Source organism: Drosophila takahashii, chromosome 4 (assembly GCF_030179915.1).
Source record: "Drosophila takahashii strain IR98-3 E-12201 chromosome 4, DtakHiC1v2, whole genome shotgun sequence".
NCBI classification, from domain to species: Eukaryota; Metazoa; Arthropoda; class Insecta; order Diptera; family Drosophilidae; genus Drosophila; species Drosophila takahashii.
In genome coordinates, this window is record NC_091682.1 from 2628642 (window position 1) to 2750954 (window position 122313).

At 35.0% G+C, this 122313-nt stretch overlaps 4 protein-coding genes across 24 annotated transcripts; 2 read left to right on the top strand and 2 right to left on the bottom strand.

The window, feature by feature from the left end:
• The first annotated feature begins 23078 nt into the window (after positions 1–23078).
• On the top strand, positions 23079–58639 carry toy (twin of eyeless). 5 transcript variants are annotated; one of them, XM_017140810.3, is made up of 9 exons: positions 23114–23931; positions 32682–32862; positions 42912–43149; positions 51226–51402; positions 53339–53409; positions 55229–55483; positions 55542–55690; positions 56002–56201; positions 56264–58639. In XM_017140810.3, exons 1-9 carry the CDS (start codon positions 23681–23683, stop codon positions 56356–56358), a joined length of 1617 nt encoding a protein of 538 aa, XP_016996299.2. In that variant the 5' UTR covers positions 23114–23680; the 3' UTR covers positions 56359–58639. The 5 variants fall into 5 exon arrangements, with proteins under 5 accessions (XP_016996302.2, XP_016996299.2, XP_016996298.2 ...); XM_017140809.3 differs by having other exon boundaries at positions 53339–53421; positions 56264–58638; XM_070218012.1 differs by lacking the exon at positions 23114–23931 and having other exon boundaries at positions 42892–43149; positions 53339–53421; positions 56264–58638.
• Positions 58640–69604: 10965 nt separating this feature from the next.
• On the bottom strand, positions 69605–87237 carry PlexA (plexin A). 4 transcript variants are annotated; one of them, XM_070218010.1, is made up of 10 exons: positions 87112–87237; positions 82317–83797; positions 80350–81595; positions 77955–80288; positions 73794–73989; positions 73334–73669; positions 73140–73270; positions 72941–73086; positions 72666–72875; positions 69605–69747 (listed from the first exon to the last, which is right to left on the bottom strand). In XM_070218010.1, exons 2-9 carry the CDS (start codon positions 83544–83546, stop codon positions 72708–72710), a joined length of 5787 nt encoding a protein of 1928 aa, XP_070074111.1. In that variant the 5' UTR covers positions 83547–83797; positions 87112–87237; the 3' UTR covers positions 69605–69747; positions 72666–72707. The 4 variants fall into 4 exon arrangements, with proteins under 4 accessions (XP_070074111.1, XP_016996293.1, XP_016996294.1 ...); XM_017140804.3 differs by having other exon boundaries at positions 73334–73720; XM_017140805.2 differs by having other exon boundaries at positions 73334–73720; positions 87080–87230.
• Positions 87238–94554: 7317 nt separating this feature from the next.
• ATPsynbeta (ATP synthase, beta subunit) lies at positions 94555–96920 on the top strand. Its single transcript, XM_017140807.3, has 3 exons — positions 94555–94706; positions 95279–95590; positions 95643–96920. The coding sequence occupies exons 1-3, from the start codon at positions 94643–94645 to the stop codon at positions 96782–96784; spliced, it is 1518 nt and encodes a 505-aa protein (XP_016996296.1). The 5' UTR covers positions 94555–94642; the 3' UTR covers positions 96785–96920.
• Positions 96921–100886: 3966 nt separating this feature from the next.
• CaMKII (Calcium/calmodulin-dependent protein kinase II) lies at positions 100887–116416 on the bottom strand. 14 transcript variants are annotated; one of them, XM_017140794.3, is made up of 16 exons: positions 116152–116416; positions 113210–113364; positions 113053–113147; positions 112890–112949; positions 112118–112172; positions 111465–111790; positions 111278–111372; positions 111096–111218; positions 110909–111035; positions 110480–110572; positions 108531–108584; positions 105382–105447; positions 103675–103750; positions 103326–103420; positions 103152–103266; positions 100887–103089 (listed from the first exon to the last, which is right to left on the bottom strand). In XM_017140794.3, exons 2-16 carry the CDS (start codon positions 113272–113274, stop codon positions 102945–102947), a joined length of 1590 nt encoding a protein of 529 aa, XP_016996283.1. In that variant the 5' UTR covers positions 113275–113364; positions 116152–116416; the 3' UTR covers positions 100887–102944. The 14 variants fall into 14 exon arrangements, with proteins under 14 accessions (XP_016996283.1, XP_016996282.1, XP_016996281.1 ...); XM_017140793.3 differs by having other exon boundaries at positions 103675–103753; XM_017140792.3 differs by having other exon boundaries at positions 108531–108587; positions 116152–116415.
• Between the last annotated feature and the right edge of the window lie 5897 nt (positions 116417–122313).

Below are 122313 nucleotides of genomic sequence, written 5' to 3' on the forward strand. Positions count from 1 at the left end.
GGCGTGAAGTTTCATAAGTCAATGTCGAAATAGCTTTTATAGTTTCCGGGATCTCAGTGTTCATACGAAAACAAGGCTAGATCGATTCGGCTACTGACCCTAATCAAGAATATATCACTATGGACGGCAGTCCATGTAGTGACGAAGCGCACCAGGAGAGTGTGCGAAGGCGACTACTATTATATAGCCGCAAAATTGAAAATCTGCTGTGATAGTCCGATCGTAATGAGTAATACACCAATCGAAAGGTATTGCAAAAACTTAAAGGATTGCATACCAAGACCTCAAGAAAATCAATTGGTTTGGGAGAGAGAGAGGTGAAAGTGAAAAAGTGAAAATTTCGAATTTTTGAGCTGTTGGGGCCGGTGGGGATAAAAGCCCCCTCGCAATGTATTAGTTGTATTCCTATTGAAAATACTCTCCGACTCTCCGTTCAAAAGTTATAGCCAAAATAAGATTTTCTTCTTCTTCCCAAAATGAAAATTGAATTCTGTTTGTCAGTTTGTCCAAAATATGATTTTTAAGTTCTGAAAATTTGATATGACGTTCATCACATCGATATAAAAAACTTTTGTTCAACCACTTTTGGAAAAACCCGCTAGTTTAGCGGGAAAACAGCTATAAATAGCTAAAATTCGGAAAAAATACTACTAAAGCTACAGACTTGTGCTGCATCTCGTTTGAAAGGTTGTTTTAAATGCTATAAACGCCTTCTATATGCAATTTGTGTAAATGTAATAGTTAAAAAGATATGAACAAAAGAAAATTAGTTTAAACTTTTTTTTTTAGCTTTTTTTTTAATTTTTTTAAAAACGGCTCTAACGATTTTTCTTACAACTTTAAACTGTATAGCCCTTGAGATTCCTTAAATTTTGGTATATATCATGTTTATGTAAAAAATCGCGTTTAAAAGTTATTCAGAAACGAAAATAGCCACTTTTGCCAGCTCAGAACAACTAACGCTTCCTGAGTGTTTAATTTTGTGCGTGGGTATCCAAACTGTATTTTAGGCTCATAGAATCATTTCAATTGTTTTCAGGAGTTCCAAATAGGAAACTTTTGTTTTACGACTTTTGGAAAAAGCCGCTACTTTAGGGGGAAAAGGCTAAAAGTAACTACATTTCGTTAGTTTGTAAGTTCTACACTACTAAAGGTACAGACATGTGCTATACCTATTTTGAAATACTTCAACGCCTTTTTAACTTAATTCGTTAAAATACAATAGTTTAAAAATTATGATTTATGACCAATTTAAATTTAAATGTTTATATTAGCACCTATGAGACCAAAAGTAAACAAACAAAAACTTCTGATATCAAATAAAAACACCTCTTAACGAGGTAAAAAACTAGTGACGATCGCACCTTCAACATACAAAAGTTCTGATATCAACATTTGTGACGAAAAAATATTACACTCGTCATTAAATACACTTTCTAAAATTTTCTCATTCGGCACGCTGCAATAGAAAATGCCTATGAAGGTAAAAAGGCTAAAATAGTATGCTAGGGCGGGCCGAATGAGAAAATATTAGAAAGTGTATTTAATGACGAGTGTAATAATTTTTCGTCACAAATGTTGATATCAGAACTTTTGTATGTTGAAGTTCCGATCGTCACTAGTTTTTTACCTCGTTAAGAGGTGTTTTTATTTGATATAATTTATAGGGTCAAAAGCGCCTTGACTTACCTGTTACACACTTTCCAACAAATACAATATCAAATTGCTTGGTAAAATTGACCAACAAAGATAGTTACGTAACTATTAAAATAGTTACGTGTTTTTGCATTGGGTGTTTGCTAATTGTGTGTATTTTCTTGTTGTGGAATAACTATTTACTTAGTGGAATTGACAATTTTGCTGGTTGGGGCCTGTTTGACAATTTTTACAGTTGATTTTACCAAGTTTTTATACCCGTTACTCGTAGAGTAAAAGGGTATACTAGATTCGTGCAAAAGTATGTAACAGCTAGAAGGAAGCGTTTCCGACCCCATAAAGTATATATATTCTTGATCAGGGTCACTAGCCGAGTCGATCTAGCCATGTCCGTCTGTCCGTCTGTCTGTCTGTCTGTCTGTCTGTCTGTCTGTCTGTCTGTCTGTCTGTCTGTCTGTCTGTCCGTCTGTATGAACGCTGAGATCTCAGCAACTACAAAAGCTAGAAGGTTGAGATTTCCCACACATATTCTTTGGCTTCCTACGCAGCGCAAGTTTATTTTAGCCGAGCGCCACGCCCCCTCTAACGCCCACTAACGATTTTAAAATGGGTCCTGCGCCCACATCTTTAAAGATTTCCGAGAAGTATAAATGCAATTTTGTTGTGTATATTTATACCTATCGAAATGTAGAAAACATTTTTCAAATCGGACCATTCATTAAAAAGTTATACGCAATCAAAAATTATATATCTATCTCCCTCGCACTCCCTTTAGCTGAGTTACGATTATAAGTCGGGACACCAACCCGACACAGCGTTCGCACTCCCTTTAGCTGAGTGACGGGTATTAGATAGACGGGACAACAACCCGACTATAGCGTTCTCTCTTGTTTTTTGTGTGTATGGACGGCAGTCCATGTAGTGACGAAGCGCACAAGGAGAGAGTGCGAAGGCGACTACTATATATAGCCGCAGAATTGAAAATCTGCTGTGATGGTCCGATCATAATGAGTGATACACCAATCAAAAGGTATCGCAAAAACTAACAGAATTGCATACCAAGACTTTAAGAAAATCAATTGGCTTGGGAAAGAGAGCTGAGAAAGTAAACAAGTGAAAATCTCGAATTTTGAAGCTGTTGGGGCTGGTGGGAAGATATGATAAAATCCGATACAATCTGCTCCGTTCAAAAATTAAAGTTCTTCTTCTTCCCAAAATGAAAAGTTAATTCTGTTTGTGCGCTTGTCAGTCTGTCCCAAGACGTTGGTATAAAGTCTTGGAAATTATATGGTGTTAAACAGCTCGATATAAGAAACATTCTCCCACTTTTAGAAAAACTCGCTAGTTTAGCGGGAAAACAGCTATAAATAGCGAAATTTTGAAAGGCCGTAACTTCGGTACTACACTTTCTAAAATGTTCTCATTGGGCACGCTGCAATAAAAAAGCATGTGAAGAGTAAAGAAGAAAAAGGGTGGAATAGTTTGCTAAGGTGGGCCGAATCAGAAAATTTTAGAAAGTGTATTTATTGACGACTGTAATTTATTGTCACAAATGTTGATATCAGAACTTTTGTATGTTGAAGGTGCGATTGTCACTAGTTATACCCGTTATTCGTAGAGTGAATAGTATACTGTATTCGTGCAAAACTATGTAACAGCTAGAAGGAAGCGTTTCCGACCCCATAAAGTATATATACTCTCGATTAGGGTCACTAGCCGAGTTGATATAGCCATGTCCGTCTGTCTGTCCGTCTGTCCGCTTGTTTGTATGTCTGTCTGTTCGTCTGTCCGTATGAGCGCTGAGATCCCAGAAACTACAAAAGGTTGAGATTTTCCACACATATTCTTGGGCTTCCTACGCAGCGCAATTTTATTTTAGCCGAGTGCCACGCCCCTCTAACGCCCACAATCGCCCACTAACGATTTTAAAATGTGTCTGGCGCCCTCACCTTTAAAGTATAAATGCAATTTTGTTGTGTATATCTATACCTATCGAAATGTAGAAGTCATTTTTAAAATCGGACCATTCATTTAAAAGTTATACGCAATCGAAAAGATGTTACATATCCATCTCCCTCGCACTTCCTTTAGCCGAGGGACGGGTATTAGATAGTCGAGACACGAACCCGACTATAGCGTTCTCTCTTGTTTTTTACCTCGTTAAGAGGTGTTTTTATTTGATACCCTATAGGGCTAGTACTCAACCCAACAAAAAGTCGTCCAAAACAAAAACTTCATATGAAACAAAATTTTTTGACGTTGTTTTTCATATGAAGTTTTTTGTTTTGGACGACTTTTTGTTGGGTTGAGTACTAAGCCATAGTAAAGAAAGTTGGAAATTTCGTCGTAAGGTCGAATAGTCCCAGGATGGTCAGGCCTCTGAGGGCGGAGACCTTTAGAAGAAGCACGCGTTTCGTATTATTTGCCGGATACGGAAATATTATTTTAAATAACTGCGCACCATCACGAAGAAAACATGCTACCGTGGGTTCGTCAAGGGACTGAAAGTGTGTATACATCATCGTTCCTAACTGCTCTTGCGCTTATTAAGTGGTAACGGTAGGGGTGAAGTGTGCGTGTGCACGGGAAATTAACAAAGGAGCGTGCAGAATCTGATTCGTAATATTTGCTTATTCTTGCTTATTAATTTATTGCTTGGCTTATATATGTCTTCAAATGATGTTTATATAAAGTAACTTTGGTTTTGATTTGTAGAGTTATAAGCTAATATTAAACCATCTACAAAAAGAAAGAATGCTAACTTTGGCCAGACAAAGCTAACTCTATTTTTTTAAATTAATAATTAATTTCAAAAATTACAGATTGTTTATTAAAAAATATTACTTTTGGATGAAAAAAGAGCCATAACTGTGTTGTATTTTTTTGTATTTTTTTTTTATTTGTATTTGTATATTATTGTTTCCATTAATTATTATACCCGTTCGCACAAAAGTATGTCACAGGGAGAAGGAAGCGTTTCCGACCCCATAAAGTTATACCTATCGAAATGTAGAAGACATTTTTCAAATCGAACCATTCATTAAAAAGTTATACGCAATCAAGAAAATTGTATATATCCATCTCCTTCGCACTCCTTTTAGCCGAGTGACGGGTATTGGATAGTCGGGACTCCAACCCGACTATAGCGTTCTCTCTTGTTTTTAGTTATATTTGACTGTGCGCAAGCTTTTTATTATGGGTAGCGATAGACCGATAGAGCCATTGTCAATTCTTTTCGTTGCGTTGACAACACAGCAGAAAAGTGGCCTGCCGATAGCAATGCGAGCGTTTAAATCTCTATTTACTGCACCTCGTATCCAGCAGCGAATTGCGGGTGTGGAGGTTGCTTGAGTTGCTGTTTTTGAATAGGGCTGACGCTTTACATCATCATCATCATCGACACACGGCCCTCGTCCATCCTCATCCTCGTTTATAATCGATGCTCTTGCACTCGTTCAAGCACACTCAAAAAAACTTTAATTATTAGGTTCGAGAAAAGAAATAAATGAATTCGAGGCTTAAACCTGAAAACTTAAAAATGCTTAACGGATAAGTAGTTAAATCTGCAACATTCAATTAAAAACAAGAGAGAACGCTATAGTCGGGTTGTTGTCCCGACTATCTAATACCCGTCACTCAGCTAAAGGGAGTGCGAACGCTGTGTCGGGTTGGTGTCCCGACTAATAATCGTAACTCAGCTAAAGGGAGTGCGAGGGAGATAGATATATAATTTTTGATTGCGTATAACTTTTTAATGAATGGTCCGATTTGAAAAATGTCTTCTACATTTCGATAGGTATAAATATACACAACAAAATTGCATTTATACTTCTCGGAAATCTTTAAAGATGTGGGCGCAGGACCCATTTTCAAATCGTTAGTGGGCGATTGTGGGCGTTAGAGGGGGCGTGGCGCTCGGCTAAAATAAACTTGCGCTGCGTAGGAAGCCAAAGAATATGTGTGGGAAATCTCAACCTTCTAGCTTTTGTAGTTTCTGAGATCTCAGCGTTCATACAGACGGACAGACGGACAGACGGACATGGCTAGATCGACTCGGCTAGTGACCCTGATCAAGAATATATATACTTTATGGGGTCGGAAACGCTTCCTTCTAGCTGTTACATACTTTTGCACGAATCTAGTATACCCTTTTACTCTACGAGTAACGGGTATAAAAATTAATATAGTAAATATATTTTCTATATGTTGATACCCTTGCAGAGGGTTTTAAAATTTCAGTCTGAAGTTTTTAACGCAGTGAAGAAGGCGTTTCCGACCACATAATAAAAAAGTAAAGTTAGGCAAAGTAAAAAGGCTACAATTTTGTAAAATTACGAACATTTAAATATTTATACCCGTTACTCGTAGAGTAAAAGGTAGAAGGAAGCGTTTCCGACCCTATAAACTATATATATTCTTGATCAGGATCACTAGCCGAGTCGATCTAGCCATGTCCGTCTGTCTGTCTGTATGAACGCTGAGATCTCGGAAACTATAAAAGCTAGAAGATTGACATTTTGCATGCAGATTCTAGGAGTTCCTACGCAGCGCAAGTTTGTTTCAAAAGGGTGCCACGCCCCCTCTAACGCCCACAATCGCTTATATACGATTTTAAAAATTTCAATATTTTGGAAAAGTAAAAATGCAGTTTTACTGTGTTTATCAATACCTATCGAAATTTAGAAGAAATTTTTTTAAATCGGACCATTCGTTAAAAAGTTACGGCGGATCAAAGTTTTTCTCCATCTCCTTCGCACTCCCTTTAGCTGAGTAACGGGTATCTGATAGTCGAAGCACCCGACTATAGCGTTCTCTCTTGTTTTTACATATATTTTTTTCTGACTTTAGTAGAACATTGCATCATCAAGCCGGCAAGGGTTTTACTGCAAAGGCATAAAAGGGTTACCATAGAAAACAATTTATTACGAAATATTTTTCTGAGTGTGCCCTAGCAATGGCACCAGCCACCCACCAACCACCACCGCCTGCTGTTGCCAGCGAACTCGAAAGGCCGCCTGAAACTGAAACAGCCGTCTGCCACGTGGCGCTGACAAACTGCTTAAACACGCCATTGATGATTCAAATATAGTCTGGTTGGGTCTCTAGCCGCCGTCGTCAGCCGTTCTCCCTTTTGCGCTCGACAAATTACACACTTTGCGGCATTTTGCGCTTTTAACAATTTTATTGTTATCGATCGGTGGTCGCCAGGCTGCCAATTACCAAGTGCTGGAGCAGACAAATTCCAATTGTGCCAATGGAATTCAGGATCTATATTGTGATTCGGTGCAAACCGTTCGAATCCTGATGATGCATATGTATGTGTATGTGCCTATGTATGTGTACACGTGTACACCTACACGTGATTAATTATTTGGGCTACTAAGTACTGGCCTTGACTCTATGTCTGGCGATTGATTCATTTACTTCTTCGCTTGCACATAGACTTGAATACTTACATAAATCGATGTCAGCCGATACACGTGTTGAAAGGGATTAATGTGTAGTCATCGCAGGTAAGCGCAGTCGTAGTTGGACTTGGACTCAAAAAGGATTACACGAATTATTTTGCTGCTGCACTCGCTTTAATTATGCACTGACTACTCTTTATAGGCATTAATTTCAATATGTGGCATCTGACATAATTGTCATATTCTCAACTCCATTGCGTTAGTCCAAATTGCACTTTTTAAGTGCATTTTTAGCAGCGGTCGGCTACTTTTGTTTGTATACCTGAAATCAAGAGAAAAATATTGCAAATTTAATAAACTTTTCAATTTTATACTGAACAAGAAAGGAAGCTAGCTTCAGCCAGCCGAAGCTTATATACCCTTGCAGAAAGAGTAAATACCTATAGTTTAATGCTCAATCTATCGGTGCTTTTCCAGGGATTCCAGATTCTGCGTGCCGATTTAAAATTGTGTTTTTAGGTTGTCAAAAATCATAACGCCTACTTCCTACAAAGTTGCAATGAATAATCTTAATTCATTATTTTATAATTTCAGTCAGATGTTTGCAACGCAGTGAAGGAGACGTTTCCGACCACATAAAGTATATATATTCTTGATCAGCATCAATAGCCGAGTCGATCTAGCCATGTCCGTCTGTCCGTCTGTCCGTTTCTATGCGAACTATTCCCTCAGTTTTAAAGCTATCGCGATGAAACTTTACCAAAAAGTCTTCTTTCTATTGCAGGTAGTACATATGTCGGAACGAGCCGGATCGGACCACTATATCTTATGGCTCCCATAGGAATAATCAAAAAAATAATATAAATACTATTGTAACTTTGTAGAAAGTAGGCGTTTTGATTTTTGACAATGTAAAAACATCATTTTAAGTAGGCATACCTGCAAGGGTATATAAACTTCGGCTGGCCGAAGTTACCTTCCTTTCATGTTTTTTATTATTTTTTATGTATTTGAAGTAATTAAGTAGTTGTCCGATCCGACTGTCCCAATTTATATACTGTCTACAAGAAATAAGACTTTTTGGAAACTTTTATCCCGATAGCTTTATGACTGAGAGACTAGTTACTTTACTATTTATTAGTACTTTCAAAAAGTGGTTTCGATAAAAACATTGATAAAAAACACTAAAAAACGCAACTTCCTACGTCTTAATCTTTTAAAGAATAAGGAAGAATCGAATTTAAGTTTGGGCAGTGTATTCTACCCATATTAAACGGCAAAGAAAAAATAAAACAAAATGGTTTTTCAAAGGTGCAAAAATGTACGCCCACTTAGACGCAATTCCGGCCGAAATCAGAAATTAAACGAGAGAGAACGCTATAGTCGGGTGGGTGTCCCGACTTTCTAATACCCGTCACTCAGCTAAAGGGAGTGCGAGGGAGATGGATATATACAATTTTAATTACGCATAACTTTTTAATGAATGATCCGATTTGAAAAATGTATTCTACATTTCGACAGGTATAAATATACACAACAAAATTACATATATATCTTTAAATCTCAACCTAGCTTTTGTAGTTTCCGAAATCTCAGCGTTCATACGGACGGACAGACGGAAAAACGGACAGACAGACGGACAGACAGACATGGCTATATCGACTCGACTAGTGACCGTGATCAAGAATATATATACTTTACTTTTGCACGAATATAACTAATCTACAATGACTCGCTAGAAAAAAGTAAGTCTGCAACAGTATTTGTAAATATATATTTTATACGAATTCATTAATCAAATAAAAACACCTCTTAACGAGGTAAAAAACTAGTGACGATCGCACCTTCAACATACAAAAGTTCTGATATCAACATTTGTGACGAAAAATTATTACACTCGTCATTAAATAGACTTTCTAATATTTTCTCATTCGGCCCGCCCTAGTAAACTATTCCAGCCTTTTTCCCTTCACAGGCATTTTCTATTGCAGCGTTTTAAAGAAAATCGTTAGAGCCGTTTTTGAGAAAAATAAAAAAAGCTAAAAAAAAGCATTTAAAAATACCTTTCAAACGAGATGCAGCACAAGTCTGTAGTATAGTAGTTAGTAGTAGTAGTATAGTAGTATAGAAGTTACGGCTTTCCGAATTTTAGCTACTTATAGCTGTTTTCCCGCTAAACTAGCGAGTTTTTCCAAAAGTGGTAGAACAAAAGTTTTTTATATCGATGTGATGAACGTCATATCAAATTTTCAAAACTTAAAAAACATATTTTGGACAAACTGACAAACAGAATTCAATTTTCATTTTGGGAAGAAGAAGAAAATCTTATTTTGGCTATAACTTTTGAACGGAGCGTCGGATTTTGACAAATGACCCCTCATTCGACGGGTATTTTCAAAAGGAATACAACTAAAACATTGAGAGGGGGCATTTATCCCCACCGGCCCCAACAGCTCCAAATTTCGAAATATTCACTTTTTCACTTTCACCGCTCTCTCTCCCAAGCCAATTGATTTTCTTAGAGTCTTGGTATGCAATCCTGTTAGTTTTTGCAATACCTTTCGATAGGTGTATCATTCATTATGATCGGACCATCACAGTAGATTTTCATTTCTTCGTGTATATATAGTAGTCGCACACTCTCCTGGTGCGCTTCGTCACTACATGGACTGCCGTCCATAGTGATTGTATTTGCCCATTCCTGCCCGTTCTATCTTTCCCCTACAGCTAAAGACAAGGTTAAGTTCAGCTATAGCACGCTGCTCGAAATTTGGTATCGCAATATCCTGAGTAAAGAGCTATATTTAAGCAGTGGAACATTAAAAATGTAAATACGAAAAAATTGAATGATATCAGAACAATTTTTTGGTGCACACTTTTTGAATACCGAAATTCCTTTCATTTTTTACCCGAGTGGGGGATGAATACCCCCGTGGATCCACGCATGATCCTCTACAATGTAGGACCAAATTAAAAATGGAAAGTAACTGCTGCTTTTAAAAAAATAACAGAAGGACAGTGAAGGAGTACAACTTTTCTTCCCTTACAGTTGTTATGAATTACTTACTTGAGCGCGTTCTTATCGTCATAACTTAAAATAATCTTTATCGTTGGCGAGTCACATCGAAGGATAATTATTGATAAGAATCTTGTTTGATGGATTCACTTCTATGCACATGTCAGCTTCACACACAGTGATCTTATCGTCAACACCAAATCGATCAAAGTAGGTAAATGCACCTGCATCTCGAGATATTATGAGTTTCTTTTTAAAATAAGATTGTTTTAAGATCATTTCGCATTGAGTACATTTTACACTAATGTACACCAATCGTAAGAACTTCTAAGTTTGTATTGTCTTACATGATCCAAACCTACCATAAAATCTATTGTAATTTTGTATACATTTACAAATATGCAAAAATAATTTTATAAATTATAAAAACATGACCTTTGATGCAAACATTAAGATTAAGTTTAAGTTATTTGCTAGAAATAGCAATTAAAGGGAAAGCGAAGACGAGCATTTTTATACCCTTCCAGAGGCTATATTGATTTTATATATATCCCATAAATTATCCTTTGATCTATGAGCCTTTGACATAAGCATGACAGAAATGTAAAATGAACCAAGAGTACCTTGACTATCAAATACCCGTTACTCAGCCAAAGGAAGTGCGAAAGAGATACTTTTGTACGAATACAATATACCATTTTACTCAACGTGTAACGGGTACAAACAGTTTTAGAGATAATAAAAGGATCATATATCGTTGAACTATTGTATTGGTGTGGGGCACACACTGAAAAAATGAATGTTAACATAATTGTTTTTTATATTAAGAGTTGCAATTTTGGTTATAAAAAGTAGATTTTTGTGTAAAATAAACTACTCCCGGAGCTATACATACCCTGCAAAGGGTATTATAATTTAGGTCAGACGTTTGGAGACGTATCCGACCGCGTAAAGTATATATATTTTTGATCAACACCAATAACCGAGTCCTTCTAGCCATGTCCGTCTGTAGTCTCTCAGTTTTAAAGCGATCGTGATGAAACTTTCCCAAAAAACTTCTTTCTATTGCAGGCATGTCGGAACGAGCCGGATCGGACCACTATATCTTATACAGGGTTCGAAAAAAAACACACACACTCACTGATTAAACACTGTTGAAGTTAAAGATTCAAAGTACCATTTCCACCAAATTGTGGCTCTGGGCTACAAAGAGTTTAGTTTTTATTAGGCCACAAAAAGTGCCTATAAATCGAAAATTTGGAACTTTGACCACCGATTTCTCAGAACTGTGACGTGATGACATTTTAATTTTGTAGGAAGTAGCCGTCCTGATTTTTGACAATTTAAAATCCAAATTTTTTATGTATAGGCAATAATATATTTGGAATCCCATTAAATTTTTAGTTTCATAAAAATAAAAACAAACTAAGATAAAAAAAATTTTACCATTGCACCCACAAAAAAAAAATAATTTTTTTAATATATGTGCCATATTGTTAGTTTCAATCTGTTTTTGTAAAAAGTTGGAGCCATTTTTAGTTTTTTAAATATCGTTTATTTTTTTAACAAGGCCTCGGCTTTTTTTATGAAAAAACGTCGCATCGTGTAGGCCTACTCTATCACTCTTATTGGATCCATATGGAATTCATGTTTTCTCATCGTTTACTACTCCTTTAACAATTTTTTATGATCAAAAGTTAAGCTTTAAAGCCTTAGCTTGCCTTATTACTCCTAAAACTTCAGTTACTTCTGAAAGATTGGCCTCTACCATAAAGTGCGTGGTTTGCAATGTATGCAGTGGTATGACGGACCAGCATATACCCGAGTGAGTATTTTTAAAGTCTTATTTTCCTATCATTTTATTATAATTTACATAATATGCCTACTTTAAAAATGGTGATGTGTCCGAAAATTTGAAAATATATATATATATATATACTTTCTTGCCATAATCACGAATCTGGCCAGGTAAACGGCCTCCAAGAGAAGCATTTCGAATATTTATTCTTGAAACTCGAAAAATTGTGTTTTAGTTTGTTTTAAACCCTTATAAATTTCTCCTTGAGAGTCAAAAAATTTAATTTTTTTGATTCTCAAAAGGACATTTTTTTAAATCCCTTTCTTGTAGACCGTTTTCCTGACCAAATGCGTAATTATTACATCAACATATATAGATAACGTAACCTTTCTTTTCGCTCATTCCACGTGAAACGTGACAGACCAATTTGGGTCAAATCTCAGAATCAATCGAAATTTTTTTTTTCGTTAGAGGATCGAAATATAAGGATCGGTTTATATTTTTTTTTTAACTCCTACCGTTTATTTTTAAAAAATCTTTTTGTAAATTAGCTCCGATTTTTCATTTTTAAAATAAGTGTTTTTTTAAGGGAATTTAAAATTGTAAAAAATTCTGTACGCCGAAATACACGCGATTTCCGAAAAAAATTATTTTCCTCATGTTGCTTCATCAATTCTTCATGAAGTGGTAAAATAAAATTTTTGTATTTGCAAGCACGGTTGCTCAAAAGAGCAACGCTGGCTCTTTGGCCCATTTTTGTTGAATTTGGCTATTTTTTGCTAATAGCTAGACAAGTCGATCTAGCCATGTCCGTCTGTCCGTTTCTATGCGAACTAGTCTCTTAGTTTTAAAGCTATCGCGATGAAACTTTCCCGAAAGTCTTCTTTCCATTGCAGGTAGTACATATGTCGGAGCGAGCCGCATCGGACAACTATATCTTAAGGCTCCCATAGGAATATTCAAACAAATATAAGAAAATTCATTGTTTTTTGACAACTTAAAAACAAAATTTGATAATGGGCACGATGAATCTGGAATCCCTGGAACTGCACCGAGTGAGCATTAAACTATAGGTGTTTGCTTTATCTGCAAGGGTATATAAGCTTCGGCTGGCCGAAGCTAGCTTCCTTTCTAGTTTTTAATCTTTTTTTGGGTCAAACAAAATTTTTGAAGTGGCAACCGTGTTTGCAAGACCTACTAGTAAAGACAAAAATTTTAGTTTAGCAACTTTGCATCAAGCAACAACAGCGCTACTTGTAAGAAAGGGAAAGCACTATTCCTGCTCTCCCGTGTTCGTATTGGTGTTCCCTTTTTACACGTTTTTTTTTTAATTTAAAATTCCCTTAAAAAATACTTAATTAAAAAATTAAAAATTTTTAAAAATATTTCTGTGAAAGATATGAAGATGTTCCACAAAGTTGCATACCAAATATTTAAATATCTCAAACGAGTCTCAAGTGCTGCATAACTCAACAAGAAAGGAAGCTAGCTTCGGCCAGCCGAAGCTTATATACCCTTGCAGATCATTCCTATTAATTAACAAATCGCAAAAATTTTCAATTTTCTAATATTTTTCTTATTAATTTTCCGATCGTTCCTATGGCAGCTATATGATATAGTCGTCCGATTTTGATCAAATTAAAATTGAAATTCGGAAATATTTAAAAAGAGTCATATCCTAGAGTAGAAGATAATACAATAAAAATCAAAGAAGCTAGAATTTATTTCCTATTACTTTTCCATTAATTTTCCGATCGTTCCTATGGCAGCTATATGATATAGTAGTCCGATTTTTTAAATAATTAATTCGAAATTCAGAAATATTTAAAAAATAACATCCCCAAAGTAGAAGGTAATATTTTAAAAAACACCGAAGCTAGAATTTTTTAAAGTTTTTTTTTTTCCGATCCTTCCTATGGGAGCTATAAGATATAGTTGTCCGATCCGGTCGGCTCCGACATATATACTACCTGCAATAGAAAGAAGACTTTTGCGAAAGTTTCGTCCCGATAGCTCAAGAACTGAGAGACTAGTTTGCGTAGAAACAGACAGACGGACAGACGGACATGGCTAGGTCGACTCGTCTTGTGATGCTGATCAAGAATATATATACTTTATGGGGTCGGAAACGTCTCCTTCACTGCGTTGCAAACTTCTGACTGAAATCATAATACCCTCTGCAAGGGTATAAAAATCGGAGCTTAATTAGAAAAATATTTTTTAAAAATAAACGGTAAGTGTTGAAAAAATAAAAAAAAACCGATACTTATTTTTCGATCCTCTATCGCAAAAAAGTTTCGATTGATTCTGAGATTTGACCCAAATTGGCCTGTCACGTTTCACGTGGAATGAGCCTTTTAGCATTCTTGTATTTAATTGTAATGTGAAATTGATTTGATAAAATTTTTCGATTTCTTGAATTTTTTCATACCTGGTATGTTAAAGCTGTGCGCTGTCAATTTTAAATGAGCAGCCTGTGATGTCTTCTGCCATTAAAATCGATATTTTAAAATATCATCGATACGATATTTTTTAAAAATAGGACAACCCTATATCCTAGACACATCACCATTCACAATAAGTCAACTTCATTTTCTAGTTATACCCGTTACTCGTAGAGTAAAAGGGTATATTGTATTCGTGCAAAAGTATGTAACAGGGAGAAGGAAGCGTTTCCGACCCTATAAAGTATATATATTCTTGATCAGGGTCACTAGCCGAGTCGATATAGCCATGTCCGTCTGTCTGTCTGTCCGTATGAACGCTGAGATCTCGGAAACTACAAAAGCTAGAAGGTTAAGATTTCCCACACACATTCTTGGGCTTCCTACGCAGCGCAAGTTTATTTCACGCCCCCTCTAACGCCCACAATCGCCCACTAACGATTTTAAAATGTGTCTGGCGCCCACACCTTTAAAGATTTTCGATAAGTATAAATGCAATTTTGTAGTGTATATTTATACCTATCGAGATGTAGAAGACATTTTTCAAATCGGACCATTCATCAAAAAGTTATGCGCGATCAAAAAAATTTTATGTATCCATCTTCCGCACTCCCTTTAGCTGAGTGACGGGTATTAGATAGTCGGGACACCAACCCGACTCGTTCCCGAGCGTTCCCTATTGTTTTTAAGTTATTTTACATGTACCTTAATTGGTTTTGACTTTAAAAAAAATGCATGTAATTGTAAATAATATTTTTCATTAAAAACATTAAATAATTTTTATGTAACTTTTTGAACCTACACAAACACTTACTAACTAGTAAATGAAATTTAACTTTAAATTGTTTATTCTTTTTTTTTGGTAAATTTTAAGTACCTACACAATGTGGTACATAACAAATTAATAGATTACGTTTTATATATTGGCCTAGTAAGAACGCATTTGATACACAAGCACTTACTAACTAGTCAAGTCGCAGAGAAGTTACAACAGCCGGCAGTATAATTTAAATCTTATCTATAACTCGCATAGGCAGCAAATTAAATTATTGTATAACAAATGTTTCGGCAATTTTCATGAATTCAAAACCATTGAGATGAAATAATGAAAATCCCAAAAAACAATCAAAGGGATACCCATACCCAATTCTCAACCCTGCAGCATCAATCCCTGTCCTGCTCCTTTTCTTCCACCAGAAATACATCCCTAGCCCTACAAATATATTTTGGACCTGACCCTTTTTGTATGTTTGACTTGGGTTTGGGGTGTCGTCTGTGGAACGCGTGCGTGATTGTTGGTGAGCCACACACATTTGCGTCACTTGAACATCAATATGAAAAGTAGGCGTATCTCTACTGATGAAGTTAAATTAGCGCACTCAGTTGATCCAGCTCTTATTTTATCTGAATTTCTGATTTCTGTTCCTGGCAGTTCCGATATAAGTTCTATGTTCCTTTTGGTAACTTTGATTCCGCAGATGATATTAGGCTCAACCACACAAGAATCCGATGAGAAGTATGGGAGTTTTCAATCTGAAAACTTAGTAGGCAGTTATAAGTAAGGAACTTTAAACTTTTAAGTGATTTCAATAAGTTTTAGCCTTATACCGGTTATAGATCTCTGGTCTCATAGGGAAGGTTCAAGCTTTATAATTACGCACGCTGGCTGTCGACCGTGTTGAAATGAACAAATGCATTGTTTCATTATTTCAACAACGAATGCAATAATAAACAACACAGAAATAATTTAAGCAACAATGCGATGCCCTAGGATGAAGACGATGACAATTACAATGAGGATTTAGCCGTAGCTGCGGTGGATGGTCGTCCTCATCAGGGACACAGACTGAAGCACAAATCGCTTGGTTGTAGCCGGAGCTGCCACTTCACTGGGCAATTAGTCATTCGACCGGAAAAGAAAAAGGGGAGCTTCAGCAGCAGCAGCAGCGAGCCAAAATGATCAAACTAAATTTTGTGAGCTCTGAACCCTAGCTTTAGCAATTGGATTTAGTATTAACGCAAGAAATTGCCAGTCCGTTTACGGTAACTCATCAAGGCCGCCGGCAAGTTGAGATTTTGTTTTGTTGAACGCGAAGTTTTGTTCAACCAAAACGGTCATAAGAATAGCATGCATTATAATAGTAACACTCTCTCAAGTACAATGCAAATAAGAAATAGCCGACTAAAGTTATAGTTATAAAAAAAAACCATTCTACTTAGATTAAAAAACGACGATCGGATCTTCAACACACAAAATAAATAAAGCAGCTCCAACAACAATTTCTGTACTAAATAGATGGCTAGGCTTATGGTGAGGTTCACCCAAAAGCAAATTGAAGCTCAGAAATTCGCATATAGATTTTGTGGCTTTACTTTCGGCTATAAAAGTTTTAACTCTTGGCCAATGCTATGCGTTCATATGCCAAAGAAATCGAGGCTATATTTTCAGGTTCTTAGATTTTCATTGAGGGCTTAGGTGTCTTGCATTGAGAAAGTGCCATTCATGACCAAGAAGTTGGCCACCTGATCAGGTGTACAATTCGAAGATTAACCATAAAAAAACAAGGAATCAACTTTAAAGTCCACCCTCAGCCAGTTAACACTTAAGAATTGGCGGTTACTTCTCATATAAAGTATAAAGTGGTATATACATTTTAATTTAGACAACGTCTCCTTTGTAAGAATAAAATAAAAAGTTGGTCTTTTCTTGAACGTCAATTTCTTGCAACGATTTAAATATAAATCGTCGTTCAAAATGTAAACCCTTGCAGAGGGTAATATAATTTCAGTCAGGAGTTTGCAACGCAGTGGAGGAGACGTTTCCATCCGCCAAATCTATCAAGTTATGTCCGTCTATCCGTTTCTATAAGAACTAGTCTCTCAGTTTAAGCCCTATCTCAATAAAACTTTCCCAATAGTCTTCTTTCAATTACAGATAGTACATATGTCGGATCGAGCCGGATCAGACCACTATATTTCATGGCTCCCATTGGAATAATCAAAAATATAAGAAAAACATTGTATCATTGTGGAAAGTAGGCGTTTGATTTTTGACAATTTACAGGCAAGAATAGATCTGGTATCCCTGGAACAGCACCGATAGAGCGAGTACTAAAATTTCGGTCACAAGAGATTTAGACAGAGCATTAAACTATAAGTATTTATTTTAACTGCGAGCGTAAATAAACTTTAGCTTGCTGAAGTTTTTTCTGGCAAACTTACAAAATTTTCTCCTTTGCAACGCAATTGAATACCCTAACTATAAAATGTTCTAGTTCGGCTCTTGCACGAAAATAGCAGCTTGAGCTTTTTGCCTTTTTTTTACTCTCAGCGTGGCTTTAACGTGTCTTTAAAAACCCTATTAACTTTATCAAGTTATTAGTATGCTAATTCTAAGACAATAACTTTACATTTTGATCGGCATTTCATATTAATATGAAAACGTAGGTCCTGGAGATACCTTTATAGAATTGACGTAAAGACTTTTCAGGACACAAAAAAACTTGGTAAAATCAACTGTAATAATTGTTAACTCAGTAAACTTACTATTTTTATAGTAAATATATACATTTATTTATAGGTATTTCTCTGCAGCAAAGTAATTTATAAGTAATATTAAAAAGGTAGTTGTCCAATTACCTTTTCCAAAAGTGACTTCGTCCCACACTTTGGGTTGCACTTGACTTCCAGCTAGTGTGGAAGTATATTAAAGACTTAATACAGAAAATAAGTTTTAAAGTATAGTCTTAATGACTCAGAATCTGACTTGGGCTTGGTTTATTGAAGACTTTGGGAATTAAAAATAAAGCATCTCAGAAATTACTGTTGCATACTTTTATTTTAAGAAAGTTACGTTAAGGTAACTATTGTTCATAGTTAAACCACTATTTGAAATAGTTTCAAGGTACAAAAACAAATTACACGCATCCCGTAATCGTAACTATTTTAATAGTAGTTTAACTATTTAATAGTACGAAAAAACAAATACACGGACGACTATTTTTATACCCTTGCAGAGGGTGTTATAATTTCAGTCAGATGTTTGCAACGCAGTGAAGGAGACGTTTCCGACCACATAAAGTATATATATTCTTGATCAGCATCAATAGCCGAGTCCATCTAGCCATGTCAAAGTCTGTCAGTCTGTCCGTCTGTCCGTTTCTATGCGAACTAGTCCCTCAGTTGTAAGGCTATCGCGATGAAACTTTCCCAAAAGTCTTCTTTCTATTGCAGGTAGTACATATGTCGGAACGAGCCGGATCGGACCACTATATCTTATGGCTCCCATAGGAATAATCAAAAAATAATAGAACAACTATTGTAACTTTGTAGAAAGTAGGCGTTTTGATTTTTGACAATCTAAGAACAACATTTTAAGTTGGCATACCTGCAAGGGTATATAAACTTCGGCTGGCCGAAGTTAACTTCCTTTCTTGTTATTGTTAAAGTACTATTTTTTTAGTTACTGAACTATCTTCATTGGTCAATTTTACCAAGCAAATTTTTTTGTGTGCAAGAAATTTAAAACAGCGCCCAGCCTGCCTTCTTTAATCCAATACAACAAGTGTTGTTGACAGCATCACTTTCCGCATTTCATTTTGTGTCATTAATTTTGGAGTCGGAGAAACCACATTGTGAAAAATAACAGCTGATCCCCTTTTCCTTTTGATTTTGCGCTCGACATGCTTGTTCGAATCGTCGACTGGAACTAAATTTTGACATGTGATAAGAATTTTTCAGATAAATCTCGATGACCCTGGCAATGTGGTGAGCCAATGTGCCAAATTTCCATTTTTCTTAAGCCCGCTATTCGTAAAAGTTAAGTTATTATCACGGTATTAAGATACCTCAATATTAGCAATGCGCTAGGAACTCTATTCAGTCCTGCGTTTGCAACCCTGCCTGAAATCCTATTGTTATGTATACATATTTTATGTCTACAAAATTATGCATGGGAGTTTCAGCACTTGTTTCCTTATTTATATGTAAGAGTTTTTTTTAAAATTGCTAAATCATCATGAAAGATCAAATATTAAAAATAGAAACTTTAAAATCGTCCACAGCTGCAACATTTAGGGCCGTTTTCTCGTCCGTTTGTTAAATTTAAAGTGAAATAGTATGGGTAATCAGAGTTTTAACCCTACTTTAAATTTACCGCGCGGACGAGAAAACGGCCCTTAATGACATAAAATAAACAACATTGATATTTTAATTGTTTTTGATATTTTTATAAGAATTAGATGATCATTCTTGAAATAAGTTTAACTAACTATAATAATCGGTAAAAGTTCATGAAAGAATTTTCCTTTAAGCTGTCCTTTTCTAGCTGTCGGAAGCCAAAACATTTTAAACGTTTTTTAAGAAAGTAACCACTCATAAAATCGGAATTCGACTTCTTGTTTTTTTTAACTTTTTCCGCTCATAGTTCTTAAGTTCTTCGCGGCTTGTGGGAGTTAGAGTGGGCGTGGCCAACTTTAAAGTCAATCGATAGGTATTGACGAAAGAAATACATTTCAGTGTAACATTTTGTTCTATTATCAAAACTGCGGGCGTCACAGTATTTTGTGGTTTGTGGGCATTAGAAAGGGCGTGGTACCTTGACTTGACAAAATCTATAGAGTTTTGTTACAGATTTTTTTCAAAGTCTACTATTTAGTTTGACAAGACTAAAAACGGGATCACGATTTTTTCGACCAAATTGGAACTGTTATACGTGTCGTACACACAAAAAAATTTGATTGGTAAAATTTACAAATGAAGATAGTTCAGTAACTATAAAAATAGTACTTTAATAATAAAGAAGTCGACCGTGTATTTGTTTTTGCTTTGCCTACTATTAAATAGTAAAACTACTATTAAAATAGTTTTAACTATTTAACGAAGAAATCTTCTGCGATGCCTTATATATAATTCCTAACTGGACCTAACCCTTTATGAACCAAGGCCAAGTCAGATTCTGAGTCATTAAGACTTTACTTTAAAACTTATTTTCTGTCCTAAGTCTTTAATATTCATTAGAGACCTGCACGAGTAAGTAAAAATATACTCGATTACTACTCGGCGATGCCGATTCCAACTGTCAAATCTGGCATCGTGGCATCGTAGAATCGTTTTTTTTTTTTAAGAAAATCAACCAAAATTCATATCAGAACAAGAGGAACCAATGTAGACCAAGATATCACAATTATTAGTCTTATTCACCTAAGGGCTAGTACTCAGCCCAACAAAAAGTCGTCCAAAACAAAAAACTATAGAGTTTTGTTACAGATTTTTTTCAAAGTCTACTATTTAGTTTGACAAGACTAAAAACGGGATCACGATTTTTTCGACCAAATTGGAACTGTTATACGTGTCGTACACACAAAAAAATTTGATTGGTAAAATTTACAAATGAAGATAGTTCAGTAACTATAAAAATAGTACTTTAATAATAAAGAAGTCGACCGTGTATTTGTTTTTGCTTTGCCTACTATTAAATAGTAAAACTACTATTAAAATAGTTTTAACTATTTAACGAAGAAATCTTCTGCGATGCCTTATATATAATTCCTAACTGGACCTAACCCTTTATGAACCAAGGCCAAGTCAGATTCTGAGTCATTAAGATATTACTTTAAAACTTATTTTCTGTCCTAAGTCTTTAATATTCATTAGAGACCTGCACGAGTAAGTAAAAATATACTCGATTACTACTCGGCGATGCCGATTCCAACTGTCAAATCTGGCATCGTGGCATCGTAGAATCGTTTTTTTTAAAGAAAATCAACAAAAATTCATATCAGAACAAGAGGAACCAATGTAGACCAAGATATCACAATTATTAGTCTTATTCACCTAAGGGCTAGTACTCAGCCCAACAAAAAGTCGTCCAAAACAAAAAACTTCAAGAAATTTTTATTTTACATTTTTTGTTGCATTCCTTTTGAATACCCAATTTTCGTTCATTTTTCACCCGAGTGTGGGGATTTTTCCCACATATACTCCATTGCGTTAATCCTCCATTGTTAATACAAAAAAAATTGGTTTTTCCATAGGTTTCATTTTTATGAAGACGGGGCTGTGGGTGAGAGCTTTATTTTTACAAACGTCTTTTTTCGAAAAAAATGATTCTACACACAAAAAAATTTGCTTGGTAAAATTGACCAACAAAGATAGTTACGTAACTATTAAAATAGTTACGTGTATTTTGTTTTGGCTTTGGGTTTGTGTCTTTGCTAATGGTGTGTATTTTGTTGTTGTGAAATGACTATTTACTTAGTAGAATTGACAATTTTGCTGGTTGGGGCCTGTTTGACAATTATTACAGTTGATTTTACCAAGTTTTTTTTTGTGTGTACGCATTAGCAGTATGTATGATAATTTTGAAGGTACATTCATGAAATTAAATAAATAATTTTAAATATATTTCTTTGAAGTTTTTTTTTTATTTATATAGACTCTTAAATAAATCTAAAACCAAAGAATTGTTTAAGGAAAAAAAATTATTTTTTTTTATCAAGATTTAAAGTTTATATGAATGTGCGCGTATACATTTTTTACAATTTACACACCACATCATATAAAATAAATTAACGTTTTTTCACACATTCCAGGAAAATCAGATTCGTCACCTTTACAATGCGCCATGAAATTTTTGGCACACGCAATAGGAATGACAAAAAGTCGATTCAAGAATGTTCCCCTTTGAAGAACCCCTCACTGGATGCCGGCACTAAAATAATGGGAAAAACGGGGTGGAGGAGGAATGGATTCGTTGGTGCGTGTGACTTCAAAAATCCTAAAAACGTGTCGGACAGGATGTTGAGTGCAAGTAAGCTCAGTGGTGGCTTTTTGAGGGTGGCTAAGGTTCTGGGATGCTGTTACTTGGTGGTTTAATTTCTGTAAATAATAGATTTCGAAAATGTAAATGCAAGCTGTAGTCTGATCGGCCTAGATGCTGTAAGCGTTGCTCTTGCCGTAAGTATGTATAAATATATATAATTTGTTCTTTTGAGTATATTATACATTTTAATATTCTATATTGTAGGATTGATTGAGGCCTAGATTAGGGGCTGTGCATTTATGCGGACCTGCACTTGTAAAAATGTCCTTCAACTTATGAACATGTTCATTTTTGATATTTTCAATATTCTAAAAGAGTTAATTATTCTACCTAAACTCCACATCGAACAAATTATGGAAAGTGTTGTAAGTTCAACATTTTTTTTCTTAGTATTTTATTTGTTGTGTAAATATTTTGTATTTTACGTTTACTCATAATTTGGTTTACACTTTTAATGGTTTAAATCCAATTTTAAGATTTTAGATTGTTGAATTTGTATAGCCAAGGGTTTAAGCCAATGAATGCAGTAAAGTTGATAAAACATCATCATAAGCAAGCATATGCATACGCAGACGGATAAGTACATATATATATACATCTAAGTTTATGTGAATTCGGTTTTATTTGCCACCGTTATTATCACTGAATTCATAAAGTTAAAGTTGCCTACGTTTTATTAACCATGTTCGTACAGTACAGATATACTTTGTATACTATATGTACTAAATGTACTATCCATATCCGTCTCTCTCCCACTCAACTCTCATTCGCCAGTTCAGCGAGCGATGTATTTCCATTTCCATTTCCTTATACCATCTACGTGTCTCCAGCTATCTCACTCCGTGGCACGGAAAACAGCGGCTCGTTAGTCGTCGGTGACTGCGAAGCGAAAGAGACAGCCAGAGCCACTCTGTCAAAATGGCTGGCCGATGTTTTCGCCGTTGCTCTTGCCAGTGTTTTTTCGCATGAGAGCTCATTAACGTTTCGCTTGGCTAAGTGCGCGCCTCGTCACTGAAACCAGTTAGTAAAAGAAATTTTTGTCCAAACTAAAACCGATAGCTACGTCACGATTTGATCATTTCGAATGCAAATTATTCTGAGATTAATAAACTAGGTCGCCATCCGTGGCGTTGCCGCCGGGCTGCGGACCCGTTCCTTCGGCGGATGATATCGGGACCATCATGTTGAATACTATCAATGGTGCACCAGTCAAAGCACTCTCTTCCAACCGTGCAATGCCAGAACCGAACGTCTAATACTTCTAAAGTGAATGTTAATAAACTGGTAAAGCAGTACCAAGTGAGGAAATGCTAAACAGCCCGCCGAAGTTGATAAAAAATCTAAGTTAAAGTGATACTCTAGAGTTTGATTACCATGTGAAGCTACCATCTACGTGTCCAAGTACAAAGTTGACAACGAAACCCTCTTCTAACACCAATGAAAAAGCCAATAATCGTGCTGGCGCCACTTCAATTCTAAGCATATAGTCACCAACGAAATTTCCCATCACCGCAATTGCGTAATAACTAATTAATCATGATGCTAACCACGGAACACATAATGCACGGGCACCCCCACTCGTCAGTCGGGCAGAGCACCTTATTCGGGTGCTCCACGGCGGGGCACAGTGGCATCAATCAGCTGGGCGGCGTTTATGTCAATGGCCGGCCCCTGCCCGACTCAACGCGACAAAAGATAGTCGAACTGGCTCACTCGGGCGCCCGTCCTTGTGATATTTCAAGAATACTGCAAGTTTCCAACGGTTGCGTGAGCAAAATTCTGGGCAGGTGAGACGAGACAGACGTTGTAACTATTAGGAACTTACCAATGCATAATGTAGTTAAGAAATAATAATAATAAATCATCTAGGATAATATGCTTAGATGAACTTATTTTGAATTAAAACCCTCTTTTGTTTCAGCTTCCAAAGGTTTTTTTTGCCAACGGTATTCATTTAAAACCTACTTGAAATATAATTTATTAACAATAAGATTAAAATAGAGCTGCACCTACACACAAAAAAAAAACTTGGTAAAATCAACTGTAATAATTGTCAAACAGGCCCCAACCAGCAAAATTGTCAATTCTACTAAGTAAATAGTCATTTCACAACAACAAAATACACACAATTAGCAAAGACACAAACCCAAAGCAAAAACAAAATACACGTAACTATTTTAATAGTTACGTAACTATCTTTGTTGGTCAATTTTACCAAGCAAATTTTTTTGTGTGTACTAAATTGTATCATTGAATTGATTTTCTCGATACCTTTACTTAAATTTGTCAAATACACAAAGTAAAACATTGCTTCGCATACCTTTTAGAAACCCCCATTTAGCTAAGTCTTAAATCTTAACCAAAATGATCATATTGGTTGTTAGAGACCTATGTATTTCTTTTCGTCATTATACCCGTTACTCGTAGAGTAAAAGGGTATACTAGATTCGTGCAAAAGTATGTAACAGCTAGAAGGAAGCGTTTCCGACCCCATAAAGTATATATATTCTTGATCAGGGTCACTAGCCGAGTCGATCTAGCCATGTCCGTCTGTCCGTCTGTCCGTCTGTCTGTCTGTCCGTCTGTCCGTCTGTCCGTCTGTCCGTCTGTCCGTCTGTATGAACGCTGAGATCTCAGAAACTACAAAAGCTAGAAGGTTGAGATTTCCCCCACATATTCTTTGGCTTCCTACGCAGCGCAAGTTTATTTTAGCCGAGCGCCACGCCCCCTCTAACGCCCACAATCGCCCACTAACGATATTAAAATGGGTCCTGCGCCCACATCTTTAAAGATTTCCGAAAAGTATAAATGCAATTTTGTTGTGTATATTTATACCTATCGAAATGTAGAAGACATTTTTCAAATCGGACCATTCATTAAAAAGTTATAAGCAATCAAAAATTATATATCTATCTCCCTCGCACTCCCTTTAGCTGAGTTACGATTATTAGTCGGGACACCAACCCGACACAGCGTTCGCACTCCCTTTAGCTGAGTGACGGGTATTAGAAAGTCGGGACAACAACCCGACTATAGCGTTCTCTCTTGTTTTTGGTTCTATTTTTCTTTAAGGAAACAAGTTTATTTTCTAGATTAACACGCTTATCGACTTGGAATTGAATTACATGCTCAACCCAGTATGACATTCTTTATTTAAACAATATATTTTAAACAAAGTACAAATATTGTGAAGAAAATTAGTGTAAGGATTTGTGCCGCAAAATGAATTTGTTTGTTTCTGTCAGTGGCGGATCCAGGATTTTTTTGTGGGGGGTGATATCAGAACAAGTTTTTTGTTGCATACTTTTTGAAAACTAAAATTTCTTTCGATTTTCACCCGAGTGGGGGGTGATATATCACCCATATCACCCCCCGTGGATCCGCGCATGGTTTCTGTTCTGTCCAGCTGATAGGCAAGCAATACGAATTTTAGGAATTTTTTGAAAGTTTTTTATATTTTTTTTGAAGTAGTTTGCGTAAGACAATATACTGTTGTTTTTGCGGAAAATAAAGAAAAAAGTTATGATAAAATCTTTTCTCGGTTTGCAGGCTAAGAATTACCAATTTCTTAAATTTAAATTAAGCAGCGAACATGCGCGGATCCACGGGGGGTGATATGGGTGATATATCACCCCCCACTCGGCTAAAAAATGAAAGAAATTTTGGTATTCAAAAAGTATTCAACAAAAAAATTGTTCTGATATCACCCCCCACAAAAAAATCTTGGATCCGCCACTGGCAGCGAATATAAAGTTTTGCTTAATTTTCAACTTTAATTTCCGCAGGTGAAGCTGCGGGCTACCGACCCTGCTAGTTATACCCGTTACTCGTAGAGTAAAAGGGTATATTGTATTCGTGCAAAAGTATGTAACAGGAAGAAGGAAGCGTTTCCGACCCTATAAAGTATATATATTCTTATTCAGGGTCACTAGCCGAGTATATATATTTAATATCTTATCTGATATTAAAGATACCGCAAAAAGCCAGAGCTGATGGACTATAGGCGTAGTAGCAAATTATGCTTATGCGGTTATTCCACTACATTGCACTATAGGCTGAATGACCACTTTTTGTGGCCTTAATTAATAACTTAAAAACGAAGCAACAATTTAAAGGTATTTTTTTTTAATTGCATATATAATATTAAATTTATGTTTTTTATGAAAAAATGGGCATGGTCACGCCTTTTTTCAAAAAAAAAATTTTTTTTTTATGACAAAAATAAACTTTAAAAATTATATTTTTGTATTGTTTTGTTTAGAATAAAAAGAATATAATTACCAAAAAGGAATAGAGTGACTTCCATTTTTTTGTTAAGTGCAATCGAGTTTTAAATATTAAAATCAATATAAGATACACAAAAAATTAAAAAATACTTTTTAACAAAGTTATTCTTTTGAAAAGATGGTGTTAAAAAATTTTTTAATTACTAATATATAATTAGAAAGATACCTGTATACCGTTCATTAAAAATATCATCGCAATTGACATTTGTGCACCAATTTTGCGTGTGTTTTGCCGTTTTAGGTCGAGGCCTTTAAATACAGATTTTGGAAAAAGTGGGCAAAAGTGGACCTTCAAATTACATTCATATGACAAGAATCGAAATCCCCACAACCCAGTATAAATATTAAGGTGAAACTAGGTCACATTCTCTTTGTTTGTCTATTTAAAGATGAGTTTTTATTTCGAATTGTTAAAAGTTAAAGGGGTATAAATAAATTGTCAATTGCAAAGAAACCGCATTATATTTTAACACTTAAAATATACAAATAATTAGTTTAATCCACTCTCTTTCGATGCCGTAAAGCACCGGTTGTTATAATCGTTCTAAATTGCTCTTTGAATTAATTTAAAAGTTCTTGTTTTTTTTAAATTATTTGATCCACGTGCGCCCGTCACTGCCAACAGCTGTTTTAACAGTCTGTACCTTAACAGTGCGAGCCTCTGTTAAAATTTGTGGTATGTAACATTAAAATCTGATGTTATCCTAACAGAATGACATCATTGGATCCTAATTTTAAGGACTTTCAAAAAAATACTTTTGGCCACCTAAAGTGGTCATCCAGCCTATAGTGCATTGTTCAACTCATTCAATAGAGCAATTTTTTCTCAGCCTATACGATTTTACGTAGGTGCGAGCAAGACAGATATATGTCGGCTGCAATGGACACTTTTTTTTGGTATTTTAAAATGATTCAATACGGTACTACCTGGACCGATGAGTAATGAGCAAAATTGTGAAATGGAATCAATAATAACAAGAAAGAAAGCTAGCTTCGGCCAGCCGAAGCTTTTATACCCTTGCAGATCGATCCTATTAACTTACTATGATATTTTCCTCAAAAAAAGCTGTATTTTTCCTTCGCGTTTGGGGGGGGGGGGGGGGGGGGTCAAACGTCAATTTAGACCATAAGTATGTTCGCCAATATGGCTTGGAATCCTTTAAAGATTACGTTCCCCCTATACGATTCATCACTTTTTTCGGCCCCATACAAATCGACTAGGGCGATTTTTTTCGATTTGCTTCGTTTTGACCTTTTCTAAATCCAACGGCGAATTGCCCTAATTTTTTTTCTAAAATTTTTCTAAATACAAGGGCGATTCGCCTTAAAAATCACTCCAAAAGTGTGAAATTCGGTAGCCCAGCGGTCTAATCACTTGCGCTTTCAACTTTGCTATATGAGGACTAAGGTCGTGGGGTTGTGGGTTCGAACCCTGTGTGATTCAACTTGATTTTTATGTTTTTTTTTTTGTTTGTAAACATTATAATACTGAGGACATTTTTTCGTCCGAATTTTAAATTAAAGTAGTCTTTAAACCTTAAAAACGTATGGGAGTTCTGAGTTAAAAGCATACTTTGTGTTTGCGGGCAAGAAAACGGGAACAGTCGTCAGGAAAAAAAATATACGGTTTAGTTGCCTTTAGTCATATTATAACGTAGACCTCAAGAAAATAAGATGTGTGCAGAGTTTGTTCGTCGTCTTGCGCGAGGGGTCTGTGGTGCAGCGGTAGGACGTTAGACTCTAAACCGAGAGGTCGTGGGTTCGATTCTCGCAATGACCAAAAAAAGTAAGTTGTTTTTTCTCCTCATATTTATTTCCCTAATTAATTTACAAACATGATTTTTCAGTTCTAACGGCTGTGCTGTATAGATCGGGCCCCCCTCTTAACGCGGCTCCCATATAAGCTACACACCAATGCAATAATATGAAACGGTGTCCTCCGCCGGTGCTGTTTAATTAAAGCAGTCCCAGTTCCCAGAATATAGACGATTAAAAAAAAAACATGCTTCCCAAATTCAGTTAAGCATGCTCAAACACGATTTTTTTTAATTTGTCTAATTTTTTAGGGCATTCGCCTATAAAAACAGAAAATTCGCCCTTAATTTTAGAAAAATACACCTTAAAATTAGGGCAAATCACCCTAAAAACAGGAAAATATTTCTTATTTCAAGAAAAATCACCCTAAATTAAACCAAATTTCCATCGGGATTTTTTAGAAAAATTTTCTAAATACACGGGCGAATCGCCAGCGGATACGATTTATGGGCGATTTTCTAAATCCACGGGCGAAAAGTCAGTTTTTTAGGGCGATTTAGGGTAAAAATTTCTATGAGTGTAGCTGCATATGTGCGTAAGTGTGCATTACAGTGAGGAAGTGAGATTTGATATCCTTTTGCTAAAAGAATATTTAATTTACATTTAAACAATAGATTTTAAACATTTTTTAAAAGATTTTTGTGTTTTAAAAAAAAAAATATTCAAATCAATTGATTCTCATGCTCTTCCTTACACGTGCCTCATATTGTTTAAACAAATGGAAGTATTTAAAAAATTTGATTCACGGCATCCTATTCCACCTGCCTTCCTTATTAATAATATTATTCTAATCAAGGTGAAAAATTAATGAAATCAAAAATACTGAAACAAAATATTTATTTATATATATTGATGCCTTATCTTAAATTAGTCAAATACATAAAGAAAAACATTGCTTCTCATAAATATTGTTTTCCCTCATAAGAGTTGTCTACTGTGAATACCTTCCAAAAGCCCCCCGTTAGCTTATCCGCCAAGAGTATTTGATTTTTATTTACCTTTTTGTTACCTATAAAACAAATATTTCATAAATTATCATATTGGTTGTTGGAGAGTTTTCTTTTAGAGAGAGAGAGCTATCGTTTAACACTTTTTTGTTCTACTTTTTTTATGAAAACAAGTTTATTTTCTAGAAGACGCTTTCGATTTTATCGATGTGAAATTTAATTACATGCCCAATCCTATATGAAATTCTATATTTAAGCGAGGACGGAAGCTAACTTCGGTAAGCCGAAGTTTTAATACCCGGCATCCTATTCCACCTGCCTTCCTTATTAATAATATTATTCTAATCAAGGTGAAAAATTAATGAAATCAAAAATACTGAAACAAAATATTTATTTATATATATTGATGCCTTATCTTAAATTAGTCAAATACATAAAGAAAAACATTGCTTCTCATAAATATTGGTTTCCCTCATAAGAGTTGTCTACTGTGAATACCTTCCAAAAGCCCCCCGTTAGCTTATCCGCCAAGAGTATTTGATTTTTATTTACCTTTTTGTTACCTATAAAACAAATATTTCATAAATTATCATATTGGTTGTTGGAGAGTTTTCTTTTAGAGAGAGAGAGCTATCGTTTAACACTTTTTTGTTCTACTTTTTTTATGAAAACAAGTTTATTTTCTAGAAGACGCTTTCGATTTTATCGATGTGAAATTTAATTACATGCCCAATCCTATATGAAATTCTATATTTAAGAGAGGACGGAAGCTAACTTCGGTAAGCCGAAGTTTTAATACCCTTGCAGATTTTACGAATGAAAACTTGACTAGAATAGCAACATGAATTAATAAACAACAAAATATTTTATAATTGAAAAAAATAAAAATTTAAAATTTGTCACCCTATTGTTCCAATGGGAGCTAAATGATATAGACGTCCGATCGGCACGCGCTTTTACCCTGACCAAGGTATGCATAAAATAATACGATTTTGAAAGTTTCATGGGAATAGCTTGTATTCTGCTCGAAATATCCTGAAAAACGTCCAATTTTGACCGATTTCACCCTATTGTTCATATGGGAGCTATAAGATATAGACGTCCTATCGGCACGCGCTTTTACGCTGATCAAGGTATGCGTAAAAGAATAAGATTCATGTCAAAAGCTCTTACACTGAGCGAAATATTTTCATTTTGTGAAAGCTATATCCGATTGTTCCTATGGAAGCTATACACAGAGAAAATAATCAAAAGTTTTAGGTGCAAAACAAGGGGTAAAAAAGTAAAATGCTTAATACAAATTGTATTTTACTTTGCATTTTTAAAATTTTTTATTTTTATTTTTAAAACGTTTTTATATGAAAACGGCACCTAAAACGTTGTATAATTTTCTCTGTGTAGGATAGAGACGTCCGATCGGGTCGGTTTTCAAATTTGATCTGCGTACACATGTTTTAGAACGACTGTGAAAGTTTTAAGTCGCTAGCTTTTAAACTGAGCTTAAAACAGACATACAGGCGGACAGACGGACATGGCTATATCGACTCCCCTATTGATCCTGATCAAGAATATATATACTTTATGGGGTCGGAAACGTCTCCTTCACTGCGTTACAAACTTCTGACCAAAATCATAATACCCTCTGCAAGGGTATACACACAAAAAAATTTGCTTGGTAAAATTGACCAATGAAGATAGTTCAGTAACTATAAAAAATAGTACTTTAACAATAAAAATAGTCGTCCGTTTATTTGTTTTTGCTTTGCGTAAAGTAACTTCTTTAGCGTAAAAGTATGCAACAGAAATTTTACAAATCTTCTGCGATGCCTTTTTTATAATTCCCAACTGGGTCCAAGCCCATCTGACTTTTGAGTTATTAAGACTTATTTTCTGTCTAAAGTCTGTAATATACTCCACTCTAGCTGGAAGTCAAGTGCAACCCGCACCTTTAGGAGGTGTAGGATAAAGTTACTTTATACAACTACCTTTTTAATATTACTTATAAATTACTGTGAAATAACTATAAATAATTGTATATTTACTATAAAAATAGTTAGTTAACTACAATTTATGGTTCGGGCGCAATCTACCCTTTCCTACAATTGCACAATTATTTTTTATAGTAACCCTTACGTTTACGAATTACGTAAGAGCAACAATTTACTTAGTAGAACTTACTTAGTAGAATTGTCAATTTTTATGGTTGCGGCCTGATTGACAATTATTACAGTTGATTTTACCAAGTTTTTTTTTGTGTGTAATAATAGGTTTTTGGACAAAGTACTAATATTTGAAAAAAAATTAGTGTAAGGATTTGTGTCAAAAAATGAATTTGTTTGTTGCAGTTGATAACTTACGCAAGCAATAAGAAATATAGGAACTTTGAAATTAAAGAAAAACAAATAAGTAGCAACTATATAGGTATGCTTAATTATACCCGTTACACGTACAGTAAAAGTGTATATTGTATTCGTGCAAAAGTATGTAACAGCTAGAAGGAAGCGTTTCCGACCCCATAAAGTATATATATTCTTGATCAGCCATGTCCGTCTGTCCGTCTGTCTGACTGTCCGTATGAACGCTGAGATCTCGGAAACTACAAAAGCTAGAGGGTTGAGATTTTCCACACATATTCTTGGGCCTCCTACGCAGCGAAAGTTTATTTCAACCGAGCTCCACGCCCCCTCTAACCCCCACAATCGCCCACTAACGATTTTAAAATGTGTCCTGCGCCCACATCTTTAAAGATTTCCGAGAAATATAAATGCAATTTAGTTGTGTATATTTATACCTATCGAAATGTAGAAGACATTTTTCAAATCGGACCATTCATTAAAAAGTTATACGGAATCAAAAGTGTTTATATCTATCTCCCTCGCACTCCCCTTAGCTGAGTTACGATTATTAGATAGTCGGGACACCAACCCGAGTACAGCGTTCGCACTCCCTTTAGCTGAGTGACGGGTATTAGATAGTCGGGACACCAACCCGACTAGCGTTCTCTCTTGTTTTTAATTTTAATTTCCGCAGGCGAAGCTGCGTGCTACCGACCTGCTAGTTTTTAATATATTTCTGAATTTCGGATTCAATTTCAAAAATCAGTCAGCAATCGGTATTGCTGCCATAAGAACGATCGGAAAATAATGGCATAAACTTTTAGCTTCTTTGGTTTTTATTGTATTCTAGTACTCTAGTATATGACTGTTTTTAAATATTTCCGAACTTCGAATTAAAATTAACAAAAATCGGACAACTATATTATATAGCTTCTATAGGAGGGATAGAAAAAATAATGTTAAAATAATACGAAATTTAATATTTTTTCGATTTGTTAATTAATAGGAATGATCTCCAAGGGTATATAAGATCAGACTGGCCGAATCAAGCTTCCTTTCTTGTTTTATTTTTAAATACGGTATAGATTATTCTTCATTCCAACTGTTCTAAACTTTTTGAATAACGTTTGATATTTCTTCTTTTTATTTTTAGATACTATGAAACAGGATCAATTAAACCTCGAGCTATAGGTGGTTCAAAACCACGAGTAGCAACAACCCCGGTCGTACAAAAAATTGCTGATTATAAACGTGAATGCCCCAGCATATTTGCGTGGGAAATACGGGATAGACTGCTGTCCGAACAAGTTTGCAATAGTGATAACATTCCAAGTGTAAGTTTTTAACTGTCAACATGCACATTTATAGCTATTACAAAATATTTTTAAATGTATCCATACTACTACCATTGTAGAAGAATTGTATCTTTGGAATTAGCGGTGGTTTTACAGTTATCTTTAAGAGCTTACTTACAGGAAGAAGAAAGAGTTTCCCCCTATAAAGTATATATATTCTGGATCGGGATCCCTAGCCGAGTCGATCTAGCCATGTCCGTCTATCTGTATTAACGCAGAGATCTCGGAAACTAAAAAACTAAAGGGTTGACACTAAGAATATACGACTAATGTAATGTTCAAGGGGTTCCTACGCAGGGCAGGTTTGTTTTATCAAGGTGCCATGCAAACAGTTTTTAAAATTTAAACTAAAATGTATTTGCTATAAAATGTTTGCCACGCCCAATCTATCTAACCAATCGATAACACCAGTTTACAAAATAAAATCGACTTCTTTTTAATCAAAGACAACTTTGGTATTCCGGTAAAGTACAGTCACGGTTGCCAGATTTGGCTCTTTTGAGCTCTTTTTTTTCGCGTTGGCTCTTTGGCCCATTTTTATTGAATTTGGCTCTTTTTTGCTAATAGCGATATAAAATATTTTAAAGTTGGAAAAAACGAATAAATTTTTTTAATTAATCTTTTTTTTTTTGCAATTTAAAAAGTGATTAATGTCTGAAACCCAAAAGTGCCAGATCGAAACTAAGTTGTTCCGCTGGTATGGTAATTTGGTGTATGGTAAAAAGTTGGCTCTTTTTTATTCAAATTGGCTATTTTTAATCTTTTTTTGGCTCATAAACAATTTTTGAAGTGGCAACCGTGAGTACAGTTTACTAATTTTCAATGAAAGTGAGAGAGATGGAGACATGCATGCTTAAATTTCATAATTTGGTCATAACTTTCTAATGAATCGTCTGATTTGAAAAATGTCTTCTACATTTCGATATGTATTAATTAGAACAATTAGAACAATCACATTAGATGTGTTAATGTGATTGTGGGATCAAAATCGTCCCTTCTTGATTTTAGTATTTCCCTTCTCACTTTTTTCTTCTTGATATCAAAATGAAAGCATGATTGATTTTACGCTTATTTTTAAAAAACTAGCCTAGTAGCCTAGGCCCCTAAGCGTGCGGTTTATATGTTATGTAAGCGTATAGTCGCAAGTGTGTGTACAGTACCACGTCGAGGCGTCTTTTTATTTATTTTTTACTCCTTCATAAGAGTATAAACCTAGAGCCCAAAAGAACAAAATAGGAATGTACTTTGTACAGCGGCTCATGTGATGCTTCCCTGGCGCAGCTAGTAGAGTGTTTGAGTTCAAGTCCGATTTGAAAAATGTCTTCTACATTTCGATAGGTATAAATATGCACAACAAAATTGCATTTATACTTCTTGGTAATCTTTAAAGGTGTGGGCGCCAGACACATTTTAAAATCGTTAGTGGGCGATTGTGGGCTTTAGAAGCGGCGTGGCGCTCGGCTGAAATAAACATGCGCTGCGTAGAAAGCGACAGACAGACAGACAGACAGACAGACAGACAAACAGACGGACATGGCTAGATCGACTCGGCTAGTGACCCTGATCAAGAATATATATACTTATTGGGGTCGGAAACGCTTCCTTCTAGCTGTTACATACTTTTGCACGAATACAATATACAAAATACGAGTAACAATATACGAGTAACGGGTATAAATAGGCAGCGGAGGGTTAAAAGGATTTCGGTTTGAGAAAGGACATCAGGGGCATCCGCGTTTAAGATGGCTAAAATAGATTCAAACGCGATAAGCAAGGGCGCACAAAGGATTAAATAATTTCGGAACAAAACCAATCCATCCTATTTAAAATGGATTACGGAAAAGATATTTTCGACACTCGTCCCGTTTTCTGCGTTCTATCGTTTTCCGATAATATAAGCCAAATGAAAACATTTTCATTTTCAGGTAAACAAAGGCATTCTTGTGTCTTTTTGAACAAATCCACAAGGATCGCGAATATACCTTACCTGGGAGATTAGGTTGCTAGTATTATGTTTTTTGGGGATGTAGAAACGTTTTTAAATTCCTATTCAAAGGAGAAAGGAAGGTATATTAAAAATATAATTAATAGTATACAGACTTAAGTTTAATCAACATTATTTATCAAATATAAACTGATTTCACGAAACAAAGTTTTTGTAGTTAAAAAAAAACCGTGTTATACAGACATTGCGAAACGTACAGGCTTTATGAATATTTCTTAAACTCGTATAATTTGAACCCCACATATGTTTTCTACTTTAAAAGGCTTAAAGCACCAGACTCATTCTTGAAAAATTCAACCTTAGGTTACCATTTTTGCCAACGGTTCATTTTATTTGATCTTCTTTGATGTTTTTATTCACAAATATAATGGTCGAGTAATTCATTATGGCCATGTTTCATCACAACGTCAATGTTAAATGAAGAACAAATGTCTAAAAAAACGTTTGGCCCATGGCCGACGCACGTGCCGGCACTTATGTCAAATGTAAGAGTGGCATTTTCCATGTTTCCTAATGACGCTGTTAACATGTACACAAAGAAATACTTTATAATGTAATGAAATTTTACCTTTACTTGTAAAAAAAAAATTTTAAGCAGTAGATTTAATCATTAGTCCTGAAAAATAAATTTGTAATGCTAGGGCAATAAGAATTAAATGCTAAAAAATATCAAATAAAATAACTTTAAATAGCGTATTGTGTTACAGAATATTAATCTAATTTGTTGTGAATTTTGAGTAAACTCAAAAGAGAATTCCCAAGCAGAGAGACACCATTGTGGACGGCAGTCCAAGTAGTGACGATGCGCGCCAGGAGAGGCGACTGCTATTATATAGCCGCAGTATTGAAAATCTGCTATGATGGTCCGATCATAACAAGTGATACACCAATCGAACGGTATAGCAAAAACTAACAGGATTGCATTCCAAGACAACCAATTTCAATTGGCTTGGGAGAGAGGGCGGTGAAAGTGTGGAAGTGAAAATTTAATAAATTGGAGCTGTTGGGGCCGGTGGGGATAAATGGCCTTTTCTATTATTTATTCTTACTGACAATACTTGTCGAATGTAAAATCATATAAAATCAAGATTTTAGAGTACATTTTAAAATGAAAATAATTGCGAAATATCCATAACTCTTTAACGAATGGGGGCCACAATTGCCTTAAACGATTTTAAAAGTTGTTTTGGTAAAGTAAAAATTTGGTTTTATGGTGTTTTTCAATACCTATCGAAATGTAGATAAATAATTTTAGATGCATAAAGTCTCTTTGACAATATGGCTTAGAAAAGCACAGAGATTGTTTTCCACTCAAACGATTTATTACTTTTTTCGCGTCCATTCCAGTGCACTATGGGCAAAAAATTCGAAAGTGAGGCTTTTTTACATTTTTTTTGTTCTTCGGTATTACATAAATGACCTTATGTGGTTACTTACAATACTTAAAAGAACCCGCTATTTTTTCCCTTGAGAACGTCGAAAGTTTGAAATAGGAAAAGGGACGAGAAGCTTTGTAGTTTTCGCACCTTGATTTCTCTGGCTACTGTAAGCAAACCAAAAAAGTTTAAACATGGATACAAAGAGTGAAGGTTTATTAAATAAATTATAAGCACTGAATGTTTATTATAGGTACTTTTTTGTCCATTTGTTTAATGTGTTGTTGCTACGTTTTTTGATGACAAATAAGAAATGTATTTTAGCTTTCTGTGGAGTGTTGTAAGTATATGACGGTATAGGCAAGGTAAGCATTAAAAGTTATATACAAAACGAATTTTAATCAAATTCTATCAACCTTCATGTTGTAGTTGCATTCGAGTTCCGCACTACACGTTGCTTACACTCAGGGAAAAAATTGTTCTGATTGTGTCTGAAAACGTGTCTGTTTGAGTCTCAAAAATAGCTTTATACCGTTTGGTATCATTATAAGAATTTATGGTATTATTTTAAGAACGAATTTTTAAGACCGCTGTTCTTACTCTAAGAACGAAACGTACTTAAATTTATATTTATTTTTAGTACAAAAATAAATTTCTTTGAATGCTCCTGTAAGCATTCTGCCATGGAAGGAAATAATAAGGCCATGGCCCAGGGGCCAAGGTGCTGGATTCTGGTATTATTTTGTGTTTGGGGGTACGAGGTTCGATTCCCGCTCACAACACAACTTATTTTTTTTTTTTTGTAATTAGTAAACTAACAACATAACTTTTTTAATACATTTTTGTTCTTAAAGTTATTAAGGAAATATTAATTGAAAGACATTTGAAAAACTTTTTACTTACATTGACTTATCCGGTTTTTGAACCGGGGTCCTCTCGCATCAGAGACAGACGCCTTACCAACTGGGCCATCGCACCGTGCTTCGCGCGCGTGCATAAGTTCAACTTAAATCTAAATTTACTGGTCTTAAATCAATACCCTTTGGTATCAATTTAAGAATATGGTCTTAAAAAAATAAAAGAACAAAACGGTAGTAATGTAAGAAATTCGGTCTTAGATTTTTTCGGTCTTTTTTTTCTGGGTGTAATTTTTGAATCGACAACAACTGGCAACCATCGGCTGTGATGGAATTTGTTTTGCAAACGATGAACGGAATCAAATTAAGCGATAGTCATCACACAATAGTTAAAAAGAAACTTAAGCAGTTTTTTGCCTTCTATAACACAGGTCGACATTGTTTTTGGTGCAGCCCTATGGGCATTAAATTGTGTTAATATAGACGGATATAAGCATATCTGCATACTTTTTTTTCGAGTTTAACGGGTGGTGTTTGTGCAATTGCGGTTTGAAAAAAGTAGCAACATTTAATTTTTTGATTTAAGATATCTTCGAGGGTCTCTGATCAGTTGTAATAAAACCTATGCCAAAAAATTGCTTAGATGCTCTTTTACATAATTGCATTTAAGGTTCCATCGTAATATGATTTAATCAAAGCCTATGAGCCAATGAAGTAAGTTGTTTACCTCTATTCCCAACCAACTTGATGCGGTGAGCAGGCTTAAAAAATACAAGGAAAATATGTGCCTTGAAAGATTTGACAGGCATCTAGAGGCGTCTTTTCCCGAATTTTTGTGATAAATACCACTATTGTACTTCGAAGATTGAATTTATAGAATTTTTTCTATAAGAACGTTAAAAGTAACAAGTATTTTTAAGTTACTCTTACGTAACGAGTTTGTCGTGATTTCACACAGTAGGTTTTTTAAAGATAACAGCGGCGTAGCCTTAAAATTGTTGAGGGTATTTTTTTAGGCATATTAACCCCTTAAAAATATATTTTTTCTATTCGGCGCCTACTGCTAACCAAATTGAAAGGCACATTTTTACGAATGTGTCAGATATTTATGTAAAATGGGATTCAAAAATACTCGTTACTTTTCACGTTCTTACGGAAAAAATTCTATAAATTGCATCCTTCGACGTACAATGGTCTTATACTATGTTTATACGATAGCAATCACGATTTCTTGAAAGCGCGAAATAGAAATAACCCCTGTTTATACGACAGCCGAGAATTCATGCTTTTATTCACTCTCAGCTGATAGGGATGCCGGACCGGCAAAAATATCTAATTTTTAATACCACTGATTAGAGATATAGCCCATAAAAGGCCTTCAATTTCTAGCAATCTGGCAACGTCGATCATTTTTTACAGAGTTACCATACTGCATATCACCAAATCACGCTTTTGGGCTGAAATCATAGTCAACTTTCGTGTGTTGCCGAATTCACGAAATGGCGTTTATACAAGCACGAATCGGCCGAAAGCGTGAAATGATAGCGTGAATTCGGCATCGTATAAACACAGTATTATTTGTCTTAAAAATTCGGTGAAAGAAAGAACGCATTGCTTTTGTGTGAGTGCGAACATGCACGAATTTGCCTGTGTGCGTGACGTTTTTCAGCTTGACAGTGTACATGTGCGTCGAAACGCTGCAGCGCGCTTGCAGAGCAGCGGCAGAGAAATTGCCTATCCCGTGGGCCCTGCGCGCTGCCTCTGCTGGCCACCACTGCTCTAGATGTCTGTAAAATATTTTAGGGCACATATTTTTCCTTGTATTTTTATACCCTTGCAGAGGGTATTATGATTTCAGTCAGAAGTTTGCAACGCAGTGAAGGAGACGTTTCCGACCCCATAAAGTATATATATTCTTGATCAGCATCACTAGACGAGTCGATCTAGCCATGTCCGTCTGTCCGTCTGTCTGTTTCTACGCAAACTAGTCTCTCAGTTTTTTAGCTATCGGGACGAAACTTTCGCAAAAGTCTTCTTTCTATTGCAGGTAGTATATATGTCGGAACCGATCGGATCGGACAACTATATCTTATAGCTCCCATAGGAAGGATCGGAAAAAAAACTTTAAAAAATTCTAGCTTCGGTGTTTTTTGAAATATTACCTTCTACTTTTGGGGATGTTATTTTTTAAATATTTCTGAATTTCGAATTTCGAATATCTTCTACTCTAGGATATGACTCTTTTTAAATATTTCCGAATTTCAATTTTAATTTGATAAAAATCGGACGACTATATCATATAGCTGCCATAGGAACGATCGGAAAATTAATGAGAAATATTAGAAAATTGAACATTTTTCCGATTTGTTAATTAATAGGAATAATCTGCAAGGGTATATAAATTTCGGCTGGCCGAAGCTACCTTCCTTTCTTGTTTTAAACCTGTTCACCGCATCAAGTTGGTTGGTAATAGAGATGAACAAATTACTTCAATGGCTCATAGGCTTTGATTAAATCAAATTACGATGGAACCTTAAATGCAATTATGTAAAAGCAATTTTTTGGTATAGGTATTTTTATACCCGTTACTCGTAGAGTAAAAGGGTATACTAGATTCGTGCAAAAGTATGTAACAGCTAGAAGGAAGCGTTTCCGACCCCATAAAGTATATATATTCTTGATCAGGGTCACTAGCCGAGTCGATCTAGCCATGTCCGTCTGTCCGTCTGTCCGTCTGTCCGTCTGTATGAACGCTGAGATCTCAGAAACTACAAAAGCTAGAAGGTTGAGATTTCCCACACATATTCTTTGGCTTCCTACGCAGCGCAAGTTTATTTTAGCCGAGCGCCACGCCCCCTCTAACGCCCACAATCGCCCACTAACGATTTTAAAATGGGTCCTGCGCCCACATCTTTAAAGATTTTCGAGAAGTATAAATGCAATTTTGTTGTGTATATTTATACCTATCGAAATGTAGAAGACATTTTTCAAATCGGACCATTCATTAAAAAGTTATACGCAATCAAAAATTATATATCTATCTCCCTCGCACTCCCTTTAGCTGAGTTACGATTATTAGTCGGGACACCAACCCGACACAGCGTTCGCACTCCCTTTAGCTGAGTGACGGGTATTAGATAGTCGGGACAACAACCCGACTATAGCGTTCTCTCTTGTTATAATTGAGCACAGACCCCCGAAGATATCTTAAATCAAAACATTTAATGTTGCTATTTTTTTCAAACCGCGATTGCCCAAATACCTCCCGTTAAACGCGAAAACTAAGTACGCTTATATACCTCTATATTAACATATTTAAATATATAGGCCTGCACCTTTTAATAAAGTCCATTTTGTTGACCAGTGTAATCGTAATTTGCAAAAATGTCACAGAATAATGGACCGGTTTCATCGACCCTAAAAACTTAAATTTTTATACAGCGTTCTTTCTTGTTTTCTTTTGTAAATGTGGAGGGTGATACGTGGATTTTAAGATATAGTTTCTTTTGCAATAATGCTTAGAATTTTTCATAGAATTTCCTAGTCTAATACATACATATTTATTCTAACGCAATTTATATTATGTGTAGTATATAGTAAAATAGTAAATAGCTTTAACACAAAATTAAATAAAAAACTGAATATAAACCTATTTATTTTCGGTTTACCGATTGCCATCAATAAAAAAACGGAATACAAAAGAATAATAAAAAGAAAATGTTGTTTAAGGTTCAAAAAAAGTTGGCGCTAGGACTCGAGCCGACGCACAGTGGCGCCTTTTGACTTTTTTTTTAATTCATAACTTTTGAACCAATATAATATTTTTACATTTTTTCCCGATTATTCCTACACACAAAAAAATTTGCTTGGTAAAATTGACCAACAAAGATAGTTACGTAACTATTAAAATAGTCACGTGTATTTTGTTTTTGCTTTGGGTTTGTGTCTTTGCTAATTGTGTGTATTTTGTTGTTGTGAAATGACTATTTACTTAGTAGAATTGACAATTTTGCTGGTTGGGGCCTGTTTGACAATTATTACAGTTGATTTTACCAAGTTTTTTTTTTGTGTGTAGGGCCTTATTATTCTTATAGCCTTCCTATGGGAGCCATTAGATATAGTGGTCTGATTTGGCTCGTTCCAACATACATATATACTACAAGCAATGGATAAGACTTTTGGGAAAGTCTTATAGCTTTAAAACTGAGTTCGCATAAAAACGGACAGACGGACATGTCTAGATGGCTATTTGGCTATTGATGCTGATCAAGAATATATATAGCGTTTTCTTTGGTCTTAGCATTAATTTTTCTCTCCTTCCTATGGCGGTTAGAAAATATTGTCGTCCGATTATTGTTAAATTTAATTCAAAATTCTGAAATATTAAAAGAGTCAAAACCCAGGTAGAAGGGAAAAATTTTCCGATCGTTCCTATGGCAGCTATAAGGTATAGTTGTTCGATCTGGCTGGTTCCGCCTTTTATACTACCTGCAAAAGAAAAAAGACTTTTGGGAAAGTTTTGAGAGACTTGTTTGTGTAGAAACGGACACACAGACGGCCGGACAGACGTTCATGGCTAGATCGACTCCTCCAGTAATGCTGATCAAGAATATAAATACTTTATGGGGTCGGAAACGTCTCCATCACTGCGTTGCAAACTTCTGACTGAAATCACAAATCTGATATTTATGGGGGTTACAATTATCTGTCCATTCATACAAAAAAAATCTTGGTAAAATCTACTGTTATAATAGTTAGTTAGTTGGTAGAATTGAACTTTTTTTGTGGTTGGGGACTGTTTGACAATTTTTTACCAAGTTTTTTTTGTGTGTTGATGTACATTACAACTTTATAGGCCAAAATCGAAAATTTGATTTACTGCACGTTTTTTGGCCCAAGGCGCCACTGTGCGGCGTCGATTCGATTTCTCACAAAACGCTTTGACTGTCTGCGCTACACTCATAAAAAATCGAAGAATTTCCATAAAATCTACAAAATTCTTTCTTAAACTTTTGCCAAAGGCAACCTCAAATTTGTTTCAATAAATGGTTTCTTAAAAAGGCACCTTTCAAACAAAAAAAAAAATTCTTAAAACAAGAAAATAAATAAATAAATAAAATAATTTCTTAAAACAAGAAATGGTTTTTTAAAAAGGCACCTTTCAAACAAAAAAAAAAATTCTTAAAACAAAAAAAATAAATTCTCTCTTTTAAGGCTGCATTTTTACCAGGAAAGAAATTAAATATTTGTGTATCTATGATTGATGAAGTGATGCGGGATGGGGTCTACAATCGATAACACAACGGGTATACCGGAATAGTCTAATCCCTTGGCTCTGAAAGCTTGCATATATATTCATCTCGCTCTCAGAAGCGGATTGGCTGAAATAGTCGTTAGCCAATCGTGTGGCATTAAATATATGTGGCAAGGGGGTTGGTGTGACGAAGTGACGTATAGAAGCGGAGTTCGCTTAGAAAGTCCGAACGAAGTAGGTAAAGGTTTTGGTAGTTCAGTCATTTGAACCCCTCTAAAAGCATCGTTCGTTCGCCACTGGGGTTCGTTACCCAGCATATCTCATGTGTGGTAAATCTGTACGCTTGCCAGCCCAGCTTTTGTACTCACATGCGGAATACAACACTTATACGTCTGTTTCGGTAGAAAACTACATATGTACATATGTTAGAGTAAAGAGAAAACTAATTTTAATTTTATACAACATTTTTTTTATTTAGGAGTGTTTGTTTATGTTTATGTATTTTATTGTACGCAGTGAACTGGGATTAATTGCAGGTATCATCCATTAACCGAGTCTTGCGCAACTTGGCCTCACAGAAGGAGCAGCAAGCGCAGCAACAAAACGAGTCTGTCTATGAGAAGCTTCGCATGTTCAATGGCCAAACGGGCGGATGGGCCTGGTATCCAAGCAATACAACGACGGCACATTTGACCCTGCCGCCAGCAGCTTCAGTTGTCTCAACTCCAACAAATTTATCGGGACAAGTCAACCGAGACGAGGTTCAAAAAAGAGGCAAGTAAAAAGAAAAAAATGTAAATATAAAATTTATATAAAATTAAAACAAACAAGGCCAAACCTCGACTTTCAGGTGCCGCTTACCTTGATAACCAATTTAAAAGTAAATAAGTCTCAAGATAGCGTCACTTCTAAAAGTGAAGAGACTGACTAAATTTAGCGACTTGTGGGCGGTAGAGTGGGGATGCCAATTGGCTGAATCAAAATTCCAGTACGAATACCTAGAATCTGGACTATTATTCCCAACTTTCTACACACAAAAAAAAAACTTGGTAAAATCAACTGTAATAATTGTCAAACAGGCCCCAACCAGCAAAATTATCAATTCTACTTAGTAAATAGTCATTTCACAACAAAAAACAAGAGAGAACGCTATAGTCGGGTTGTTGTCCCGACTATCTAATACCCGTCACTCAGCTAAAGGGAGTGCGAACGCTGTGTCGGGTTGGTGTCCCGACTAATAATCGTAACTCAGCTAAAGGGAGTGCGAGGGAGATAGATATATAATTTTTGATTGCGTATAACTTTTTAATGAATGGTCCGATTTGAAAAATGTCTTCTACATTTCGATAGGTATAAATATACACAACAAAATTGCATTTATACTTTTCGGAAATCTTTAAAGATGTGGGCGCAGGACCCATTTTAAAATCGTTAGTGGGCGATTGTGGGCGTTAGAGGGGGCGCGGCGCTCGGCTGAAATAAACTTGCGCTGCGTAGGAAGCCAAAGAATATGTGGGGGAAATCTCAACCTTCTAGCTTTTGTAGTTTCTGAGATCTCAGCGTTCATACAGACGGACAGACAGACAGACGGACAGACGGACATGGCTAGATCGACTCGGCTAGTGACCCTGATCAAGAATATATATACTTTATGGGGTCGGAAACGCTTCCTTCTAGCTGTTACATACTTTTGCACGAATCTAGTATACCCTTTTACTCTACGAGTAACGGGTATAAATACACACAATTAGCAAAGACACAAACCCAAAGCAAAAACAAAATACCCGTAACTATTTTAATAGTTACGTAACTATCTTTGTTGGTCAATTTTACTAAGCAATTTTTTTTGCGTGTAGCTTTTGAAGTTTCCGGAATCTCATGTATTGTTTTCAAATAAAATAAATTTACCAAATGAATGCATTAAAATTATAATAAAAATGTCACTGACTCCCAATATTTACATTTTTGAGCGAAAACATTTTTGAGTACACGCAAAAAAATTTGCTTGGTAAAATTGACCAATGAAGATAGTTCAGTAACTATAAAAAATAGTACTTTAACAATAACAAGAAAGGAAGCTACCTTCGGCCAGCCGAAGCTTATATACCCTTGTAATGTAAAGTAATGCTCACTCGGTGCAGTTCCAGGGATTCCAGATTCAGCGTTTCTATTTTAATTTTGTTTATACATAAGTAGTCAAGAATCAAAACGCCTACTTCCTACAAAGTTACAATGAATTTTCTTATATTTGTTTGAATATTCCTATGCGAGCCTTAAGATATAGTGGTCCGATCCCGCTCGCTCCGACATATGTACTACCTGCAATAGAAAGAAGACTTTCGGGAAAGTTTAATCGCGATGGCTTTAAAACTGAGAGACTAGTTCGCATAGAAACGGACAGACGGACATGGCTAGATAGACTTGGCTATTGGTGCTGATCAAGAATATATATACTTTATGTGGTCGGAAACGTCTCCTTCACTGCGTTGCAAACATCTGACTGAAATTATAATACCCTCTACAAGGGTATAAAAAGAGTCGTCCGTGTATTTGTTTATGCGTTGCGTAACGTAACTTCTTTAGTATAAAAGTATGCAAAAGTAATTTTACAAATCTTCTGCGATGCCTTATTTATAATTCCCAACTGGGTCTAGCCCTTCATGATCCAAGCCCAAGTCAGATTCTGAGTCATTAAGACTTATTTTCTATCTTAAGTCTTTATTATACTTCCACACTAGCTGGAAGTCACTTTTGGAAAAGGTAATTGGACCATTTCAATATTCCTTATAAATTACTGTGAAATAACTGTAAATAATTGTATATTTACTATAAAAAATAGTAAGTTAACTACAATTAATGGTTGGGGCACATTCTACCCTTTCTTACAGTTGCATAACTATTTTTTATAGTAACCCTTACGTTTACGAATTACGTAAGAGTAACAATTTACTTAGTAGAACTGACAATTTTTATGGTTGGGGCATGTTTGACAATTATTTGTTAATTTTTATAATAATAATTTTACCAAGTTTTTTTTTGTGTGTATATACATCACCGTGATCGGCAGCTCATTAGGGTTGTTAAAAAATCGATAGCCAAAAACATCGATAGTGTGGAAAATCTCAACCTTCTAGCATTTGTAGTTTCCGAGATCTCAGCGTTCATACACACAAAAAAATTTGCTTGGTAAAATTGACCAACAAAGATAGTCACGTAACTGTTAAAATAGTTACGTGTATTTTGTTTTTGCTTTGGGTTTGTGTCTTTGCTAATTGTGTGTATTTTGTTGTTGTGAAATGACTATTTACTTAGTAGAATTGACAATTTTGCTGGTTGGGGCCTGTTTGACAATTATTACAGTTGATTTTACCAAGTTTTTTTTTTGTGTGTACAGATAGACGGACGGACATGACTAGATCGACTCGGCTAGTGACCCTGATCAAGAATATATATACTTTATAGGGTCGGAAACGCTTCCTTCTCCCTGTTACATCCTTTTGCACGAATACAATAAACCCTTTTATAGAGAAGTTTTTAGCTCTTTTTACTTTTACTCTACGAGTAACGGGTATAACGACGATTAAAAGAATTTGAATTTACAAGAAAAAATTTTCTTACGATCAATAATTATTTTGTCTTTCTAAAGGTCTTAATTTAAATGAAAATCTATAATTAAAAGATTTGATCAAATTTAGACTAATTGGAAACTAGTTGCGTATTTAGTTGACTGCTGAGCGGAGGGGTAACATGTCAATGCTGAAATTTCCCTCCTCACTATTAAAATAAATGGACCTTTGCTAAATAAAATTCAACCCCCTTTACTCATAGCAATCAAACAATTGCAAGTATTTTGTCACAGATGAACAAACATCAGGGCAAACAAATAGTTAATTTGTTGGTCATTTGTTGTTTGCTATTAAGTCTTATTGAAGCAGCTATTTTGTTCCAGCTTCTGAACTGTTTTTGTTTTTCTTCAATCAATAAATTGTGCTAACATATGTCTTCATTGCCAGTAAACATCCACAGTCCCCTTTTATATCATTCAATTTAATCTAATGTCGTTCCTTTGTCATGATTGCAGCGTCTACCAACAAGAATACAAGCAAGAATAGGAAAGAGTACCCTAAGCAGGACTAACAATTTTTTTTTGCATCTGGATTATGGTTCATATAGAGTGTCTACTGGAATGGAGAACAAAATAAGTGTATAAAATGGAAACACGCTTTGTACCGATGTTAGAAATAGAATAATAATTAAAATGCGTTATTTCTGTCAATACCTACTAGAGACCTGCACGATACGATGCCGGTTCCACGAGTAAAAGTTGGCGATGCCACGATTATTTATACCCGTTACTCGTAGAGTAAAAGGGTATATTAGATTCGTGCAAAAGTATGTAACAGCTAGAAGGAAGCGTTTCCAACCCCATAAAGTATACATATTCTTGATCAGGGTCACTAGCCGAGTCGATCTAGCCTTGTCCGTCTGTCCGTCCGTATGAACGCTGAGATCTCGGAAACTACAAAAGCTAGAAGGCTGAGATTTTCCACACATATTCTTCCTACGCAGCGCAAGTTTATTTCAGCCGAGCGCCGCGCCCCCTCTAACGCCCACAATCGCCCACTAACGATTTTAAAATGGGTCCTGCGCCCACATCTTTAAAGATTTCAGAGAAGTATAAATGCAATTTTGTTGTGTATATTTATACCTATCGAAATGTAGAAGACATTTTTAAAATCGGACCATTCATTAAAAAGTTATACGCAATCAAAAAAAAAACTTTATATATCTATCTCCCTCGCACTCCCTTTAGCTGAGTTACGATTATTAGTCGGGACACCAACCCGAGTACAGCGTTCGCACTCCCTTTAGGTGAGTGACGGGTATTAGATAGTCGGGACACCAACCCGACTAAATATTGAAATTTTTAAAGTCGCCATTGTGGGCGTTAGAGGGGGCGTGGCACCCTTTTGAAACAAACTTGCGGTGCGTAGGAACTCCTAGAATCTGCATGCAAAATCTCAATCTTCTAGCTTTTATAGTTTCCGAGATCTCAGCGTTCATACGGACAGACAGACGGACAGACGGACATGGCTAGATCGACTCGGCTAGTGATGCTGATCAAGAATATATATACTTTATAGGGTCGGAAATGCTTCCTTCTAGCTGATACATACTTTTGCACGAATACAATATACCCTTTTACTCTACGAGTAACGGTATAACTAGCTAATTCAAGCATGCTCAACTTTAAAATGCAGCTTTGGATAATATCTATGGGGAAATATTTATTTTCCAATGTTTACTTGACTAAAATATTTTAAAACGTTAGTGTTTTCCAAATTATTTATGCATTGTAGAAATTTATTTACGCACTACGAAGTTAATGTAAGTGTGACCACCGCATATAAAGCGTTATAATACCACTGTATACCAGAAATACAACAAAAATACAACTTTACAGCCATACCATTTTTCGAAGACTTTTCGATGTCCCATTTGATATGAAACAAGAAAGAAAGCTAGCTTCGGGCAGCCGAAGCTTATATACCCTTTCAGATCTTACAAATCGCAAAAATTTTAAATTTTGTATTATTATACCCGTTACTCGTAGAGTAAAAGGGTATATTAGATTCGTGCAAAAGTATGTAACAGGTAGAAGGAAGCGTTTCCGACCCTATAAACTATATATATTTTTGATCAGGATCACTAGCCGAGTCGATCTAGCCATGTCCGTCTGTCCGTCTGTCCGTCTGTCTGTCTGTATGAACGCTGAGATCTCGGAAACTACAAAAGCTAGAAGGTTGAGATTTTCCACGCATATTCTTGGGCTTCCTACGCAGCGCAAGTTTATTTTAGCCGAGTGCCACGCCCCCTCTAACGCCCACAAGCGTCCACTAACGATTTTAAAATGTGTCTGGCGCCCACACCTTTTAAGATTTTCGAGAAGTATAAATGCAATTTTGTTGTGCATATTTATACCTATCGAAATGTAGATCAAATCGGACCATTCATTAAAAAGTTATACGCAATCAAAATTTCTATATCTATCTCCCTCGCACTCCCTTTAGCTGAGTTACGATTACACTATGCAGCATCAAAAATTTACCTCGATGGATACTATATTTTTGGATTTGTTACGAATTCCAAAGTTAAACTGCGTTTTCCAAAAAGTTCACCGACGCAAGGATTCTTAGCAAAAGGACCTCAAAGTTCGAAAAATTCCAAAATTGGCCAACTTTCCAAAGCTCTCAGAGGCAAACGGATTCATGGCTTGGTTAGATGCTAAAGTTTTATAAAATAAACACTCTTTATCTTTCAAACCCCATACTTTGAATAATTTTAGGATTTTTATTAAGGGAGAAACAAGTTTTAGAAAACATAGTCAAAAAACATAAAAGTATACAGCTGCGGTCAAAATAGTAGTAGTGTTGCCGTCATGTGTTTTTAAAAGTTTTTTGTTGTCACTTTTCTTATCCAATTAGTCTAATAGTACAATTATAATCAATACAATATCACCAGAAGAAGATGAATTACAACAACAAACTTTTAAAAACACAGGGCGGCAACACTACTACTATTTTGACCGCAGCTGTACGTTTTTAAGTTTTTTGACTATGTTTCTGGAATCTATTTCTGCCTTAAAAAAAATCCTAAAATTATTCTAAGTATGGGGTTTGAAAGATAAAGAAGGTATCTTTTAAAAAACTTTAGCATCGAATCAAACCATGAATCCGTTTGCCTCTGAGAGCTCCGGAAAGTTGGCCAATTTCTTCATTTTTCGAACTTTGAGGTCCTTTTGCTAAGAATCCTTGCGTCGGGGAACTTTTTTGAAAACGCAGTTTATCTTGGGAATTCGTAACGAATCCAAAAATATAGCATCCATCGAGGTAAATTTAAAAAGCACTAAAAATGCTGCACAGTGTTATTAGTCGGGACACCAACCCGAGTACAGCGCTCGCACTGAGTGACGGGTATTAGATAGTCGGGACACGAACCCGACTATAGCGTTCTCTCTTGTTTTAGTATTATTTTTTTCATCCTTCCCTACTGCAGCTATATAATATAGTCGTCCGATTTTTGTTAAATTTAATTCAAAACTCTGAAATATTAAAAAAATCATATCCTAGAGTATAAGAGAATACAATAAAAACCAACGGAGCTATAATTTGTTTCCAATTAATTTTCCATTAATTTTTCAATCGTTCCTATGGCAGCTATATGATATAGTCGTCCGATTTTTTAAATATTTTTTTCGAAATTCGGAAATGTTTAAAAAACAAGAAAGGAAGCTAGCTTCGGCAAGCCGAAGCTTATATACCCTTGCAGATCATTCTATTAATTTACAAATCGCAAAAATGTTAAATTTCTTATTATTTCACATTAATTTTTCGATCGTTTCTATCACAGCTATATGATATAGTAGTTCGATCTTTTAAAAATTAAAATCGAAATTCGGAAATATTTCAAAATAGTCATATCCCAGAGTAGAAGGAACTGTAATAAAAACCAACAAAGATATAATTGTTTTCCCATTAATTTCCATTTAATTTTTCGACCGTTCCTATGGCAGCTATATGATATAGTGATCCGATTTAAAAAAAAAAAAACCGAAATTCAGAAATATATAAAAAAAAATGTTCCCAAGAGTAGAAGGTAAAATTTCAAAAAACACCGGAGCTAGAATTTTTTTACGTTTTTTTTTTGATCCTTCCTATGGGAGCTATAAGATATAGTTGTCCGATCCGTTTGGTTCCGACATATATACTACCTGCAATAGAAATACGACTTTTACGAAAGTTTCATCCCGATAGCTTTAAAACTGAGAGACTAGTTTGCGTAGAAACGGACGGACAGACGGACAGACGGACGGACAGACGGACAGACGGACAGACGGACATGGCTAGATCGACTCGTCTAGTGATGCTGATCAAGAATATATATACTTTATGGGGTCGGAAACGTCTCCTTCACTGCGTTGCAAACTTCTGACTGAAATCATAATACCCTCTGCAAGGGTATAATAATATTTCCAAGAGTAGAAGGTTTTATTTCAAAAAACATCGAAGCTAGAATTTTATTAACGTTTCCTTCCTATGGGAGCTATAAGATATAGTTGTCCGATCCGGTTGGTTCCTACTTATATACTACCTGCAATAGAAAGAAGACTTTTGGGAAAGTTTCATCGCGATAGCTTCAAAACTGAGAGACTAGTTTGCGTAGAAACGGACGGACAGACGGACGGACAGACGGACATGGCTAGATCGACTCGTCTAGTGATGCTGATCAAGAATATATATACTTTATGGGGTCGGAAATGTCTCCTTCACTGCGTTGCAAACTTCTGACTGACATCATAATACCCTCTGCACGGGTATAAAAAACATATACATTTTTGAATATCAACATTGGTAATTGTTATGATTTCGTATCGTATTGGTATGAATTCGTATTATTTTAATACGGAAAAAAGGAAATATGTAAAATTAAGGAGACAATATCAATCGGGTAATGTTCCGATTTTTTCTCTTTTTACACCTATCATTAAAAAGTTATGAGCAATTAAAGTTTGCCGATAAGCATTTCACCGTCTTCTTAGGCTGAGTAACGGGTATCTGATAGCCGAGGCACTTGACTTTAACGTTATTTCGCAATGTGTTTCGAGTTTATTAAGTTCCGAGCGAACTTTATACATAGGGAGTGTTGGGAATGGAACAAAATAGAAACTCTGTCCAGTCATACAAAAAAAGAAAGAGCAAAACAGCGCTTTAAAAAGCCTTGAGTTGCCCAAATCGAAAAATGTGCTGTTAAAGTGTTTAAGAAATATTTTATTTTTAATATTTGTTTCAGACATGCAATATACAGCCGACGTTTCGCACCCAAACTCTCACGATAGTACGTCCGATGGCAATTCTGAACATAATTCATCTGGCGACGAGGATTCACAAATGCGCTTGAGGCTGAAAAGAAAGTTGCAGCGCAATAGGACTTCGTTTTCTAATGAGCAAATTGACAGTCTAGAAAAAGGTAACTTATATTTAAGGTTTTAGTAAAAGAAAATTATTTTATTAATAATTAAAAAGTTATAAAAAAAATGTATCTAATTTTAGTACTGGTTCCTCAACTCACTTTTTAGTCCTTGTATGAAAAAATTATTGAACTTTTACAATATTTGTCTTAGTTTGAGAATCATTTGGAATTCTTTTTCGAGTGACACGACTTTGAGATACCCGCAACTAATTTATAATAAAAAAATATAATAAAAAATAAGCTTAGAAGCGCAAAAAAAACAAGTGGCTGTGCTATGTTTATAATATATATATTTTGGATTAACTATATATATTTGTAAATATTTTTTTAATTATAAAAATGTAATGCTTAGGGAACGCTACGTGTTCTGATAGCCCATTCGCATTAATCACCATCTACCGTTTCATTCTAAAACAAGAAAGGAAGCTACCTTCGGCCAGCCGAAGCTTATATACCCTTGCAGATAAAGTAAATACCTATAGTTTAATGCTCACTCGGTGCAGTTCCAGGAATTCCAAATTCAGCGTTTCTATTAAATTTTGGTTTTTAGGTTGTCAAGAATCAAAACGCCTACTTCCCACAAAGTTACAATGAATTTTCTTATATTTGTTTGAATATTCCTATGGGAGCCTTAAGATATAGTGGTCCGATCCGGCTCGCTCCGACATATGTACTACCTGCAATAGAAAGAAGACTTTCGGGAAAGTTTCAGCATAGACTCGGCTATTGGTGCTGACCAAGAATATATATACTTTATGTGGTCGGAAACGTCTCCTTCACTGCGTTGCAAACATCTGACTGAAATTATAATACCCTCTGCAAGGGTATAACAAGAAAGGAAGTTAGCTTTGGCATGCCGAAGTTTGTATACCCTTTTAGTTCAAATACATACTTACCGTTTATTTGGCCAAATGTATATGATTTTTTAAAGAGAAAAATACACAAAATGAAACAACATTTCAAACAGCTTAGGTAAAAATAATAGTAGAGTTTCCGCCCTTCGTTTTTAAAAGTTCGTTGTTGTAATTTTCATTGTAAATAGTGTGAAACAGAGTACTTTACCAACAAGACATATTAAAATTATCAAATTATCGAATTGCCTTTAAACGTTTTCAAAAATTTATAAAGAAACGCAACAGTTCGTATTTGTAATCGTAATACACCGAAATGTATATTTCTTTATTTTCCATGGGCCAATATAGGAGTTAAAATCTATAAAGAGCGATCAGAAAATTAAAACACTAAATAACATTGCGAGAGGTTTCTTGTAAATGATATTTTCTTTGCTTACTCTCTGTAGCTAACATATTTTAAAGCCGGGGAGAGAGCAGGGCAGATTTTCTGATCAGGATCCAATGTAGCTGAAGAAAAAGCAAAATATCCATAAAAAAGAAGGCATCACAATCGTAAACATTCATATTCCAAGTCTGCATCATCAGATATCGGAAACTATTACAGCTATTACAGTTTGCCACGCAGTGAAGAACTTTTGACTGAAACTATAATACCCTCTGCAATGTATAAAAATGTGGTAGCCGTGATTTTCTAGCCGACCACATAAAGTATATATATTCGTGATCACCACCAATAGCCATGTCAGTCAGTCCGTTTCTATGCGAACTAGTCTCTCAGTTTTAAAGCTATCGCGATGATAGTACTTACGTAGGAACAAGCCGGATCAGACGACTATCGGCAGGCCGAAGTTAACTTCCTTTCTTGTTAATAATAAAACAATTTATTGCGCTTAAAAGATCATCATTTTATTGAGTAGCATGTGTCTCATAGTCGTTGAAAACTTTTCTTTTGTGAACAGAAACTATTCAACATTTACAAAGTACTTTTGCTTTTAAAAATATATGAACAGTCCATTTTGGTATTGTTCAATAATTTAAGTATATCTTGTAACTGAACCTTTACTTGACGTGCATTACAGAATTTGAACGAACGCACTATCCGGATGTTTTTGCCCGCGAAAGACTTGCAGATAAAATTGGTTTGCCAGAGGCACGTATTCAGGTTTGTCTTTCAGTTTTGTTTAATTATATTCTGTTTGTAGCCCCTTTTTTTATACTCAATTTTTTTTAAGTTTTACGGATTTTTTTAAAGTTATTAAATCGATTTAAGCTTATGTACATTGTTTATTTTAAGTAATATGTGTTAAATTATTTTTAAAACTTTGCAGTTGTAAATTAGGCTGTCATATGTAGCATTCAATTGATTAACAGGAATCTACATTATACCTTTGGAGAAAATGTGAATTTTTTTAAATTTTTGTGTGGCAAAGCTTGCAACACACTGAAGGAGGTATTTCCGACCTTATAAAGTATTCTTCATAAGCATGACATGTCCGCTTCTACATATGTAAGCGTCAGTTCTAAAGTAACTTGCATGACTTTTTCCCAAAAGTCGTATTTCCATTGCAAGTATGAAACGAAACGACACGGACCTGACAATACAGTTGTCAAATCTCCCAGCAATTAATTGATTAAAAATTACTAGGAATACATGAAATTAAGCTAATTTTAGCAAGGCCAAGCTTGTTCACCAAATCATCCATATAAATAGATTTGGGCTAAAGACTATAACTTTAATTGTTAATAAGTGTACTTCGGTTATGTCTGAATCTTAGAGATTTAATTCGGTGCATGATTTTTGTAAGTGTAGTTTGTAATATAATTGTGAAGCATTTTAACTCCAGGAGTCAAGTGTAAGCTACGGAACGGATGGTTTAGAAATCACCCCTCAAACTTACTGTTCACCCCTATGGCTACTGTGTTGTTTATTACACAATGTTTTTGTCGTCAGAGTGAGATGAAATATTCATCGTTACGCTCTTGATTATTTGTTTAAGTGAATAAAAACAATTTGACTGTAAAAATACTTGAAACTCCTTGCAATTTTTCTCATTGAGTAGTAATAACGGGGGCGAATCAGGATGTACCCTGTTTGAAGGACTTAAGGGGAAATATGTCAGCTGGAGTGGGAGCTTCAACAATAACGCTGGACAATAAATGTCACAGTGGAAAATATTAAAGCGTAAAAGTATAGTAATTCTTTTTCACCCCTTTGTACTCAGTAAGTTTCGGTTCGCATTTTTCTTCTGTGTGATGTTACAAGTAAAACCGCATTCGAAGGGTGTCTGCGCACTTTAACTGAACTGCGTGACCAAAGTAATAGGTTCATTAGACTGTGAGTTTTTTTCAATAAACTAATTTTTTATAGGCAATTTTCCTTTCCCGAATTACTGAAAACTATATAAACTATACATTTGCAGGCATATAAAATGCTTTCATTTTCACATTAAAAAAAAAAAAAGTAACTGGTGCCTCTTTTCTAAGTAGTATAGTCTTGTGACTTGAATTGCATTTTTTTATATTTTTTAACGAAAATCCATAAGATATAGTGCTCGATCCGACATACACACTACCTTCACAGTGTTGCAAACATCTGATTGAAATTTTAACACTCTTTGCAAGTGTATTTAAAGATATTATTCATTATATTATATATATTATAAAAATGAAAAAGATTTTAGGTTACAAATTGCTAATTTCATACAACAAATTCCTCGTTCAGCGATATGACAATTTTTTTTAATAATTAGCAGAAAAACGGAATCGTGTCCCCGCAAAATCATTTTTATCTAGCTAAATCCTTCGGTTTTAACAATCCGTATACTTAGATCTAATATTAACTGCTACTATGCAGTGTTACTTATTCCTGTTCTTAGTTTGTTTCTGTTTTTTTTATCTATAGTCAAAGCTTAGGTTACCATCCCAGGGTATTCAAATTAATAAATTCTCTTGTACAATATTTATAACAGGTTTGGTTCTCAAACCGACGAGCCAAATGGCGACGGGAAGAAAAGATGCGAACTCAGAGGCGGTCGGCCGATAACGTGGGCGGCAGTGGTCGAGCCAGCACGTCAAATAATCCTTCAGGAACAGTGGTATCTTCCTCCGTAGCAACGTCGAATAACTCGACACCCGGCATTACCAGCTCAGCAATCAACGGAACGGAACGAACATCATCAGCTATAATTAGCAATACCCTACCCGAAACACCGAATGGACCAACTGTAAGAAGGTTTTTGATGATCCAAATGAGTTTACATTTGCAAATAACGTATTTAATAGGTTCTGGGTGGAGACGCCAGTGCAGCGCATACCAGCTCTGAGAGTCCACCACTTCAGGCTGTCGCCCCCCGGCTACCCTTGAACACTGGTTTCAACACTATGTACTCTTCTATCCCGCAACCCATAGCAACGATGGCTGAAAATTACAAGTAAGATTCCGAAGACATATGTATATAAAATACATTATTTATGTTATTTTTAATTTAAATAATAAGACAAAATGTGTCCTAAGCTGAAGAGTTGTGATTTGCTTCACTTACTATAAAAAATTGGAATCAAGTTAAGGATAAGAGAAAATGAATCAAGTCATCATAAGTATATATATAGTTTTTAAAGTTATTATTGATGGTTTTGAATGGTATTTTTGCTTAAAAAAATGAAATAATTTTAAATATTAAAATGTTATGTTATTCTGATTGGAATCCGATATATTGTATTGACATGTTTCATCATGCAACAGCTCATCATTGGGATCGATGACGCCGTCGTGCTTGCAGCAACGAGACGCCTATCCATATATGTTTCACGATCCATTATCACTGGGATCTCCCTATGTACCACCCCACCACCGAAATTCAGCTTGCAATCCTGCGGCTGCGCACCAACAGCCACCTCAGCATGGTGTTTATGCCAACAGTCCAATGGGATCATCAAATACAGGTAAAGTTGTGCCTGTTCTGAAGTTGTATCTTCGAGTATTTATAATGTTACATGTTTTCCAGGTGTTATTTCTGCAGGCGTTTCGGTGCCTGTCCAGATTTCAACGCAAAATGTTTCTGACCTTACGGGAAGTAATTACTGGCCACGTCTTCAGTGATCGTCAATCTTTAATTTGCCATCAGATCTTTTATCAAAGGCAACTGCCGCTGCAATCGCTGCCGCACATGCAGTTGAGGAAAAGCATCAACACCAAAAAGCGCATTCAGTTGTTACTATGCAAACTACAAACAGCAACAATAACCCACCGGGTTTGAATAGTCAGACAATGTGCTGTTCATCAAGATATTTAGACATGAACGTGGGGGCGGGGAAGGATGTAGATGTTGTCATAGGCCAAGGTCTTATAGTTCCCATATCACCACGTATTCCAAGCAAATCGGAGTCATTTAGCAGTCCCAACGCGAGCCATCGGGATTTTCATATAATTTAAAGAGGCACAAGTCCGACCTTATTGCACATTCAAAGAGCGAACAAGCAAGACATTTTAAATAAACTCGATTTTAAAGCGACATTACATTCAAGATCTTTTTAATAAAGTTGATTTTTATTGATACTGTTGTTTCTAAATAAATACAAGTTCCAGATTTTACAAGTTTTCTGTGGCCTCCTTACACGCTTTTTAGTAAATTAAGGCCAACAAATCGCATCGACTTTTCGTAAGCAAATATCTCCATATTTCTTTACCTCCTCTATTTTTAATTCCGTATCTGCTAAGAGTTTTATTTTAGCACTTTTTATTTATTTCACCGACAACAAATTGTAAACGACAAGTAAAATTTATATATTAAATGTTAAAAACTAATTTTCTGATTATCTTTTATCTATCTATTTATAAAACTACTGATATTTATATGCATAAACATAAATATGGCTGACAAATATTTTGACAATCTGTGGGCCTCGTGAGTTTTTTTTAATATGTTTGCGCAGACGTATGAGATGTGAATGTTCAATCCCAATTGTTTAGCACATAAAGTATCAGAGATCTCATACCAATAAATTTGGTAAAATCAATTAGGGATATTAATGATGATCCTGATCAAGAACACAAGTACTTTCTAGAGTTCGTAACTCTTTTCCTGGATATTTACTTACTCTTTATACTTTACTTTACAAAAATATTGTAACTCTCAACTATTAAAAGCGCCCGTTGCGCCTATTCCCTTAAAAATGGACAAAAATATATTTTATGTTTTTAATATTGTTATCTCCTACAAGAAATCAAAAAATAGTTAGGGACAGCTTTTTTGTTATCAAGCATTATAATAATTTCATTTTAAGTAAAAATATGTAATATGCGGATACAGAATATTTTAATTACCTATTTAAAAAAAAAATTTAATTTTAAAAATTATTTTCTTGGAAAAAAAAATAAAAGCGAATATTAATTTTTCCTGTTTAACATGCAACAAATTTCATTAAAAGCTGAGCCGTAAAAACGATTTAAAATAAATGTTTTTACGGCGTATTTTATAAAACTTTAAGATATTATTTAAATATAAAAGGAATCTTGTTTTTATACCCTTGCAGTTATTAGTAAAATGATCTAGTCAATAGAGGCAGATATCAGATATATTCATTCCAAAAAGGACGCCAAAAAAACAACGAAGGTAAACTTAGTCCCAGTTAATCTGATTAAAAATAGAAAAAATCGAAATGGAAAGTTTCGTGTTGATACTTTTCAAAATGAGCAAGCCCGTCAGGTGATGCTGTTTAAAAATATATATGTATACTTTATAGGGAAGACATTTTCTTCGCTGCCTTATAAACATCTGACCGAATTTACAATCCTGCAAGTGTATAAAAATAACTTATACAGAAATATCGTAATACATGCACATACAACCCTTTATCAACATTGTAAATAAGTGAAAACCAAATAATAGTTATTAAAAGTGACCCCAAGTTTATCGGATTGCATTATAGGAAAGAAACACATGGCTTAATTACAAACAAAAATTAAAATTTCATTACTAGATGACTGTGTTTTTAAATAATGATTAAAAAATGGTCTTTTATTTTCCATTAATATTCATTTTTTTATTTTAAAACGAGAAAACAGATTTACAGAAAAATTGTAATTGTGAGCAATTTTTCAACAATAATTATACCGTTTGTGCAAGAAAAGTTTTGTTGTTGAACGAATACATATAATAACATATGATCGAAGAGAATTACAACGAACTTGACACCAATAAAGGAAATACGCCAACATCTCATCCAAATAAACACACCTCCCCAAAAAGCCTTCAGGTTTATATAATAAAAGTCGTATATATATTATGTATGGTTCAAATTTATATTTAGAACAAATTAATGTAACAATTCAGAATATACAGATGTATCTGATGTTCTTAAGAAGGATTTAATAAAATCGTACATCAATGTAGAAGGTCGGTTTTCCATTTATTCTCTTTGAAACACTTATTTCACGTCCACTGCATTAAAAACTCTAGCTCCAGGTGGTAGGACAAGGACTATCAGATACCCGTTACTCAGCGAAAGGAAGACCGAAAGAGATGGAGATATGCATACAGCATAGCGACTGCTCAAATACTATTATTTTATTTCACGTTCGATATGTATGTATTAATAAACACGACTAAATTGCGTTTATTTTTCTCCGGAATCTTTAAAAAAAGTGGTCGTCAGACTCATTTTAAGGCGTTTGTGGGCGTTAGAGTGGGCTTCCTTATACCTGTTACATACTTTTACACGAATACAATATAGCCTTTTACTCTACGAGTCTGTCTGTCTGTATGAACGCTGAGATCTCGGAAACTACAAAAGATAGAAAGATGGAATTACCCACACATATTTTTTGACTTCCTACGCAGCGCAAGTTTGTTTCACCAAAGCACATTGGGCTAGCGAGACGATTTTTCGACGAAAATTAAAGTTTTAAAGCTAGGTTCTTCAAATTTGGTACGTATGATAGTGTCGATGCACATAAAAATATATCTAAGTTTCAGACCGATGAGATAGGTTTCCTCTTATTGATACTTGTACGGTAATAAATAATGCTAGCACTCGTTTAATTCAACAAATGTTTTTAATTCATGTTTTAAACACTTAACCTTAATATTAATAAGTAAAAAATTACAATGCATTCAAAATGACTATGAATAAGTATTTTACATTTAACAAGAAAGGAAGCTACCTTCGGCCAGCCGAAGCTTATATAGCCTTGCAGATAAAGTAATGCTCACTCGGTGCAGTTCCAGGGATTCCAGATTCAGCGTTTCTATTTTCAAGAATCAAAACGCCTACTTCCTACAATGTTATAATGAATTTTCTTATATTTGTTTGAATATTTCTATGGGAGCCTTAAGATATAGTGGTCCAATCCGGCCCGCTCCGACATATGTACTACCTGCAACAGAAAGAAGACTTTCGGGAAAGTTTCATCGCGATAGCTTTAAAACTGAGAGACTAGTTCGCATAGAAACGGACAGACGGACAGACAGACGGACAGACGGACATGGCTAGATAGACTCGGCTATTGGTGCTGATCAAGAATATATATACTTTATGTGGTCGGAAACGTCTTCTTCACTGCATTGCAAACATCTGACTAAAATTATAATACCCTCTACAAGGGTATACAAATGTTCCTAACAGTCGTCTTCTACATCAATTAATCAATGTAAAGGTGAAAGCTTCTCACTTTGGTGTTGATTTCATCCTTTTTCTCGAAACGGCAGATGCGCTACGATTGTTTTGTATGTACACACAAAAAAAAAACTTGGTAAAATCAACTGTAATAATTGTCAAACAGGCCCCAACCAGCAAAATTGTCAATTCTACTAAGTAAATAGTCATTTCACAACAACAAAATACACACAATTAGCAAAGACACAAACCCAAAGCAAAAACAAAATACACGTAACTATTTTAATAGTTACGTAACTATCTTTGTTGGTCAATTTTACCAAGCAAATTTTTTTGTGTGTAGATATCAAGCAATTGCTCATAGGCGAACTCAACCACAGCTACAATATGTGGGATTTATACATATCGGGGCAAAATGGAGCAAAAAAGCTTAATAAAATTAGTATATGTATATACACTTTGCACTTTAATGACACATAGTTACTTTTTGGTACAAGTTGGCACAAAATTTATTATAATCTACAACAGACGGGTAGCTTTTTTCTCCTTTTGGACAACATCAATAAACGCACACAAAGAACACATTATCAAACATGAACAAAGACTTTTTTAGACTTTCTTTTCCATAATTTTAGTACTTCAGTAATTTTAAACCACAACAATTTTGGCACGCTCGTAAGTAAACAAAATCTTTCCCGCGCTTTTTAGTTTCGCACGCATGCAATCAAACAGCCGACTTTGAAGGGCTGCCAAAATTTCAGGAATGCATCAAAACAATTAAAATTTTTTGATTCATTTTAGTCAAAGTATATACTATTCAAATTTTATTATTAAAAAAGGTTTACTTTCTATGAAAAATTTGAGGTAATACACAAAATTGTATAGGGCAGAGGTCTGTAAGTTGAGACACTCAATTTTCTACTAAGAAAATTGTTTTTATTTTCTTTTTGTAGTCCTTTTTAGTGACAAAACTTTTGGGGAAAACATTATAAGCCAGGCTCTAGCCAGATTTAAGCTGTGAGAGTCGTGTACCATTTTTCACCAAAAAAGTTTTTGTCTACTTTTTTCCAAATTCCATTTAAAATTAATAACGTCCTTAAATTAACTTGGTAAGAGATTTAAAACATAAGTATATTAACTGCTAACAAATTAAAAAAAAGAATCAGCTTAATGTGACAGTCAAAGTTGAGACACCCGTTTTTCATACAAAAAGGCCTTAGGCCAACAGAGGTCGCTTTCTGCCTAGTACATTTCTTTGATATTAGGGGAAAAGTGAATGTTCAAAGAGCCTTTTGATTTTAATTGTTATTGGGTCTAAGTTCTTAAGGGGGGAGATACATATAGAACTGCAAATTTGTCAAGTTTTTCATGATTTTTTTTAAACAATAAGGGTTTGTGCGGGAAGTTTGCAACTTGGCATGTTGACATGTTGGCATAGTTCTTATATAATTTAAACCAAATTTAATTTTTTTATATCTTTTAAAATGGCGACCGTGGGAATTTTTTTGTCAGTCCTTTTTTATAAAAAGTAGGCCAGCTGCGGATCGTCTTCAGGTCGCTGTGTAGATCCGATTTTTGTGAAACCAAATTTATTTTGTTGAGAAATAATGTAGAAACTGTCTGAACCTAACTTACATAGAATATCTTTTTTCTTATTTTTCTTGTTGTTTTTGCTTTACATAAAATACTTCAACGTACAAATTTCGACACAAAGTAGGTTCAGACAGTGGGCCATTTCATTACAAACATTTCCGTAAAAGCAGCATGATGATCGAAGCATTACTTTTTGAGATACACGATCCGCAGCTGAGAAAAACATGGTTTCGAGAAAAACGCATTTAAAGTAATGAAATATATCTACTGCACAAGGAAGATGGGTGCCGTCATACTGGAATAAGTTCCAAAATAGTTCGAATTTCTTCGTGAAACTTTCATGACACATTCTTAAAGAGTTATACTACCAAAAATAATTTTTCAGTTTTCCCTAAGGAAAAAAAATATTTTTTTGGTTTTTTTAAAGCTAATAGACTAACCTTTCGATCAGTACCAAATGCGTTAAGTTTCATAAGTGAATGTCGAAATGGCAGATTAAAAACAAAAGGTGTACCAACCTACAGACCTCTCCCCTATGCTTTGGAAAAAAGTAATAGGTTAATGAAAAGAATTCATAGCGAATTCCTCAATGGAGATCCCACTTTGAATCCAGTGAACTGGGCTCTATTTGCGAAAAATAGAATGGTATTTTTCAAACTTACCCATTGACCGAAAGCCTACTTTTGGACTTAAAAAATGGTATCGCTGGGTCATCTATGGTCTGAAAGCATCATTTTTATACCCGTTACTCGTAGAGTAAAAGGGTATATTAGATTCGTGCAAAAGTATGTAACAGGTAGAAGGAAGCGTTTCCGACCCTACACTCAAAAAAAATCGCCCTGAATTTTAGAAAATCGCCATACTTTTTAAGCCAAAGGCAGCTCGCCTTGCCTTTTAGAAAAAATATTTATAAAAATTAGAAAAAAAATTTCTTAAATTTAGGGTTAGTTTTTGCAAAATTGAATAAGAAGAAGAAAAAAAAATCGGGGAATCGGGAGTTATGCCGACTCCAGCCCTCTGTCGGTGTGGGGTGTTGTTGTTGGGTTTCCCGTTTCTCAACTTATTTTTCTCTCCTTTATTTAAACACATGGATGACTTCACGATGTTTGTACATAAACACACTTTTAATCTTAAATTGTAACTGAAATAATAACTGAAATTATTATATTATTTATTAATGATAAACATAAAAATCAAATAACTTACTATCTTGAGAAAAACATTTTGGTCGCTCGCGGGAATCGAACCCCTTACCTCACAGCTTGCAGTCAAACACTCTACTAGCTGCGCCAGGGAAGCATCACGAGAGGCGCTGTACAAAGTACATTCTCATTCTGTTCTCTTGGGTTTTAGGTTTATAATCTTATTTATCCATAATGTGTGTGTTAGCTTACCTAAATCCTTATTTGTATTAAAGTATTCATATTAATGCGCAAAAAAAAAAAAGACGCAAAAAATGTCCGCCTCGACGTGGGATCGAACACACGCTTCTGAATATAAGCGTAGAAAACAAATAATCCGCTCGCATTAGACCCCTAGGCTACCGATTGGGCCAATTTCCTAAAATGAAAGGCGATTTTTTCTTAGTTTAAAAGAAAAATTTCTGAATAACAGAAAATTTTTCTAAAAGTGGATAACAAGAGGAGTTGATCTAATCAGGGAAATTTTTTATTATTATTTAGAAAAATATTTCTGAAAAATAGAAATATTTTCTGAATTTCAAGGCGATTTTCGAAGTATGGCGATTTTCTAAAATTTAGGGCGATTTTTTTTCTGAGTGTATAAACTATATTTATTCTTGATCAGGATCACTAGCCGAGTCGATCTAGCCATGTCCGTCTGTCCGTCTGTCTGTCTGTATGAACGCTGAGATCTCGGAGACTATAAAAGCTAGAAGATTGACATTTTGCATGCACATTCTATGAGTTCCTACGCAGCGCAAGTTTGTTTCAAAAGGGTGCCACGCCCCCTTTAACGCCCACAATCGCTTTTATACGATTTTAAACATTTCAATATTTCGGAAAAGTAAAAATGCAGTTTTATTGTGTTTATAAATAGCTAACGAAATGTAGAAGAAATTTTTTAAATCGGACCATTCGTTAAAAAGTTACGGCGGATCAAAGTTTTTATCTTCATCTCCTTCGCACTCCCTTTAGCTGAGTAACGGGTATCTGATAGTCGGGGCACCCGACTATAGCGTTCTCTCTTGTTTTAACTCGTAATCGGCCAAGGAAAGACAGATATTTCTGCTTTCGAATTATGCAAATCGTGCTTTCTGCTCGCAAGATAAAATAGACTTCGTGATTTTTTTCTAACGCCAAAATATGGCAAAAGAGTGATGATAGTGCCAAAATAGGTATGAGAATAAATATTAGAAGCAAAGTGCTCTGCAATCAAGTTGGTACTGTGCACTTCAAAAACTTAAAAAAAAAAAGTGGGCCGGCCACCCCACTTTTTTTTTTAAGTTTTGAAATTGAAGAAAGAAGAAATTATGTTGTAGAAATTGTCCCACAAAACTACTTGAAATCTAGTTTTTCCTTTCTTTGACACTGTTGCACCACCTATAAAATTATGATTTTTTTTATTATTTCAATGGTTAAAAGACACAGGAACTGTAAAAAATTGGTGAGGTTGCCAAAACTTGAAAGTAGTCAAACATTTTTTTGAAAATTTTAATCGCGGTTTTTTGAACTTTTAAAAAGTCTTACAAATTCCAAGCTTCTTTAGCGAGGATCTATTTCTTATTCCTTTGATTTTTCATCACAAATTTTCAGTTAAGCGTTTCCGTTGGTCAGATATAAGCTTAAATACATTTTTGGATTGCAGACGATTACTCCTTAGCCAAATGTCCAATAGCTTTGAAAATTGGTATCCATATTCTCCTTCTAATTATCTACCATCGCTGATTCAAAATTTTTACAAATCACTGGGGGCCGTTTTCTTTAGGTAAAGCAGGCCATCCACAGTCGAATTTGCTCGACGAACATTTTCGCGAACACAGGCAAAATAGAATCGTTTCTATCTTTGTCGAACAAAACGTCGAACCAATTTATATGAAATCTAAACGCGAACACTTCCACCAACGATGAACACACGAACATGTTCGCCGAACATATTCGACTGTGGATGGCCTGCTTAAGCCTGCTATGCCCTTTGTTGACATGTTGGCATGGCGATTCGTATTTCCACAACTCCTGCATGCGTTTTTCAAAGTTTTTTGGGATTTTTCTTTAATTTTCAATTTTTTTTGTTTCCACACCGCTGTTGCGCCCAACTCCTGCAGGCTTTTTTCCTTGGTTTTTGAGTTTTCCATCCCATTTTTAATTTTTGGTTACCACATCGCTTCTGTACAGACACAACCAAGGACCATATATTTTAAACTATGCGCGGCGGCCAAAGGAGTTCACCCTCTAGATACTGTAGTTTTTCGGTATTTCCTTAACTTATCTGAGAACCGCGATGAAAAAGGACCCGTTGAAAAGGTTTAGCTACCTATTTACCTCTCGCTCTCTTACCGCTTGCGGGGATATACATATTTCGTTTTCCCAGAATCCTTGCATCGGGAAATTTTTCGTGGAAAACAGTTATATAAGGCATCAATCGAGGTAAAAAATTAAGTATTTAATAAGCCAGTGTCCGTACTATCCGAATATTTCTTTTACAACAAAGACAATTTTACACAGTTTACAAATGTATATTTGTTCAAATATATTACACGCACGTATACACACACATAGATTAAAATACCATAATTATCATATAAATGTTACTTAGAGAATACAAATAGTAAGACTGGTGCAACGTTACGTTTCCAGAGATAGACCGACATTCTTCTGTATATATGTATATACCCTTGCAAACTATATAGAGCCATTATGACACTAACAAGAAGATAATTGTTAGATCGATTATTATTAGTAAGCGAATATGTATTGAAATAATTTCATTTAATTTATTGTTCCACTCTGCTTATTGTTTAGATACATTTTAGATTACCTATAAAACAATTATTTGATTCAGTACATTTATACATACTTATCTGATCCTTTGATTGTTATTATAATTTATTTTGGAGCAAGGATATTACAATTCTTCATGCCGATTAATTAGTATAAAAATTGAGTATAAACGTCAAAAATTATCAATTTTTACCGGAGGCATTGCCTAACATATTTTGTATTACCGTGAAATTCGTTTTAAAGTTATAAATATATTTTTATCATAGCATTTTTGTGCGATATGTTGATTGGGGATGATCAAGCCTTTTATCCTAAAGAATATGAAAAAATAGCTTATAAGCATACGCAATAGTAGGTACCTTTGTAAATATTTTGAAGTAGTATATTTTTTTGCACAACCAACACATTTATGTTTATAAATTTAAACTTAAAACTTATTTTTAAGCCCAATAATTGATATCCATTTTAAATTATTTTAAAGATAATTAAAGTAAAATCGAACGAAAAATTTTAATTTATCTAAAGAACTTAACAGAATAAAAGAAAATAAAACAGTTGTCTTTCGACTTGCCCTGCCGCGGTCGGAAACATTTTGGTTGAAATGAAATACTTTGTGATCAAAACAAATATATTTTTATATACCAACTAAAACAAAACTATTTTTTGTTAAAAATTACATATTTGTTTCAAAAAACGATGAAATAAAATACTTATAACGCAAAAAAACATCGTAAAGCCGAAACCCTTGCAGCTATACCGAAAATGGTCAGCAATACGATTATAAAATTACAATGATTCAACCATGAAGATTTGATGATTTGGCATAGTTGTTTGTAGATGGTTTCAATCATTAATATACATTTAACAAGTCTTGTGAATGTTCCAAATATGTATATATTTATTTTATGGGCAAATAAAACACCTTCAGCACAGTTCCGTAAGTATTTCATATTGTTATATTTATTTTTAAACAACTAAAACTTTAACTGGTTGGGCTGATCAGGTTATGATTAGTAAGTTCTTGCTATTGCTATTCTAAAATAAAGATTTTACTTAATTGGTCAATATCTCATTTCAGCCTTGCAAATGCAGAGTTAGATTTTGAATTTTTTTTTAGCCAAAAACAATAAAATTTAAAGTCTTATGAAGAATTGTTAATAGTAAACCTGTTAAATGCAATTTAGTGTAAATTCTGGAAATAAAGTGTTGTTTTATTATAAAAATCTAAATTCTGAATAATCGATCCTTTTATATAGATAAACGTTAAAAAAATAAAAAAAGGAATGTTTCTTTGAGGAACTTAGAAAGACGCAGGTTCCACTTCAGCATACACGCAAAATAACTATTACTGAAAAACGTAAGCTCACTTGGGCAAGCCGAAGTTGTAATACCCTTGCAGATTACGATTAAGTCTGACTAAATTGATAAAAAAAGAAAACTATAAATACATTATTGCTACGAACATCTTGGTTTTACCTTTTTTTATATTGCCTATAGTTCTTAGTTGGCTATAAATAGAAAAAATATAATTGCAAAGTTTCATGGTTTTAGCTCTTGAATCGCCCAAATTTTAAACGGTATACAAAAAAATACAATTTGCAAAGTTTCTTGTCAATAGCTATTACACAGTTTAACAAATTTTAGACATATATATTAATATTAAAATAATAAGCAAAAAAAAATATAATGTAAGATTTACATAAGATCAAAGTAAAGTTACGGTGTGGAATTAAAGACAAATGACTTAAAAATAATATCTTGATCCCTATTTAAAATTTGTATTTATCAGATAAAAAATTGAAATTTGGTTTATTGTTAGAGATTGCATTATAATCGATAAAACCCTACAATCTAATCAATGCAATTGCATGGCCTATTACATTGGGTAGTACATTAGGTAGTAGTTAATAGTATATAGTACTTTTGGGACCACCACTATCCGCATTTAAAACAAATTAAATTATACACACACACATTGTACACATTCACTTGTAAATGATTTAAAAACATAAAAGTATAGAATATTTAGCATTAGGAACTTGTATTTAAAAGAAAAGTGAAAGATTTTTAATGGGGCACTCTTTATTTTATGTTTGCAAGGGTATGTAATCCTCGGCTATCCGAAGTAATATTTCGATTATTATACATAACTTTATTGGGTATCGATTTGGTGGGAATTTTTTTTTAGTGCATACTAGAATATTAAATGTAATTTATAATTCGCGTTTGCCAGCTATGTAACTTGGTACACATTAATGCTGGGTATAGTGTGAAATCTGCGCAATCCAATAAATATGTACAATCCATACACTAGTAAACTATGGTTATTATTCATACATTAATTTCAATTTATCATTTTTACATACATACATACAGATACATGAAATTTATAGTCTAAAACATTTACGTACTACAATTGTATTCTCTTAATATCATAAGTATCTTTTCATAATAGCGATAAATTGACCAGATGAAATGTTGAATCAAAAAATATCAAGTATTTACCATTTATTACGACTTTTTTAATGTAAGAAAAAACAAATATCATATCATAAACAAATGTTAAAATGCAATTCGATTTTTATTAATAGTTTTATACATTAGAACAATGTGGATCAATTATAATACGACTTTAGATAATAAATCGAACTTAGAAATACATATATCATAAAAAAATTCACATTAAATAAACTTTTTAATATTACAAATACAAATACAAATAAAATAATTACATAAAAAAAAAGAGTTTATTAAGATGAATTTTTTTTTTAATTTTATTAAGTGTAATTTCTTTTTATAGCGAAAGGTTACCGTGGCTTGATTTGATTTACTATTGGAGACATTTTACGTGATTCCAAGAACCGTTGTTATCTGCAAAATGAATTTTTAATTTCCTGGTTTAATATCATTGATCAGAAAATTAAGAGTGTTCAAACATTTTACAAAAGTGAAGGATTGCTAAACCGTTACTTAAATTAAATACATTTTTTGTTTAGTTTTGAAAGACTATGGGTGTTTGACTAATCAAAATAATTTGTAGTTAGGTTTACATCTTAAATTTGGTTTAGGAGGCAGACTCTTTTATAAAACCATCCCAATCTACAGAAATCTCCCATACGTGATAAAAAGTTAACTTGTCGATATGGACAGCCTTCTCAAAATATAAGAATCTAAAACAATTAAAATACACCGAAAAAAATGAAGTTTTAGTATAAAATATTTGTTACAAAATGTTTGTTTTTACGGTTTATATAGTTTAATTTAAAGGCAATTTAAAAGTGGAGATAATGAACATCGTTAATTTTAAGCAGGCGGGTAGATACCATTTTTACAGTTTTACTTCATGTCTTTCCAAATATTAAGAATTTCACTATAAAATTTCGTAGTTTTTGTTTTGTCCCTCCAAAATGAGACTCCTTCGTTAAACCTTTAATGAAATCTTAAAATTTTGGAAATTTCTTTAGGCAAAACAATTTGAACACCTTTAATTTAAAATTTCGTCATCATAAATAAATTTTGGCGCGGTTATGGGTAAACCATAAAAATAAAACACATACGAACTGTGTTGCCTCTAATTTCTTCAAAAATATTACTTTGAAGTATTCAAGCCCGAGGACCCAGTAACTTGGTGTTTATGAACATTTTCGTTTGTGTGTATATTACGAATTATTTTACAATATCTTTTGAACTTATATAAGAGATGACCGACATTGGCTTTTTGCTTATACACAAAAAAGTTTTAATTTGCTCGACTTTTACACACTCAAAAAAAAATTTTAGAAAATCGCCTATGGATTTGCTTTACTGGCGATTTTTTTCTATATTTCTGGAATATTTCTTGAATTTAATGAATTTTGATTAATTGGAAGAAAATTTTCTTTACCAGTAGAAAATTTTTTTATTTTAAAGAAAAAAATCGCCAGTGAAGCAAATCCATAGGCGATTTTCTAAAATTCAGGGCGATTCATTTTCTGAGTGCATGTATTTTCCGTGACGATTAAAATCACAGAAATTTAAAAATGTGATAACTATATATCGTACCATTAGGAATGTGACTTAGTACCATGAACTGCAGATAAAAAAAGCCATATATGAATATTCTTAATCTTCAACATAGGTACGAAACTATATAAATATTAATCAATTACTTTATTTTAAGTTAAAATTAAAGTCAGTCGATTTTTCAGTTAGATTACTTTATCTTGTATATTAGACCTTACATAGTTTTACTTATATCAATTACATACATACATACAATACCAGACTATTTAAGCATTAAATGAGCAAATACGACATTTACAAATGATTTTCATAAATTGCATCTGAAAGAAAAAAGAATTTATTAGAAAATGAAACAGCAATTATGACTTAAGATGAACCTGACGAAGGTTCATGATTTTCGTTAACGAAATGCCAAAGTAATTTAGTCAGTTATAAATGGTAATAGACTTAAATTTTAATCATAGGAATATAGCGTTTTGAATTTGACTGCTATGAAAACTCTTTACCGATCCCGAATATCTACATGTTAAGTCGTTTTGGGAACCTCACGAGGATTTTAGATATTATTATAGATATTCAAAAAAAAAAAATAAAAAGGGACGCTATAGTCGTGGCACTGGACTTTGAGATACCCGTTACTTTCGAAAACTGATGGTCCCACACTACAGTGACATTACTGACAATGTTCTCGCATTTTACTGACAGTCCCTTTATTGATCAAAATGGTCGGATTTAAACAATTTTCCAATAGGCGTTGAAAACAAAACCAAGGAAATTGAACACTAAAATTTTTGAAAATCAGAGCGCCAAAAACTTATGCGCCATTGGTAGGGGAGAGGTCTGTAGGTTGGTACACCTTTTGTTTTTAATCTGCCATTTTGAAATTCACTTATGAAACTTTACGCATTTGGTACTGATCGAAAGGTTAGTCTATTAGCTTAATAAAAAACAAAAAAAATATTTTTTTTCCTTAGGGAAAACTGAAAAATTATTTTTTTTGAAAAGTCCCAAAAAACGACATTTTGAAAAAGAGGTCTGTAAGTTGAAACACTTTTAAAAGTCAATAACACTCACACAAAAAGTACTCCAAACTATAAGGAACTTTTTATTTATGTTAATTTAATCCATTTTAGTTTGTCCTAAATTATTTCCCATCCATTTTTTAAGAACTTAGACCAAATAACAATTAAAATCAAAAGGCTCTTTGAACATTCACTTTTCCCCTAATATCAAAGAAATGTACTAGGCAGAAAGCGACCTTTGTTGGCCTAAGGCCTTTTTGTATGAAAAACGGGTGTCTCAACTTACACGCTCAAAGTGTCTCAACTTACACAAAATGGGATGTTTTGGGAAAAAATTAATAACTTTTGTTCTGACTGTCACATTAAGCTGATTCCTTTTTTTAATTAGTTAACAGTTAATATACTAATGTTTTAAATCTCTTACCAAGTTAATTTAAGGACGTTATTAAATTTAAATGGAATTTAGAAAAAAGTAGACAAAAACTTTTTTTGGTGAAAAATGGTACACGACTCTCACAGCTGTAATCTGGCTAGAGCCTGGCTTATAATGTTTTCCCCAAAAGTTTTGTCACTAAAAAGGACTAAAAAAAAAAAATAAAAACAATTTTTTTAGTGGATAAGTTTTGAGAAAATTGAGTGTCTCAACTTACAGACCGTCTCAACCTACAGACCTCTCCCCTATACAAATGTCAACTTAAGTAGAGTCGGTAGGGTCTTTGGCATCAAAAAATCAACAAACTTCAATTTTTTTTTTATAAAAACTGGTTGGATGGATTTAATTCAAACCTTTTGTATATTATTAAGCGTTATTTAAATAACATCTAATAATTTTTATAGCCGATACTATCGGCTAATATATCGGTGGCAAAGCGATCGCTGGAACACTAATAATAAAAGGCGTTTTGTGGTAATCACTGTATTTTCTCCAAAAATTATCGGATTTTTATTCTGCTTTAACATTGCGCGTAAGAAAAGAAAAAACCCGCCCCCTAGGAAACGCGATTTTTAAAATAAGCGACAAATTTGTAAAAAAACATTTCGAAGCCGTTTAGAAATGCCGATGATTACGGACTTTCAAAACGTGTTACACGTAGAGTAAAAGGGTATATTGTATTTGTGTATGTAACATCTAGAAGGAAAAATTTCCGACCCTATAGAGTATATATATTCTTGATCAGGGTCACTAGCCGAGTCGATCTAGCCATGTCCGTCTGTCCGTCTGGCTGTCTGTCCGTCTGTCCGTCTGTCTGTCCGTCTGTCCGTCTGTCTGTCCGTCTGTCTGTATGAACGCTGAGATCTCGGAAACTACAAAAGCTAGAAGGTTGACATTTCCCACACAAATTCTTGGGCTTCCTACGCAGCGCAAATTTATTTCAGCCGAGCACCACGCCCCTCTAACGCCCACAATCGCCCACTAACGATTTTAAAATGTGTCTGGCGCCCACACCTTTAAAGATTTCCGAGAAGTATAAATTCAATTTTGTTGTGTATATATTTATACCTTTCGAAATGTAGAAGACATTTTTCAAATCGGACCATTCATTAAAAAGTTATGCTTAATCAAAATTAGCTGAGTGACGGGACACCAACCAGACTAAAGCGTTCTCTCTTCTTTATTTTTATTTTTTAACTTAAAATATTTTTTTTAACCGTTCAAAGTCAAAAATTATTTTTTTGTTAGGAAAATTGTAATATTACTAATTTCAACCTAATTTTAAACTTCTAAAGTTTTTGTCCGGTTGACTTAAAACTTTTTTTGTATAATCTTTACATGTGAATCTACAAAAAAATACACCGAAATTTGATTTTTTTGTGCAAGACACTACTTCCCCCTTAAAAGCCAGGCTAAAGCCAGATTTAAAATCGTTAAATTTGTAAAAGGTTTATGGTTTAATTTCCAAAGTTTGGACACTTTAAGAGTGTAAGTTGTGGGAAAAAACAGCGTAATTTCAAACATTACCCGATCGTTCCTTCTTCTTTCTATTTCAGGTAGTACATATTTTGGAACGAGCCGGATCGGACCACTATATTTTATGGCTCCCATAGGAATAATCAAAAAATAATAAAAAAACATTGTAACTTTGTAGGAAGCACGCGTATTGATTTTTGACAATTTAAAAACATTTTAAATAGGCATACTTGCAAGGATATATAAGCTTCGGCTGTTCGAAGTCAACTTTCATTCTTGTTTTAATTTAATTTTTAAATAAACTTACTTTTTGTATTTATTTTGTCAGCTTGGTTGGATGAGAAAACTCTTATTCTGCCGACATTATGTTGTGAACTTGCTCTAATTTAAAAGCCAATCGCTGCTTTTGCGAAAATTCATCCTCTTCAAGTGTAACAGTTAGCTGTTCATTGTACTTTACAGCATATGTGTATAGCTCATGAAGAGCGCAATTTGTATTAAATTCTGTTGTGTGCAGCTAAAAAAGTAAAGTAAATAAAATATATATTCCAGAATCCATTTTTGAGTTATGTTGAAACTAACCCTTGATTCTTCTGCAAGCATGGCATTCATATCCTGATCTGATATTGGAGACATATCGCGAATGTCTCTATAATACCGATCTACCCATTTGCGATACTCTGGTATATCTTTTGCATATAGTAGTTTCGAGCTTGGGGAGTCCTTACCTGAGAAGATGTTAAAATGTTAAACTGCTTTAATTTAGCTATGCCCTACTTACCCAACCGGTGATCAGAAGTTGAACAGGAATCCATAAATGTTTGTGCCACAACCGACAAGCAGGAATCCACTATGTTTGACTTATGTATGTCAAAGACAAAATTAGGATTTTTTATTAAATTAACCCAAAACCTAAAAATGAAATAAAATAAGTATTATTAAATAATCGCCAAAGAAAAATTAATTTATACTAACCGCAATGGTAAGCTGTTACTTTTCCAAGTATGCACAACTTCTGGATCAGTAATACCATGCAACTGAGCTTGATCGTCCAGAAAGTCAAACATGTACTTTATAGCTAAGGGCAGTGCCGATCCTCGATGAGCGGTGCTAAATATCGTTTCAAAAAGATCATCTACGAATTTCTGAAGTGTACCTTTAGTTGCCAATAGTCTGGTTAAGTAAATCTCTGATACCAATTTATTAACCCGTTCCCCTTCTTTCTGCATGTCACTATCATGGTGTTTCACTAGATGCCAGTATCTTAGACCATTATCATGCATATCATTATTAAGAGGGCTTCCGGCGCGGCTAAATGTCGGAGAGGAGGAGGTGTATTTCGATATATTAAGAGTTTCATACCTAAGATTGATAATAAAATATTAAAATGTTATGTTCAGAAATGTACATTGACTTCTATGAAAAAATATCTTACTTGTGAGATTTTTCATTTTTATCCGACAAAATACTAAAGTTATAAATCGAACTTTGCTTTGGTACTAAGCTTAGCCCAGCTCCATCTGGAACATTATAGTGCTGTAAAGTGTTAAGTTTTTTCCATTCGCTCTCTGTTTTAGATGTTACATCCTCATCGTAGAGAATCACTCGACCTGTAGCACCTGTTCGCCACTCTAAAACAAAAAGAAATGTTAACATTTTCACGTTTTTCACATTTGTTTCCTAAATTTCATATACAATTTTTACCCATGAATGTAGTAAATTGCCATTGTTCATACGGACGGACATGGCTAGACGGACTCAACTAGTGATCCTGATTAAGATTAAAGGGTCGGTAACGCTTTATTTTACCTGTTACATACTTTCCAAGTTTCCAATTAAATACCTCTACCTTTTTTTTCAGGTACCCTTTACTCAGTTGACCAATTTCTCGACTTTTTATACTAGCATAGCGCACTGTTGACGCGAAACGTCGTTTGGATTTCCGGTTACGGTAGCCAATTGAAAAAAAAGTGAAAGAAAGCAGCGCATAAAAGCAACAGAGAAAATGTTTGAGTGTTTATTTTTACACCACATACTTTTTTGCGTTGTCTTACTCAAAAACGGTACAGTGTTAAAACACTGCAACTGCATAATAGGTGGTGTTAGTAGAGGCGGCATTATTATACCCGTTACTCGTAGAGTAAGAATACAAATTCGTGCAAAAGTATGTAACAGGGAGAAGAAAGCGTTTCCGACCCTATAAAGTATATATGTTCTTAGTCAGGGCTACTAACCCAGTCGATATCGCCATGTCCGTCTGTATGAACGCTGATATCTCGGAAACTACAAAAGCTGGAAGGTTGAGATTTCCCACACATATTCTTGGGCTTCCTACGCAGCGCAAGTTTATGTCAACCAAGCGCCACGCTCTAACGCCCACAATCGCCCACTAACGAATTTAAAATGTGTCTGGCGCCCACAGCTTTAAAGATTTCCAAAAAATCGAAATGTAGAAGACATTTTCAAATCGGACCATTCATTAAAAAGTTATGCGCAATCCCTCTCACTCCCTTTAGCTGAGTGACGGGTATTAGACACCAACCCGACTATAGCGTTCTCTCTTGTTTTTTCTTTAGATTATACTAAATTTTTTAGATTGTACTATATGGGCTGTCCATGTATTACGTAATCACAATTTCGGATAAAAAAAATTTCCAAAATCATGTAAAATTTGTTTCCTGAAGTCGTTTTTTATGTGCATAAAGTTAGCAATGCAACTTTTGTAAATGCAATTTTTTTTCTATCGACCATTTTCCGTTATTTATCCCTAAATTATTTGTGAAAGAAAAAAAAAATTAAAAAATTGCAGACAGTATTATAATTTCAGTCAGATGTTTGCAACGCAGGGAAGGAGACGTTTCCGAACACATAAAGTATATATATTCTTGATCAGCATCAATAGCCGAGTCCATCTACCCATGTCCGTCTGTCCGTCTGTCCGTTTCTATGCGAACTAGTCCCTCAGTTTTAAAGCTATCGCGATGAAACTTTCCCAAAAGTCTTCTTTCTATTGCAGGTAGTACATATGTCGGAACGAACCGGATCGGACCACTATATCTTATGGCTCCCAAAGGAATAATCAAAAAAATAATAGAAAAACTATTGTAACTTTGTAGAAAGTAGGCGTTTTGATTTTTGACAATGTAAAACAACATTTTAAGTAGGCATACCTGCAAGGGTATATACGGCCCTGTTCTAGTTTTCACTTCCGAAAGATTCACACGGAATCGAATTTCTCAGACCTGTTCCAGGACTCACTTCCGAAAGAATTACAAGGATTTAAATATCCCTCGTTGTTTCTCTGTTAACTTCCGAAAAATTCACATGGAAACTTTCCGCCAAGCATTTGACAGGCGGACTTAAATCCGCTAGCATGAAATCAAATTCACTTCCGAGTGAAAACTGGAACAGGCCGGATAAACTTCGGCTGGCCGAAGTTAACTTCCTTTCTTGTTTAATGGTATTTTACCGTTATTATACCCGTTACTAGTAGAGTAAAAGGGTATATTAGATTCGTGCAAAAGAATGTAACAGGTAGAAGGAAGCGTTTCCGACCCTATAAACTATATATATTCTTGATCGGGATCACTAGCCGAGTCGATCTAGCCATGTCCGTCTGTCCGTCTGTCTGTCCGTCTGTCTGTATGAACGCTGAGATCTCGGAAACTATAAAAGCTAGAAGATTGACATTTTGCATGCAGATTCTAGAAGTTCCTACGCAGCGCAAGTTTGTTTCAAAAGGGTGCCACGCCCCCTCTAACGCCCACAATCGCTTATATACGATTTTAAAAATTTCAATATTTTGGAAAAGTAAAAATGCAGTTTTATTGTGTTTATCAATACCTATCGAAATGTAGAAGACATTTTTTAGAAACTTTTTCGTTAAAAAGTTACGGCGGATCAAAGTTTTTCTCCATCTCCTTCGCACTCCCTTTAGCTGAGTTACGGGTATCTGATAGTCGGGGCACCCGACTATAGCGTTCTCTCTTGTTTTTTTATACCCTTGTAGAGGGTATTATAATTTCAGTCAGATGTTTGCAACGCAGTGAAGGAGACGTTTCCGACCACATAAAGTATATATATTCTTGATCAGCACCAATAGCCGAGTCTATCTAGCCATGTCCGTCTGTCCGTCTGTCCGTCTGTCCGTCTGTCCGTCTGTCCGTTTCTATGCGAACTAGTCTCTCAGTTTTAAAGCTATCGCGATGAAACTTTCCCGAAGGTCTTCTTTCTATTGCAGGTAGTACATATGTCGTAGCAAGCCGGATCGGACCACTATATCTTAAGGCTCCCAAACAAATATAAGAAAATTCATTGTAACTTTGTAGGAAGTAGGCGTTTTGATTCTTGACTACTTAAAAACAAAATTGAAATAAATCGAAACGCTGAATCTGGAATCCCTGGAACTGCACCGAGTGAGTATTCTTTTATCTACAAGGGTATATAAGCTTCGGCTGGCCGAAGGTAGCTTCCTTTCTTGTTTTAAGATTATTCGTGAAAGAAAAAATTTAGTTGCTCTTGTTATAACATTTTTTTTTAAACATAGTTGTTCTGCTAAGTTGATATCAACACTTAAGTTTAAAATTTCCGAAATATTTTTTTAATGGCAATTTGCCGTTATTTATCCGTAAACTATTCTTAATAGAAAAAATGTAGTTGCTCTTGTTGTGACATTTGGTTTTTTAAAAACATAGTTGTTCTGCGAGGTTGATACCAAATAGTATCTCACTTTAAAGCTATCGCAATTAAACTTTCCCAAGAGTCTTCTTTCCATTGCATTGAACGCTGAGGAAACTACAAAGCCTAGAAGGTTCGGACTCACATATTCGTGGGCGCCCTACGCAGCGCAAGTTTGTTTCATCTGAGCGCCACGCCCACTTGTACGCCCACATTTTATCCATTAAAAAGTTATGAGCAAAAATGAAATGGTCGCTAGATGGAGCCAGCAGCTTAGACGACTGCATATCTCCATCTCCCTCGGGTATCTGATAGTCGAAGTACTCGACTATAGCGTTCTCTCGTCTTTTTTTTTTATCATTTTCCCATTAATAACCCGATTGTTTCTGTAGCAGCTATATAATATAGTCGGTAAATGTATATATTTAGGGTGTTCAATTGCATTGTATAGAAATTGTTGTTGGAATTGATTTGCAACGCAATTGAACACCATAAATGTTTTTCTGATTATTCATATAAGAGCTGACATAATTGGCATATCCTGCAGGGTCCGACTTATATAATACCCGCAACAGAATAAAAGATTTTTGGGAACTTTTTGGCCCGAAAGAGTCCAAACAGAGACTAGTTTTGTGTAGAAACGGACAGACAGATGGTCGGACAGACAGATATGGCAAGATCTACTTGTCTAGTGATGATGCTCAAAAATATATATATACTTCATGGGGAAACGTCTTCTTCACTGTGTTGCAAACTTCTGAGTAAAATCAAAGTGACCTCAGCGCATACAACTATTTTTATAATCATAAAATTAAAGCTTGCTACAGCAATCAATCAAGTTAAAAGAAAACTGTTGTAGCACAGTTATAAAAGTAAATTGACTTCGAGATACTGTTTAATTTAGTTTGGCGGTACTTACCTAAATCTAAGTCATCCTTTCGTGGCCTTTGGCTTGATGGAATGTTTTTATAAATGGTTTCCAAGCATTTTTCTTTTACTTGTCCAATTGTATCGCAATCCAAAACCTTTACGGACACGTTTTCGGTGTGAGGAGGCAACATATCTAAGTTATTGCAAAATATTGGTTGCTGAATAATGCTTGCGTAGACATTCATTGGCCGGAAATCAATGGACTGGCGTATAAGTTTTTCTTCACTAAGGGAGTATCTTGCCTCATGCGTGCAAGCGTCAACAGGACCTTTGTCTACTTGTCCTTTTACAGCACGAAAAAGCATATATAACGGCTCTCCAGCACATTCTTTCAAAAACTTGTAAAGAAGAAAGGTAAACCAAGCACTTAGCATTTTCTCTGCCACACTCTCAGTTCGTCTTAATAGGAGTTTCGGGTGACTCTTTCCTTCAATACATTTTTCAATTAAATCTCCCAATAAAGTTTTTAATATATCTGTACAATATTCCAATTTTGATTGTAGTGTGACCATAATTAATGATGCCACATTAACTCGTTCTCGCATGGAAAAGTATCTATTCGACTCTAAGGTTCGAATAAAAAGTAGCAGGAAAGTTTTGTTCATAATAAGTTGTCCAAAAATACGTAACCCTTTTTCTTTTCGGAGGAGCTCAGGTCGTTCCCATTGAAGTACAATGTGGTCTTCGTGATTGGGAAAAAGAATCTTCATTGCATATGAACGATAGTCTAAGAATGGAATGCCTCCAGACGTAAGATCCCCCGTTAGGTCAGTCATCTCGGTTTGAAGTTCGGCAAACGCCTCCTTACATTCAGCTGCAACACGCAACTCTAATATGTCCATCTGTTCCTGCATGTTTCGAAGCACCCGGTTCGATTCTGAACTTTTCTTTTTATATGCCACAAGCAAAGCAACAAAAATCAATAGTAAGATAACAATCGTGGCTATTACAGCAAAAATTACATTCTCTCCCCAATCCAAAATAATGTTTGACGACTCATAGCTAAGTATACCAATACGATACTCCAGCGAAGTTCCAATGCGAACAATTACTTCGGGCCCATTGATGCTTTTAGTTGCCGTAGCTTCAGGTGGAGGTCTACATGTAAGCTGTTGCCTTGAAAGAGACGTAATATTGCAAAATCCATTTCCTATTTTTACTTCCACATCAGTCTCTTTGCATGCGCGATCTAGGTTCCGACCATTTATTGTCAAATATTCACTCTTAAAGTACTTAACTCTTTCTTCGAATATGAAATACTCGGGATTTGGATAAAGTTCAAAATGGTTGTTATGAATCTTTGATAAATTTTGTACTCGCAAAACATTATCCATAAGAAATCCATATTCAAGAAGCATGGGTCTTTCTGCTTCAATAAGTTTGCTGTCCACTTCAATAACTGGAGATGCGCATTCCATTTCTGTATCTGATTGAACTCGACATTGGCTTGCATATATTTCCCCATTATATACCACGTAAATGTTGGGAGTTTGTATACTAGTAAATTGGGTACCAATCACGGAAATTCGAATGCCGCCAGCTGGTATACCTTTCGGAACTTTTATTTGCCCACTTGGCCCTGAGCTAACGTGTTCAACTGTAGGATCCAGAACATATTTAAAGTTGTAGTCATTAAACTCTCGGGGACCATTATCAAACGACATTTTTAGTCTCCCTTCTATGATACCAGGGGAAGGGGCGGTGCGACATATAGCTTGTGATGAATCCGTGCTTAGGATTTTGCAAGGCAAATGATCATTTATGGATGCTTGTATACGAGAGCCGGCATTTAAGTGCTTTCCAGTTATATGTATTTCAGTTCCGCCCGAAGTTGGACCAAACTTTGGATTAAAATCCAAAATTTTCGGGTCAACAAATTCGTAGTCCTCCTTAGATTCACCCCGATAGTCCCCTATTTGTACCACTATTTTGCCGTTTCTGTACATTTGTTCTCCAGGACTATCCACAGTACATACTATTTGCTTTGTGTCAATGTAAAATTGTGGAAACGGCATACAATTTATTCCAGCTATTCGAACGCCTGAATAAATGTCGTTATAATTTTTTCCCAAATTAATGCCACGAATTGTTATGTTAGTTCCTCCTTCCCACGGACCGGTTTTCGGTTCAAAGGTATGGATTTCGGGGTTCGGGCAAATTTCACTTCGATTTAGCCAATCAGTTTTGCCTTCTTTGTTCTTATTACACTGCTCTTCAACTTCGCATGTATTTGTAGATGAACACCATCCGCAATTATACTTTTCAGCTAGGGCCAAACAAATACCGCAGCTGTCAGCCATTTCACGACACCGATAAATAACAACTGCAAATAATAATATTTGATAAGTCCAATTTATAAAGACAGTGCTTCATTTCAAACTTACCATGTATATTGTGGGGGTTGTCAAGAGGCTTGGAACCTCCCCATATAACAGCGAAGGTGGCTGTCAAATTGGGAGATCTTGAGGTGTACTGAAACTCCATGCTATCGCAGTATATGGTATCACCTAACAATTGGGCATTTAAACTCGTTACACGTCCTTCAATATTAAATTGGCACACGAATCGCGTTTGAACTATAAATTGTCCTATTATATGAACTTTAACTTTTATAGATTTGCTTGTCCCACCAGCCACAAGTACTTCACTTCCGTCACCGGTAGCGTTGATCGTTGGACAAAATCCAGGACCTGATCTATAGCTTGGGCCTATCCGACTAACGCCTGTGACCAAAATGTCGTTGCGACAATTTTCAGCAGTGTCGTGAGTACACCGGTGTGCCTCAACACACCAATCACACGGAAACTCCGAGGACACACAACGTGTACACGATGAGTGTGTACTGCAATCAAAGAAAGTAAAATCCGTGGACACTAAGTCGGGTCCATTTCTGGTACGCACAGAAAGTTTGGCTGTGAAATGATGTTTCCCCTGTTCAATTTGGGGAAGCATGTCTGTTCTCGGTGTTGTACAGTTCACTCCATTTCTTTTTTTTGTGGCATTAGTAAAGAGTGCTTTGTCTTCGGTGGTAAAAGCACATATTAAATTCTCCTTAAGTTGCGGTAAGTGATCTATGATAAGCTCTAAGGTCCGAGCGGTAGTACGTTGTAGCTGGTGGGGCACAACACTTGTTATTGTAGTACACTTCCCAGTTTTATAGCTGACCCAATACAAAGGATCGTTGGCGTCGTCCTGGCAGTTAGAACGTGGGCTACACTTGTTTTCCAATGAGCACCAGCCACAATAGGGGTCTCTAGCGCCTAAGCATTCTCCACATGTCTTGTAATCGGAGCAATCGAACACCTTAACTTTGGACACTTTAGTTTCGGACATGACATACATGTAAAGGTTCTGGTTGTCAAATTGCATATCCTGATTAATGGCAAAGCCCAAGTCCACAGGAAAACTAGCATACTCATTGGCAACAGATGAAGATTCGACTACAACTTTCTTGAGATATCCATCTGCTGTGCCCACAAAGACAACGGTATATCCACTGGTGCTCGTTGCAGCAACGGAAGTTAACTTAGTGTTAAACATGGCCACCGGCACTGAAGTTATAGGATTCTCTCCACCTAGAGGCGAATTTACATCTAGTCCGCAGAAATCCTCACCAATTGTTTGTAGTTTCTGAAATTAAATCGTCGTTATAAAACGATTAATAAAAAATACATAAAATTTGAATGCAGAAATTACAACATTGTAAAGTTTGAATACCAGTTATTTTTTGCCAGAAGTTCGTACTTGCGCTCGAAATTGCATGTTCAATCTCCATTTTTCCACTTCTTCAGTACCCCGAGTAATGGTTATACTTAACATGTTTTACCGGCTAAACGATTTTATAGTTAAATTTTACATTTCGAATGTCATTTAGCTGTTCTATGAGCTATCAGTCAAATCTGCTGAAATTGCCAATATTTTTGTATAAACATATGCATGCCCAAGTTAACTTTCTTTCTCGATTTCTATTAATTTAACTTTCGGTAAAAGATTTATCGCGACATGCAGCATAGAATCTAAAAAACTAAAAAAAAATTGACAAATCAAGATTAGATCGGTAATACGCCCGAAAATCTAAAAACAATGTCTTAAGAATTTACATCAAATGGACTTGGCAGTCAGCCATGGTTGCGTATTTTGCAATTAAAATTTATATTATATTCAATAAAGTAATTACATTTGAGAATTGCATTTGTAAAAATTGCATTTAAAAAAGAATACTTAAGAAAAAATACGCCAAGGAGAAAGAAATTAAACAAAAAACTCACAATTTAGATATACTTCTATTATGGCCGGAAATGTCTCTATCACTGTTTTAAGTGAATCAGCATGAAATTTAGTCTGTACTTACTGTTAAAACACATGGCATGCTGGGTGAAATAAAGTCCAGTCCCCTCATTCCATTACCGTTGAAACAGGATTTTATATTTTGCATAAATTTACGACGAATTGATTTTAAAGAGTAAATGCAGAGTGCAGAGTTGTTTGTTGGTGTGATTCCGTCGCCTTTTGAAAAAACAGCAAAGAGAACATCATCCTGAATTGATATACCCAAGCTTTGAGCCAAATCTGAACTAGGTTTTCCCAAGAAACCAGCCTGAACCAAGTTGAATTTAGTGCCGCCCTGAGCGTCACTAATACATTCGACTGGAATTTCTGTGTATGAATAATAGTTTGAATCTTCCTGGCATATTCGCACAAGCTTTGTTATATACTCCTTAGGGGAAGAATGGTGGCTGTGCTTCAACTGCGTCGTAAGAAAGTAGGAAAATCGCTCGGAACTGAATCCATAAACATAATTCACAAAATATGTTTCACGTGCGTAAGAATTAATAAAAGTTCTAGTTCCAGTTGTAACCGCCGAAGAAGCAATCTGGAACATTTTCGTCTTTTCAAGAGAGCGCGATGCAACTGCAGGGATTTCGCTTCGGTAAGGTGAATTATTCGTATAAGTTACTCCGACGTACATCACATTTGTCACCGGGTGCTGTGGAGGTCCCGGCGCTATAAATGCCACGGTTGATGAATTGGCATCGTTTGCAACAACCGCATCTGGCACTTCATGCTCTATTATGCTAACATTCTGCAGATTTCGAACTGTGCATGTTCCCTGAAATAGGGATCCACATGCAATAAGTCGAGAAGTTGCACGATCTATGAGCAAGACTTTATTATAATTGTCGGTCGGACTGCGAACAGCATTCAAAGGGCAGTCGAGTATACTGCACTCTACCGAATCGTTTTGGGGTCCTGTTTTCACTGTTTCGGACAGCTCCAAATCGGGCGACAACTGATACAACCTGTTAACACCACCAACGAAGACTCGTCCAGTAATGGTGTCCACTAACAAGTGATTTAATTTCGTATCAAAAGTAGCTACATTTGTGATGGTGGTACTATGATTTTTGGCATCCTTAATCGTCGCATTTGCATCAGTCAAATTAATGGGTTCATTTTGAATAGCTGTCTTGTCCGACCAAATATTTGCTGCCAGTGTCTGAGAGCCTGCTCTTAAGTGGAGCCTGTGGTCATATTTATCTCCCAGGGTTGCTATTAGCAGCACACTAAGAATTAAATTCATCTCCACAATCGCTCCTTCAACAGGGCGATTTAATTCACTTCTTAAGTTAAGATTTCAGTTGCAGTTTTCTCTATATTGCCTTTATATATTTCCAGTAATTTTAATTATTCAACATTTGGTATAAATTTCAGGCATTTTTTATATCCGTTTACTCTCAAAAGGGTTTTATTTGTTTTCCATTTGTAGCAGTAAATATCTTTACAAAAATGTATGGAATTTTTTTACCGGTGTTAATGGCAGCATCATTGAATCTGAAAAAGATTAATAATTTAAAAGATTTTAATTTTGATATCCGTAAAAATTTGTTCAAGATAACACAGGCCGATAGTGATTTTGGTGCAGCCCTATGGGCATTAAATTGTGTTAATATAGACGGATATAAGCATATCTGCATACTTGTTACTTTTCACGTTCTTACGGAAAAAATTCTATAAAGTATTCAAAAAAATTCACATATAACTCTTATTTTCCAATGTTTAATATAAGAGTTGACAAATACCTTTTACGCTTTAATTTTTATACCCGTTACTCGTAGAGTAAAAGGGTATATTGTATTCGTGCAAAAGTATGTAAAAGCTAGAAGGAAGCGTTTCCGACCCCATAAAGTATATATATTCTTGATCAGGTTCACTAGCCGAGTCGATCTAGCCATGTCCGTCTGTCCATCTGTCCGTCTGTCTGTCTGTATGAACGCTGAGATCTCGGAAACTACAAAAGCTAGAATGTTGGGATTTTCCACACATATTCTTGGGCCTCCTACGCAGCGCAAGTTTATTTCAGCCGAGCGCCACGCCCCCTTTAACGCCCACAATCGCCCACTAACGATTTTAAAATGTGTCCTGTGCCCACGTCTTTAAAGATTTCCGAGAAGTATAAATGCAATTTTGTTGGGTATATTTATACCTATCGAATTTTTCAAATCGGACCATTCATTAAAAAGTTATACGCAATCAAAATTTATATATCTATCTCCCTCGCACTCCCTTTAGCTGAGGTTCGAATATTAGATAGTCGGGACACCAACCCGAGTACAACGTTCGCACTCGCTTTAGCTGAGTGACGGGTATTAGATAGTCGGGACACCAACCCGACTATAGCGTTCTCTCTTGTTATTATAAAAATCGACAAATAAGATTTATTTATCAACTTTTATAATAAAAATTGAAAATCAAGATTAAATTGAAATAACTCTTGAACTGTGGAGTGCATTGGTTTAAAATTTATATATATATACAATCTACGCTTTAATACCCTTCTGTTGATATGCCGTATGTCCCCAGAATATTTTTCATAATGTACCAAATTGGTAAATTCAATCTTTATTTTCAATTTTTATTATAAAAGTTGACAAAAAACTCTTATTTGTCGATTTTTATAAAACAAATTTAAGCGTAAGAGTTATTTGCAGGGACCGAAAAAAATGATTATTTTTTTTGAGTAAAAAATAAAAATCACCATTTAATGATTATTTTGTAAGCGAAATAAAAAATATCTGAGCGATATTTTTTTCACTTACAAAATAATCATTAAATGGTGATTTTTATTTTTTACTCAAAAAAAATATCACTCAAAGTGTGATTGTAGCCGTCCTACGCAGAATTTTACAATTATTTAAATGTGCACTTGTAGGTACCACAAAGCACATATCCAGCTAAGAAAAAAAAAATTTTTCTTTGTATAAACCGCTTAAAAAGCGGCAAAAAAAATTTAAAAACAAAATTGCTCGATTTTTTCTAAAAAAAATTTCGCCGCCGGCGCAGTCTTTTTTGTACTTTCATTTTTTAAATGCACTTCTTTCAAATACTTCCTATTCGGGAATACTCCAGCAGAGAGATTTCTAGGCCATAAAAGGTTATTAAAGAAAAAACCTGGAACTTTACCTCAATGGTGGTGCGCAAGAGTGTTCATTAAAACTTTTAAATTAAAAAAATTCTACTTTGTTTTATAGGAACTCATTTAAACAATTAAAAAATTTTATAGGAACTCATTTAAACAATATATTAATTTTATAGGAACTTATTAAAACTTAATTACTTTGATTGAAAATATGAGAAAAGCACCCTTGTTTTTTATAGCAAACCCGGGAACTTTGAAATTCAATTACAAGAGAACCTTGGCCGACCGCCAAGTTCTTTTTGCACGTGAATTCTTAAGAAATCGCGGTCCTTCGAGGACAATTTTTTCGCGAATTTCGGGGGTCCGCTAATATATAGTATTACCAAATTTTTAATAAGTTAATAAGTGTATAAACATTTAAACTTGTTTTCGTTCGATTCACACCTGTATAGTTGGTCCCATTTTATGGAACTTAATACTAATAATTTATTAATGTTTTGAGCAATCATTTGTGATATTAACCAAAAACCCCTCTAAACGAGTTAGAATGTTGTGACGATCACAGTAGGGACCATCGCAAGAAAATTTTAAAAGTAATACATTTACTATTCGTCTCAAAATTTGATCTTAGAACTTTTGTATATGGAGGTGTAATCGTCTCGACATTTTACTGTGTATTTGCTTGATATATATAAAATATAGAATCGAACGGACGGTCAGACCCGCTTATTAAGCCTGTTGCTGATGATCAAAAACGCATGCACTTTATACATACATCGGAAACTTCTAAGCTTATGAGACAATTTATTTAAAAATACTCTCCTGTAAGTGATCTAAAACTCATGGGTAAGTTTTGATTTCATTGGGACCACATTATATGGTGGAAGCCGCTTCGTTCTTTCCTCTATGTACATATGTATTTATTATATACTCTTTTTGTGAATGGATGGCCAGCGCCCAACTTTACTTTTGGTGCAATACTATAATTTATTCAAAGACTTGGAATGGTTTAAAGATTACCGTCAAGGAAGTGAGCTGCAGTAGTGATAATACTGTAAATACACTCATAATGGATTAGTTAAAGCACAAAAATGTATCTTTCCTCCGATAAACCGTACGAAACTTAAAACTATTTTAGGGCTTAGTATGTACATGATCCCTTTGCATTTGTCTGATTTAAGATATACTGGTGCACCCACATATGTATGTACATATGTACGCATGTACGTACATACGTTCATATGTTTTATTTGCAGTAATCACAGTTCACACATATGTGTTTCCTTGTGTATATACCACGCCCCTTACAATAATAATCGAACCAAATACTTGTATGTTAAACACTAAAAAGACTGTTGTACGATTTTCCAGCAGTACCATCTTTTCAGTAAATGAAAAAAAACTTACTTATGTACTTTGGAGCATTGATAATTTAAATCGCACATATTGATTAACATATAGACAAGGGCTTACAATTTTAAATTTTGCAGAATACCACATATTAAATGCAACAATCATAAAAACGCCACAAGAAAGTTGAATTTGCGTTTATAATACTTCGTACAAATGTATGTTCAACAAAGAAGCAGACGCTAAATTTTTTGTAGGCGTAGCGGGGTCGGTTTTTGATTTTGTATGTATATCTGAATCATGGGCGGAGAGCACTTCTTTAGTGGGCATTAGGAAACACGGCTTACTAGTTTCATTTTCAAAAACAGTTGATAAGTACCAGTTCATTATATCGCCAAACACTAGACATGGTTTCCTTTTTTATTTTTGCATTACACTACACATTATATTAGACATTATTGTACGAAAACGATATCGATACCCTTTCGGAGCTGCCAACTCTTTTTCTACACCAATGGCGGAGCTGCCAACTCTTTTTCCACACCTAGGTGCGATAAAGTTGAACACTTTAACGTTATAAAATAGCCACACTTCGGTTGCACAGTGCCGCAGTGCAATACGGAGACTCAAACTCAGACATTTATATGAGTGATTCTTTTTAAAGCGTATCGAGATTTTCTTCAAGGTCTTGGTCTCAAAACAATATCTCATTTTTTGTAGCCATTAAATGCAATGTTTTGCCAAGATTTCAGATAAAAATAACATCAATAATGGTTCTAGAGCAGCGGTCGGCACACACATACGTTGACATTTTGTTTTATATTTGTGTGAGTAATTTGCACTGGGCAGCTCATCGATGTGTGTGTGCAGACCGCTGTTCTACGTTATACATGTGCGAGCAGCGAGGCGGCAGAACAAAACCCTATGCTCACTTAGGGCCGGTTTCTCGAGTCCCTGTCAAAGTCCCTGATAGCTATCTGTTCGAAAAACTTAAATACCAGATAAACTGTTCGTAAAAGCAAATCCGCTTTCTCGACTACTTTAATTTATCTGAACGAGAAACAATTACAGAGTGCTGTTAACGCACAGAATTGTGCTGTGAAGCGCAAAAAATGGCGTGCTTCGATTATTTCATCAGCTGTTTGGGTAAAATTCAAAGGAAAAGTCAGCTGTAATTTCGTTTCTTCTTCATAGTTAGCTTTGGGAAATCAGCTGTCATTCTATCGAGACGAAAACGCTTAACAGGGACTCCGAGTCCCTGTCAAAGTTAGCTCTCACATTGGTGCTCGAGAAAGCCAAAATGCCTTAGCAGGTAATGTTCAAACTTAAAAACAAATTTTGAATGCGGTTTTCTGCAAATCGTCACTTTTAATCTTTATAAAAAATAGTATAATGCTCTATACATAATCCTTGTTGGCCCCTAAAAGTTTCGTCATGTGACTTCCATTACATCTGCATAATTATTGTGTCTACAAATCCGAAGGTCCCGGGTTCATGTCCTAGAGAGGGCGACTTGCCTCAAAAAAGTAAGTTTGTTTTAATTTCATTAATTTATCATTTACTTTATTTGATTACATATTAATTATCAGAATTCCTCTATGGACCGCGCCTATTAATTGGCTGCTAAATTAGGAGAGCGTCAAGTTAGGCATCGTCAACTACTAGTGAAATCCAATCCCCTGATGGTTTAGAGATTACTTTTTAGTTTTTTGGTGAAAATATTTTTTAGTGTAGTTTAACAGCTGTAACCGTGAATTGGTTAACAGTCACTAGTGCAAAACTAGTAGCAAATGGACTAGTTGTTTCCGATGACAAGCATATGAAAAATGGACAAGTTCGTTACAAGGAAATGGACATATCTTGAACTAGTTAACTATCGTGACCCAACTAGTATTTTACTGGTCCAAAACTAATTCCGTTTCCTGCAGGGATGTGTATTAGGAACGCTCTCTTTTTCGTAGGTTTCAGCCGCTTTTGCATCAGCGGGGACCAATGTGAACAGCTCGTGTCTGCGTCCACATTTCATAGAAATTTGTTCGAAAAAGATAGAAACGATTCATTCTTGCCTGTGTCTGCGGGTGGATGACCGGCTAAAGAAATAAATAAAATGTAAATAACAGCTTAATTCTGTACCCTAAAAGCACTTTGTAATTGTTTCTCGTTCAGATAAATTAAAGGAGTCGAGAAAGCCGATTTGCTTTTAAAAACAGTTTATCTGGTCTATAAGTTTTTCGGACAGATAGCTATCAGGGACTTCGACAGGGACTCGAGAAACCGGCCCTAAACAATCTGATGCATTCTTAAGGAATAAATCGCCTACTTTAAACAAAAAGTAGACGAAATGTACCGAAAAACCAAAGAATCCACCAAGGAAAAAATAGTAAGGGCTAGAACTCAACCCAACAAAAAGTCGCCCAAAACAAAAAACTTCATATGAAAAACAACGTTTTGGACGACTTTTTGTTGGGTTGAGTACTAGCCCTAAGGCTGGACGACAAATTTCGAGTAGAAATTTTACATTTTGATCTTTTATTTTGTACAATATGCGCTTTAAATTAGTATTAATTTTTTTATTTAGCAAACAAACTTAATTAAAATCGGGGGTGTCACAGAAACCAAACTATTCAAACCAAATTTTTCCCGAATAGCAAATCTCTGTGTCACAGACGACTTTTAGACGGTTTCTAAATCACCCGTATTTTGCCAGACGTTTTGATGAAATAAAATTACTTACAAATGCTTGCCAAAAATAAAACTTTATTTAAGACAACTCAAATGAATTTTATGAACTATCTGCATACTACAATTTTTATATTTACTTCGGGTTATATTGAAAAATATGCTGTTTATAAAACCTCTCGAAAAAATTAGCAAAAAAAATCCGTCAGCAAACCGTCCAACCTGACGGTGGTACCAATTAGCTGGAACTTTAAAATACCAAATTTCGGAGTAGTTTTTAAAATGTTGTGTTAACAAATTATTTATTCAAAGGTACTTAGTATTGTAATAAAACTTATTTCTGCTAAAAATTTCATGTAAAAAGAAGATTTATTGAGAAAAGGGTGGACTGTCGTAAAAAGTGTCCTAATTTTTGCCGGATAAGAAGCTGGTTGTGAAGAAGAAGAAGACATGTAGGTAAAAGTAAACATTTTTTGTTTAAAGCCTAGTACTCAGTACGACGAAAACTGCTAGCTAAGCATAGGAGTAAGCGAGAGGCAAATAGGTAGCTAAAGCCTTTAGCTGGGACTTTTTTCCACCGCGGTACTCAGTTGAGCTAAGGAAATAGTGAGAAAATACCACAAAAATACTAGATTTAGCGGATGAACTCCGATGAACGCCTTTAGCCGCCAACCAAAGAATAAAAAATTTGATCTTTGCCTGTGTATGTGCAGAAGCGGTGTGCCAATAACATATAAATGGAAGGAAAACCACAAAAACCAATGGAAAACTGCCTGTAGGAGTTGCTGCAATACATATTGCCATTCCAATAGCGAATTTAAAGCTTGCGACCCAGGTCGGCTCAACGTTTTGTAATATTTTAAAGTTGGCGCCACTCGGTCACACTAAAAGATTAATATTTTTCGACTAGTAAAACTCTTAGCCGAACTGAGTACTAGGCTTTTAGCCCAACTGAGTACTAGGCTTTATTATTAATTAAACTAATAAACATTGCTAATTTTCAAGAGTAAACGTAGGTCAGCAGCACAAGATATTCTTGCGACTCATTCGCGAAATTGGAAGGACCTGGCCATGTAAAACCGCTTCTAAGGATTCTCCTCTGCATCGTAGCCTCTCGCTTCTAAAATTCTTGCCAACATTTTCATTTTTTTTATACCCGTTACTCGTAAAGTAAAAGGGTATATTGTATTCGTGCAAAAGTATGTAACAGAGAGAAGGACCGACCCTATAAAGTATATATATTCTTGATCATGTCCGTCTGTCTGTGTCTGTCTCTCTGTCCGTATGAACGCTAAGATCTCGGAAACTACAAAAGCTAGAAAGTTGGGATTACCCACACATATTCTTGGGCTGGCTACGCAGCGCAAGTTTATTTCTGCCGAGCGACACGCCCCTTCTAACGCCCACAAGTTAAGTTTAAAACCTATTGTCAAATAAAATTCGTATTTGCCATTCTCCTTCGCGTGGGCCAACAGCGACGACCTGGAGCTGTTGGGGGAAGTTTGGGCAGTATAGTGGAAATTTATAAAACGTACAATCTTAAGACTGCGCCTAACCTACGACAGCTGAACAACAAGCTGAGCTGCAGCTCCAAAATAACATGGTTGTGGCAATTTTCTGTTTCCTGTTTAATAAAATGTAAATGAACTATACTGTAGTATACATATTTAAAAGAAAAGGACCTTCAAAAATATAATTTAATTTGACGATTCAAAATAATTTGACGTTACAAAAAATATCTTTATCATTTAAAATTCAAAATGGGAAGCTGCCAACTGTTATAAATAAAATTAAAATATTAAGGTTCAGCCAAAAATCATTTTATTAGCAATTTGATCAATTTTTGGGAACTTTTAAAAACTTAAATTGTTTCAGCGATATATCGAGGTTTTCAACCATCGATTATGAAAATATCTATGTACCCACTGTTAGAGATGTGCATTCTAGTGATTTCTTAATTTTTATCGCCGTTTTGACGGCGTTGCCCATAAATCGCGCATACGCGTAGTGTTACCAATTGGTTGGTTTCTTAGCTAGATTCCATCGAATAGAGGGCGCTTGTTTTTTTTATTGGGACTGAGAGAGCCGTTTTCGTGAGGGTGTGTGTCAATGATTTGTCATCGGATAGAGGGCGCTGTTTTTGCCACAAAAATATCGCGATAGGGGCAATTCTCTGCGGATGTCAACCAAGCCAAAAAGCTTGAAACTTAGTATGAACGCTGAAATCTCGGAAACTACAAAAGCTAGAAGGTTGAGATTTTCCGCAAGTTTATTTCAGCCGAGCGCCACGCCCCCTCTAACGCCCACAATCGCCCACTAACGGTTTTAAAATGTGTCTGGCGCCCACACCTTTACAGATTTCTGAGAAGTATAAATGCAATTTTGTTGTGTATATTTATGCCTTTCGAAATGTAGAAGACATTTTTCATATCGGACCATTCATTAAAAAGTTATACGCAATCAAAACAATTTTATATACATATCTATCTCTCTCGCAATCGCTTAGGCCGAGTGACGGGCGTTCTCTCTTCTTCTTCGTCCCTTCTTATAGGTGCCATACAAATCGATGGATTTTCTTATTGTTAAGAAGGTAGGCTTTGAAAAAATGTTTTGTTTCAGATTGTAATTTTAATTTTTCAAAGCCTACTTTCCATCGAGTTGTATGGCAGCTATATGAAGAGACGGTGGTAAAATTATGATATTAAACAAGAAAGGAAGCTAGCTTCGGTCAGCCGAAGCTTATATAACCTTGCAGATCATTCCTATTAATTAACAAATCGCAAAAATGTTAAATTTTCTAATATTTCTCATTAATTTTCCGATCGTTCCTATGGCAGCTATATGATATAGTCGTCCGATTTTGATCAAGTTAAAATTGAAATTCGGAAATATTTAAAAAGAGTCAAATCCTAGAGTAGAAGATAATACAATCAAATAAAAACACCTCTAAACGAGGTAAAAAACTAGTGACGAACGCACCATCAACATACAAAAGTTCTGATATCAACATTTGTGACGAAAAATTATTACACTCGTCATTAAATAGACTTTCTAATATTTTCACATTCGGCCCGCCCTAGCAAACTATTCCAGCCTTTTTCCCTTCACAGGCATTTTCTATTGCAGCGTGCCGAATGAGAAAATATTAGAAAGTCTATTTATAACGAGTGTAATAATTTTTCGTCACAAATGTTGATATCAGAACTTTTGTATGTTGATGGTGCGTTCGTCACTAGTTTTTTACCTCGTTTAGAGGTGTTTATACCCTTGCAGAGGGTATTATGATTTCAGTCAGGAGTTTGCAACGCAGTGAAGGAGACGTTTCCGACCCCATAAAGTATATATATTCTTGATCAGCATTACAAGACGAGTCGATCTAGCCATGTCCGTCTGTCCGTCTGTCCGTCCGTCTGTCCGTCTGTCTGTTTCTACGCAAACTAGTCTCTCAGTTTTTGAGTTATCGGGACGAAACTTTCGCAAAAGTCTTCTTTCTATTGCAGGTAGTATATATGTCGGAGCCGACCGGATCGGACAACTATATCTTATAGCTCCCATAGGAAGGATCGGAAAAAAAAACTTTACAAAATTCTAGCTTCGGTGTTTTTTGAAATATTACCTTCTACTTTTGGGGATGTTATTTTTTAAATATTTCTGAATTTCGAATTAATTATTTAAAAAATCGGACTACTATATCATATAGCTGCCATAGGAACGATCGGAAAATTAATGGAAAAGTAATAGGAAATAAATTCTAGCTTCTTTGGTTTTTATTGTATTATCTTCTACTCTAGGATATGACTCTTTTTAAATATTTCCGAATTTCAATTTTAATTTGATCAAAATCGGACGACTATCTCATATAGCTGCCATAGGAACGATCGGAAAATTAATGAGAAATATTAGAAAATGGAACATTTTTGCGATTTGTTAATTAATAGGAATGATCTGCAAGGGTATATAAGCTTCCTTTCTTGTTTTAGTTTGTTTTATCTCATACTTTATCGTGAGTGAAAATGGATTGAGTGAGAAATTTTACTTTTAGTACGTTGGAAAGTTCAATCTTTAAAGAAAAAAAACGCAAAAAACTGCACCTTCCAACTGTACTAGGAAAGAAATTACAGATTTTTGGCCAAAAAATTAACTTTCTGGCCCAGTGTGCACTGGGTAGAAACCAAAAGCGAAGAAACCCTAAGAAAAAGGGTTTTGCTCTGAGCGTAACAGCTGTTAATCAAAAAACCTTTTGAATGTGTTAGCTCCCTCCTAGTTCTCAAAGTGTTTGTAAATGACAGGTTTTTCCCGAACACTTTGAAAAGGTTGACCGATACTTGAAAGCTATGCATTTTAACGAGTTCCTGTAAAATTATTATTTTTTAAATGAATTCCTATAAAGACCTATAGATCTCTGCTGAACTATTCCCTCCTAGTAAAGAAAAAAGGAAAAGACAAAAAGGCGCCAAGGGCCAATAAATAACACAATAAAACTGCAATTTTACTTTTCCGAAATATTTAAATGGCCCGCGGCTGCAACAAACACGCTTATTCCTACAAAATGGTTCGCGCGGTTTTTCAAATATTTATCGAACCATATGCAATTTTATTTTTGTACAAAAATATCGATAATTACAGTTACGTCATAAAATGACCCTTACGTTTGAATTCCAAAATAGAGGGCGCTAATTATAATCGCAAAAACATTTGTCACGATTTAAATATTTATTTTAATTCAAAAGATATTTGGTATTTTTGATTTTGGTATGTTTCCCCATCCCTAGCTCTTCTACGTCGTGCAGCATAAATGACCCTTACGTTAAACGACCCTTACGTTCGACGGCGTTGCCCATATACGCCTAGTGCGTCCAATTGGCTTGTGACTCGGTTAAATTCCAAAATAGAGGGCGCTAATTATAATATATAATATTTGGTATTTTTGGTTTTGGTATGTTTCCCCATCCCTAGCTCTTCTACGTCATGCAGCATAACTGACAGTTACGTAGTGCAGCATAAATGACCCTTACGTTAAACGACCCTTACGTTCGACGGCGTTGCCCATAAACGCCCAGCGCGTCCAATTGGTTTGTGACTCGGTTAGATTCCAACAGCGATAGAGGGCGCCGCTCTTACAAAAATATCCAGTATTTTTATTAGAATACTTTTGCCGTTCGCAACTCAGCCCCCGGGCACACCTGGACACCTTAGCATTCATACTCCCACACTCTTCACAGTCGAGAAAAATGTTCGCGTTACGTGCAGCCTCCAAAGCCGATAAGAATTTGCTCCCCTTCCTGGGGCAATTGTGTAAGTAGAAAACTAAATTCTCGGTCGAAACTGTGGGAACGTGGACTAGGAGGGCGCTGCGCTCGGCACTTTCGGGGACCGAATTAGTGGCAGGGGCCGAACATAACCTAAACAGGCGAAAATGTTACGAGTGAAGGAAAATTATTACATAACGCTGATTTGGAATGATTTAAGGTTACTTGGTGTTATAATGCACTTTGGGCGCGGACATTTGGGCAAATCTGTATTCATCTAGTCTAGTCTCAAATTTAAAGCGACTCGGGCTTTCTGTTACGTATACGAGGATTTTTCGCCCTGGAAAAGATGTCGGCATTGTTCTGAGGGGTCACTTTTAATCAATACATTTTTAACTGATTTTTTGTACAGACTAGACCGATTTAAATAGTAATCTGATTTTAACCGTATAAAAGGATTATTAGTCGGCGTGTCGGAAACCAGAATGCCTGTAGGATTTTCTGTATACCACTCTTAACGTTGGGCAAAGCTTAAGGGAGTTGGCAGGGAAATAACATTTTTCGGGCTGGAACAAAAAGAATATGTAACATGAATGCACTATTTCGACCTTCTTTCAGCTCGTGGCCATGCTGCCAAGGCTGCAAAGGCTGCGGCTGCCGCCAACGGAAAGATTGTCGCCGTAATTGGTGCCGTCGTCGACGTGCAGTTCGATGATAACCTGCCGCCAATCCTGAACGCCCTGGAAGTCGACAACCGCTCTCCTCGGCTTGTGCTCGAGGTGGCCCAGCACTTGGGAGAGAACACCGTGCGCACCATTGCCATGGACGGTACTGAGGGCTTGGTTCGCGGACAGAAGGTTCTCGATACTGGGTATCCCATCCGTATTCCAGTCGGAGCTGAGACCCTGGGTCGCATTATCAACGTGATTGGTACGTAATCGATCTGTGACAACAGTTTGAGCCTAACCACTTCTTACATCAGGCGAACCCATCGACGAGCGTGGACCGATTGACACCGACAAGACGGCTGCCATTCACGCTGAGGCTCCTGAATTCGTTCAGATGTCCGTCGAGCAGGAGATTCTTGTCACTGGAATCAAGGTCGTCGATCTTCTGGCTCCCTATGCCAAAGGAGGTAAAATTGGCCTGTTTGGCGGTGCCGGCGTGGGTAAAACTGTGTTGATCATGGAGCTGATTAACAACGTGGCTAAGGCTCACGGTGGATACTCCGTTTTTGCGGGAGTCGGCGAGCGCACCCGTGAGGGAAACGATTTGTACAATGAGATGATCGAGGGTGGTGTTATTTCACTCAAGGACAAGACCTCCAAGGTAGCTTTGGTGTACGGCCAGATGAACGAGCCCCCAGGTGCCCGTGCCCGTGTCGCCCTGACTGGTCTGACCGTTGCCGAGTACTTCCGTGATCAAGAAGGACAGGATGTGCTGCTGTTCATCGACAACATTTTCCGGTTCACTCAAGCTGGCTCCGAGGTGTCCGCGCTGTTGGGTCGTATTCCCTCCGCCGTCGGTTACCAACCAACTTTGGCTACTGACATGGGTTCTATGCAGGAACGTATTACCACCACCAAGAAGGGATCTATTACTTCTGTCCAGGCTATCTATGTGCCCGCTGATGATTTGACCGATCCTGCTCCAGCCACTACTTTCGCTCACTTGGACGCCACCACTGTCTTGTCGCGTGCGATTGCCGAGCTGGGTATTTACCCTGCCGTGGACCCCCTGGATTCCACTTCTCGAATTATGGACCCCAACATCATTGGACAAGAGCACTACAACGTTGCTCGTGGCGTGCAGAAAATCCTACAGGATTACAAATCCCTTCAGGATATCATTGCCATTCTGGGTATGGATGAGTTGTCTGAGGAAGATAAGCTCACAGTCGCACGCGCTCGCAAGATTCAGCGTTTCTTGTCGCAGCCATTCCAAGTTGCTGAAGTCTTCACTGGGCATGCTGGTAAACTCGTGCCGCTGGAACAAACCATTAAGGGCTTCTCAGCGATTCTGGCTGGAGAGTACGACCATCTGCCTGAAGTTGCTTTCTACATGGTCGGCCCAATCGAAGAGGTTGTCGAGAAGGCTGATCGTCTGGCAAAGGAAGCTGCTTAAATAACTTTGCTGACAAAATCTTCAAAGTCGTATTACCAGCAAATAATTGAATTATGCATTGAATTGTAATAAGCTTTGTAACATCAAATTGGAATTCAATACACGTGAAGAACTCAATAAAAATATTTAAACATTACGCTAAATGGTGTTAATTAACCACTAAATAGCAAAATACTTTTTATAGCATATAATACAAACTGCAAGAATTCGATCGTTAAACATTTTACTGAAAGTGAAAATACCTAATATTTCGGATCGTCAGAATTTTCGAATTCTAAAGCGATTTTAATTTGAAACGGATCTCATTAGCTTTGCAAATCTTTGCAACGTAATCTTCATTATGGTTAAGTTCCATTTTTAAAACTCTAAAGTGAATAGAGTTCAATAAATACAAGTTTAGAAAAACAAGGACTAAAAAAAATGTAAAACATGGAAAATGTATATGTTTTGTAAAACTTTCCCAAAATTCTTCTTTCTATTGCAGGTAGTATATATGTCGGAATCGACCGGATCGGACAACTATATCTTATAGCTCCCATAGGAAGGATCGGAAAAGAAAACGTAAAAAAATTCTAGCTTCGGTGTTTTTTGACTTTTTTTTTACATTACATTAATTTTTCTATCCTTCCCTATGGCAGCTATATAATATAGTCATCCGATTTTTGTTAAATTCCGAAATATTTAATAAAAATCATATCCTAGAGTAGAAGAGAATACAATAAAAACCAACGGACCTATAATTTGTTTCCAATTAATTTCCCATTAATTTTCCGATCGTTTCTATGGCAGCTATATGATTTAGTCGTCCGATTTTGATCAAATTAAAATTAAAATTCGGAAATATTTTAAAAGAGTCATGTCCTAGAGTAGAAGAAAATACAATAAAAAAAGAAGCTAAAAATGTTCCTATGGCAGCCATATGATATAGTCGTCCGATTTTTTAAATATTTAACTCGAAATTTCGAAATATTTAAAAAATAATGTGCCCAAGAGTAAAAGGTAATATTTCAAAAAACACGGAAGCTAGAATTTTTTTAACGTTTTTTTTCCGATTCTTTCTATGCGAGCTATAAGATACAGTTGTCTGATCCGGTCGGTTCCGACTTATATACTACCTGCAATAGAAAGAAGACTTTTGGGAAAGTTTCAAGCCGATAGCTTCAAAACTGAGAGACTAGTTTGCGTAGAAACGGACAGACAGACGGACATGGCTAGATCGACTCGTCTAGTGATGCTGATCAAGAATATATATACTTTATGGGGTCGGAAACGTCTCCTTCACAGCGTTGCAAACTTCTGTCAGAAATCATAATACCCTTTGCAAGGGTATAATAAGAAAAACTCCCAAGGTTTTTCTTTATGCTGAAAAATATGGTCTAGGATTGAAAACGTTCGGTAAGCCGTTTAGGAAAGGCAATGAACATGGAGTTTCAAAACGTGTTTTCGAGATAAATCCAATTGACCTGCTAACATTTTATTCTTGACATATTAAAAGGTAAAGAAAGAAATATATAATTTTTAAAGTTCAAAGACCTAATTAGAAAATGGCATACATATACACATATTCTTGGGCTTCCTACGCAGCGCAAGTTTATTTCAGCCAGGCGCCACGCCCCCTCTAACGCCCACAATGGCCCACACCCTTAAAGATTTCCGATAAGTATAAATGCATTTTTGTTGTGTATATTTATACCTTTTAAAATGTAGAAGATATTTTTCAAATCGGACCATTCATTAAAAAGTTATGCTAACAGACAGACAGTAGAGACCTGCACGATACGATGCCGATTCCACGAGTAAAAGTAATCAAGTTGGCGATGCCACGATTTTTTTTTGTAATCATCTAATCGTGTCAAACGTGAAATCGTACATTTTAATTTCCTCTTCTTCTAAAGAATTTGCGGGTACATTTTTTTTTAGAATTCGTGAATAGTTAAAGACATCAAATCCATATGTGTTATGGTTTTTAATGGTTCTTCTTCTTCCAAAGAATTCGCGGTCTCATTTTTATCAAGATTCGTGTATGTCGGCTTCCAAGACGGTAAAACAAAAAAAAATCCTCTTGTTCTAAAGAATTTGCGGTCTCATATTGTTAAAGAGTTAATCTATGTTGTTAGGGGGATAGGACTAACAACTGTGATATCTTGGTCTACATTGGTTCCTCTTGCTCTGACAAGAATTTTGGCTGATTTTTATACCCTTGCAGAGGGTATTATAATTTCAGTCAGATGTTTGCAACGCAGTGAAGGAGACGTTTCCGACCACATAAAGTATATATATTCTTGATCAGCATCACAAGACGAGTCGATCTAGCCATGTCCTGTAGTATATATGTCGGAGCCGACCGGATCGGACAACTATATCTTATAGCTCCCATAGGAACAATCGGAAAAAAAAACTTTAAAAAATTCTAGCTTCGGTGTTTTTTGAAATATTACCTTCTACTTTTGGGGATGTTATTTTTTAAATATTTCTGAATTTCGAATTAATTATTTAAAAAATCAGACTACTATATCATATAGCTGCTATAGGAACGATCGGAAAATTAATGGAAAAGTAATAGGAAATAAATTCAAGCTTCTTTGGTTTTTATTGTATTATCTTCTACTCTAGGATATGACTCTTTTTAAATATTTCCGAATTTCAATTTTAATTTAATCAAAATCGGACGACTATATAATATAGCTGCCATAGGAACGATCGGAAAATTAATGAGAAATATTAGAAAATTGAACATTTTTGCGATTTGTTAATTAATAGGAATGATCTGCAAGGGTATATAAGCTTCGGCTGGCCAAAGCTAGCTTCCTTTTTTGTTTAACGTTTTTTTTTCCGATCGTTCCTATGGGAGCTATAAGATATAGTTGTCCGATCCGGTCGGTTCCGACATATATACTACCTGCAATAGCAAGAAGATTTTTGGGAAAGTTTCATCCCGATAGCTCAAAAACTGAGAGACTAGTTTGCGTAGAAACAGACAGACGGACAGACGGACATGGCTAGATCGACTCGTCTTGTGATGCTGATGAAGAATATATATTCTTTATGGGGTCGGAAACGTCTCCTTCACTGCGTTGCAAACTTCTGACTGAAATCATAATACCCTCTGCAAGGGTATAACAACATTTTAGGTAGGCAAACCTGCAAGGGTATATAAACTTCGGCTGGCCGAAGTAAACTTCCTTTCTTGTCTTTAACAAAAAACACAAGTCAGATATGAGTAAAACGATGCCGATGCCTACGATGCCAGATTTGACAGTTGGAATCGGCATCGCCGAGTAGTAATCGAATATATTTTTACTTACTCGTGCAGGTCAGACCGACAGACAGAATGTACTACCCAACAATTAGTTCGCAAGTAATTTAACTTCAAAAAGTTAAGAATCCTTTCAAAAGGAAGCATTGCATATTGCAAATTAAATAAGATTAAGGGTATTTATACCTTTTTTGTTGAAGGGGGTCCATGGCCGGACACCTAACGTCCTTAATTTTTGATCTAGAACAAAAAATCAAGTTTGGTTAGTTTCTATATATCAACAGCTATCGACAGACGTGGGATTTTTTCGATATATATTTTTTTGCAAAATGGTGAGCGATTGAAAAAAAAGTACCATTTTTCGAATAAAAAATGTCACAAAATTGTTGATAAAAAAAAGTAAGCAATATAAAAAAAATCCTACGTCTATACTGTCAACATTTGAGATCGATAGGTTAAGATTTGTTCGAGTTATGTGTCCGGCCGTCTCAAAAAGTGGTTTCGGGAAAAACGCGTTTAAAGTTTTAAGGTGCCCGGAATATACATGTGAGACATCGCCGCAGAATGGAACATTTTGGCACTTAGACACTTATGCCGGACTGCTTAATCGATTGTAAAGGTTTCCTTATTAATCCAGAGGCGCACAAGGTCAATTTGAATGTTTATTATCATTTTTATTAAGTATTTATTTGTATTTAATAAATTATATATATGGAATAATTTATTTAATATTTGGAATTATTAAATTGTATTATGGACTTTGCATTATGGGCTAAAAACTGCATTGTTTTAAATTTCCTTAAATTATAAGGGACATCCACTGATGAAAATAATTTGTGTAGGCAATTAGCATTCCTTGTTTCTTTTATTTTATTATTTGGATTTGAAAAACATAATTCAGTTAATGAAGTATTATTCTAAGAACGTTTACCTTAGGAGCAACAGCTCTTCGATCAATTTAATATGTCCGAATGGTTTAATATAGTTTTTTTCGTATTATAAGTATTAAATATTATTTCAGAAGACATTTAGGTCCTATAAATGAATTTTAGCAACAGCATTTACATTTGATAACCATGTGAATAAGTCCCATTCCTAGATTGACTTACAGTATTAGACAATTAAAATAATCATAAATACATTCCAAGCACTGTAAAGGCATTGCCCTATAAATATTTAAAGCTAGAGGAGTGGGTTGTATTAAAAGTACAACTTGGAGACGGACCATAAATCAAATATTTTTTCAAACAGTTATCAGAGAATCGTTTTTGACTTTTGAGTAAAAAATAAATGTGCAGTAAATTTTTGAAATGCTTTTAAATTCAATTTTTTGTATGCACACATAATCAGGAAAAAGTTGTAATCATTTTACGATGATACAGTCTCATACATACAATATATGTTCGCATTTATGCTCATAACAAAGTATATGGAGTTATACACAAAAAGATCCATTAAGTAAAGGAGCTTAACCTATTACACATTTTATTTATATAGAAATTTGAAAATTAGGAGAATTGTTATATAACATTATTTGTGACTTTCATTAAGAGTTGATTAATATTAACTTTCTTTACTATTATTGCATCGCAAAGGGTTTAATATTTAAGTATGCTCATGAAGTTTCAATAAATTATAAAGAAAACAGAATAATTTTTATTTAATTGTAATGTTGCGTTTTTTTTCATTTCATACATGTCGGTATCTAAAAAGATCGGTCCCAAGGATTCTATTGACTGTGCCACCATTTTAAATAACGTTTAAAATTCATCGTAAAACATTTTAATGTATCTTTATGACAAGTATGCATGTATTTTTAATTATGTAAGTTATTCCTTAGCAAACAATAATATAAACAATAACATATATACCACATGCGGAACAAGTCACGCGCGAGAGGAAACGCAAAAATATTTTAAAAAATAACAAGTAATTATTTTTTCGGCCGTAAGAGATATTGAAATATGCACATCCATATATGTGACGCGTCGAATTACCGGGATTTGTGGATCCAGATGTCAGTATACATGTAAGAATGTAACCCGCACCGTCAAAATGGTATTTTTAGGACATCTCTATATACTGATATAGCACATGCGGACAGAACGGCGAAGTAAATATAGAATTAGTCATCTAGTGAATTTTAAGTAATTTCATACTTTTAAATAAATCGGCTTAATTTTATATTTCAGTTAGCTAATTTCATTTGGTTTTTGTGTACTTATTTTTTCAAAATTTTAAATGCTACATTGTAGTTACCTAATGCTTTACAGTTTCATAAATCGTTAATGCTAACTTGAGTAATTTGTATTCGCCTGTATTCACAGATTTTAGTAAGCTATGTATGTGTGTATGTATTTTAAGAACAAGAATAAGCGGACTGCACAAACAAATGATTATTCGTATCCTAGTAGGTGATACATGCCTTTTAAATTGTTTGCAATTATTTTTAGAAGATTAAGTAAAGTGGTTGGAATTATTTTCTTGCTTATTCCAATAGATACAAGGTTTTAATTTTATTTTAAGTTTGATATCAATATAAGTTAAATGATAAACTTTTTCTTCCCTTAACAACATTTAAATTTACAATCTTATGATTGATACCACGACATTTACATCAAATATTATGTTGTATTTTGTATATTCGTGTTGTTCGTTCTTTGAATTTTTAAAGTGACCATATTTCAATGGGATATCTGAAATGCGATATATGCTTTTAATTGTACTGTATATTTTAACATAGAATAACAGGGGACACTAAACACTTGAAATAAATAAAGAAAATAATAAAATTCGCACTAACAACTTTATTCGCAAAATTACTATTGCGCCCTCTAGTTATAAATATAGCACTTTTATTGACATGTGCATAATGACAGTTCATATTCCATTGACTAACGCCCACTACTTTTGGGGTATAAAATCGAATGTAGTAGCTCCGCTTATTTTGGCAGATGCACTTCGATGAAAGTGAACATTTTGCCATTTGTTATCGCGTTTGTGCCAGACGCGCGTCTCCTCAGACTGATGGGTGTGTGCATGTCCTTGCCTGTAAATTAAATATAAACAATTTTAATAGATTTCTAGTGCATATCTGTGCCAGGTACTTACTTATCTATGTACTGTGTAAGTCTGACATAGGCAATGCACGCGGCTTCTTCACCCAATAAGTGCACGTGGGGATTTAATATGGTTGTGTTGATAGCTTTGCAATTCTTACCAAGAACTGAAATCGGAATAAAATAGGTTGGTATCTTGCGAATAAGTCCTTAACACCTTACTCACCATTTTCAAAGTAAAATTTGTGAAAATCAATTCCTTCGACAAGATTACCCAAAGCTTCTGGCTCAAAGGCAGTTAGATGCGGATCACATATTTTGCTAAGGTACAAAAATTTTTACATTGATAACGTTTTGAGTTTACAAGTTTACACCCCTTCAAGATTACAATACTTGTTTTTGTATATATGTACCAATGTATACCAACATTTCTTAAAGCTTAAAATGTTGACCTTTCTTTCTTTATCTTTCTCTTTAACAGAATTTAAAAAAACCGATAGTTAGTTAAAAAAAACACTTAACTGATGAACTTTCTTTAGACAAAGATAAACGTTTATAATACATTTTTAACTTACGTGTATCCATCAAAGTCGCCGCTGTTGATAGCTTCAATCAACTGTTCAGTAATCTTTATTATTTCTTGTCGTCTAGCTGCTTTGATTAAAAATATTTTTTTAGGTTATTTAGTGTTAACAATTAGTTTATTATTGTAAAATTAGGTTAATCTCGGCTTTTTTCTATCTATGAACACAATAATACCCTAATTCTTCATACCGTAACATATCCTTAAGGCTTCATTTTTATATTCATACATATACCTAACGGAACTTATTGAATTCTATCTGTCAACAAATTAAAAGCTTTGAAACATGCGAAGAACATTTTATAAATTTATAAATTTGGAACCAAATCTGGCTTTTCAAGCCTTGTCGGCTGAAGTTTAAAATACCCTTGCAGACCTATGTATGTTTGGTAAATGAACAAAACGGCTTTAGTTTGACAGGTTTTAAACTTGATAGCAAATATACAATGTTTATTAAATAATACATGTTGTAATACACGATATTCCGAAGATGTTATTTAATTTACCTATGCACATTCCATCAATCGATTTTGACTCCAGAAATACCTCAAAGCTGTACGTAATTGAAGGAAGAATAATTAAATTCTAGCCAGATGACGAAATATCTCTATTATTTACTTTTCTGGATAAGTACCGGAACGCAGTCAATTAAGTTTGATTCAACATGATCAAATAATCATATAATCATGATTACGTTTTTAATGAGATGCTGTATAATTTGTGTCGGCAGAAAGGAATCCTGTGTTTCCAGTGTAGTGGATTAAATTCGAGTACAGTATTAAGTTGGTTTCATTTGTTTATTTTAAAACCTTTATAATTTTCGCTTTATACAATAATATACTGTACTCTCTTAATTACAAAAATTTTAAGTGCTTGTATAGCAAAATTTAATTTTTCATCACCATTGGAAGCCTTGCAGAAATCTCTTCCAAAGATGGTTAAACTTGTTTTAATGTAAATTACAAGGTCGTTTTCACATCTTTTGAATTCTGAATATATTTTCATTATATTAACCGTAAGCCGTTTGAAACGTCCCCAACTTCTTTAATTTTCCACTTTTCTGTTATTCCGACAAATTAATTGCACTTATAAAAGCCTTAACAAATATATTGTACATTTTATGCAAGCACTTTGCATTTTGGAACGTCTAAATAAAAAAAGTATTTATTGACTTCGAAAAGGTAATATGTGCATTTAAATCTCATTTGAAATTTGGCTTGAATACTAATATACAAATTTTAACAAAAAAGTCAGAGGGAAAAACACAAAGCACAAAAGCGATGTCATTGCAATAAAATTGAGTAAAATGGAAGACATTTTTTGTATTTGCAGAAAGGATATTCAATACTCATCAGCAAAGTGCGAAAGGCATTATAATTATAAAGGTCATTGCATATAATGAGAACATGGTTAGCATGCACTTATATAAGCATACGATTATTAATTTATAATTTAAAAATACATATTTGATGTGTGTACTCATGGATCTTGCATGTGCTTTCTTAATTAAAATCAGCTCTACAAATATTTTCCGTTTCTATTAAATGGCAATCAAAATATTTGAAATTAATTTTTTCCGATTAATTTCGCATGTTTATAGAAGAACAAATACAATTTCAGACCTCCTTAAAATGTGAGTTTCATCTTTAAAGTCATATTAGACTTGGAACTCCAAACTTTTTTTTGTATACATACATACCTGACGAGCACTGCGAGTTTCCTGTATTTTGCTGGCAAGTTTTTGCAGGACACAGTATCCTTATATCTAAAACGCACATTTTGTATTGTATAAAAATCAATTTTTATACAAATTGTAAGTGTTTTTAATAAAATCATCACTAGAGTAGAGTTTTTTGAAATGCGATTAATGAAAATTGTTCCTTAATAGTTCGGAATATGGGATGAATTTAAGTCTACGATGTGAGTGAAAAATGTGTACGTGGTAGGGATTTACTATAATCTGTATTTTCATGAAATTCATATATTTTTAAATATATTTAAAATATAACCCATGGATGAAAAACATATTTATGTAACTTTATGCAATCATACATTCGTCATTAAGGAACGGCCCAATTAAGCATTCAATATGCAAGGGACCATGGCATATAAGAAAAGAAGTTTTGAATTTTTGGAAGAGCAGCCATTCAAAAATCGTGAGTATGATAAATTAGAAAAAAAATACCGAAAACATACTCCCAAGGGAGGGAGATTGAAATTTAGAGTTGGTCAATAAAGTTCTTCGATAGTGATCTTTTTATTTACCTAATTATCCGTTTCTAAAAGAGAAACAATAGAGAACGCTATGGTCGGGTGCCCCGTCTCAGCTAAGGGGATATGAAACTTGGAATGCGCATAAACTTTTTAATGAATGGTCCGATTTGAACAATGTTTGGGTGCTAGATGGATAACCAAATCGTATGCGATTGTGTATATATAAAGTATATATGCTATTGATCAGGATCAATGTTATGACTTAATAAAAAAATTTAAGCAGTGTAAGCAATCGCTTTTCTGCATGCATATCCGTCTCCCTCGCACTTCCCTTAGCTGAGTAACGGGTATCTGATAGTCGGGCACCCTAACGTTCTCCATTGTTTTTATTTTGGAATGTATTTTTGTCTGTTTTTGGGGTTACAAATAAAATTATGTTCCTCCAATTACACTATGCAGCATCAAAAATGTACCTCGATGGATGCTATATTTTTGGATTCGTTACGAACTCCCAAGTCAATCTGCGTTTCCAAAAAGTTCCCCGACGCAAGGATTCTTGGCAAAAGACCTCAAAGTTCGAAAAATGCTAAAATTGGCCAACTTTTCGGAGCTCTCAGAGGCAAATGAATGCATGGTTTGATTCGATGCTAAAGTTTTTTAAATGATACACTCTTTATCTTTCAAACCCCATACTTAGAATAATTTTAGGATTTTTTTTAAGGCAGAAATAAATTCCAGAAAACATAGTCAAACAAGAGAGAACGCTATAGTCGGGTTGGTGTTCCGACTATCTAATACCCGTCACTCAGCTAAAGGAAGTGCGAACGCGGGCTGGTGTCCCGACTAATAATCGTAACTCAGCTAAAGGGAGAGCGAGGGAGATAGATATATGTAGATATTTTGATTGCGTATAACTTTTAAATGAATGGTCCGATTTGAAAAATGTCTTCTACATTTCGATAGGTATAAATATACACAACAAAATTGCATTTATACTTCTCGGAAATCTTTAAAGATGTGGGCGCAGGACCCATTTTAAAATCGTTAGTGGGCGATTGTGGGCGTTAGAGGGGGCGTGGCGCTCGGCTAAAATAAACTTGCGCTGCGTAGGAAGCCAAAGAATATGTGTGGAAAATCTTAACCTTCTAGCTTTTGTAGTTTCTGAGATCTCAGCGTTCATACAGACGGACAGTCGGACAGACGGACATGGCTAGATCGACTCGGCTAGTAATCCTGATCAAGAATATTTATAGTTTATAGGGTCGGAAACGCTTCCTTCTACCTGTTACATACTTTTGCACGAATACAATACACTCTACGAGTAAAGGGTATACAAAAAGACTCACAAAAGTATTCGTTTTGCATGACAATATTCCAATTTCTTTTAAGATTTTTAAGTTAATATTTTTAATGTTATAATTTAAAAGTGCTCCAACTTTTAAAAGTCAATAAAATTAATACCAAACGTACTCAAAGCTCTTAAAAACTATTTATTTATGTTAATTTAATAAATTTTTGTTCGTTTTAACCTAAGTTCCGTCCAATTTTAAAGGACTTAGACTAAATTATAATTAATACCAATAGGCTCTTTTTGGAATTTGTATTGCTGCACGAAAAAACTACAGTCGATTTCTGTGCCACGCCACCCTTGTATATATGTATCATTAAACGGACTTAAGCCTAGTAGTGACATCGGCTAAGAATTTCGCTTATCGAAAGATATTATTCTTTGTGGTGCGACCAAAGTTTTCACCCGCAATGCATGTAGCCTGGTCTTATTGTCAATAAGGTGGGGTTGAATAAGTCGCCAAGAGATTTTGACATACTCTTATAATAATACTATATAAATAGGTGATATCTTTGTCACCCCAGTATTAAGTAAAACTTTTCGACGCGGTTTTCCAGATCATAGCAACTTAAATCTGTACAATGCGCGAACGAACATCCACTCGGGGGAAAAGTGAAAGGGAAATGTGGAATTCAAAAGGTATGCTATACAAAATCTTTTTTTAACCTTTTTATATAATTTAGTATTAAAAAAAAAACATTTTATAACCAACATAATTTTATACAAATTTTTATTAAGTTTAGTCCGATCAGCTAAATTATGCAGATTAATGTATTTACACTTTTTTCACTACCTGTCGAACTTCGTTATATTGACCAATCGTTAATAATCAATAAATACAGGTAAATAAATATTATGGTATTTTGTTGCATTAAAGTTTCAATCCAAATGCAGAAGATTCAAAGCTGAAATGAAAAATAAGACTCTTGGGAATCGACAACAATCTTTTAAATAAATAATCGTTTTTATGAATATCCAGAAGCAGTCGCACATGCTAACAGTTTTCGATCTCGATTTTAATGCCAATGCTGGCAAAACTACACGCAACTACATAGAAACTTACATATGAAATGTAACCTTTACTAAGTTATTCGGTGAACTAACTTTTCAAAATCATTTTAACCTAGCGGTGTACATATTAGTTCTTTATTTTAGTCTTATTGAAAAATGGACAGACGACGATGCGATGCAATGAATGTGCATATATGTATATTGGATGTTTTTTATAGAAATAAGGAACGCAAAATTTGTGTACAGAAAACCCAAAAATGCAGAATAAGATTTACCTTCTGGCTCTTTTGATATGACTGTGGTACTGCGATCAACGATTCCTTTTTTATCTTCTAGGGAAAACAAAAAAATTTTAAAAAAATGTCATATTTGAAATTGCAAATGTACCAATGTGTCCCTTATGGTAATTCTGGTGAGATTAGTGAGTTGGGTTTGTGTTTAAAATGTTAAAATATATAGGGTTGTCACAGAAATCTCTATCAAGCCACGAAATTTAGAATTTGTATTGATGTACGTTTCCAATGCAATCAAATTCATCTGGAAAAATTTTTGTGACACTCCAGAAAATACAACATTTTCATTTTTTTACAGTTTGTTTAAGTTTAAGGCCTAGTACTCACTTCAATCAAAAAGGCAACGAAACGAAAATTTCTATACAAAAATGACAGGCGGAAAATTTCTTGATCAAAAATTTGTATGAAGATTTTCATTTCGTAGGCTTTTCGATTAAAGTGAGTACTAGGCATAATGTAAAAAAAATCCTATTTTTATTGACAAGGTCTTGCATATTTACATAATTAAATGAAATGAACATTTTCAATTATACAAATTGAAAATTGTACGACCGAAAACATTTTATTTTGTTAGGTTTTGATTTCGTAAGTTATTTTATTGAAGTGGTACTTGGCTTACGTTCAAAGCTATTAGTATTTAAAAAGTGTTGCTAAATTATGGTATATATATGGTGTTATTAAATACGTGGCATTCAAAAGTATTGATTTTTATTAATTACTTAACATCGTAAAGACAAATCCTTCAGTTCGCGAATTTTTGAAAAAATTTTGAATGAATGTATGTATATGCAAAAAAGTAGTTTATAAAATTTATTTATCAACAATTCGCGGCTTATTGCAGTGTCTTAAGAAAAAAAGTAAGTCAAAAATTAATAAATAAAATAATGCATAATAAAATAATGCATAACAATTTTTATATAATAAATTTCAAAAAAGATCATGTAATAATAAATTAAGAAAAAGATCAAGTGCTTTTGGAATTTTCAGATATTGAAGTAAGTTTCATCGACTTTCTGACATAAGTTTTAGGCATTTTTTAATTTAATTCTTTAATTTTGTTGATTGACTTTAAGATCCGATTCAGTCTGCCACAATAGAATCGTATGAATGAAATCGTGCAAAAATAGGAATATAAAAATAAGCTTTTAACAATATTTAAGTTAATTAAGGACATTTATTGCTTACGATTCAGTTATGAAAAAGCTATTTATGTAAAGTTTAGCTATTGCTTTCCATAAACCTGAGCTGTTTAAATTAATTTGATCAAAATGTTAGCCTGCAAGGGCAATTGAAACTTCATTCTTGGTAGATGGACAACTAAGTTAAAAGGCTATTTAAATATGTTCACAACATATATATGTAAATATTCCAAATTAAAGATTCCAGTCTAATTAGGACTTTATAAAAACATGCACTTACTAAAAATGGATTCGACAAAGAGGACAGGACTAGCGTCTTTGGGAATATATTAAGGCATTGCGGTTTTTTACTCAAAAGAATATAACGTAATAGTTCCATTTCGGCACAAGATATATTGTTTTTGTAGTACATAAAATTTGAAATATTAAAAAAGCTTTAACCTCAAATCTTATCATTTATGTTCAACTCAGTAGTACTTTTTCCTTTCTTCCCATCAAGCAAAAATTATAATATCGTGTTCAATGTAAATTAAACCAAATTTAAATATACAATTACAATCATGATCTATGTTCTTTTACGTGCTAGCTTTATTTTATCATACTTTATCTCTACAAATATATGCAAATAATTTTGTATTGTAGCAGCATTACCTAGACTGTATCTTAGTGCAAAGCTCTAGCGGTAGATTGTGATCCCTGACATATTTAGCTAATATACTAATGTTTGCAAGACTTGGCATTTTTAGTTTACTTTAAATGAAGGTGAAAGGTTTAATGAATTATAATATTTACCTTTAATGTCATCGTCTTCTAGAGTAGTGCTAGAAGAATCGGTAGATTCCTTGACTTGAGATCCGTCACCCTTTTTGGTAATCATACTTCTGCCTGTAAAATACACAAGTTTAGGTTCAATAAAATCACTGTTCAGCTTTTTATATCTATCTAAATTATTTTAATACAAAATTGTAATAAAAACTTTAACGTTGTGTAGCTGAGGAAAGATTTTCAAGGCATCTGGTTTAAAAAATGTCCAATGTTGTTTTTAAAATAGTATGCGTTCACATGTTTGACATCGAAATTGTTTATGATTATAATTATATTATATTTTATTTAAAAATTTAGCTTAAGGCCCCGTAGCTATAGCTAAATTTAAGTTGGACTATAAATTTTACATTATAGCCGAACACTTCATAATAATAATTATATTTAAAAATTACTTACTTGAAAAATTTCTGGTAGCCAACATTGTCGTTAGTATGGCTCCCTTTAGCTTGCGACGCGCATTAAACTTCTTCAGGCAGTCTACAGTTTCTTGGCGATGCACGACGGAAGCCACACGCTCTCGTTGCTGTCAATGCGCGTGCCATTTTATTTATAAAGTATTAAGAGTCTTTTTGTCTGTACTTACACAAATCCATGGGTGCTTCAAAGCCTCGGCGGCGGTTATTCGTTTATTTGGATTTACCGTAAGCATTTGGTTGATAAGATTCTTTGCTTCTGGGGTGACCGTATCCCATTCTGGAGACGGATACTTAAATAAAATAAAATTTACAGATTATTAGCAGATATAAGATATTCTAGATTCCATACATCATAAGCGCCTGCTTTAATCTGAGAGTACAGTCGGTGCTGATCCTCGTCCCAGAATGGTGGGTAGCCAACAAGAAGTATGTAAAGAATGACACCTGTGAAAAATAATTAGTTGCTGAATTGTGCTTTACTGTTTTAGATTGTCATGCTCGAGAATACAAATATGTTAAGAATTAGAATTGCTTACCACATGCCCATATATCTACCGATTTGCCATAAGGCTCCTTTTTCAATACCTCTGGCGACAGATATCCTGGAGTGCCAGCAAATCCAAACCAAGCCTGATGATCGCCTTGAACTTCAATGGCTAGACCAAAGTCAGCGAGTTTCACTGCTGCACCCTTTGCCTTACTAGCTAATAGTAAATTCTCTGGTTTCAGATCTCGATGCACCACACCATTTTGGTGGCAGTGATTGACCGATTCCAATATTTGTTGAATACAATGTGATGCATCAGCCTCTGAATAAAATTCGCGTGCAACAATATCTTCGAAAAGTTCACCACCAGTTACACTGCAAATGTATGTATGCATAGTCAAATTTTGTGGATTGGTTGTCTTAATTTAGATTTAGTTTATAATTTGAATAACAATAGCGGTAAGAACCTCTTTATTATAATAAAGTGTTCATATTTCGCAGAAACAAATTTTATTCGTTTTCATACAATATGTATGTACGAACGATCGGAGGGAAAAGGATGAAGTATGAATCTCAATAAACAATAGTCAAGTCATTGCAACATGTATAAGCGTTTGTTAGAAATTCATATTTTTCAAACATTTTTGGGAGTAGACAACGGGAATATTTTGGAAAGTATTTGTATGCTGTTTTTTTGCTTACAGATCAAAAACAAGATAGTGATAGTTCTCCTCCTGTATACTGTCATGCAATCGCACTGAAATAAAAAACAAATTTCAACACTTTATTTTACATATTTATTATAAAAATTATTATCTCAAGAGGTAACGTAGATTGTAGGCCTGTTGAAGTAGCTGATAAGTACTTTTCTAAAATATAAATTATCGTTCAGTTTAGTTTTCTCACAATAAAGTTAAAACTTTTATAAAATCTGACTATTAATAGACACAGCTTGAACTTTAAGCAATAGAGATCGCTATAGTCGAGTGCCTGGACTGTTAGATACCCGTTACTCAGCTTAAAAAAAGATTCAACGCCCAATTTTAAAATTGGCGACGGCACCGCCTACTGGAAGGCAGTGGTACCACTTGCCATGCAAGGCATAAATGTGGGAAATAGACAAAATTTAAGTAGTTCAACCAATAGGTATTGGCGAAAGGAATACATTTCAGTTTGAAGTTTCATTCTAGTATCGAAACAGTGTGCGACACAGTTTTTGGTTTTGTGGGCGAGGGGGCGTGGCAGCTTGATGAAACAAACTTGCGCTGCTTAGAATCTGTATACCAATGCCAATCTTCTAGCTTTTATAGTTTCTAAGATATCACCGTTCATACAGACAGACGGACATGGCTAGATAGACTCAGCTAGTGATCCTGAACAAAAATATATATACATACTTTATAGGTTATAACTCAAATTTCTTCGACAAGGCCTATAATCTCTGTAACAAATTGTATAATAACACATAACATACCTATGTTAGGATGGTGTAATTTTCTGCAGATCCTAGCTTCACGTTCCAGTTTTTGAAAGTCTTTATTAAATATATTAAAAAACAAAATTTAATGTATATGCGTATAAGCAACATACATAAGTAGCGTGCGAGGTGTTTGGCTTGACCCAGATAGATTGCTTACCTCTTGCAGTTAATTTTTTTGTATTTATAATTTTTGCAGCAAATTCAAATCCAGTTGACTTTTGGACACATCTTTTTACTATTGAGAAGGCCCCTCTGAAATTTTATTAATAGGATAATTATAATCAATTCAGTTGTACTGCTTCTGATTTACTTACTTTCCCAGCTCTTCTTTGATGTCGTAGTTGTCCGAAAAACGCGTACAGGCTGCTGGTGCAGCCATCGCGATGGCACACTTAAGAAAATCTATTGCGACTATAAATCTTTAACAAGTCCCCAGAAGTGCTTTCCTAGGTGTTCGAATGTTGGTTTTCTGAATATTGAGCAAAAGAAAGAACGTTATTAAAGTAGAGGTAAGAACTTAATCTATAAGTACTTATAATAACCACCAATATGTATGTACTAGGTCTGTTATGAATGGGGTTATATTAAAATGGATTTACATTGAAAACGGTAGCGCAAGTACATAAAGGCACACACAGTAAAACAATTCAATTGGGTAATCCAGAGTTTTTGATACAATTAAAACTTCATCTCTAATTTCGATCTCCTCTGGCGATCTATTTATTTTCCCTGCTGGAAGCGCCATCGATTCGTGCCCCGTTTGTTTTCTAAACCACCGTCTTCCATTTCGAGCTCGTGAAGCAGAACATGCCGATATGGTGGTCCAATTTCTGGCTGCGACCCCAGGTTATTCTTCAGCCAAGTGCGCACAACAATAGCAACGCCTCAGGACCTTCAGGACTTATATCGGGCAGATCAGGGATCACTTAATTGCTCAGGCGAACACATTTGCGTAAGCAAAAAGCGCTGTAGACGATGCGATCTCGTCGTCGTTGTCAATCCCGGCTAATCAACCCTACTATCCAGGCGTTTACATTTATTTATTATTTCTATGTTATTATTGCAATACATTTATTACATTTTTTTACAATATAAATATTCTGCAGTAATTGTATTGAATGTTTTGATATGGTCACACCATTTGCAGTCGTTCTCGTACCGGCGTTTTGAGAAATGACAAAATTAACTAACGCCTTTGTGAAAATGTATTTGTACCTACGTATGTAGATAATGAAATTTTTCGAATGTAAGCAAGCAAAATACCAATTTATTATTTTAAAATTAAGGGGCCTTGCGCCTTTGGAATATAGTTTTTTCTTTACCATTAGTATGTTTATATCAAATGTGATAATGTTAAATCGGACCTTCTAATACTTTAAAAATATTATCTGGGCAAGTTGTATTTTTTAGGTCAATTACGCTGAAGTGTCGTAGATCAATAGGGGTTTTCTGCAAGCCACGATTTAAAAGTCCGTGCTGACCGGCATTTCTAAACCGCTTTACGGCGTATGGAAAAAGTTTTATATAATTTTAAACTTAAAAAACCGATTTTTCGGCATAAACACGAGTTTTGACTACTAAACTCAAAAATGTTAAATTAGGCTTCCCAGGGACTGGGACTGGGACAGGGGATTTTGGCTGAGATACAGTGAACGCCACAAAACGCCTTTTTTAAAGTGTTCAAGCAAACGTTTTGCCACCGATATGTTAGCCTACAGTATCGGATACTAAAAGTAAGGAATGCTATTCAAATGAAAAAAGAAAAGGCTAGGTGGGCGATTATTTGATGCCAAAAACCACAAAGAACTACCTACATTTATCGAACTATCCTTTTAAAAATTCTCAATTAAACAATTTTAAAATTGATAGTCAACGGTTCAACGGCAACTATATTTTTTTTAAAAAGTAACTTCAATTTATGACATGGATTGAGCAAAAAGGCGAACAAAAGATGATCCAATAAATATTTATTTTTGTCACATAGTTTTCCACCACGATAAGACATCCGACGAAATGTTTATTTTAAAAGGGCGTGCCACAGCACCATGGCAAGTCAAGACCTGGACTTTACCTTCCCTTAAAATTTTTATATTTTTGTTTTTATGTTAATAAGAAAAAAACTTGTTATAACTTGTAAGCTGCCTCATTTCAGGGTTACTAGTAACCTCCATGAATTTTTTATTGCGGGTCAGAACTTCTAAAACACCGCTTTCTTAAAAGCTATGTACATATATACATATGTATATAAGAATGTAAATATAATTACTTAGAGTTTGGATGAGATTAGAGACTTTTTATTCCAACACTGATTTTCGTGCTAAACAACGGTCTAATTAATGCTTTTCCACAAGACAAAACAATATAATTATGAAAACATTTTTAAAGTTGACTATGGGATCTTTTGAATTATCAATAAACTTAAAATGTTAACATTTTGAGCGACAGGTGTTTTTGGTTAATGTTGGTTCCTTTCTAAATCAGAAGTTCCTGCTTAAGAGAATGTATCTGGGGCACAGTACCAGCATGTATTTGTACGTAAGTATGTATCCTTTGCAGGTTTCATATACTTGAGCTTTTTTGATTGAGCTTAATGGTAAAACGCCCCTTCCCGTTTAACCAGGATATTCCAGGGCATTAGGTAGAACTTGTTGCAAATAATCCAGTTGTGTAAAATCATAAAAACGGTTTTACCGTGAAAAAATCTATCTGCAGGAACTTTTAGAGCTTTATTATTTTAACCGTTATTTAGTCCGAAACGACGTGACTAGTAGGCAAAACACAATTAGTTACTTACAACACTTGGATAAAATCAATACTTTGATTTAAGTTACATGAATTTAAAGCCAGCTCCTAAAGTATTATCCCGCATAATTGCTGAATTTGTAATTGTTAGTCAGCACATACACAAGCACATAAAGGGATACATACAAACGTTAAAAATCCTTTAAAGCTCGGGGCGAGGCGAGTAAATTTCCTTATTAACTTAAATATAACATTAAGACCCTTTATACGCGTAAAAAATGTTTTTAATATACATATGTATGTTTGTGCACACCTATGTGTGTATATACACAAAAAATTAACATACTTTAGATCGAAAATATTCACGTTGGTGTATATTTTTGAATCTGTGTTGACCCAGAATTGTATCAGGAGAATAATACACCGTTATAGATATGTATATATTTAAATAAATATATGTATATATAGGTTATACATTGAGTATGTATATAGAATTATTTTATCAATTGGATACCTATATACTTGATGTATATGTCAGACGTGTGCACTAATCAATTCAACGTCTCCGCAACCCAAGAGATGTGTCTGAATTTTTGTCAGTATCTTTTGGAATGACAATATGGTAAATAATTTTCCGAAATGCACATACAAATATCTACATATGTATATATATATATTTTTTTTAGCGAACTGGGAGAACACGACGCGTTAGATTCAGATTCCGAAATTTTGAGAACGTCTGTTTTCTTGAAAATCGAATTCAATACTGACTAACAAGATTTTGCGGTCGCGTTTGATTCGATGAAGTGCCGAAACGAAAAGCTTTTTGCCGACTTTTCCTCAGACTGTCGTTCAATTGAAAACGTATGCCTACGAAGGCCTTATACAGGAGTCTGCGCACTAACAAGATGCTTGTTGTTGTTGCGCAGATAACACAAACTATTGGTTACAGCTGCACACTGAATGCACTGAATGCGGAGTGTTGCAAGCTATTTTGCAGAAGTTTCCGCAGGAGAGACCTTTAACAGTATATGTATATGCTCATATGGAAGACCTTAAGAATTTGTGAAATAAATAAATAAATAATAAATAATACACAAAAAAAAGATAGCATTTTACCGTTAGCCAGTACGCACTCCACAATATACTCATACAGTTTTTTGCCTTAAAACTGATACAAGTTTTACAACCCCGATTCACCAAACCGCCTAGAAAAACCACTCCGTCCGTTTACTTTACTCTTATCCTGTGCAACTGTTAAATAAAATTAGTTGGAAGCGATTAGAAACCGGTACAAAGAAATCCAACAAAAATGGTGGTCCTTTTATAAATATTTGGAAAAACTCACTGTTGATCGTACAAAATAAATAAACTATATTTAATTTAAAATAATTTATATTGTTTTAGCAAATTTAGAACGAGCCGAGTCCTTAGGATGCACACCTCAGTATAAAAAGAAGAGAAAACGCTATAGTCAAGTTCCTCGACTTTTAAATACACTCAGCTTGACAACTTTAATATAAATATGCCTTTTTGTATGATTTTCGCGCACCCCATTTCAAATAACTTACATTTTGCATTCACATATTCCAAATTAGAGTGACGAGCTTTTTTCCAGCACCAGCAGCTGTGTTGATCACGCGGCGACGGCGACATCTATGGCACGGAATTGGTACTGTTTACTCACAGCTTTTTGCGGTTTGTGGGCGTTAGAGGGGGCGTGGCACTTTAGAATCTGCTTGCTTAATGCCAATCCTGTATCTTTTATAGTTTCCGAGGTCTCAGCGTTCATACAGACAGACAATCTCCGAGTAACGGGTATAAAAAACTGTAAGTGTGAACTTTCTCATGCCTGGAAGCGCAGATACTCTGTCCCGACCTGTCCAGACTTTTAAGTATTTGCCACCAATAAAAAGGACCTCGAACCACGAGTTATTCAGCCCGAAGCCCAAAAGGAATTTTCATAAAAACGAGAACTTGGGTCCAAGCCCAACTATAATTTGCCAATATTTGTGTGTAGTTGGTAGTTATTAAAGTGAACTAATTCTAAAGTTTAAAAGTAATGAAGTTAAGGCGGAACACCTCTTTGACACCAACTAATAATAGTTCGTTTTATTTTCAACAATTTTTTACTCGAGAAAATAGGGTTGTTTGTAGTCGTTAAATAATTGTCCAAGTATAAACATTTTATTTATCCTTATATATTGATCTTTAGAAGTGGGCCAAACATGAAATTAAATAGTTAGGTATTTGTATTACATTGTGCCACATTTTTATGGCTTAGAGCGCGGTTGCATATTATAACTATTTCAACATTTCAATTAAAAATTGGCAATAACTCAAGACTTGAATGAAATTACATTTGCATTTATTGACCTGAGGATTAAAAATGCTAAACAACGTTTAATAAAAAAGGGCATCTATGCATATGCTTCAAAATGTGGAGAAAAATACCAGATGTTTCATTTACTTTTTTGTGTCTACAGTTTTATATTCACTGTTTTAACCCAATTTAACAACTTGTTGTACCTTTAAATGTATTTACATAAAATAAGGTTGAAGACGCGTACCTGAAAATTAAATCTGCTTAAGATAGATTGCATTTATAAATCAATTTATACACCAAATATTAAAATTGCTACGCCATATGTGGTTTAAATCGTACCGATGTGTGCTTTTGGTTCTTGAAACCCAAATTGCTGTTACATTTTCCGTGTTGCACTGTGTTTTTAAATGTATTTGTGTTGTTAAATGTTAATAGCCTATCTACACTAAAGCGAAGTACTCACATCGACGAAAATTGCTAGCTAAGCATAGGAGTAAGCGAGAGGCAAATAGGTAGCTAAAGCCTTTAGCCGGGGCCTTTTTCCCACCTCGGTACTCAGTTGAGCTAAGGAAATAGTGAGAAAATACCACAAATATACTAGATTTAGCGGATGAATTCCGATGAACGCCTTTAGCTGCCGACCAAAGAATAAAAAATTTGATCTTTGATTGTGCATGTGCAGAAGCGGTGTGCCAATAACAATTTATAAATGGAAGGAAAACCAGAAAAACCAATGGCCAATGCCTGTAGGAGCTGCTGCAATACATATCGCCATTCCAACAGCGAATTGAGAGCTTGCGACCCAGGTCGGCTCAACGTATTGTAATATTTTAAAATTGGCGCCAGTTGATTTGTTTGTTGAGAGTAAGACCAAGCTACAAGCAAAGCGGGTGAACTCAGAAAACTTCGGTCACACTACAAAAGAATAATATTTTTCGACTAGGTGAAACTCTGATTACGTTTTGATTGCACTTCACGTTGTTTCGTTACGCTTTGATTGCACTTCACGTTTTGATTGCACTTCACGTTGTTTCGTTACGCTTTGATTGCAAGCGGAAAAGTGTTGAAAACTTGAAAAATCTGTATTTGTATTTATTGATATTTTAGTGATTTTTCCAAACATCGGCTATCGAGCCGAAAACGCTTAACAGGGACTCCGAGTCCCTGTCAAAGTTAGCTCTCACATTGGTGCTCGAGAAAGCCAAAATGACTTAGCAGGGACTTTATCTGTTCGAGAAATGTTAGCCGGCACTCGAGAAACCGGCCCTAGGCTTTACCCGCGACGCACAGAATAACAAATTTGATCTTTGGCTGTGTTTGAGCAGAAGCGGTGTGGCATAGAAAATCTCTATGAAAATATAATGGATTACAACACAACACTAATTACAATTTTATCGCTACCATGTGGAATGTATTCGGCGGCAAATGATTGTTTTTTTTATTGCTATTAGCAAATGGTCCAAGAATGGGAATTCCATCCAGAACCAACAGCCACGCCACGAGAATTTCAACAAACCTATGATATTTATAGCACTTTACTCCCATACAGATCTTAAACTATATCCTTTTTTAAACAACAATTTTGGACAATATTGGGAGATGAGATAATATTCTGAGTTGTAAGGCTTTTCGGTTCTTTGGACATGCACCAAGCACCAATTTCCAAGCTTTGGCCATTGCAGTATAAATGCATATTCTTCCCAAAAAACCCCGAAACGCCAATTACAACAAGAGAGAACACTATAGTCGGGTGTTCCGACTATCAGATACCCGTTACTCAGCCATTGGGAGTGCGATGCATAAAATTTAGATCGCGCATAACTTGTTACCGAATGATCGGACTTCAAAAATTTATTTCGCTTTTTTGTCAACGATCTTCCTCAAGTAATTGAGTTCTCCAAAGTACTTATGTTTGCGGATGATGTCAAGTTGTGTATGCATCTGACCTCACCTAGTTCCTACAAGCAGCTCCAGCTCGACTTAAATAACCTTCAATCCTGGTGCCTAGTCAACAAGCTACTGCTCAATCCTGATAAATGTAAATCCATGTCATTTTATCGATCCAATCCATATATTTTTACATACTCAATAGATCACTCTGCACTTGAACGCATTGATACTGTTCTTGATCTTGGTGTCCTATTTGACCACAAGATTTGTTTTAATCGCCACGTCAGTACCATCTCCAATAAAGCTAAATGCTTATTAGCTTTCATAAAACGCTGGTCTAAGGAATTTGATGACCCTTTCACCACTAAGCTCCTTTACGTCTCTCTAATTCGTCCTACACTTGAGTACTGCTCCAGTGTTTGGTCTCCACAATATGAGCACTATCAAAATATGATAGAATCCATCCAAAAGCAATTTCTCCTTTTTGCACTACGAGGCTTAAACTGGGAGGAGGGACGCCGTTTGCCATCTTATAGAGACAGGTTGCGCCTCTTGGATCTACCTACCTTAAAGGATCGTCGGACCTGTTATGGTGTGATATTACTTCACAAACTCATCACTGGCGCCGTCGACTCAGTTGATCTGTTAGCCACCCTCAATTGGAACGTTTCTTGCAGAGCTACTCGCAGATTCCGTCCATTAGCACTTCCTGTGTGCATGTCAAACTACTCCCGTTTCGACCCCTTCCGAATCCTATGTGATAACTATAATGAACTTTATCACCTCATATCCTATGAGTGCTCTGCCAAGGCTAATTCGCTAAAAGTCATTGCGTTCCTTTCTACATCGACTTAATTAGTTCTCCTACGGTACAATTTAAATTATTGTTTTTTTTTTAATTTATGATGTTTTTATTTTTATGCTATGTATATAATTTTAAGTCTTTTGAGCAGTACATTGCTTTAAATAAACAAATAAATAAAATAAAATTACCCAAACCGGCTCTATAGTTTATGACCAGACCTTATGGTGGTAAAAACAATTGCCGGGAAGCATAATACAGCAATATTATTATTTGTGCACAGATGCCTTCAAATAACGTATAAATATGGTCTTATAATACCCTAGACGATGACCAAATTTCCTACTCCCGAGGCTTCACCTGTTCGTCACTTTATGTCACTACCACCGAAGTGCTTTACGTTCCAAGAAAGTCAGGTTTGGGTAATTTGGAAACGAAAATTTTGAAAGTTCTATGTAAAAAACCGTCGGTACCATTTTGTCAGTGCATTTTTTAATTTTTTTGTTTGTTACCTAAAGTAAAAGTATATTAATAACATTAAGAACAAAACTGCATCATTACTTTTCCCGTAAAAGCAATAGGAATGGAAAAACTCCCAATAAGGGGTTCGTCCGTAGACTTTTGTCCGCCACTGTATATGTACATATATTCGGCCAGCCGAAGCTAGCTTTCTTTCTTGTTTGTTGTGCGTTACTGTCTAAAATTGTTACCAAGGTAAGAAGTAAAAGTCCCGTACAAACTTTTGTTCCATCAGCTACAGGTTCCGCGGTTTAGCTAAGAATACAAAAAACGATTTTTGCCGACCAGCTCAAAGATGCTGGGTTGAAAAAAATGATATTTTTAAAATTTCAAAAGCGGAATCATTTGCCCATCTTTTGCCATTGTTTGCCCACCAATTAGTTTTTTTGCCCACGTCCAGTTTTCAAAATACAAAATTTCGAAAATTTTCGAAATTTTTGTTGGCCCATCTTTTTGAATTTTGGGAAAGTTAATACTTTAAAAGTTATGTTAATTATAAGTTTTTCCTTAAGAAAAAATCGTTTGCCCACCCTGTGAGGTATTGGAATACCACACAAGAATAAGGACCGGGAACAGTACCTAATTACGGGGAACGGTACCTAAATACAGGGAACAGTACCTAAGGGGACGACAAGGAACCTCTTGATTGTTCCAGGCCGAGGATGGAGGGAAAGGCCGTTAGAAGACCCTGGGGAAATGAGAGTCAAGTGGGATGGCGGACTACGAGAACTGGTGAAGGAGCGAAGAGCCGAGCAGCGTCGAGTGTCAGCAAGATTTGTTACCTTATAAGGATTATAGATTAATAGATTAATCCTTATAAGGATTATAGATTAATCTCTTAAGATTATACAAAAAAAGTTTTAAGTCAATCGGACAAAACTTTACATAAGTGCATCTTTAAGTGCGTTTTTCTCGAAACCATGTTTCGAAAGTCTGTGTTCATCGGCATTTCTAAACGGCTCAACCGATCGTTTTCAAATTTGTCGCATATTTTTCTGCATAAAAAAAACCCGCCCCCTGGGAAGCATTTTTTTTATTTATTAACTTTAAATATTTTTTTTTGAAGCCGAAAGTCAAATTTTTTATATGAAAAACGCATTTTTGTTTTCTAGAATTTGTTTCTGCCTTTAAAAAAATCT

Coding starts and splice junctions, on each gene's coding strand:
- ATPsynbeta (XM_017140807.3), top strand. CDS start 94,643: ATGTTCGCGTTACGTGCAGCCTCCAAAGCCGATAAGAATTTGCTCCCC. Junction 94,707..95,278: donor CCCCTTCCTGGGGCAATTGT/GTAAGTAGAAAA, acceptor ACCTTCTTTCAG/CTCGTGGCCATGCTGCCAAG. Junction 95,591..95,642: donor TCGCATTATCAACGTGATTG/GTACGTAATCGA, acceptor TTCTTACATCAG/GCGAACCCATCGACGAGCGT.
- toy (XM_017140809.3), top strand. CDS start 23,681: ATGATGCTAACCACGGAACACATAATGCACGGGCACCCCCACTCGTCA. Junction 51,403..53,338: donor AATTGACAGTCTAGAAAAAG/GTAACTTATATT, acceptor CGTGCATTACAG/AATTTGAACGAACGCACTAT. Junction 56,202..56,263: donor AATGGGATCATCAAATACAG/GTAAAGTTGTGC, acceptor CATGTTTTCCAG/GTGTTATTTCTGCAGGCGTT.
- CaMKII (XM_017140790.3), bottom strand. CDS start 113,274: ATGGCTGCACCAGCAGCCTGTACGCGTTTTTCGGACAACTACGACATC. Junction 111,219..111,277: donor TTAAAGCAGGCGCTTATGAT/GTATGGAATCTA, acceptor ATTTTATTTAAG/TATCCGTCTCCAGAATGGGA. Junction 103,267..103,325: donor CAAATTTTACTTTGAAAATG/GTGAGTAAGGTG, acceptor TTCCGATTTCAG/TTCTTGGTAAGAATTGCAAA.
- PlexA (XM_017140804.3), bottom strand. CDS start 83,546: ATGAATTTAATTCTTAGTGTGCTGCTAATAGCAACCCTGGGAGATAAA. Junction 80,289..80,349: donor CAACCCCCACAATATACATG/GTAAGTTTGAAA, acceptor TATTATTTGCAG/TTGTTATTTATCGGTGTCGT. Junction 73,721..73,793: donor AAAAATGAAAAATCTCACAA/GTAAGATATTTT, acceptor TATCAATCTTAG/GTATGAAACTCTTAATATAT.